We start from the raw sequence: 144,179 nt of genomic DNA, 5'->3' as shown, positions 1-144,179 counted from the left end.
GTTTCCCTGATCTTAAATAATCCTAAATTGAGAAGTAAAATTATAGTCTTGGATGAGGGGTGTGGCTAACAGGTATGAGGAGCTTTGAGTCACTTCTTGATAAGGTAGAGAGAAAATCAGTCCAACAAGGAAAGGATCTTCTCAGTCCTTCTTCCTTCAGGTGCCGGGAGAGTTTTCAGCAGTTTGTGTGTTTCCTTTAACTGCCTCCTCCTGGTCACATTCTCCTTTGGAATGCTCCTTGATGTATAGCTCTGCAAACCTCCATCCCTTTGCCTCAGTTTGCAGGTTTCCTTCAATTTTACTCTTTCACAGTTACCTGTTTACAACCCATTTCTCTTCTTCCCTCACTACAATTGCCAGGATCATGTTACATAGGACAATTTCATGGTGGCCCAAACCTGAACCCCAGAATAGGGACTTGGCAATAGTTTTACCTAGGGTAAGATTGTCAGTGATGTAGTTATACTCATACCAATGCCTATTCTGATCCCAAATATGCTGAAGCTTGGAATACATTTCATCTTTCATGCACTGTTTTTAAACCTCTTATGCAGTTTTTGAGAAGTCCTCTGATCTAAAAAGCAGAGGGAGTTTCTCTGGGTAAGGACATTTTTCTCCCTCACATTTTCAATATGTGCATAAAGGGCAATGTTAACAATGGAGAAAATTCCCTTCACTACCAGAGTAATGCTATAATGCTGCATATAGATGGTCTCCACACATAAACATGAAACCCATATCTTCCAAAGGAGAAGGCATCTATGCCATCACCTACTTCCAGCACCAGGAGTTAATATGAAACAAGCCTTTCTGCTGCTTCCCATAAAAATCTGGCTCATCCAATCAACACTGATGCATTAGCTGAAGTTAGGCAATTATAGGGAGAGTATACTGTGGTATTTTTAGGCTCAGAGTTTTCCAAATTGACATTTAGGAGAATTCTGTTAGTGTCTGAGAAAAGACCAGAAAATATATCAAAGGAGTAGGCATCCCTTTGATCCAGCCTGATGATATCCAGATGATAGCACTGCTGGGTTTGTACCCCAAAAAAGATAAGGAAAAAGACATGTACAAAAATATTCATAGCTGCACCAGGATCAAAGAATGTGCCTCTAATCACCCTAACTGTTTAGTGGCAAATGAAACATTTCTTAGCAAAAGTCCCTTGTGCCATTAACAAAATATTTCCACTCCAATCAGCAGCACTGATTACCCCATTGCCTTTGTGTTTTCTAACAGGCTGTATACTCAAAGATGGTGTTTTCAAGAAACTTCAATGTTCTGGCCCTGAATACCTCTCCAGGGTAACTATATGCATCTAATGTTTTGAGTTTGAATTTGAATGCTGTCCACCTAACATTCTCCAATGACACTGTTCACAATGACTACCACACTGACATCCTCCTGTGAATCCCAGGCTCTGCCTACTCCCTTTTTAAAAAAATAATTTGAATTAATTTATTTAGTCAATTTAGAACATTATTCCTTGGTTACAATAATCACATTATTTCCCTCCCTCTCCTCCACCCACCTTCCCTTAGCCAATACACAATTTCATTGGGTATTACATATGTCCTTGATTAGAACCAATTTCCATGTTGTTGGTGTTTGCAATAGGAAGTTCATTTAGAGTCTATATCCCCAACCATATCCCCTTGACCCATGTATTCAAGCAGTTGTTTTTCTTCTGTGTTTCTACTCCCACAGTTTTTCCTCTGAATGTGGATAGTGTTCTTTCTCGTAGATCCCTCCAAGTTGTTCAGGATCACTGTATTGCCACTAATGGAGACGTCCATTACATTCGATTGTGCCACAGTGTCAAAGAGTGCAGCTATGAATATTTTTGTACTCAGAAGCCTTAATGTTTAGAAATATAGCAGTGGGTAGTTTCAAAATCTTTCTATAAATCAGTCTAGGGTTTCCCTGGCTTATTTATGGAAGGGAATGTCTCTCCCTACATTGTTTCCTGGGACCTGAACATGAATGCATCATTCATTGTGCCTTGAAGGATTTTAATCCCAGTTAGACTAAGGAAAGGTGGCAACAGCATATCATTCATTTTGACCATGAGGTTGCAATGTAGCAGATCCAATACCCCAATCAGATTCCTGTGATACTGGAAGCTTATTCCTTTCTCTTTTAGGTTATCCCTGACAACACAGATATTTTTTTTGTTGGTGACAGTATAAGCCTTGACCACAAAACTCTAATACAATGGGGAAAGGGTAGTGTCTAATATACTTTATTCTTATTACATGTGTTATATCAGGAGCATTCTTGATGTTTTGGGATCCATATGGGTCTAATGAATCTGCTTTGGAGCCTAGCTAACTACTGAGAAGTTGCTGGGAAGATCACAAGGGACACTTCACTCTGGGTGTATGGGTCTAAGTGAGCACACAACCAGCATTGGGTCTATTTAGGAATTTGCACAGTTTTAGAGAGAAGCTTATAATATGGATATCTTGGAATAGTGAGGAATGGCCAGACAAATATGCACATTAGGGCTGGAAGGAAGTTCATTTTAACATTTAATGTTTCTAATTGAGGCACAGAGGATATTAATAGTAATATTAAATAAAAGGTGAATAGGCTGTAGCATCCCAAGCATATTCACATCTATGAATCATAAATAACTGTATGGCTACTGTGTCTCCAAGCACAAGGTTTTACCAATAAGGTTGGTGAATGTAACCTTGAAATGGCCATGCGGCCCTTGCCTAGGGCAGACTAATTAACAGGATCAGAGACACAATTGCCTGGGAAAGCGGGAAAGCATGGTTTGTAATCTACACGCTCAAAGGTGTTCCCTCTACCTTGCCACCCAATCTTAATTGTCTATACTCGGTGATATGATTGCTACGTGATTGGAAACACCTCCTTGCTTCCTCAACAATAAAAGCAAGGGCAACTCCTTTGAACTTCCTCTTGTATCTTCAATCTTCTCTAGCAATCTCTAGGTCTCCCTCTCTCTCTAAAGCCTCTCCCGAGGCTATGGCCCTTGTCGGCTTACATTCTATACCTTAATCTTCTCCTCTACTTGGTGTTCCATTGATCCTCATATCTTCCTCCCAAGGAAAAAATCATAGGGATTACCTGCCCTATTCAAACACTGACTTGTCTGTGTCTTTCATTCTCCACCCTGGTTCTCGGTTCCCTATCTCTCCTCGGGTCCCATCACAAAGGTGAGCCCCTTCCCTTGTGGGACCCTGCTGGTCAGGGAAATCCTTAAGGAACACCCCACATAGGCTGACTGAGTTGTTGTGGGACAGCCCTGAATAGGTGTCAAAAATTTTGACACACTGGCTATGAAAGTAGTATAATGATTTTATATTTCCCTTGTTGGCATACTTTAAGATTAAAATCTTATTCCAATTAACTGGTTTGGGAAATACCAGGTGGATGTTATTTATTAGAACCTTGTCAATTGTTTCACTCCCTTCCATGTGACTTCTAACTGTTGCTCCATGATTTTCTATTCCCTATCCCTAAAGGACTCTTCCATCTGGTGGTCTGACACCAGTGCTCTGAATCTCTCAGGCCACAAATGACATTTATGAGATGATTTAAGTCTGGAATGGCATGTTGTTAAGATGACAGAATAAGTTGGAATTCTCTGGAGATTCCTATGGCATCTTTTCTGGATTGGGAAATTCTTTGCCATTGTTTTAAGCTCAACTTTGCCCTAGAAGTATAGATATAATACATATCCCCTCATCATCATCTACTTTTAGTGAGGTCCATCTAGCAGTCTCTCTGAAGATCCAAGATCTCTCTGCCCAGATGTGACAACCTGGTCAGAATAAAATGAGAAACACCTTGCATTCAACCCACGTATGCAGGCATCGCACACAGTGATCTGCCATAGTACCGTGATTTGTTTATTATATCGATTTTTTGGTACATGCTTCTTTGACACACAATCTTCTACATATGTGACATTCTACATTTTGATTGGATGTTATTAAATCACCTAAACAATAGTATTGTGTTGTTATTACAACAAAGAATTCTGTGATCATTTACTAGGTTTCTACAACACTCTATAATAGATATGATTAATGTGAATAAAGCCATTTGTAGGTTAGTACCCCTTGACCTGCTGAGAGGATCATTGTGCTTTTGGTCAGCTTTCACTATCAATCACAATTGCTTGGGAGATGAACAACAAAACATCTTCATATCTAGGTGTGAGGACTTAAAGCAGACCAGTTTTGGGGTTTTCTTCAATTTACAAGTTCTGTTTTTCTTGTATTACTTTGAAGTGCCTAGCAACACTGCTTGGCTTCTGTTCATCAACAAATTCATTAGAGTGTAATAACTATAGGGAAGGATTTATATTATAGTACTCAAGTACTTTTGGCCAGTGTTTATTGTAAGGCCTTGAAGCATGTCTTGTGCTTGAGAAAGGAGGAGTTATGTGCAATAATCTTTGGGCTTTGATTCTGTAATTATAATCTTTTTGAGGTATGAGGGGGATTAAAGTGGGGTATATATTTATTGATCCTTTAAGTATTTGCTCTCATATTATTTCTCCTGTATTGCGAAGAGAATAATAATCATAGCAAGCCCATTAGTGGGGGAAGTTGAGGAGAGAAGTCACTGAGGGGGATCAATGGGGGCCTCAATTTCTGGGGGCTGCTTTGCAGACCTCATTTCCTCAGACTGTGACCTTGTCAGCCAGTCAGGGTATTATGGCTCCCAGCACACTTTCTTAATTTTGACGAAAGCATTTATAGGATCATGAAGGAAGGGCTTGGGATACAGATTCTGTTGCAGGCCAGGGGGTTGAATAGCCCTAAGATCTCTGTTCTCTTGTCTTAATCATGAGTTCCATGTGACAGACAAGTTCTTCTAACCTCTGCAATGTTAAGGCTTATTCTTTCCAAAAGCCCCTTTCAGGGAATCTAAGTTAGAACTGGCTTCATATTTCCCTGTTTCTGTGAACAAGCAATTAAATGTTTGCCATTCTTGCCATTAATTTTTTTTTCTGTCTTCTTCAGGCAATCTCTATGGTGCCTGATCATATTTCTATCAAAACATTCCCATCTAGGTCAATAATCCTCTGGAGAGTCAGCTGTCATTTTCTGCCACCTTTCTAAAAACAAGCAATTTCCAGCCCCATAATTATTTTCCAAAAACCCTGTGGTGGTGCCTTTTAGTGGGGAAGCATCTCTCCTTCAGTCTTCTCTGCCAAATTTGAACTTAATGTTTATGGCTTATTTCTACTTACTTTTTTAATATTGGAAACACAACAGAAAATGGAAGTAAAGGCCATAGGAGAAGTGAAAGCATTTGCTATGGGAAGGCTCAAACTCTTACAGTGATATGCTAGGCATGTGGATATGGGAGGATTGCTCCATGGTAGAGGATTGATAAGCCAATCTGGGAAAACAAAGTTTTCTTATTTGTATGTCCAGCTGGTTTGGGGGTTCCAGGCTGCTATAGATCCTATTCCTAATGCTGTATCCTCCTACTTTAACATCACTATCAAAGTCATAACTAATCACTGAACACTCACCAGGAATTTAATATCAGGACATTTATTTAAGATAGCATGGTAAGAAAACGGAGGAAGCCGAGTAAACCCCAAGCAGCCTGCAGCCCTGTAAGGTTCTCAGTAAAGGTAAGAGCTCACTGAAGGAGTGAGATCTGATATGAGTTACAGAGCACTCTTCTCTTCTAGGGAATTTACAGATGCAATTTGGGGTCTATCAGGATGACCAGCTGAGAGTTGCTTCATTTGCTTATCAGAAATCTGATCTGGATACCTTTGGTTTCCCTCATATCTGATCATATACCTTAGAGTTGTCTCGTTTGCATATCAACATCAGCTGTTCAAGGAAGGATGTCAGGACTTTTGGTGACTTCATAAGGTAAGTGTAATGGAAGCTCAGAAAGCACAAAGGCAAGTTTTCTTGAGTCTTTTCTTTTTCACAGGTGGAATAGCAGACAAATACAATGGGGTAAAAGAGTACACTTAAACATATGCCTTCTTTCTAAAATTAACAACAAAAGACTCTTTATACACTTATAAAGGGTGGCATAGTATATAAAAGTATTGAGTTTTCATTCCAGAAGCACTGGGTTCAAACATTGCATTTCATACTCACAAGCTATGTGACCAAGAGAGAGCTACTTGACTTTCCCTAACACTCAGACATCTAAGACTTAACTACTAATTTATAGATTAGTTATAATCTAATTTGGAGGAATGTGGGAGAGAAATTTGCATGCCAGCAAAATTCCAGATCCTTGCTTAATTAGCATATAAAATCTCTATAAGTATGTGAAATTAACATAAAAGTATAACTCATAGTTGGCACATGCACATTAAAATAGGACCCAGAATGATGGTACAGCTCCTGACTTCCTGAATGGGCTAAGGGAAACCCTTCTACATGGCCTCTAACCCAGTTGCTTGGTGTGATTACTCATCTGGACATCCAAACGCATGATCCAGGCTGTCCAATCAAAAGCTGAGCAGGTGTAATATCTTGGGCAAGATATAAGAGTCATGACTAGAGGGGAACTAGCTCCCTCGTCATGTTGGGGACTTGTGAAAGGAACTCTTCTTTTGATGGTAAACTGGCACTTATCTATGCAAGCCATCTCAGGCAAGTGACGAAGCAGGGGGCCAACTACTAGTGGGGACCAAGTCAATTCCTTGGCTAGCCTTAATTTGTCTGACCTAACCATGTGGGTAGCTAGGGACCTGATAAAGCATGTGGCTGGAGATACTGGGAATTTAGGCTGGTAGTACTTTCTTCCTTCATTATTTCTTTCTCTTTACTAATGAATATAGATTTAGTATAATTTCTCCAAGATTAATTTTTTTATTACATAAGGTTGATTTAAGCTATATTGAGAATATTCTCAATAAAAATATGGAAATTGCATAGGCACGTACTTGCAAATGATTTTTTAAAAGATTTACTGGTGCCTTTTTTCATTCCCTCATAAATGATCCTCTATTCAGCTTTCTCTGGGAGGAAAGAAAAAGTTACTTAAAAGTAACAACATGAGAGTTTGATGACTTGGGTCAAATTCCACATCAATTGGTATGTTTCATCACCCAGGTCAAAGGATAGTAAATTACACTTAATCAGAGTTTAATTATTTTTAATTATATTTTTGTTGCTATTATCATACCTTGTATATTGTTCTGATTCTGCTTATCTCATTGCATAAATTCACATAAGATTTGTTATTCCTCTGAATTCCTCAAATTTGTTACTTCCTGTGGCACAATAACATTACAGACTATTCACATACTACAATTTGTGCAGCATTTCTACAGGCAATGGACATATACTTTATTTCCAGTTTTTTACTACCATGAAGTGCTGCTCTGAAACTTTTGACCTTTCTTTCATCTTTGTATATATGCCCTGTCATAGGATCTCCCAAATCAAAGACTGAACAATTGACTTCTCACATAATTCCAAATCATTTTAAAGAATAGTTTACCAAGTCACAATTTTACTCATATATATGCATATGTATATGCATATATATATTTCTATAGCCTTTCCAACATTTACTTTTTCCAGGAATACCTTAGAGTCAATTCATAATGACTCACAGGTGCCAATTGTTAAAATTTTAAAATAAACATTTATACTTCAAAAATCATCAAATGCCATAAATCAGAGCTTGATTTTTTGTTTTGTTGATTTCTAGGCTTATGAAAGTGATGGGGGAAATGATAAAATTTCAGATTAAATTTTAAAGTATATCTTGCATAGATTTTTCTCCCTAAAACTAATTCTAAACATTTACCAGCACATGCCTAACTTTTTCCATCCCTTGTACTTGTTTTGAGGAGTGTGAGATAGAGCCTTAAAGTTGTTTTAATCTGAAAGTCCCTTACATAATTTTTCCTCATCCAGGAAGTTCATGGACCCCCTGAATTCTAGTCATATGGACTCCAGGTTAAGAACCTTTTCCTCAGACTTTAAATGTACAGCCAGGGCAGTAGAGAGATTATAGAGAAAGTTTAGGGATGGCTCAGTGCTATTCACTTAGCTAGAAGTAAGATGGAATAGCTCAGGCTTTAAATGCTTAGTAGTTTTATTAAAATAAAACTTGTTGATTTGCAGAGATAGCACCTACAGCAGTTTCCCAAGATATAAGCAATATTGCCTACATAGGACCTAAAGTAGTATAGGAGTTAAGTTATACACTGATAGTATTTTAAGTGTCCCTGAAGCCCCAAAACCCATTGGCATAAGATCCTCTCCTTATTGGTGAACATCAGTGCCCCGTACTTGCATGAGGGATTGAACAGTCAGTAAGAATGGGAGAGGAGAAAGTTCTTCAAACTACTTAAGTCTTTTCAGTCTCATTGAACTCTGCAGTTGATTTAGGTGCTTCTGGATTCCAGTTTCAGGAGAAAAGATGGATAATATCAATCCCATTTCAAGCTGCTAAAGGAAGAATAAGACTGAGAAGATACTGACATGAGAGGAAATAGCAGTCTTATCATCATGTTCCTATCTCCAGTATTCTACTGTAGTAAGATATTTTCTGCCTCTTGTTGCCATCATGATGAAAGACTGGAAAGAAATTCTGACTCAACTATGCTAAGAAAAGACCACTGCCTCCATCACACCAACTATGCAATTGAATTTGAGCTTGAACAGTCTTGTTCTGACCTTCCTAAGACAGAAAGAATTTTTATATTCCCATTTCTGATGTATATACCCTTATCTTCCCCTCCTCCTTATCAAATTGTATCCATTCTGCTTATGTATTCCCATTCTATATAAGGATGCTATTTTTTTCATACAGATGAGCCCCTGCTCTGAGAATAAATAAAATTTGTAGATAATTATCTCTGTGTCATTGATTTTGTGTTTGATGGGCACTAGTATTTAATCAGTGGACATTCTGGATAATTTTTATCACAATTATTGGCACCTCAGATGGGACAGTCATGTTTGGCAAGACCTAATTTTCTAGCCTTGCATCCCTCCAACACACACAAGGAAGATTTTACCTAGGGAGATTTATGGGCAAGGAAAAGTGACTGACTGGTAAAGTTGTATTCCTATCTAGAAAAATCTTAGAGAAAAGTTAGTGTTTTCAATATTTGTCTGGTTGTCATTTGTAATTACTGTACTGTTTTGGCTACCCTCTCAGTCTAAATTCTTGGGTAGCTGTAGTGTGGTCACTTCTAGTCTAGTCTAATATAGTCAGAAAGGATCTTTATCATTAGTGATGTGAGTTTGACAAATCTTAATTCTCCTTTTGAGTGATCAGTGATCATTATGGAATTCCCTCATGTTTTGGCAACTGTTTAAATGCTAGCAATTCTAGTTTAAAGCAATTGCCTTTAAATTTGGAAGTTAAATCATTCCTGGCCAAATCTGCTCTGGATTTGAGACCTAGTCAGGTTAGTCTGAAGAAAAAAAAAAGATATATATGGACCATAGTAATGGCCAAGCATAGCATCTTTGACCCTGAGATGATCTTTTGAAATTGAAATATTGCATATATTTAACTTTTGTAGTTATGGTTTTAAAGCAACTCTCTTTTTCATCAATTATTACAATTTTATTACTTACCTCTCCAAATAAAGATATTTCCACTAACTCTTTGATTAAACTTTCAGTGGGAGATAAGTTTTACACTGGACAGGAAAAAACTGCTGAGTGTTTCAAAGCTTTCTAAAGAGATAATAAGGAAGAAGATCATTCTTAGTTTGCAGACATTTATAATATTTGTAAACTAATTAGATGAATTTGTGCAATGAAAGGAGGTTGGTTATGCATCTCCAGAATTATAATACAAATACAATTTGAATTGTTGTTTTACAAATGCTGAAATACACTGAGTTTTGAGAGTTTGAAGCCCCACTGGACATAAAGTAAATAAAGTGTACCTCCCCAGACCTCCTCCCAAAGAGCGAGAGGTTTATTGTTTTAGTGTTAAAGAAAATTATTTCATTGACCATAACTAAAGCTAGTTAGAAAGTTTTACTGGTGAAGTTCAAAAGCAAAGGGAGAAAAAAAAACATACTGTAGCTTTTGCACCTTATGTGGGACTTAAGAACTACATATTATTAACTCTTCTCTACACTTTGCAAAGACTTGTTCAAATCAGGAAGCAAACTGATAATAAACAAAATTTAATTTGGGGAGAAGATTTTTACCTTACCACTATATTTTCATGTGAACAATTTAGCAGAATTTAATTATTTAAGTAAATTAGAAGCAAAGTCACCTTAAAAGAATTTGAAATAAACTTCATATTTATTTGGTCTTAACCCCAAAAGTATAAGTTTTGCAATTAATTGGTATGATATAAGAAAACATACTAATTTGTAAAAGAGAGATTCAATGGAATGACAAAAAAATAGTTGTATAGGTACATTTGGAAATTAAGGCATGGGCACTGAGAAAATAGTCAAAATGTATGAATCAGTGTGACAAGAGAGGTGCAACTTTGAATAGCTTTAATCAAAATAATGGGAAGAAAAGAAAATTTAAGATAAAAGGAGACTGGGATAAAGTTAAAGAAAGATGGAGACCATTTGCACTAACAGAGTATGGATACAAAGCTCAATTAGAGGGCAAAGTGAAATAAGAGTTTGGATTTTTTAAAAGAGTAGGAATATAGAGCTGGTGACCTTTTTAAATACCAAATTTGATAGGTAAGTTCAATTATTTTTAAAATATTTTTTAACTTAATGTTTAATTCAGAATGTTATTTGACTAGTAATGTGTATTATAAGCACTGTTAAAAACTGACAGTCCACTTAAAGATACTAAATTGCTCAGGAATGTGTTTCTCTAAATTTGAGGGGATTAAGATAGACAAGTTGTGGACAGTTGTCAGGGACAGATTCTTTGACCTAGAATTTTCAAGGGAGTATGTTTCCCCAAAAAGACAGTTTCATGAAGTAGACAACTAATTCCAAGATGACAGAATAACTCTTTCTTCAAATGGATATTAACTGAATATTGGACATGTGTGTTTGTCTAAACCCTTAATATTATCCAGCTCTTAAGTTGCATTGGGAAATTAAGGAAAGGTCTGGAGGTAATTAAATATAAAGGGATATTTGACTAAGACATTTGGGTTTAGACGCCAGATTCAGACAGGATAAGGAAGTTGTGAAAACCGTGTCTTATCAAATGAATCACTGTTAATGTATTATTTTGTTTTACTGTGGTTTTCAATACTTTCCAATAGCTATCATTTACAAGATGCCTATAATGAACTTTGAATTTAGAAGATTTGCCATTTCCTAAGAAAGAGGTAAATTGTCAAAGGACATGAAAAAGCTTTCAAAGGATGAAATTCAAACTGTCAACAATCATAAGAAAAAAAGTTCTTTTGTTAAAGCAAATTAAAGCAACTTTGACATTCTGAGTCACATAGACTGGCAAAGATGATAATGAAAATAACAAAATGTTGGAGGAAAACAATATAGTAAAGTACTATTGTTGGAACTGTGAAGTGTTCCAGCTCTTCTAGTAAAAAATTTATAGAACCATGCCTAAAGAGTTACCATACTGTTTCCCCTTTGGCCCAGCTAAGGGTCCTACTAGGTATACATCCCAAAGGTATCAGAGGAAAAGGAAAAATTTCTGTGTGCAAAAATGAAACCTCTTTTTTTGTGGTAGTCAAAAATTAGAAACTAAAGGGCTTCCTATTGGTGAAAGACAAAATAAGTTGTATGTCATTATAATGAAAAATTGTGTCGTCATGAAATGAGCAATTTCAGAGTAAACCTAAAAAGGCTTAAGACTAGCTGATTGCAGAACATAATAAAAGGAATCAAACAATTTATACAATAGTAACCTTATGTAGAAAAGCAACTTTGAAAGACCTTGGAATTCTAATAAATAAATTACAAACCACAGGTAAAAATGAATGAAAATTAAATGGCTGTGACAGAAAAGGAGATGAATTTGCTAAAAAAAAATACTTTCCAATATTTGTATCTACCTGAAGGAAAGCCTGCCAGAAAACATATTAAAAAATCCTCAGAAGAAAATGATAGGTTACATGAAAATGTAATTAGAGATGCACATCTGTGATTTTGTCCAAGAGGGAGACTGTGGTAAGAGATTTTCTGGTTCAGATCTCTTGCTGCCACTGTGATAAGGTAAAGACTGATAGAAAAGAAATTCTGGCTAAGATTTCTTGCCTCCACTATAAGAAGAAGATGTTGCCTCTGTTACACAAACCACGCAATCAAAGTTGAGAAACAAACCACAGCTTTAGTTCTGAATGTCCTGGGACAGAAAGAATTCTTATCTACCTCCTTTTCTTCCCCTCCTGCTTCCTGTAAAATACCATTTGTACCCATCTTACTTATGTATTCACATTCTATATAAATTTGCTAAAGCTAATGTTTTAGATTCTCTGACTTTTTTCATACAAATGAGTTTGTGTTCTGAGCATGAGCATAAATAAAATCTGTAGATAATTATTCCTGTGTCACTGATTTGGTGATTGACAGCAATTCTCAATTAATAGACCTTTTGAATAATTTTAATCACATAGAGATTTGGGGAAATTTTTGCTTGCATGAGATCTGTATTCTCTTGATTGAGCAGAGTTACCATACTCACAATGGGAGAGTTTCTTCACATTGTATCATCTGATTTCTGGTTTGCTATGAACTTAGATGAATGGTTTTCATAGCTATTTGCTATGTATGTGTTCCTTGTGTAACTAATATTTGATGTGAAGGGTTTGGGCTTTGAATATAGAGCTTAAGGCCTTCCTTTCCCCATTAATTGAATAGTGACCCAAACCCATAACCCTTAGTTCCAGGTAGAGTTTTTGTCACCAAATATGTTTATCCATTCACAAAAACGGTCACTTTGGCACCTGTTAAAAGATATAACCCTGGTATAAGTGTAATAGATAATCTTGGAGGGGGGTATATTTGATGGATACTAGATATCTAATAGATAAGGTAGTTATCTTTCTTTGCCTACCCTCCTCCCTTTAAATCTTTCCTTCCTCCCTCTTCCAATATCCCTTCCTCCCCTCTTTTTCCCTTCAGTTTCCCCTTCCCCCTTCTTCTTCAGCCTCCTTCTAAGTCACTCAGGGCGAACCATGATGTTTCAGAGGAAATACTATAATGGGTGAATATTATGGTTGAGACTGAAAAAAATCTAAATTTAAAGGGTTGCCAAGGGAAATCCCAAATAATAAAATACCCAAGTCAGCTGCCAAATTTTTATGGTGATTTAATTACAACAGGAGGAAGAAAATATTAGAGGGAGAGAGAGAGAAGGAGAGAAGGAAAGAGGGAGAGAAGGAAAGAGGGAGGGAAGGAAAGGAGTTTAATTCAGAACCACTCTGGCTCAGGCTGAGCTAAAGTGGGCGTTAAGGCCTTGGAAAGCCAAGGCAGAGAAAGGGGTCAGTCCTTATCACTCATGTGACCAGTCTAAAGGAAAGCTGTCTGCAGGGCTCCTCCAAGCTCAAGCTCCAGGATCGAACTGAACTCTAGCCCTCTCCACAGGAAGTTACGAGAACTCCAGAGGCTGTCCTCTACCTCACTTCCTGCATCTCACATGTGCCAATGGTGGCTCAAGCTTGACTTAGGACCACCCAGAGGTCTGTCTTTTTTTTGCACATGTCTGTTGAAGGCCATCTCCTCAGATAATTAAATATTGAGTTTAATGCAGACCTTCCTAATCTTTTTAAACTAAGAAGGGAGGAGAAATATAGTTTCCAAGACCTGATGCTATTATTCCAAGTATCTCTATTGTTATTGATCAGGAAATAGTTAAATCAGATCTTCTAAAGGATGGTCTGATTTGGGGTGGAATAGTTTTGAAATTCACAATACTCTTTTCTCTTCTTTATCTCAAGTAAGTGTTTATTGAGGAAAATAGGACAAGATGGAGGATGAAGGTAAGAGGAGTAGGGGTTTCCCTATTATCTACAGTGAGTCTTAAGTTGGAGGATATTGAGAGAAATGGCAATTCAGTCACTACCATGAAACAGAGGAAATCAGGGAGAGATATATAAACTATTGTCCTTCTTCTTCTGTCTTCAAATCAGCCAGGCCACCTCCAACTTGATTATCTCAAGACCCAGAGATAAACCCAGCTTCTTCCTTCAAAGTCACCACCATCTGCCCAAAGCCCAGAAAAACAGTCAAGCAGTTGGCTCTTGCCTTCAACTGGTTCCCGTGCTCATTCCAAATGAAATCTTCCTTTGGTTGACAGCTGATCAATCTCCAGCTTTTTGTCTTGCTGCATTTTCTTGTAATTTCTCTCTTCTCCCCAATAAGTACCATAGCCTCTAAAGTGTGTGCAGCCTGTCCCACCTGTCCAGCCTTTTGTGGCAAAGCTTTTGGTGGGCATCCTCTGACTTACATACCTTTTGAGCATTTACAAATTGATTTTATCACTATGCTAAAGGCTGGATCTTATAAGTTTTGTATGGTCATAGTGGATCAGCTGACCATATGGCCAGAAGTATTTCCTAGACCCTGAGCCACAGCGGCTTTTGTTGCCAAGGTACTCTTAAAAGAGATTATTCCTTGCTTTGGCCTGCCAGCACATATTGATTCAGATAGGGGAACTTATTTTACTGATTTGGTTTAGCCTCAGACTTATTCATGTTTGGGGATCACCCCCAAATTCCACATACTGTATCACCCCCAAAGCTCAGGCCAAGTTGAGAGAATGAATAGAGATCTTAAGACTATGATTAGAAAATTGTGCACTGAGATTCATTAAAAATGGCCTGAAGTTCTCCTTCTAGCTCTAATTTGTCTCCAAAGCAGGTCCAGGGGAGATCTATACATCTCACCATTTGAGATGCTTTTTAGACATCCTATACAGACTAAGTCTATTTCTCCTGCATACACATCATTACTAGGGGGAAACATTTCTATTACTTCCTATATGCAGGACTTGCAGATCAAATTGGGAGAACTCCATGAATCCAGAACTGCAATACAAGCAGGACCTATAGACTTCTCATTTCATGACCTACACCCAGAAGACAAGGTATACATAAAGAACTTCCAGCTCACTGGAGGAACTCAACCTGCCTGGGAAAGTCCATTTCAAGTACTGTTAACCACTTCAACTACTATCAAAATTGGAAAATAAGGACTCTTGAATTCATTGTTCACATGTGAAATAGGTACCTTCTATTAACACCGATTGGCTGTATCTCATCACATGCAATTGTTTTTTTTTTTTTACCCTCCTATAGCTGGATCAGAGATAATACCATCATAAAAGTCCATAGACAAGTGGACACTGTTTTGGCTGACACACTGAATTCTTGAATTTTTTTTAATTATTGCTTTCCTTTTTATTTGTAATAGGATATTTGATTTTTTTCCATTCAGTATTAATTTTTTTTTATTTTGAAGGACAAGTTTACAATATCTATTAGCTCTAATATCAATGCATACTCAAAAGCTTTAGACTATGGAAACCTGCCATTGATTGTTAAATATTGTGGGACTTTGACTAATAATTGTGTCTGATTCCAGAAGAAGGGATCACAAAAGAGTCGTTGTACAGTGCCAAAAAACACAAGGTCCAGGAGACCAATAATCCTTGTGGGATTGATAAGATCTGCACCAAGACAGAGAACTTGTTTTGAGGTCCAAGGAAGTAGCTGTTTGACAGTGTCAGATGCTGGACTCCCCTGTGCCAGATTTCTGACAAGTACCTCAGTTTGGCTGCCATTTTGGCTCTCCTATCCCTGAGAGTGAATGTAAAATCAGACCAGGGAATAACATACTTTCCTTTTACTTCAAAAATCTAGTCCCTTTTCCCTCTCTTATAATATGGCAATTTTCTATAGTCCTGGCTACCAATGGGTAAGTACTATATTGCTACAATTGTCCTGCAGACTTGTAGGACATAAACCACATTAAGTGAGCCTTGCTAATAATACAAGGACCTGTTAAGGGTTTATTCTTGCTTATTCAAAAATTTTATATACATAGATTTTAATATATTAATTTTTATTTTTCCCAAAAATTTTAATTTTTTCTCTTTTATTTAGTTTTTTTTAATGTTTTTGGATTTTCTTTTCACAATTGATTCATATACCCCATAACTCAACCATGTATCCTGAGCTGATCTGAGTGTTGGTCAATACCCTCCTCAGGGGGGAATTGTATAATTTTGTAAACTCCAAGATTTAAAAAAAAATTTTGAGAGAAATTTCAGGAAAAGAAGCTTGCTAATTCCCCAAAACAAGAAAGTGAACTGGTTGGAGAAGGAGCCATAAAGACTCCTACAGAAACCACATACTGCATCAAAAGAATCCAGAATGAATTTTAGGATGTAATGAATCGAACTGAAGGGGGTTGAACTATAATAGTTAAAGGAATTATAGGGATTGAAGAAGTATAGGGGATAAGGAAGGTTTTGTAACATGGAATGGAGGAGTTGAAGGGATAGAGGGAATATGGATGCTGGTGGGGTAAAGGGAGAGAGATACCCCCTGCTGAGAGGCTATCTTTGAAAAATGGGGTTCCTGAGAAATGGGCCAACTATGATAGCCTGAGAGGATATCTTCTCTATTGAATGATGTTGAGGATACCCAGAGAAGGTAAGCATGACCTCCGTAAAGGACAAGCCTCCCCCCAGACCAAGGTCACCTGGCAGGAGTCCAATAAGGACCATTTATGGTTGAATGGCTGTCCTTAGGTTCAGATCCCTCTATGTCCCCCTGAAATGACAGTCCTTTTATCTGACTGTGGGTTATTTAACTCAAGATGAATTTAATAAAAAGTTTGGATTGGGAAGATATCAGGGAAGAGGGAATCAGGATTTCCCTAGATTGGGTTTGAGTCTCTCTCAGCTTTTGAGCTGAGGCCATACCTCATAGGCTGGTGGAGGGTTTCTTTTATTCCTATCTATGCTAATCTATGCTAGTTTTCTTAAGTTCAAAGTCTTTGGCAGGAGACAGCAAAAGGAAGAAAAAGTTCTGACCTTCAGAGCTGGTTGGGCCTGTCTCTTTGGGCTAATGCCCCTAAGACCAGCCTTACAGTTTAAATTGCTCCCCTTAAATCCTTTTGTTCGATGACACAATCATAGGAATCCAGGTAGAGCACACAGTTGGGAAAAATCTAGGAATAGAGGTACTTCTATCCGGAGACAGGGAGAGAGTACTTCTTCCACAGTCCAAGGGCCAGGAAAGAGAGTGTCCTTTCAGAACAACTGTCACTCTCCCCCTCCCCCAAAACAACTATCATTGCTGTCCATCAATTTCATTCTAACCTTCCAACTGCTGTTTGCTCCAACTCAGTGACAGAAAGTCCAAAACTGGATTCAGTTTTTCTTTCCACAATCATCCCCCCTTTTTTTGTTGTGGGCTTCCCAAGGTTGCTTATACTTATTATACTTACCAAGCTACTAAATCTACTTTCTAACTACTCCTCACCAAAATATAAACTTCCCCCAATTACTCTATCACTGTTCTATGCTAACTTTATCTACTCTAAGGAATTCTATGCAGGAAAGTTTTGGTAAGGGTAGTTTTAGGTTTTTACAATAAATTCAATATAATAAATGTTTGAACAAAACCATTAAAAAGAAATTTAATCTTAATACTAATACTACTTACTCTTGCTAAGTTAAACATTTTTCCTATTTTATTTATCTATAATTATTTGAAAACTTTATCTATATATATTTCTATTAAACACAATTTCAGCATCAGCTTTATAATAAACAATTAAAATTTCACAATCTGCAAGTGCAGCTTAAGTCTATTCCTAAGTATAACTGTCTATGCTATGCTTAACTTACTCCTAATCTATTTCCTATTTCTTTTAACTATTCTCTAAGTCCCTAGTCTAATATATAACCTAATCTTATGTTCAACATATATACATGCTATGTTATATTTACAGACCCTATCGCTATGTTACTAACCTAATTATAGTATATATATTATTTAAAGAGACTATTTACATATAATGCAGTAATATATATTGTTCCCGCATTCTGATGCCAGTCAAATAGAAATATCTATTGATCTTTCTATATGCCTAAGACTTTATGGAACTAACTATATACATATTTATATTTTGCATAAAAGCAATTTTAGACACTCGTTTCTTTACATAAGTTCTCCAAATATATCTGTTTGTGATTTTGTGTTTTCTGTCTCATATTGTTGTGTTGAATGAATACTTAACAAATTTCTTCAGATTCCCACTTCTCATGTTGACTGATGGCTCTCTTCTATCTTACAAGTTATTTATTGTTGCATACTATTTCCCTAATATATGAAATTAATTTTCTTTTATGCTTTTGCCAAACTCAGTCGTATAAGCCATGTTTTCTGTCTGTCCTCTTCTTATATAAACAAATTTACGAAGTTCAAAGTCTCAGCTGTCCATTTCAGCTTTTTCTCTTTGTTTCTTCTCTCTAGCACCGTTTCTTGATGCTTTCCTCTGGGATGCTGTAAAATCTTTTCCTCTGGGCTGGAAAGTTGTCTTCTCCTTGTCACTGTGTTATGCTTGACTGCCAGGATCTTGTGGTCTTGAACATTATGTGTCGCTATTGTTTCTTAATGGTGTAAAAATGGAGACTTGAATCCAGGACTTCAATCCCCAGAAGTCCTTGCTCCACTTCCCCAGAATGCCTTGTAACCTCACCTGGGCCAAGAGTGAGATGGGGTATTTAACCTGGTTGTAAAAAGGCTCTGAGCTCTTTCCTACTTCCACTTGGGAGCAGATGCGGCTCTCCACCTAACAGGCAAGATGTGAGTGGTCGTGAATAGGTTCTTTGGGCCTAGACATGTGCCTCTCTTACTTGTATTTTCTTTATATTTTAATCTTCAATAAACCTCTATAAAAATAATACTCCTTGCAGAGAGAAACTAATTTCTACCTGCCTCAGTTTCCCTAAATTTTAATCTTAACAATGGTGTACTTTTTGATGTTGTACAAATTGTAATCTAGGGGTATTGTCTGTTGTATCAAACCCCATTTTGTGCAACTCTGCAATTCTTGTTTGTAAGGCTTGTATATATTTTACTAATTGACAATCACCTCTTATCATTACCAAGTATGCTTCTTTATAAATCCTTTCTTCCCAAACTGAGTGTCCACATAGTATCTCAAATAGAGAGATGTTTTTAAAACAGATTTAGTTGCCCCTATATTGATAAAGGCTGGGTAGAATTCATTACCCACTTTTATCATGACCCTTGGTTCTGTGTTCTCATTTTGTTGGCATACTTGGACCATAGGTTCTTGTGTTTCTATTTTGTTCATATCCCCATTTTGTTCTTGTTGCTTTGAACATTCCTTTTTCAATCAATCATCAGGTTGCAATTGTAATAATTAAAATTAAATAATATTTCTTGCTACCCAGAGGTATATATTTTATAATATTTATTATGAAGGGTAGACAATCATTCCTAAGTAACCTGGCTGCAAGGAGCCTAGCCTGCCAGTTTCTTTCTCATTTCCTCCTCACCTCCTGCACTGTCCCTTTGTAAGAGTTAAAATGGTTGGTAGATATAAATTGTAGTGATTACAATAGTGGAAGACTTAATTGTTGTAGGTAAAGAGTGGATGAGTAAATTGTGACCGCAGAAAATATGTTTTCACTACAGTGTCTTGTTTTTAAATCAGATATAAGGTGGTTGCCAGGGAAATATTCCCAATTATGAATATACCCAAGTCAACTGGGTTTTATAGAGATTTTAATTCATACAAACGAGGAATTAAAGAAAGAGAGAAAGAGAGAAAAAAGGAAATAATGAGAAAGGGATAAGCCGGCCCTGGCAGCCCTGGCCAACCCAGGCCTAAGCCCTTAAGAGAAAGATCAGTCAGTCCTAAATCACTCACCACAAGATCTGTCCAAGCAAGGATTCTAGTGACACTAGTTCAGTCAGCCATCCATCTCCAGAGAGAGATTCTTCTGACTGTCCTCAAGAGACTGTCCCAAGAGCCTGTTTCCAGAGCTCTCTCCCAACAACCTCCTTAGAGACTGTTCTTCTTTCTCAGATTTCTCATCTCCTTATATAGGGAATTTTCTCCTATGTCACCTCCCCTAAGTTCTCCCATCTACCAATCACAGTAGACGTTTTTCAAAGGACAGACCATTCTTAGTCCACACCTAAGAAGGTGTAAATTTTTGAGTAATTCACACCAGGAAAGCTCTGAGTAAGTTTCTCAGCTCTTTGTTCCTTGTAAATTCACAAGTTGCTTGACCTTTATAGGTACTTATCTTAAGAACTTTTTGCCTTATTATAAGTATGGGTTTAAGTACTTTTCATTGTTCAGAAAAGAGTTTACAACTTTATCTTCCCCTAGGGCAGACTTAAGTAGGTGAAGTAGAGTTCTCACATTCCTGATCTAAGTAGAGTTCACTGCCCAAATGGGGAATGGTCTTAATCCAATCTTATGAAGTAGGGTCTGGGAATTTTTAAGGTTCACACCTTCTCCTCAGGCTTCCCTCATGGTCTTCTCATCCATCTCTCCCTTTCTCTCCTTGGTCTCCCCCCTCCTGCCCAAACCTTAACTTTTATTGATGTATAGAACATATGCCTAAGCAAGCTGAAGCAAACCTGTGCAACTGTGGTATGTCATGAATGTTTGATGGACAGGTAAAGTTACTCAGGAAGGGGGAGGGGATGAGCTTCCTTGACACACAATGGAATTGCATTAGCATGGAGTCTTAAGGATGGTGTAATAAATGTCTGCCTTTGCTTTTTCCTGTGTAGTTGCTATGGGTTGGAATTCTTTGACATGAGGATTTTAGGTTGACTTTTCTATTATGTCATTGATATGTTCTTTTGTAATGTCATCTCTGCTTTCAGTGACATTGTCTCCAGGAGGTCTGCTATTTTGAATGTTCTGTGTTATTGCATTTTCCTCCCCCTTGCACCATTCTGTTGTTTGCTTATGTGCTTCAATTAATTTAGTTGCAGTTTGTTTAGAATCTTTAGAACCCTCTAATATATGTGTCTCATATGGTTCTGCTTTTGCTTTTGCTATTACTATTTGTTCTATGCTTTCTGTTTCTAAAGTATATTCTTTCCTTTCTGCTAAGTTACTTTTGTCTTGTGCTGAGAAATGTTGTAATTCACTATTGTTTGGGTCTACTCTTTCATGTTCTTTGATTTTTAAGTTATAATGTCCTAATAAGTTTAAGGTTTGTGTGTTACAGACTGTTGCCAGATCTGTTCCTTCCCCTTTCTTTGTATCTTGTTCCACTGTTCCAAAAAATTTCTTTCTAATCTGTTACATCATTTTCTAATTAGATTTCTTCTTCTATCTGCTCTTTAGTTTTATTTTTCCTTTTTGTACCCCCAAATTATATGACAATGCAATTTCCCCCCAAGTCCTTTTCCTCATTTCCTTTCTCATTTTTTCCTTTTTGATGTTACCCCATGCATCTGGCTTCATAACTGACATTGTTTGTCAGCACATGAGACTATTTGTTAATAACATGGTTTTGCCCCTTGTTGGATGAATTTCTTCATGGTTTCTTTCTAAATTTGGTGCTTGCAATGAATTCTCACCATTACAACTGTGACATTTTGTATCTGTTTGTGTATTGTTGCTGCTTTTCCAGGACCTCTTTTTATTGTTAGCTTGGACTAATTGTGCCTTTAAATAACAATCACAAACTATGGATCCCAATTTCTCACATAGAAAACATTTTGGTATATTTCTCCTTTGATTGTTTTGTGTGTAATTTCTTGTGGGTTTGTATGACTGCAGAGTGGCTAGATTTTTTTATTTCCCCAATTTCTTTTTTTTAATTGTGCTATTTGCCTCCTTGAGCTTGGTTTCAATCTCTTATTATTTCATCCTTTTCATTTAGGATTTCTTTATGACCTGTGAATATGTAAGTTGCAGTTTTTCTTAAATGTTCCTGACTTAGTGTTTCCCAATCTGGGCATTGAAGTTTACAATATGATCTAATAGGTATGTTACTGCCTTTCACAAATTATCTCCTTATGTGTTGGAGATTTTGTTCATTTAAATTTTCAAAGCCAAGCACATCCTCTGCTATTTCAATCACTCTATTGAGGAACTTTGATGGATGTTCCTCATTCTCTGGTCTCAGTTTCTCAAATTAGAGGCAGAGTCAAGATGGTGGAATAGAGGCAGCAAAAGTTCAGACCTCTGAAAACCCTTCCTCACCAATTAAAAACAAAATGCTCCTAGGGAACTGAAAACCAAATCTAACAACAGGATAGAGCTACGGAAACTTCCTGCTGGACTCAACTTAAAAAGTACGCCTCCAAAAAGCCTGAATTCGATAACACTCGGGTTTAAGGGGAAGGAAAAAGGAAGATCCCATGACCCATCCCCCACCCACAGTACTGAGCCTCCATCAGTGGCTAGAATCTCTGGGCTGGCAAGGGCGCTAGCCTGGAGGGAGTACCTTGTGGGAAATGCTGTGCAAGCCTCAGGGCTTTGAACACAGGTGGCAGGAAAATAGCTGGAGGCGGCCCAATTGTAGCTGAGACACTCTATATTGCCCCCCCAACCCCCCAAGGTTTTGGTCTCAGTGCACTTCAAGCTCTGCAAGATCAACTCCTTAATCTTATCAAGACTTCAGAAGGCTCAAGCTCCAACACCCCTCCCCCACAGACCCTCTGAGGACTTTGTTGACTAAGCTCCAAGGGTGAAAACTGACAGAAAAGCCCAAACCCATAGATCCAGCACATAATGAGAGGAGCAAGACTGCAGGCTACTACAAGGGGAAAAGAAGGGCAAACATGAGCAAACAACAGAAAAAGAAAATAAAATTACAATTGACAACTTCTATCCAAGCAATGAATAAAGAGCAAATGTAACAGGAGGATCAAGGAACACCAAGCAAAAATACAGAAATTCCAGCGAATTGGACCCAGGCTTTGGAAGAACTCAAAACACAATTCAAAACACAATAAAGAGAGGCTGAAGACAACTAAGAAAAGAACTTAAAAAGTAAGATAAGTCATCTGGAAACAGAGGCACTTGAACTAAAATGAGAAAATAGTGTCTTGAAAGCCAAAATTAATCAGCTTGAAAATGAGGCAAAGGAGGTGAATGATGACCTCCAAAGAAAATCAGAACAGAAGGAGAAGGATGACCAAAAAAGCTAGGGATGAAATTCAGTCTTTAAAAACCAGAATACAACAATTAGAAGCAAGCAACTTCACAAGGCAACAGGAAACTATAAAACAAAATCAAAAGAATGAAAAAATTGAGGAAAATATGAAACACCTCATTCACAAAACAGAAGATTTATAAAATAGATCCAGGAGAGACAACATAAGAATCATTGGTCTATTGAAAGACCATGACAAAAGAAAAAGCCTGGACATCATCCTACAGAAAATTATCCAAGAAAATTGCCCCAACATTCTAGAACGAGAGGGAAAAGTGGAGATTAAAAGAATCCACAGATCACCTCCTGTACTCAATTTCTCAAATTGTCCCCAAGTATCTGCTCTTTTTGAAAAACTTTTAATTGCCTCTAATAGATCTTCTCTGGCCTTTTTTAGATAACACAGATTTGCGTCATTAGATAACTCTAAGTCTATTCCTTCCTCTGGCCATGATGTTAAATTCAGATCATTTCTAGTTTCATCAATAAATTATTGTTTTTCCCTTTTTTTTCCCTGAAAATATTTTCCCCTGAAAATAATTCTGAGAGAAGAATTTCAGTGTCTTGGAAATTTGGATCATAAAGCCTAATTGCTCCTTTAAATTCTTTCAAATATCACACAGGTTCTGAAAACCAGGAAGACATCCTTTTTTTCAGACTTTCAATATCTGCTGCTGTGTTTTAATATGAATTATGCCATTTTCTGGTTGTAGGCTTGTTTGATTTCTTAGTGGCAATATTGGTATTCCCCCTTCAGCCACATCTGTCTTTTCCTTGCTCAGCTACATTGTTATTTTTGGGTGTGTCTTATAGTTTGTTAATATCTTTGCAACTTTGTTTCTCCTCAGTTAGTTACTTAATCATTTGCTTTAGTTATGTCATCATCCTCCCTCATGGCTAAAATCATCACTGCCATTTCATTGTCTTTTGCTTTTTCCCCATAAATTCGATTCACACCTTTTTTCAGGCCATAGTACAATTGGATTAAGGAGAATAATACTCTAGCATATGTGGGAATGAATGAAATCAAGTGATCTACACTAATCTTCAGCCATTCAAAACATTAAGCAGAAAATAAATATAATCTGGAATCATGACAAAAAATAAGTTGTAAACCATATAAAAGAAATGTCCGATCAAGGCTAGATAACCCATGGCAAGTAATAATTTCTTTGCCATCTTGTATCTTGAAAATCCTTTTACAAAGGAAAAAAAATGTTTTTAAGTCTGGTCCTTTAAGTCTGGCCCTTTAAGAGTTGTCTCCTCCTTTCAGAAGGAGTGGTTTTATATTGACTGTGGTGTTGCTAGGCAGATTAGCTACACTCAACACTGCTCTCAGAATGGCTACTTTTCATAGTCACACAGGCTTTTAAAATGTATGTAGGCCCAATTTCTCTGCAACTTCCCTGACATTTCCAACTGCCTTCTTCTTCCCAAATCCTTGGCAAAATAGGCTGGAAAACCTAGCTGGCTCTGCCAAAACTGTAATTTTTGTTTTACTATTTGTTTATTGTAAAGTTTTTTTGTCAATGAGCCTATCAATCATTGGTTTTGCTCTCTTTCTCTTTTATTTCCCTCTTCTCCCCAAATTATTGTGATTTCTTCTTAGAATGTGCAATATTGTATGCACCTTTAGTAAGAGGTCTTTAGAGATATAAGCTGGTTATATGAAATGATTCATTGGGAAGACTAGGTATGTAAATCTGGGAGATTTCAACATGCTTGCCTCCCAAAAAATCACAGGGGGGATTGTGTAAAGGGAACCCCTTCCTCCCAGGATCATGAACTTTCTGCTTGTCTGAGCCAACCCATTAGTGACCATTAGGGGTTATGGGTCTGGGTCAGAAAGACTTTGATCGGTTCCTGAGATGTGATAGACCAATGCACAGGAAAAGGATGTGATGTGGAGAAAAGGGACTATAAAAATGAGACAGTAGAGAAGGCTGGGTCTTTTCTCTGGATATTTTTGTCTGGGAGCTTGTCTGCGATTTGACATTGGTGGCTGAGATGGAAAACACTCTTGTGGGCTGTTAAGATTAAGGTATCAGAATAGGAAATATTTTTTTTCTATTTCCTTCCCTCATTTCTTTTTTATATATTAAAATTAAATTATCAAAAGCTACCATCATCCTCATGACTTAAGGGTTAATTATTTTTATAAACAGCAACAACAATAATCTTTTTGTAAACTAATATTATATTTCTAAACAAATGTCTAAAAATTACATTTAGCATATTATATTTGGTATAATATTAATTTTTCCATATTATAATAGTGATGAGTTTAGCTTGACCCTAAAAACTATACTCCCAGGACTAAAAATTTTAAGGGAGTACACAGATATAATTCTAACCTCATAGCATCTTCCTCTGAGGAAAGAAGAGTAACCATTGCTCCTGGTGCTGCTTAGAGTCACTGGAGAAGGGTGGGAGGATAAGCTAGAAATTTCTCTTCTGCCTTCCTTAGAGTCACTCAATGATACCAGCATGCTCCAAGTGGAGGATTTGCTTTAAAAAAAAAAGTTTATAAAGTACTTTACATGTATTGGCACATTTGACACACAAAGGATCCTGAAAGTGAAAATAGAACCAAAAGAACTATATATAGGATGTCTATAAAGTAAACAAAATCAATATTGAGAGGGAACAAAACTCTGGCTAAATACAATGTTATTACTTCATTGTACTTGTGACATTGTAATGTTACTTTATTGTTAAAGTTAAAGGATACAATCTTTTATTTTCTGGTAGCTATCAAAAAATACTTGCTTTTTGAAGATATACTCTTTGGGGTGTTTAGGTGTTGTGAAGTGTCTCAAAATGGAATTCATCGATGTATTTTAAAAATAATTTTATTCTGGACACCAAAAAAACATTTTTATGTGTAAATTAGATTTTTAAAAGAAATTACATGTGAAACTGTACATCTTTTATTATACGTAGCTTGATTTTTAAAGTGTATAATAAATTCAACATTTACTTTTAAATCTGCCTCTGTTTCATTCTGAACTTTGTTCTTTTCTGTGCATTTTTTAAAGTTTTAATGGTCCTCAACAACAGTATCAAAATGGGGTTCCTAAAACACAGGTCTTATAATGTCACCCTTCTTATTCAATTAACTCCACTGACTCCCTATTAACAAATTGATCAGAACTTCCTTTCTTTGGCATTCAAAGCCCTTCACAACTTGACCCCCTATTACCTTTCCAATATTCAAACATATTATTCCTTGCCACATATTATATGTTCCAGGTACACTGGTCTTTTTGCTTTTCTTCACACAAGATACTCCATCTGCTGACTCCATGCATTTTTACTGACCTTGCCTGGAATGTCTTCATCTCCACCTTCTGGTTTCCATGGCTTCCTTTTAGTCCCATCTAAAATCTTACTTTTTTATGAAAAATCTTTCCTTCTCCTTAATGCCTTAAATCAAAATTATTTTGTGTACCAAACAAAATAAATCTATGCATTGGCCATATTCAAAAATGTATGTCTCGTTTTACATATTGAGACTATGACGTCTTGGAAAGCTTGATTTATTATTGTCCTCTGAGGTTGTGGTCAGTCATTGATGAGAATTTTTATGTCCTACAAAGTTGGTTTCCTTTGTTATGTTGCTATATAAATTGTTCTTCTAGTCCTACTTATGTTGTGTTACATCAGATCATACAGCTCTTCTCAGGTTTCTTCCCTAAAACAAAATTTGCTGTTATAAACATTTTTGTACATGTGAGTCCTTTACCTTTCTTTGATCTCTCTGGACCATAGGTCTAACAGTTTTACAGTTGGGTAAAGGGATATTCACAGTTCAATGAATTTATGAATATTGTCTCAAATTGCTTTCTAGAATGGCTAGACCAATTTATCAACAGTGTATTAGTTTGTCTCTCTTCCCTCATCTCCTCCAATAATTGTCATTTTTTTAAACCAATCAGGTGTGAAGTAGAACTTCAGAGTTTTTAAATTTATATTTCTCTATCAATGATTTGAAACATTTTTATATGGATGTCAATAGCTTAGATTTCTTCCTTTGAGAATTCTCTGTTCATATTATTCAACCTTTATGGGAATGAGTGTCATTCTTATGTATTTGAATCAGCTATACATATATATGTATTATATATATGACATCAATCCTTTATTAGAGAAACTTAATGTAAAATTTTTTCCAAATAACTATTTCTCTTCTCATTTTAATTATTATATTTGTGGAAATGTTTTAACTTCATATAATAAAAATTCTCCATTTTATCTTCTATAATTCTCTCTATCCCTTGTGTAGTAGCCATGAGCTCTTTCCTATCTATAGTTGTGAGTGGTATTTTCTTCCTTGTTCTTTTAATTGATTTCTTTGACCATATATAATGAGATCATGTATCCATTTAGTGCTTGTGGTTTGAGATCTTGATCTAGACCTAATTAATCCTGGACTGCTTTTCAGTTTCCCAGCAGTTTTTCTTGAAATTGCCCTTATTACCTGAGGTCTTTGAAGTTGTTGAATTCTATGACACTAAGTCCATTTGCTTCTGGGTGTTATATACTTAATCTATTATACTTATCAACTTCAAACTTTTTTATTTTTTAAGTCAGTAACAAATATTTTTGATAATTACTATTTTTCAGTGTCGTTTGAGATGGTACTGCTAGATTCCATCACTCTTTTTCTTTAGTTACCTTGAGAATCTTGAACTTTTGTTCTTCTAGATGAATTTTGTTATTTTTCTCTAGCTCTATATAGTAACCCTTTAGCAGATTGAATGGTATGGAACTGAATAATAATAGTGTTATTTTCATTATGTTGACATAATCCAACCATGAGCAATTAAAATCTCTCTAATAGTTCAGACTGTCTTTATTTTTTAAATGAAATAATTTTAAATATTCCAAAATGCAGGAATGATAGTTGTTATCCCAATTTTCCAACTTGGGAAACTGAAGCTCAAAGACTGATTTTCTCATGAATTGTCCATGTAATAAGCATGTCAGGCATGATTTTATTTGAGTCTCTTTTGACTCCAAGTCCAATACTCTTTTCAACACTCACTAATAACCAAGTAGAATGTGGAGATAAAAGAAACCTAGGGAAAAACCTTACTTAGGGAACACCCACCTTAAGGATCATGAAAACAAGAAAGGAACAGAGAAATAATGATTTTTTTAAACCCTTACCTTCCATCTTATAGTCAATACTGTGTTTCGGCTCCAAGGCAGAAGAATGGTAAGGGCTAGGTAATGGGGGTTAAGTGACTTGATCAGGGTCACACAACTAGAAAGTGTCTGAGGCCAGATTTTAACCTATGACCTCCCATCTCTAGGCCTGGTTCTCAATCCACTAAGCCACCCAGCTGCCCCCTAGAAATAATGATTTTGAGGCAGTAGGAGAATCAGTAGAATGTAAAAAAGAAAAGCCAAAAAAAAGAGAATGTATTCAGAAAATATGATTAATCATGTTAAGTACTATAGAGAAATTAAAATGATAAAGACTTTTTAAAAATCCTTTATATTTGGCTATCAAGAATACATTTGTGACTTTTAAGATAGTAGTTCTGAGTTTAAAAATATATATATATAGTAATTCCACTAGGGTTGATAGTAATGTTATAGGGAACTGAAGAGATTTGGATATAAAGAGGTAAAAATATAATGTTTCCAAAATTTGGGGCCACAAAGGGAAGAAAAGATATGGGACAGAAGCTGTATGGGATAGAAAAAAGTCAATGGAAGGCTTTTATAAGATTGGAGATGTCTGAGGGATATCTGTAGGCAATAAGAAAGAGCCAATAGAAAGGGAAACTATTAAGGATACTTGAGAGGCAGGAGATAATTTCTAGAAAAAGATTCTGAAGAGGCAGGAGGGGATAGGATTAAGGAAAAGTAGTTGAGTTGATTAGTCTTAATGAAAAGGGATACTCATACTTAGTTGGGTGGAGTAGAGAATATAATATTGGTGATAAATATTGACATGGGTGAAGAAATGTGAAAAGTTTCCTAAATTTGGCTTTAATTTTCCCAGTGAAGTTGATGGCTCAACTAGCTGCTAAGAGTGCAGTGGGTTATCAGGGTGTGATTCTGATTCAGGAACTGAGGGGGAAAGGTTAAGTTTAGGATATTCACTATGGTTGATGAAAAAAAATCAATATGAGTAAAGCAGAAAGTGCTCATGGACTGATTAGATAAAATGCCCATCTTAAATGCTTTGTAATATATGGTTTTGATCAACTTTCTAGGATATATGGCTAAGCCAATATGCTTAACATTATTATGAAATTCACCAAGTAAGCTTTGTAGTGTTTTAAGGCTCAATATAATTGATAATAAGGTCATCTTCAGAAAGGAACATTTGGAAAACTTCACCATTAAGTCAAAATCCCACTTTTTGAAGAAAGCATCTTCTCCTCAGCAGCTAAAAATGTAATTAGAAGAGGTGTGATGATAGTTTTGATAGTTTTGTAGCCATTACATGTTCCTTCTTTCTCTTGGAGTGCCCATGTGCACCTACTCTACTTTCAGATGTTTCTTCACAGAAACATCTCTCACAGACTATCACCAACAATGTGAATAAAGTTTTACTAAATATAATCTCCCTGTTTTAATACTTCACTTGATGTTAGTGCAATAAACAAAGAAAGCTCCATAGTCAGATCTATCCTGAAATCTCATATAATTTTGACATAGGAGAGACATTTTATCTGAGAAGTGCCTATAAGAAGACCATGTTTTTCTCTACAAAGTCAAATGCTTTCTCAAAATCAGTGAATGATAAACTCAGAAGGACATTACTATCCTACATCTTTCAGTCTATTGCATTACCTTAAAGGAATAGTCTGTTAAGATTATGGAGTTCAGACCAGAGCCTGGTTGAATTCTGTCAACCTCTAAACAACTTTAAAATAATTCCTCAAATCAAATTTTGAAGTGGAAGAGCCAAAAAAAGATCAGAAGGAGAAATTTTGCCAGCTTAAGACAAGTTAGAAGGTCCACAGGAGAGATCTATATTACTGGAGTGGGTATAGGGCTAGAGTAAGGTAGAAGTATCAGCAGTGGGTCTTGGAAGCTGCCATGACAGCAACAATAGCAGCAGTTTCAGGAGTTCTCAGAGATGGTAAGGAGCTTATATATCTAGTCAGAAAGAGATTATAGAGTACACTTTTTTTGGCACTGCATATAGTTGTCACTGATTGGAAACTCTATTGCCCATAAGCATTTCTGGGTCACAATTCCAGGATGGAGAAGAATGCTTGTGATTGGTCACAAGGGAGCAGGAGCCCTGGTCACAATTCCAAGGCAAAGAGTAACTCTCATATTTGTGCTTGTAGGAGAGCAGAAGACAACAATGTGAAAACAGCTACAAGCAAAACCTCAAAGAAAAATGCTAATTATATCCAAGGCCAGAAAGAAATTACTAAAAGAGTTAAAGAAAGAAATAAAGGCAGTGAAGGAAAAAATGGGAAAAGAAATGTGAGTGATTCAAGAAGATTATGAAAGGAGATTGAAAAGCTTGATAAAAAAGAGGCACAAAAATATTGGAGAAAACATCAACTTAAAAAACAGAATTGGCCTAATAGTAAAAGAGATGTAAAAATTCACTGAAAAAAAGAACTTCATAAAAAAAGGATTGACAAAATGGAAAAAGTTATTACAAAAGCTCATTGATGAAAATAATTCCTTAAAATGGAAGCTAATGACTCTATCAGGATTCAAGAAACAAAAAAACGAAGTCAAAAGAATGAAAAATAAGAAAATGTGAAACAACATACCTGGAAGATAGATTGAAGAGAAATAGTTTAAGAAATATTGGACTAACTGAAAGTTGTGATAAAAAAGGAGCTTAGACATCATATTTCAAGATATTATAAAGGGGGGGGGAGAATTATAAAGGAAAATTGGCCCTGATACCTTAGATTCAGAGGGTAAAATAGAAATTGCTTAAACCTTACTCTCAAAAGAATTAGTTCAAAAAGGGAAATATGTATATACATATATATGTATATACACACAGTCATCCCTCACTATATCACAATTCACTTATTGCAACTTCACTGTATCATGGGTTTATTATAACATATATAATTCTGTATCAAGGAGTTTTTGGTATATCACAAGATTTTGTGGATGAATACCATACTGTACCCAATGGAAATTCTGTAATCCACTACCACTTGCGCAAAGGTGAACAACCACAATGTTGTATTCTGTACCCTGGGCGCTGATTGGCTCAGTGACTATAGCATTGATCCATTTGCTCTCCCACTACTTTGGGGTTTTTCATCTATCATGGGAATCTCTGAAATGTAACTCCTGTGATAAGTGAGGGATTACTGTATATTCACTCAGATGGGTATAGAAATCTATCTTACCTAATAGAGAAATAGAGAGAAAAGGGATAAGAGATATAGGGAGGGGGCAGGGAGGATATGGGAAAGGGCAGATTGAAGGAGGTAGTGGAAAGAAGCAAAACACTTCTGAGAAAGAACAGGATAAAAAATAGAGAAGGATAAGTAGAGGGAAAATGGGATGAAGAGAAATGTACAATACTGATCACAACTGAATGTGAATATGATGAGCTAACCCACAGAATGGAAGCAGAGAGCAGAATGGCTTGGAAACCAAAATCCAACAATATGTTGTGTATAAGAGATACACTTGAGACAGAAAGGGAGTTGAAATGAAGAGCTGGATCAAAATCTAATGCTTTAGCTGAAGTGGAGAAGGCAGGCAAGGCAATCATGATTTCAGACAAAGCAGAGGCAAAAATTAGATCTAATTGAAAAAGATAATCAAGGGAACTACATTTTGTTGAAAGGTACTATGGACATTGAAATAATATTTTTAAAAAATTATAGCATGTTTCTTTGCTAAAGACCCCATTTCTCAAATATATAAGGAACTAGGTCAAATTTATGAAAATAGGAGCCATTTCCCAATTGACAAATGATGAAAGGATAAAAACAGGATGCTTTCAGAAAAAGAAATCAAAGCTAGGATTATACAAAAATGCTCTAAATCATTAATTAGAGAAAGATAAATTAAAAGATCTCTGAAAGGACCACTTTATCAAAAATGACAATTGTTGGAGGTTTGATGAGGAAAAAACAAGTACACTGATGAACATCTGGCAAAGCAGTGAACTAATTGAATTATCCTGGAGAACAATTTGGAACTATGCTCAAAGGGCTATATAACTGTGCCTATTTTTTGTTATAGCAGTACCATTACTAGATCTGTATCCTAAAGAAACCAAAGGAAAAAGAAAATAATTATATGTATAAAATAAATACAAAATCTATTTCTATCAGCTCTTTTAGTAGTGGCAAAGAATTGGGAATTGAGGGGTTCCTCATCAGCTGGTGAATGACTGAATAAAGTGTGGCATATGATTGTTATGAAGTATTATTGTGCTCTCAGAAATGTGGTTTCAGGAAAAACATGGTAAGACCTATATGATCTGAACTGAAGTGAATAGAACTAGAAGATCATTGTTCATAGTAACAGCAATGTTGTAATGATGATAAACTATAAAAGACTTAGCTCTAAGATAGTTCCAAAGAACTTATGATTTAAAATAATATCCACCTCCAGAGAATTAAAAAAGTTTGTAAATTTAAGTATAATTTTCTTACTTTTTTGCTTTTCTGTCACATGGCTAATAATGTAAATATGTTTTGCATGATTTCACAGATATAATTGACATACTGTTTGCCTTCCCAAAGGGCAAGGGAGAGAATCTGGAAATAAAAATTTTATAAGAATGTTAAAATGTTAAAAAATAAAAAATAAATATTTAATAAAAATAGTACATTATGGGAGGTTATCGACCAATTTTTTCTTGTTTGTTTTTCATATTTTCATAAAATATATATTTAGTGTAGGCATTGGTAATTCTCATATTTTATAGATATGAGAAAAAATGTACATATGTTAGTAATAACTAATATCTTCTTATATATATATATATATATATATAGTTTTTTATCTATTCTCTTTTGGAATTTTTTGCTCTTTGATATATCTTGAGAATCAGTCCTTAAGTACATGTAAAGTGTTGTCTTCAGCATGAATTTTCCAGTTTTTATTTGATGAAATCTAGCAGCTCTTCTCCACCTCATCTTCTTAATTTAAAGTACCATAAATATCTATTTGCACTGTATTATTTAGGAAGAAAAATTTTATAGAATGTGAGAATTGGAAAACAGAACCTAGAGAGAGCTGAGATCTGTCATCATCAGAAGTAGAAGTCCTAGGAAATTATTCAGTGTAGAACACTGGATTTGTTATATTGAAGTTGGAGACTTTATTTTTTCTATTTTCTATTTTATTTTTTTATATTGGGGAAAAAAAGATAGCAAAAAGCTAACATTGATTCTTGGATATTAAATTATACACCAAGGAATAAGAATAGTTCACCTTCATTATTTCCTTTCTTTCATTCTTTCTTTGTTCCAGCCAAACTGACCTATAAACTATTCCCCAAACTTGGTACTCCCTTTCACCTCTGTGCTTTTGTTTAGCCTCGAGTTCACTTTCTTCTCACCTCTGCCTTTTTAGGATAATTCTAAGTTGATCTTACCTTTCCTGGACCATGCAGTGAATTTGACCCAGAGTTCTCTCCCCATTGTATTAAATTTACTTTTGTGTAAATATACAATTAGCAGCCTCCCAGGGTGATGGCAGATGGCACTCTTCCGTTGCAGAGACAAACAAACTCAAAAAATATTAAAGCCCTTGCTAGAGAATGGAAATACAAAGGCAAAAATTACAGTCCCTGCCCTCAACAATTTTTAAATTCTTCTGGGGTGGTGAGGCTGGGCATTGAATGGGATGGAAAATAATTTATTATTAACTTCCTATGTGTCTAGCAGTGTGCTAAGTGCTAAGGATGCAAGGGAATGTCAGGAACCGTTACCACTGACTGCCAGTGTAAAAAAACATGGACTTTTCCTTTCTTCAACCTGGCCCCTTTACCCCATTGCTCAGTTTTCACAAAGTGCTAGACATTCATTTTCAGCTAAAATTCTGAAATCCCCTCCCCAACCTTGTATCCCCAAACTCTATTACACTTTGATCCTTATATTCACTATCCTCTTGATCAAGGACTATCTGTCCTGTCAGTACTTCCCAAAGTCCTTGGGGCCTTTCCATTTTCTCTGATGCTTTCTCTTCCAGAAACTAGCCTGTACATTTGCTTTATATGTTGTCTCCACTCAATTAGAGCATGAGCTTCTTTGGAACAAAGATTGACTTTTCTACTTGTATCCCTCTAGCCTAGTATTTGGCATATAGCAAACACTTACTAAGTTATTCTTCATTCCACTCTATACTCCCATTGAAATGTAAATTCCTTGAGGGCAGGGAATATTTTGTTTTATATTTCCATTGCCTAGCAAGGGCTTAAATGTTTGTTGAATTGAATTCTAATGGAATTGCCTGTCTCTGCTACAGATGGACAATCTTCTCTGGAGGCAGCAGGAATAATAACTTGAACTTGAGAGTGTCTAGTTGTCCTTCCACTTCCAGTAGTTCATATTACATAGCCATAATGCATGTTATTCTGGGAAATGTAGAAATATGTATAAATAAAGTATTTGGATAGAATTGTTCCATAATTTCACTGGCAGTAGTGAGAGCTATGTATCCAAAACATCAAGGGAAAGTTAGTCTCACCTTAACCCCTTGGCTGCTTGGAAGAATCACCTCCTGACCATTCATTCACCCCTTTGTCCTCTTCTGTCCTCTGTATATGTTGTAGAGAGTTCTCAGAAGTATTTGTCTTTCTTGGTCCTCCCACTAAGCAGGGCAGAGAGTAAAGAAATCCCCAAAGCCAGAATTATACTCCTTTCATCAAACTTTCATATCCTCTCAACTAGACCCCTAAGGGCCCTTTCCAGTTTTACTCTATGATCTTGTGATTGTAATAGTAAAGGCAGAATAACTTTTGGAGCTTCAATTTAAATTTTCAGGCATCCCAGGACTCTGTGGAGAATATGATAGAGTGTGGTCTTCACCTCTTTGTTCCTTAGGCTATAGATAATAGGATTCAACATTGGAGTTACCACTGTGTAGGACAATGATAGAAGCTTCTTACTCTCTGGGGAGTTATTGGACTTGGGTCGAAAATAAGTAAGGCTTGCAGACCCATAGAAAAGGGAGACAACAAGGAGGTGGGAGGAGCATGTAGAAAAGGCCTTGCGTTTTCCCTCCACTGAAGGCATTCTGATGATGGTGGAACCAATGCAAACATAAGAGCCCAAGATCAATAGGCAGGGGGCCATGACAACCAAAATAGTTCCCACGATGGCATAGATCTCAAATAGTGCTGTATCTGCACAGACCAACTTCAGAACAGGTGGGCTATCACAGAAAAAGTGGTTCACCTGGTTGGAGCCACAGAATGGAAAACTGAAGAGCCATGTAGTCTGTACTGTGGCCACAGGAAGGCCCGAGAGCCATGAAGCAGCAGCCAGCTGTACACAAGCCTTATGACTCATGATGACTGGGTAGCGTAAGGGGTCACAGATGGCTACATAACGGTCATATGCCATGGTTGCCAGAAGAAAGCACTCTGAAGCCCCAAAGAAGAAGAAGAAATACATCTGAATGGCACAGTTGAGGAAAGAGATGTTTGTGTCATGGGCAAGCAGAGTTCCCAGCATTTTGGGAACAATGACCAGGTTGAAGCCAATCTCCAGGAAAGACAGGTTTCTGAGGAAGAAGTACATTGGACTGTGTAGGCCAGAGTCGACTGTAGTGACCAGGATGATAAGGGCATTGCCCATCAAGGTGATAAGTTCAATGGTCAGAAAAAGCAGAAAGAGCAAGGCCTGAACCTTGGGTTGCAGGGTAGAGAAGCTAAGAAGGACAAACTCAGTCACTGTTGTCCAATTCTCTGCAGCCATGAGCACAGAAATTGGTCCCCAGCTACAGAGACAGAAAGATGTTTTTTACTAGGAAAACCATATTCTAATTTCTCAATTTAGATTTCTTTTTACCCAAAGTGGAGATATGGACAAATAAAAAATATTGGTAGGAAAAGAAGGGCTCCCAGTATGACATATAAAGGATACAATTCAGAGCTTGTTCTTGGAGAAAGAAGATGTGGGTCAATCTTATAACTAATATAGACCTCTTCCTACAAATATAAACAGGTAAGAATTGACATTCTGGCTCAGATGTATTATCCATATAGTCTGGGAGGACAATAGCAATAGTACATTCACCCAGCTGATAGTGCCTTCTATGCCAGGTTACCTTGTGCAAAATAGGTTTTGTATTTACTTATATTTGCATATTATCTCCCATGTTGAAATATAAGCTCCTCAAAGGTAAAGTCTGTTTTGATTTTGTCATTTTATTACCAATGCTTGACACAGTTTCTGGAACATAAAAGCTTGATTGATTGCTTGTTCAATATCTGCATGAAGTCATTCTCTCATAAACCACATCAACCTCTTCCCTCATGTATATACACATCTAACCTCATATATACTTCTTTTCTCTCTGTGTTATTATTCTTATGGAATTTATTAAATAATTATTATAATCAATTAGATAAATGTGTTAAACTACAAACATATATTTATTTACCAATGGATAAAAGGAATCAAATATATTCTTCTTTTGTTTTTAAATCTTTACCTTCTGTCTTAGAATCCATACTAACTATCAGTTCCAAGACAGAATAGTGGTAAGGGCTAGGCAATTTGGGTTAAGTGACTTGCTCAGCTAGAAAGTATCTAAGGCCAGATCTAAACCCAGGACATCCCATCTCTGGGCCTGGTTCTCAATCCGCTGAGCCATCTAGTTATCCTTCAAATACACTCTTGATTTAGAAGAAATGAAAAAAAGACTAATGGATAATCAATAATAATGCAAATGATCTTAATGTTAAAGAAAAACTTAGTAAAGAATTTTTACATTTGCTTTTTAAAATTCATTCACTTTAAAAAGAAAATTATAAATGTGTAGAGTTAATATTTTAATTTAAAAATACCTTCTTAATAGTCATGGGAATAGTTTTAAAGTGGTTAAATAATATATATATATATATATATATATATATATATATCCCACCTTTGTCAATGCCCACAATGGGGTGTGGGGAAATACAGGGATAACAAAGAGCCTTGGAAAGGACAGACTTATTGTATGAATGAACACCCAGATTCCCAGGTTCTACTCCTGACCCTAATTTTGAGATCAAGTGGTGTCCAGAGGTACACAAGCAGGAAGAAGCCATGGGAAAAGAACCATAACAAGTTGTTAGGTCTCTATAAGTGTAAGCAGGACAATGATACCTGAGCCAGAGGGATGGGAGGAATCTGAGTATGAACTGGGCAAAAACCTACACTACTGATCAAATATGAGTTGGGAAGAGAAATAGTGTCTTGATTTTTATCTCCCTCTTCTTTTCCCTGCAATTCCCATAGGCTATCTACTACTCCCTTTAACTCCTTGTTCTCTTTTTATTCCTGAGGTTCTGGTAACTTCAGGCTTTCTTTTAAAACTTTAATTCTTAAATTTTTAAAAATCTCATTAAAATGTATCCCACAAAAACCTAGTCTATATATTACATTTTACCTAATTCTCAAAGAGAATTGGAGAGGAAAAGCACATAGAGAAAGGAAGAAGAAAGTAGAGGAGAGGAGGAGAAAGGAAAGTAAGGAGAGGAAAAAAGGAAGAGAGAAGGGGAGGAGAGGGGAAAGGAATAGAGGGAAGGAAAGAGGAGGGGAATGGATAAGAAGGAAGGGGAATGGAGGGGAGAGAGAAAGCAAAAGGAAAGGAGAGGAAGGGAGAAAAGAGAAAATAATAATTTCCTTGTTTTAGAGATTAGATAGTTTAAGTCCAACAGAGATAAACAAGAGGCACTGAGTATATGTAAGGAATGCTCCACAGTAACTCAGCCACATTACCATGCCTAACCTTGTCATTGGCCTTCACCAATTAAACATAAGCTACTCAATAATAAGGAAGCTAGGTAGTTCAGTAGAGTACTGGGCCTGAAGTCAGGAAGAATCATCTTCATGAGTTCAAATCTGGCCTCAGAAACTACCTGTGTGACCCTGAGTAAGTCACTTAATCTTGTTTTCCTCAGTTTCCTCATCTATAAAATGAGGGAAATGGCAAACCACTCCAGTATCTTTGCCAAGAAAACCTCAAGTGAGATCACAACAAGTTGGGCATGACTAAAACCAAGTAAATAGTAGCAACATTCATAATAAATTATAAAGGATACTTTAAATCTTTATATAATTTTTTAGAGAAACAAGGCTACATATATTTCAAATACATTTAAATTTTATTGAAGCCCATTTAGCTTTGTAGGATGGTACTTGGAGGATCACTAAATGTTCATGTGTATTGATTTTCCATTATGCTGAGGACAAAGAGATGAGCCTCTTCTTTAATCATCTGATGGTGTCACTACTTTGTTTTTTTACACACAACTCTCTGGGCATTGTAGTAAATGAAATCCTACGACAAAACTGCTTACTATGATAGAGACATGAAGAGAGAGAGGTTTTGCAGGACAAACCAAGATGCAAGAACCAAGGCTGGGGACCTGTTTGTCAATCAAGAAGAAGGTTCCAAACAGAATATTCAAAGGAAAAGACAGTTGGAGAAAAGCCATGCTGAAGGAGAGACTTTCTTGGTGGCTGGCTGAGGGGGAAGAAGCCCTGAACTGATCTTATTAGCCTTTTGTCCCAGGCTGAAGGACCTTTGAGGGGGGGCTTCTGAAATTAGGCTGAGAGACTTTGGTGGCTTTGTGGAGAAGCAAAGAAGATTTTAAACTGTTGTCCTCCATCTCTCTAACTGTCCCTCTGTCACAGTTGTGACAACTGGACTGATTTCTCAAACCCTCAAATTGCCCTTATTATAGTTTAGGAAAACCCTCATCCCTCTTTCCTCAGTTTCCTTGTCCTGTTATCCCAAAAAGCCCCTTACCTGAGAAAGGAAAGGAAGAAGTTGTTTTTCTCATAAATATCATAGTCCACTCAGGGGAAGAGGGAGGAAGTCAAAGGCTTCAAGAAGAAACTGGGAGGGAGAGGATTAGAGGAGGGAGGGAGTGAAGGGAGGAGGTTAAGAAATATATTGATCTATCAGCCATCAGTAGAGATCAGTAGACAAACACCAGAGCATTCCCCTGTGGCAGCATCTCTCAGCATCTCTCTCTCTCTGTAGTACCTCTACCTCCATTGTAACTAAGAAATCTTCAAATGTCCCCATAGTAGCTCTCTCTAGTCTCAAGCCAGAGTCAGTCTATAAGAAGTAGTCACACAGATTACCAATTTTATTTCATTTGGCACCTCAAGTCTGACTGTACCCACTTTCCTTCAGGCAGCGTAGTAAAGGAAGAAAAACAAAAATGTTCAGACAAATTGTTTTTGGACTGGTGGTCATCGCAGCCATTGCCTGCTTTTGGATATATCATATTCTATATAGCAAACTAATCCATATGGTAGTGGAAACTCTTGGATTATGTTAGCAATGTTACAATATCTGTTTTACAATTGCCATTTCAATATGAACTGGTACTCTGGCAAGTCCTGGCACAAGTATATGTACTCTTTATGGCTGTGTTTGCATACTCTAACCCAAGTGAAAAAAGTATTCAGATTTGTAGTACCTCTTAAGGCAGAGAAGATTATGGCCGTTGATACTAATGTAGAAAGCATGATCAAGGCTTTATTTGAACAACTGAACAAGGAAAAAGGACTAGATCTAGTTATGGGCAAGGACAATGGGCAATCAGAGAATGTAACTCAGGAAACTGAAGGTGGCAATGAAAATGAGAACCAGACTGCTAATGACCCTGAGAAAATCCATCCTTTGAAAGAGGTCACTAAGCTAACTACTAATGCTGGTGTGATACACTCAAAAGCCCATAGACAATTCACTCCTCAGGAACTTGAGTCCATAAAGTTCCATTTCCCAAAATTTGTGGGCAATCCTTTTAAATTCCAAAAGGAGCTTAAATGGGCGTTCCGGATCTTTGATCCAGATTTCGAAGATGTCGAGTTCCTATTGTCAGAACTGTTCAGCCCCCATGAACAGAGGCAATTTTTGGAGAAACCTAGATCTGACAGCAATTTGACTAGCTGGCCATCTGTGGAACAAAAATCCCACCTGCAAATCCCACCTGCATGTCCTACCTGAGAAGATGCAGGGAGGATTTACTGCAGGGCAGTAAGCAATGCTTTTCTAAGCCAAATGTATGGGCCAAGTTTGACAAGATCAGGCAGGATAAAGGGGAACATCCTGCCACATACATAGACCATCTGTCAGAGATGGCAGATGCCATCTTAGGTCTAGAAGCCAATACCAAAGAGTTGGTTGGCCATGTCCATAGGCAATTTCTAAGGGGATGCACACCCAATTTGAAAACATTTTTCAAAAACTATTTCCCTGAGTATGACTTGGTTTCCCTGATTGAATTGAGAGACATAGTGAGTTAACTATTTGAAAATAATTCAGATCAAACTAAACAAGTCCAAGATCTGAAGGAAAAGTCAGAGAGGACTGAGAATGATTTGAAACAAAAGGAAATTGAAGAAATTAAAAATCTGAACACGGTTAGGACAAACACAAAACCTAGTTCCCAAAAGATACTGGTCTGCAAGACCTGTGAAGAAAAAGACTAGGGAATGTTTCTTTTGTCACAGGAAAGGTCACTTCATCAGAAACCGCTTTTTGAAGAAGAAACATGAGAGTAATAACAGAGACAAACAAAACGCACAAACTAGGTACATTACATCAATAATTGTGATTGCCTACCAAAAATAACTGCCTCTAGTTGAGAGAAAGGAATCTCTTTTCCCATTGGCTAATAAAGTACGTCTTCACAGGTGCTCAACAAACAAATCTAAGGGATCAACTTAAAATTTTTTACACTCAATCACAAACATGTCCATCAATTCCTAAATTAGTCATTATTTAGTAACTAATGAGCATTTAACTCTATGAAGGAATGCAAAAGAAAGGCAGTCTCTACCCAAAAAGAATTAATCAAGACAGATAACTAAGCACAATTTAAAAAGTAGAGATAGTATTAACAGCAAGAAATAAGTATAAATTCATTCAACATATAGAAAGAAACCTTCCTAACACAGGTGAATCTTAATTCCAGCTTTGTGATATAAATTAGTGACCCATTCTAGGAAGTGCTAGTAAAACACCATGTTCCATACCATACCTCTTACCCCAAGAAATTTCCTCTTTGATACAATAAATATACAAATTGAGAGGAGCAATTCATTGCTGAAGCAACACTGAAGATTGCAGAATATGCCCTTGTTCTCATTAACCACAGGAATATAGAGCACTTTCAAGTTGTCAAAGAATTAAATTAATGCCAGGTCCACTTGACAATAGTTTTAGTAAGTTCAACTCCATTATCACTTATAATTCCTACAATCTGTGAGCATACTTTCTGTTGCAAAATAAAAATTTGAGTGACTGATGGACAAAACACTTGAACTAGTCCCCTTTTAGAAACTGCAAATATTGTAGCCATTAAATATTAATCACATTTACTAGTTAGCCCATCAATAGCAGGAGGGGGAAATCTATAATTAAGTTCAGCTATTCATTTTTTTAAACCCTTACCTTCTGTCTTAGAATTAATACTAAGTTTTGGTTCCAAGGCAGAAGAGTGGTAAGAACCAGGCAATTGAGGTTAAGTGACTTGTCCATTTCTGCATTGCAATGACAATAAATTTCATTATGGAAAAGGTAGTTGGGAAAAGGGTATGATGAAATGTCTATGAATAAAATGCCATCTAAGTGATGGTTGACAATCTAACCAAGACAGTTCACTTATGCCCTTCCTCAATTTTCCACTGTCTGAGTTGGCTTCCTTGTTCCTAAAGGAAATCTGACTTCACTGCCTTCTCTTTCACACTTCAGTTTTATCTCATATTTCTAGACTATATTATGCAAGACTCTCCAAGTTAAGATTTATCTTTCCATAAAATATTACCTTCACTCTGATGTATACAACATGATGTTTCACATGAACCAAACCCTAGAACTATAGCTCTGGTGCTATATCTAGAGGGAGTGACTGGTCATCTCTAAAGAATATTCAGAAATTAGTTTCAATAACAATATAAAAAAGTAACAATCTACTCTTTCACCCAGAGCATTCTCTTTTCTAAGAAGTATAGTTTCTTCTCTTGGCTTTTCCCTTCAATTATTCCACTTATCATAATTCCCATAGCTATTTATCTTTCTTAAAATCCCTAGTTTCTTCCAAGATTCAACTTCAATGGCACCTTCAAGAAACCTGCCTTAATTCTCCAAAATGTGAGGGCTGCCTCCCAGAACTGTGAATATCCTATATTTATTAAATTGTGAATATTTTGTATCTTCTTCCTCACTCCACCCTAGTCTCTCAGAGTCTTGAGGGAAAAGACTGTTTGTTTTATATTAGTGTCTCAACATCAAGTCTAGTTCCTGACATAGACTATGCCTTTAATCAGTGTTTAATTGTTGATTTTACTAGGTTATTACCTTTCCTTGCTCCATCCCACATTTCCAGCTCTGATGATTATATAAATCAACACGCTTTATCAGCTCCATTGTTGCAACATGACCAACAAATTCTTCATAATACTATGAAAATGTAGTTTTTAAAAGTCTTTGGCACCAAATGTAAATCAGAATGCTGTGAAATTATAATAACCAAGCATAGTTCCAAAAAAAGAGATATGAGAAATCAATTCCCTCCTACTTCTATGCAGAGGTGGAGAATCACGGATAGAGAACACTAGAGACGATGAGGTACAGTGGCTAGATCATTGTTCCTAGAGTTAAGAAAACCCAAGTACAGATCTGGCCTCAGATTTTTACTAGCTGTGTGACTCTGGGTAAGTCACTTAACCTTTGTCTGCCTTGTTTTTCTTATTTGGTAAAGTGGAAATAGTAGTAGCACCTTACCTCCCGGGGCTGTTCAGATTAAATGAGATAGTATTTATAAAGTACTTTAAAAAGTGTCAACCCATAGTAGATACTTAATAAATGCTCCTTTCCTTTCTTCTTCCTCTCTTCCTTTCTTCTTATGATGTCAGTTGTTGATTAGTTTTGATTAACTTTTTTCTTTTTTTTTTTAATTTTTTTTATAAAGGATGGCTTTCTGGAAGGAATTGAAGGAGAGGAATGCAATAAGAAATGTAGGTGATACAAAAACAAAAGACATCAATAAGATTTGTTTTTTTTTTTTTAAACATGATTCTTGAAAGTCTAAATGAACAGTAATTATATTATCTCCTTTTTATAGCTTCATAGTCAACCAAAGGAGTCTTGGAAATAAGTGTGGCAAAATCTCCAACTTACAGAAATTATATTGCTTTTGCCTCAATAAATTAAGCTTCAATTCAATAAACATTTAGCCTATTCTGTAGGTCATTGCTAAGTGTTTGGAATTGGGGAATGATGTAAAATTTAGATAAGGCAATCTCTGCCCTGATGAAATAGGGAAGTGGGATAGTTGTGAGACATACACTGAAATTGAAGTGAACAGGACGACTCCTGGTTAAATGTGAAAGCTGAGAGAGAGGAGAATGGGGTGAGTCAAAGACAATAACAAGGTTTTGAACTTTGGCGAGGAAATGATGGTGCCATCGTTATGGTGCCATTGAGGGGTGAAAATTGCTCATTTCTGTGACCAATTATCTTGTTATTTACCAGAGTTTGACTCATTTGTCTAATATCATAAAATTCACTGGCTTTTAGTTTTTAGGATCTCCTTATGGATGGGAATAATAACGTCAACATAACTATTCTCAGGTATACAATGTTACCCTTGAGTTCCTTCTAAGCACCTGAACATTAGTACTTTGTACATGTTTTGTATTTAATTATCTGTGTATGTATGTTTGAGTATGTCCAGTTCCTAAAACAATGTCCTGAATGTAATAGGTACTTTATAAAAACTTCCTGAGTTGAATTGAATTGCATATGGGTTTACTGTTTTAGGTATATCCACAATTAATCTATTAGATGAGAGTCTCCAAAACTTTCATCATAGTTTTTTTTAACCTACCTAATGTCATGTATGTGTGTAAATGTGTGTGTTTTAATTGAATTTAAAACAAAATGGAAAGTGTGCTGGATGTCCTGGAGGTTTAAATCACAACTTTACCACTCACTACTATCTGTGTGACTTTGGAAAAGTTACTCAACATCTTTAGACTTCAGTTTCATCATCTTTAAAGTGAGGGGGGTTAGACTAAATGACCTCTTAAGGTCCTTTTATAGCTCTGAATCTCTAAACTAGATTCAGTTAAGGAACTCATTAAGAATTTAAAGGAAAGGTCATGAAGCACCCCCAGAAGTGGAAGTTAACAAGGATCTCCATAAAACAAACAACACCCACCTGTGGAAACCTTCCCAGAAAAGAAATCCCCCTAAGATATGATTTGTAAATATTGAAGATGAGACTGTACTATCACTTAATCTTATCTAAAAATGAAGCCCATGTAAATAAATTGCAATTTAACAAACTATCAACCCTTTCTGTCATGAGGAAATATTTTAGTGTTAGAAGCTTTAGGTGACTCATGAAGAATATTTAAAGATTAGATGGTAAAGGTACTACCAGGGCTTATTCAGCACTTTCCTCAGATGTAAGACTACCTCTGTCAGATATAATAGGGTAAAATTGTTGTACAAAATTTGTACACTTGTACAAAAATACTTATAGCTGTGTTTTTTGTGGTGGCAAAAATTTGGAAAATGAGGGGATGCCCTCTGATTGGGGAATAGCTGAACAAAAGTGTGGTATCTGTTGGTGATGGAATACTATCCTGCTCAGAGGAATAATAGACTGGAGGAATTCCATGCAAACTGGAATGAACTCCAGGAATTGATGCAGAGTGAAAGGAGCAGAACCAGGAGAACATTGTACACAGAGACTGATACACTGTGGTACAATTGAATGAAATGGGCTTCTCTACTAGCAACAATACAATGATCCAGGACAGTTCTGAGGGACTTATGAGAAAGAACACTATCCACTTTCAGAGGAAGAACTGTGGGAGTAGAAATGCAGAAGAAAAACAACTGCTCGATCACATGGGCTGATGGGGATATGATCTAAAAAAAATCACCCGAGTGCAATTATTATCAATAATATGGAAATGGGTCTTGTTCAATGACACATGTAAACCCCAGTGGAATTGCTTGTTGGCTATGGGAGGGGGTTGGGAGAGAAGAGGGAAAGAACATGAATCTTGTAACCATAGGAAAAATATTCTAAATTAATTAATTAAATTTTAATTTAAAAAATAAGAAATAAATTTTAAATTAAAACACTACCTCTGTCAGACAAGAATACTTCAGTTAACTAGAAAAGTATGCTTTGTACTGGATCATTACTGGCTATTTTATCAAGCCTTGCTATTACCTTTATATCCAAGACCCAAGATTGGTTCTAAACAGTAGCCCATTTCCTTTGCCCTGAACCCAAATGTAGCAAAGAAACTTCTGATTATGAATTCATTATCCCAGTTATCTTGAACCAAAGGAAGGGGATGTCCAGAAAAGTGGATATAAATTTTTTGGTCACTGGAATAATAGTATCCCAAGCTAACTAAAATTAAAGGAGTATGCATTTCTAGTGAAATGGTAAGGATAGTCATTGTTCATTCATATCTGACTCTTCATCATCAATTGGGGTTTTCTTGGCAAAGGTACTACAATGGTTTGCTATTTCCTTCTCTGGATCATCTTCCAGATGAAGAAACTAAGGAAAATAGGTTTAAGTGATTTTTCCAAGAGTCACACCACTAGCAAGTATCTGAGGGAAGATTTTAACTAGGGTCTTCCTAACTCTAGGCCCAAAGTTCTATTTACCATGCCACCTGGCCACCCCAATGGTAAAAATTCTGGCTAGAACTAGGAGACCTGGGTTTGAATTCTGACTCTAGCTGTGTGACCATGGGCAAGTCATTTGACTTTGTTCTTCAGTTCTGGGAATAATACATGTATACCTATATCATGAGGTTGTTTGTTTGTTTGTTTGTTTTCAGACAAGTGCTTTGTATAACTTAAGGGATCTATTAAGTATTGTCTTATGATAGTCTGAAGCTCTCTGATGTCTTTTCTCTGTATCCTCTTAGATACAATAAACACTTCTTTCCTTAGCAGTCAGTTCTTTAGGAAAGATAATTTTGGACTTGGGATTTATGAACTTTATTTCTTGGAATGGCTGAGATGAAAAAACATTTAATGCTTTTGCTATTGCCTTCTCATTCCAGTACACATTTTTTAAAAATTTCCCTGATTCCTTTCTTGCTGGTTTTATATTCCCTTGAAAAGTAACTTTCAAATTCTGTTCTAAATAGCTTAGTTTCTAGTTTGTGCTAAAATATCTTTGAATTTCTTTGATTCCATCAGTTGGGTAATTGTTCCACATTTCCACACAATAGCCTTTTCCTCCCAAATCTGTAGTCCTTGAACATCTTTATCTAGAGTTTCTAATAAAATACTTCCAGAGCCTCCAGCTTTCCTGCATTTCATTTATTTTTTTAATTTTCCTATTACCTGAATTTTATCAATAGTTGCTTACTATCATCCAAATAATAACTTTCACATGCATTTGCTGAAAGGTTATAAAGCATGGCATAGTGATTAGAGTGCTGGACCAGGAAGAACTAGGTTCAAATCCTGCCTATGCCACTTAAAGTTGGGTAATCCATAGTAAATCATTTCACCTCCACCTCACGAAATCCATCCTACGCTCTGCAGTCAGTCTCATCTTCCCAAAGCACCATTTTTATACTATTAGTTTCCTGCTCAAGAATTAAAAAAAAAGAAAATCTATACTTCTCCTCCTGCTTTTTAAGTCTTCTTAATTGAACCATCCTAGCTCTTGAACTTTATTTTCCATCATTCCCTGTCACAAACTCTGTTCAGATTAGAACAATCACTTTGATAATCTCTGTAACAAATATATTCATTTACAATTTTATGCTTTTACTACTCTTAGTCTTACCACCTAAAATCCCTGCAGCCTATACCCCCACCTTCTGTCTTTGATGGTTAGCAGTTGGTTTCTGGTATGTCTTCTCTGCACTAATAGATTACAGATTCTCTTAAGAGAGGGTCCATGTTTGTTATTTTGGCAGCATCTTTCACAAAATTTAACATAGTGCTGGGCACATAGTAAGTGCTTAATAAATACTTGTTGATAACAAAACTCACTCAATTTTTGAAATTTTTGATAGAATGGTTTGTTCAAGAAAAAGCATAACTGTGTTATGATTATTATTGGTGTTTGCTAGTTCTTGTTCACTCGATGAGGGATTAGTGTATTTCCTTTCTTGGTCTTTCTTTGTTCTAGACAGGACAGATATACCTCTTCCGAATGGGAATATAAGCCCCTCTCTCTGATCTTCCAGACTGTTCTAGCAGCTACCCCAAGCCAAGTGAGACTCAAGATGGGTCTCCTCTCTGATACAAGAACCAACCCTATCAAACAATATCTCTGCCTTCAAATCAGATTGGGAATAATTCTAAACTACCAGGCTATTGTTCTTGTCTCTTGCATCTCATTGTAGAAGCTATTCTATAGAGTATTCCTCAAATCCCTGACCACACTTTGTACTGCTGCCCTGAAATCCCCTTGTGAGATAAGGAAATATAGCAACATTTCTACTCTGTCAAGGTTTCCATTTTGTACTTCTTCAAATATTCTTTCCATAAATTATTCTCTCTCTGTCCCTTTGTCTGTCTCTCTTCTTCCTCTTCCAAAATCTTATGGATTGAAAGCTCCTACTGTAAACCATATTAAATTGATCCTCTTTCTTTGTTTTATTCTTCAAAGTGTTCTCATGTCCTCAGGTGAAAATGAAAATGATATCTCCTAACCTTCCAGGCCCAAGATTCCCCTCCCTGCCAACTAAAATTTTTCATTGCACTTTCATGATTGTCCTTTGCCCTTTTACATTCTACCTTGTATCATACTTAATTGTGTATATGACAAATTCTTCACTGCTAATAGACTATAAAATCCTTGAGGGCAATAACTCTATTAACTTGTCTCTAGGACTTAGAAAAGATCCATGTTTATAGAAGATAATTAAGAAGTGTTTGTTGGATTGTGCTAAATTATTTTTGCCTATCTCATATTTTTCATAGTACTTTCACATACATTATTGCAATTTATGTTTACAACTGCCCAGTGAATTTGGCAAAACTGGTATTATTCCCACTTTAAAAATGAGAAAATTGAGGGCAGCTGGGTAGTTCAGTGGATTGAGAACCAGGCCTAGAGATGGGAGGTCCTGGGTTCAAACACTCAGACACTTCCCAGTTGTGTGATCCTGGGCAAATCACTTAACTCCCATTGCCTAGCCCTTACCACTCTTCTGCCTTGGAACCAATACACAGTATTGATTCCAAGATGGAAGGTAAGGGTTTTTAAAAAATAAAATAAAAATGAGAAAATTATCCCTGAAATTCCATGGCATAATAGATAGAGGGATAGTCTTAGAAACAGGGAGATCTGGGTTTAAATTATACCTCTGATAGATACTAGCCCTGTGGCCCTAGAGAGAGGAAAGAGAAAGAAGAAAAGGGAAAGACAACTAGAACAAGAGGATAAATGAGTTTCTTAAGATAATACTATTAGTGATATACCCAAGATTATAAACCATATTTACCAAATCATAGAATAGCATTTTTTCTATTTATATATATAGTCTCATTAACTCAACAAATAAATATTTCACATCTATCATATACAAATTAGTGTGTTATATGCATCCTATAGCTCCTATATCTAAAGATCACCCCACTGATTCTCTTAGCACCATCAGTCAGACTTCCCATAAAGTCTCAGTTCTATCATACCATTCTAATAATTCAAAGGAGGAAGTAGAAATCATCCTGGATTACAGTGGGTTGTATTTGTATATGCATTTCTTCTCCCCAACCAGATTTTAATTCCTTGTGGACAGGGGCTATGTTTTACACATTTTTATGTCTCCTTATAAATGCCAAGGACATTGCCCTATACATAGTAGATACTTAGTAAATTATGGTGCTAAAAGTCATCCACAGGCATCTTTTTAAAGTATCTCTACTATAAATACTTGGGCAGAAGTTTGTGGGAACATAATGGAGAGCATCTTGCACTAAGAGTTAAGTGATCTGGGTTCTAGTTTTGGCACTTCTGTTCATTCACTAAGGGCCTGTGACCTCAATTTCTTAATTTATAAAACCAAAGAGTTACTTTAACTAGTTTATTTCTGGTCCATTTTATCTGGACTATTCTATGACCTATAAAGTATTTGACAATCTCATGTACTTAATGAACAAGACAGGACAAACAGCAAGAGAAAAATGTACATACATGCTTTTCAGTAACTCCCTCCAGTTCTTCCTGATGGAACTCTGCTAGGTGTACACCAAAATGCCTGCAAGTTATTCTGATATATAATATGACATATATAAAGATGAGGGGAAGTACAGATAATTAATCCTTCCTTAATTTGCTGAGATTTCTGTTGCCTCTAGGGATTCCGCTTCTTGTCAGTAATTCTGTTTCTTTCAGTCTGTTACATACCCCACCTTATCCTTCCACCGCAATGAGAAGCTATGGAAGCTCTCACTTTTAGTCACTTCTACCCCAAAAATGTCTTCCCTTTCCTTGAGATCACCAGAGAGCCAAATAATGATGAAAGGAAGCATAATATAGCGTATAAAGTGCTACCATCCCAATAAAGAGGACCTATAGTTAAGTTCCACTTCTGACATATTATTTATGTGCACTTGATTTCTCAGTGCACCAGACAATAAAACTAAGTTGCAGAATAGCGACTAATTTGTACTGGTAGAAGGACTTTCTACTCCAGAAGTTCCTTACGCCAGTGAAATCACAGATCTACCCAAAATAATGAATGAAGGTGATAATGACTGCTATTTCTAGAATGCTTTACCATTTATAAAGCACTATATATACATATATAGTATCTGTGTGTACACATATATACATATATAATAAAATCTAATTAAATCTTTACAATAATAATAAAAAATAGACAACAGTTTCCTTACATGAAGGGAAGATGAGGCATTGGAGGGAGACTAAGTCCTGCCTTTGGATTCATGGGAGCTCTGCTGACCTGGGGACTTCCTGAAGGACTATATTTTGAAAGAAATCTGAGCCATTTTAGTGACCTCCATGTCTCAGGCATCAATTCTCCCCCTGACAACAGGCAAGATAAACCAAGGCCTAGAAAAGAACTATTGAAGTCTCCTCAGCTGGATGAAAATAAGTGTTGGAAAAGGGACCTGTATGTCTTCCATTCTATTGAGCATCCACTTAGGCCTTACTGAGTCTGGGGAAGAGTAGGGCTCAGGCTTTGCTCAGATTCTTACCTCTCTGCTGGAGGAAGACCTGTCTTGTCTGACTGTAAAGTGACTTTATTGCATTTTCTTGATGTTCTCAGTGGCCTCAGGAATATTGTGGAAGGCTTTCTCCAATATAGGAGCTGGCCTCAGATGCCTGAGAGCTAGAGATTAGCCTGAGATAAAAAGAACAAAAAGAAGCAGGATGGGAGCTCGCCAACATGGGAACCAGACCTGAACTCATCCTTTTCTGGGAATACCCGTATATTTATCCCTAGCACTGAATATCATCCCTGTGTCCTTAGGGCCAGGTGAGTGGCAGCCCCCTCTCTAGAGGATACAGACTCTCGCAGGCTCCCTTACTCCCTCATTGAGAATTGACCTGCCTTCAGATTCCCTTCAGGGTCCTGAAGAAGTCTCTGGAGTGAACCAGATGAGTTTATAAGAAATTTGTACAGTAAAACATTGAAAGAGAAATAAGAAACTATATAAACATAGGAAAAAAGAAGTGAGCATCTACTATAAACTCAAAGATTAATTAGATAATATGCTTTCAGGGAAGCAAAACTAGAATTTGATTCAATTTTACAATCATATTAACCACATTCAATGAGCAGGTAATTCTGCCAGGGGTGAGGGATTTAAAGGGAGAATGATGCTCAGATAAGGCTTCATGTATCCCTTCTTAAGGTACTTACAGCTTCACTGAGGAGTCAAGTGGTGAAACAAATGGGGAAACAATACAAAAAAAGATACATTCACAAATATTTAATAGCTTCTGTAGTTATTCTTTTTGTAGCTCTTCTTGCTAGATTTTATTGGCTACATATAGGAATGCTAATGATTTATGGAGCTTTATTTTATATCCTTTGCTGAAATTATTTCAGTTTACTTTTATTTGACTTTTTTAACTATATCATCATTTCATATGCAAAAGACCATTTTTTCTCTTGATTTATGCTTAATCCCCAAATCCCTTTTTCTTATATTATTGTTATGACTAATATTTCCAGTTCTATGTTGGCAATGGTAACAATGGCAATTGCCCATTCAATTTAAGACTCACTATTTGAAAAATGTTAAAAACTTTTCCATGTAATTGGGGGGGGATTAAAAATTTTTTTAAGAATTACTTGGGTAATTTTTTTCTCTAAAAGTTCATTTATGATTTGTTCAATTTCCTTTTCTGACATTGGATTATTTAAATGGTCTAGTTCTTTTGTTAATCTTCATATTTTTATATTCATTTATTTCCCCCAAGTCATCTTTTTGTTAATGTACATTAAGTGAAATTGTTTCTAATAATTTTCCCTTTATTTTCTCTTCAATTTTTGTAAGTCCTTTTTTCATTCTTAATATGAAGTATTGTTTTCCTCTCTCTTTTAAAATCATGTTAAATGATTATTTTATTAGTTTTTTAAACTTCCTAGTTTTATTTCATTAATTTAGTATCTTATTTATTGTCATTCCTTAATTTTCAGAATTTCTATCATATTATTTATTTGGAGATTTTTTTTTGTTCAAGTTTTCTAAATTATATGCCCCATATCTTCAATATGTACTTTTTCTCTTTTGTTGATAGTATTCAGATCAAAAAATGTTCTCAGAAAAGCTACATTAGCTACATCTCCTAAGTCTGGTGTGATATCTCCCTGTTGTCATTCCCTTTGTTGAGATTTTCTTTTGCTTGTATAAATTGTGCTTTGACTCACCATTCTTGAAAATTGTGTTATTTAGTCTCAAAGTATTTTTAAATTCTTTCTTCAGAGCCATTTCTTGAATAAAATTTTATTGCATAATGATTAGTAAATAATGTGTTTAGTATTTGTTTTTCTACATTTTAGTGAGGAGTTTATGGCTTACATGATAATTTTCTGAAAAGGTCAAATCTATAGCTGAGAAAATAAATTTCTTTGTATTTCCATTATGTAATTATCAGAAATTTATTATAGGCATAACTTAGAGATATTTGGAGTTCAGTTCCAGACCACCACAATCAAGCAAATATCTCAATGAATTAAGTCACATAATTTTTTTGGTTTCCTAGTATACATAAATGTTATGTTTATACTATATTATAGTTTAAGTGTGCAACAGCAGTATGTCTAAAAACAATGTAACATATTAATTAGAAATATTTTAATGATAAAAAAGGTTAACCATCATCTAAAACTCGAGTGAGTTATGATCTTTTTGGTCTTTGGTGGTGATATTGCCTATATTGGTGGCTGCTGATTGATCAGGGTGGTAGTTGCTAAAGATTAGGGCAGTTGTGGCAGTTTCTTAAAATAAGATAATGAAGTATGCTACATTGACTATTCTTTTCATATGAACACTTAAAGGCCATGATAGAGTTATTAATTGCCCTAATTTCAATTTTGTTGTGCCGCAGAGAATAAGGAGACCTGAAGAGAGGGAGAAAGACAGAAGAATGACTGGTCAATGGAGCAGTCAGAACACATAACATTTATCAAATAAGTTTGGTATCTTCTATGGGTGAAGTTTGTGAGACCCCGAAAAAATTACAATTGTAACATCAAAAATCATTGATCATAGATCACCATAACAGATGTAATAATTAATTTTAAATGTTTCAAGAATTTACCAGAATGTGACACAGAGACACAATGTAAGCACATGATACTGGAAAATGGCACCAACAGACTTGTTTGACAAAGAGTTGCTACAGACCTTCAATTTGTAAAAATCAAAATACCTGCAGAGTGCAATAAAATGAGGAATGGCTGTATTTCTAATTTTCTTAAAGTTCTATATAGGTCCTTAACTTCTGTTCTGTTTTTCTTTCAGATTTGTCTGGATCTGAAATGGGAACATTAAGTAACCCTCACTATTTCTTATTCTGATTGGATTAACTTTTTTAAAAATAATATTAAGATGCTTTATTATGGGCATATATATTAAATATTAATATTAATTTATTATCTGTGGTACCTTTGAGCATAATGTAATTTCCCTGCTTATTTCTTTTTTAGATTTTCTATATTGGCTGTAGCCTTACCTAAGGTCATAATTTTTTTTACCCAGGCTTCTTTTTTTATCCAGCTAAAGCTTAATAGACTTTCTCTAGTTCCTGATTTTAGCTTTGTATAAATTTTCCTGTTTCCATATGTTTCTTGTATATAGATACACACATATATAAACATATATGTGTGTGTGTGTCTATGTGTGTCTATGTATATATATATAGAGAGAGAGAGACACACAGAGAGAGAGAGAGAGAGAGAGAGAGAGAGAGAGAGTCAGATTCTAGTTTAGAATCCATTCTATTATCCTCTTCCTCTTCCATTTTTTGGGTGACTTTATCCCATTCACATTCACAGCTATGATTTTACTTGTGCATTCTTCTCCATACCCCCTCTTGTACTTTTACCACTCTTTACTCCTACCTTACTCTATATAAATAAGATGATAGAAGGGAATTTGCCTCAATTTTGTGAACTCTTAAGTGAAACACCCTGTTTCTTCTCTTGTTAGTTCTTTTTCTTATCTAATCCCCAAATCCAGTATTTTACTCTACCTTTTCTTTTCATCTTTCCTTCATGTTTCTCCTTCCAACAGTGTTTCTGATTATTTTCCTATCTATATCCCTTCCTTCTTAAAATTCACTTTACCATTCTTTTCCCCCTATCTATTTATATGCCAACATATTTGTGTGTAATGTGATAGAGACATGAAGAGAGACGTTTTGCAGGACTTGTGGACCAAGATGTAAAAGACAAGATTCCAATGGAATGTCCCCAGGAGGGGCAGTTGCAGGTTGGCTGGCCACATTGAGAAGAGAATCTTGGCTTGTGGACTTTGTCTCTGACTCTGAGCAGTTGAAGCTGACCAGGGCAGAAGATTTTGAGTTGGTCAGGAGAAAAGGAGAGACTTTGAATTTTGTTTCTTTCTGAGGTTAAGCTGAGAGACCTGGCTATTTTGTGAAGAAGAAAGAAGATTTTGAACTGCTATTATCCTCCATCTTTCTAACTTTCTAAGAGTCTCACTTGTGACTCCCCAAACCCTCAATTTTATCTCATTTAGATTAGGGAAATTCCTCATCCCTCTTACCTCAGTTTTCCATCCTATTATCCTAATAAACCCCTTGACTGAAAAAGCAACTAGAGTATCTTTATAGTTCACTCAGGAGGGAGGGAAGGAGCCAAAGGCTTCAAGAAGATTTGGGGAGATGAGGGAGGCAAAGGGGAGATATTGATTAAGGGAGGGAGTGAGGGAGGAAGGAGGTTAGGAAGTAGATTGATCCATCATCAATCAGTAGGGATCAATAGGCAAACCCCAGAGTAAACCCCAGGGCAGTCCCTTATGTAAAGATTAAAATTTAGGGGAGACTGAGGCAAGATAGAAATTAGTTTCTCTCTGCAAGGAGTATTATATTTTTATGAGGTTTATTAAAGGTTAAGGATTAAAGAAAATACAGAATAAGAAAGCACATGCCTAGGTCAGAGAGGCCTAGACAAGATAACCTCACATCATGAAAGAGATGTGTCTGCTCCAAAACGGAAGTCCAAAAGAGACCAAGCCTATTCAGAACCAGGTTTAAATACCCCATCTCGCTCTTGGCCCAGGTGAGAATTCAGTGAAATTAGAAGGCACTCTGGGGGAGTGGAGCAAGGATTTCTGGGGATTGAAGTCCTGCATTTGAGTCTATTTTTACACTTATAAGCAATGTCCCCTGTGTACCAGCATCTCTGTGTGTGACATCCCTGTCCCCCAGAATTTCTCTGTTCTACCTCCATTACCACTAAGCAGTAACAGGTTCCCCTCAGTTTATCCTCTCTAGTTCAACAAGTACCAGCATCTCTGTGTGTAGTGGCATCCCCCAGCATCATATCTGTTCTACCTCCATTAACAATAAGCAGATTCAGGTCCCTGTAGCAGCCTCTCTAGTCACAGACAGACAGAGAACAACAGTCACAAGCCAGAGATCAGTTGATCCTCTCTAGTTCAACAGGTAATGAGTTTCAGTCAGCTTACTTCTTTATTACAGTAATCATGCATAATCTTCCTTTAACCCTGAGGAGAGGTTCATACTATGTCTGTTCACTCCACCCCCTTCTTTATGGCAATATATTCCTTATCTTATACAATTCTCTTATGCAATAGTAATTCCCATTCCTTTATTCCTCCTTTCTTCCCAGTCTAAGCCCCTGTCCCTCCTTTTTTTGTCCTATTTGGTCATTAAGAGAGAACAAAACCATTCACAGACCCTTGATCATTTAAATATCTCTGACCTTTAAAGATATGAGGATTCTGAGAAATTTATTTCTCATCCATATAGAAACATGAAAAAAATCATCCATGATTTTCCTTTGTAATTATAAAAATGTGTATACTATTCTGTATTTCTCTGGATTCCATCACTTCCATTTCTAAACATGCACTCAATTCCAATCCTTTCATCAGAAATGTTTGAAAATGAAAAATGAAAGATCCATTTTTTTCCATAAAAGGTTATAGTTAGTTTTTCCATTCAGTTATTCTTAGTTGTAAACCTTTACTGCTTGCTTTTTGGATATTATAAATTCTTCCTTACAGTGGCAACAAATAAGACTGGCATAACATTTATTGTGATTCCTTGGTATTTGAATTCTTTTTTATGTTTAGAACGTTTTTTTTTCTTTGAGATAGAAGTTGCAGAATAGGGTTATGAAATTTTCTAGGACTTCATTTGGAGATTTCTTTTTGAAGGTAACTAGCAGGTTCTTTCTAATTTCACCTTGCTCTCTAGCTCTAAGAATTATGCACAATTTTTATTTCTAATTTCTTAAAATGTTCTCTATTGACTTTTTTCTAATCATAATTTTTAGAGTATCCAATAATTCTTAAGATTGTTTCTCCTTTGACCTGTTTTCTAGGCCATTATCCTTTTTATTGTTTTGTTTTTTTATACCCTTACTTTTCATCTTATAATCAATACTATGTATTGGTTCTAAGGCAGAAGAGAGAAAAGGACTAGGCAATGAGGGTTAAATGACTTGTCTAGGGTCACTCAGCTAGGAAATATCTGAACCCAGGATCTCTCATCTCCAGACCTGACTTGCTATACACTGAACCACCTAGCTGCCCCTTGGCTATATATTTTTGATGTTTTGGTTCTTAGATTTCTCTAAGTTTTTAGTTTTGCTATATGTGTTATATTGTAAAGTCATTGTTTTCTGTCTGGTCCATTCTTATTTCCAGTTTTTGAGTGAGATTTTCTATCTTCTATTTTTTTAAAGTGTCCCTTGCCATGATTTCTTCCTTAGTTTTTCACTGGGTAATATTTCAATTCTTCTAGATGCTCCTGAAGGTTTTGTGGCCAGGGCATTTTCCTTGAGGACTTATTGGACTTGTGCAATCACTATCTTCTTCAGCATTTATCTCCATAGTGTGTCTCATACCAAGGCATTTCCTCGTGGTAGTCAAAGTTTCCCTTAATTTGCTTGGGATAACCTCAGAAAATAGATTTTTTTTAAAACTCTGAAGGTGATTAATGTGGGCAGGGTCTAATGAGCCCTAATAATAATGGGCTAGACTAAGTCCTACCTCATAAGGATTCTGAGGCTTCACCTAAGGGCTCCCTCTTTCACCTGGCTCTAGTACCTTTCCCCACTATAGACTCTGCCCACGGTTCTTATCTGTTGGTGTTGGACTTAGGAGTTATTCCCATGCTGGGAATTCAATATTGTTAATTTGCTATTGCAGGCTTCATGGACTGTTCTTGTTGGATTTTCCCTAGGGTCTTTCTCCTAACAGCATGTCTGGGGCCACTGATACCCTGATGGATACTAACTAGAATACCCTTAGACTGACCTTTTTTTTTTTTAACCCTTATCTTCCATCTTAGAATCAATATTGTATATTGGCTCTAAGGCACAAGAAGTGGTAAGGGCTAGGCAATGGGGGTTAAGTGACTTGCCCAAGGTCACACAGCTAGGAAGTGTCTGAACCCAGGACCTCCTGTCCATGGACCTGGCTTTCAATCCACTGAGCCACTGTGAATTTTAGATTTACTCCACCCTGCTTAGTCTTTAGAATCCTAGAAACCAGGAATGTATACACCCCCACTTAAGGATTAACTGTAGGGAAGGATGGTCTGTGACCTGCATGTTCTAGCAAGTGTGAATCTTAAAAATTCTCAGACCCTACTTCATAAGATTTGATTAAGACCATTCCCCATTTTAAACAATTGAAGGAACTTAGATCAGGAATGTGAGACCTCTACTCCACCCATACTTAAGCATGCTTTAGGGGAAGAAACGCCTTGCTGAACAATGAAAAATATTTAAACCCATACTTATAGTAAGGCAAAAGTTCTTAAGCTGTGCCTATTTTTAGATCTAATACAAAAGGGTGCTAAGTACCTATAAAGGTCAGGCAACTTGTGAATTTACAAGGAGCAAAGAGGTGAGAAACTTACTCAAAGGTTTTTTCAGGTGTGAACTTAATCAAAAGTTTAAGTCTACTCAGGTGTGAATTAAGAATGGTCTGTCCTTTGGAAAAACATCTACTGTGATTGGTAGATGTGAGAACTTATGGGAGGTGACATAGGAGAAAATTCCCTTTAAAAGGAGGTCAAAAAGGAGGTCTCGGGAGATTCAGCTGGGAAAAGCTGAATTGGAGGAGGCAGCTGGTGTCTCTCTGAACACTAGAATCTTGCTTGGACAAATCTTGTGGTGAGTGGATAAAAGACTGACTGATTTCTCTCTTAGGGTTTTCAGCCTAGGCTGACTCATGCTGGCCTAGGCTGGTCTAGCCCTTTTTCTCATTATTTCTTTTTTCTCTCTCTCGCCTTCATTAATTCCTCATTTGTATTAATTAAAATCTCTATAAAACCCAGCTGACATGGATATATTTAACAATTGGGAATTTTTCCCTGGCAGCCTCCTTATATTTGATTTAAAATAGGACACTGTCTTGAAACCATATTTTCTGCGGTCACAATTTAAGCCAACCACTCTTTTATCTGTAACAGTTTATGACTCCCACTATTTTAATCATCACACAAGTGACAAATCAGAAACAACTGACTGACCTCCTGGGTTGTCCTAAGCCAAGTTTAAGCCACCATTGTGAGACCCAGGAAATGAGGTAAAGAACTGCTTTTATATTTTATGTCACTTCTTGTGAGGAGGACTTCTGCAGCTTTCGCAGACTTGAAAGAGCTGGTGCTGAGTGGGTCCTGAGACTGATTCCCTTAGTCAACCACATGGTGAGTGTTAAGGCTGAATCCTCTTTCCCTGGCTCTCTGAAGGCACCAGCCTCCAGGGAGGCCCCTCATCTTGCAGTAGGCCTCGTGGCTGTAAGTCAAGCTAGATTTAATCTTCTGGGAAGGTCCCTTGGCAGGGGCCTCTGAACTCCCCCTGGCTCAGGCCAGGCCAGAGTAGATCTTTACCCTTTTCCCTCTTTCTCCTTCTTAATTTCTTCCTTCTATTGTAAAGAAACCACCATAAAATTCCATTCTGACTTGAGTATTTCATTAGGATTTAGAATTTTAATCCCTGGCGACCACTAAATAATATATTCAGTCTCAACCCTAAATTTTACCCCTACCACCACCCAGCTACCTCCCTGGTCTCTCCACTATAAGAGGCCTGAGTTGGAATCCTATTGGGCCTAGGCCAGTCTTAGAACCTATTTCCAGGAGTGCTGTAATAGCCCCACCTGGATGACCCTTAAGCTCCCCTCTCCCAAGTTAACCTGATGCAGTCAGCTACTTTGGGGAAGGCTTAAACCTCTTTCTAGATTGAACCCAGGCCCATCTTGGTTATGGAATTCTATGCTAAATCTGTCCAGAACACCTCAAAGTTGTTCTGTAGCAGCCACAGGCCCCAGGGAAGGTTTGGATGGGTGTGAGCAATGTAGAGCTCAGACAAGGAAGGCTGGGACTACTATATGTCTCTACCTATTCCTGTGGCAGATTACTTATCCTAGGACTATGTTGATGAACCCATGGCCTGTATGCCCAGATGGGGCTGCTCTCCTCCCCCTCTCCAGCATGCCTCAGGGCATTTTTCACATGCTCCACCCCTCTGGCCAGAAGCCCAATGTGAGCACTTCTTCCCTCCCCTGTCAGGGGTAAGCAGAGATGCTTACAGGAGCTTGAGGGTGTAGTTTGGTGATGTAATCTCTAAAAGGTTTCCCATCACTGTCTAGGATCTCAGCTACTCTCCTTCTATTCTCCTATTAATTTCTGGGACATTTAAGAGTGTTGAGAAGTGACCATCTCTAAGCTTTAATGGTATGCTTGCTGGGAATCTGGGACACTCTATTATAACACACTGATATCTTCTCACCTAATCAGTAACCAACTTCCTACCTAGCATTTCAATAGTCAGAGATTATGAGATTGATGAAGGGTATAATGACTATTCACATTGTTCTTGGGACAAGAGGGTCAGACTTAGAGGCCAATAGTAGTGAGACATACATGTAAGATAGAGCGTGGTAAAAGTAATTCATAATTCTTGATACTGGAGAGCTTTGAATTCCGTTGTCTTTTTGTAGAATCCTCATGCTGGATTCTCAAGATTTGCTTCTCTCCATAGCTATTTCCCATCTATGTTGTCAGGGGTCCCATACCCTGAAGTATGAGTGACTTTTCTATGTATCCATGTCTGTTTGAACATGGATCTCTACTTATTCAATTATACCTTAAGCTCTCCTTAACTGATGAATTTTTGAACTACTAAGAAATCTCTCTCTGATCAAGCCATTAGATATCATATCTAGTGAGGGATAAAGAGGGACAAATTGCTCTTCTCATCTGTTTAAAGTCCTCTCATTTAGCTCCATCCAGGAGGAGCACCAGAGGATCTAAGTAAATCCCACTGGCCATTTTTTATTTTTAATATAAGCAAATATGAAGGGGAAAGCTCAGCCTGAAATAAACCCTAATCTAATCTGAATCTATTCTTAATTTACCTTCCCAATACGATCTGTCAAGGGTTAGCAGGTTTCTAATGGCTTTCAAATTCCCCTGGAATATCAGAATTAGCCACAGTCAGTGACTCAAGCCCTGAAAGGGACTCTGCAAATGTTCCTGAACAAGAACATTTTAGACTGTCTTCTGATAGAGGGAGAAGAAACAAATGCTTCTTTAGAATATTCTCAAGGATCATAGGGGGAGAAAATAAAACAGAGAGCAGTCTTGTTATAGAGAAAAAGAAAGAGAAAAAAGGATATACTAGAGAAGAGAGAGGAAGGGGATGGAACTTCCTCTTTCATATAACTGTTTGGGAGAATGAATAGACTGGAGGAAGGAGGAATAGAAATGGGTTACTCACATGCATAACTTACATCTGAAATAGAAATAAGAATGTTGAAAAGACATATAGAAATGCAAAATAATTTGGTATAGAAATAAAATAAATGTGGGGCAGCTGGGTAGCTCAGTGAATTGAGAACCAGGCCTAAAGATGGGAGGTCCTAGGTTCCAATCTGGCCTCAGACACTTGACCCCCTTTGCCTAGCCCTTACCTGTCTTCTGTTTTGGAATCCAAATATTGGATTCCAAGACAGAAGGTAAGGGTTAAAAAAATTTTTTTAATAAAATAAAATAAATGCAATAAGCAATTAGAGTAACAACAAAGATGTATTAATCCAAAGCTATATACGCTCCTATTTCAGAAGTTGAATCATGAGAGGGTAGGGAGTAAAATTAAATAAATAAAGAAAAGGCTAATATCCTCTAATCAGGAACTGGGTGGGGAAAGTAGAAGAGGAGTAGAATGGAAACTGATTGCATCAAATATAAATCACTAGTGTTCAACAAGCTCCACCCTCACTAATCTTTTTTTTTTTTTTTGGCAAAGAGATTGAAGGCAAAGAGAGGAAAAGGTACAAGAATTTGATATGGGGGGGTAGGGGAAACAATTTACTATGAACACAAATGACATGAACTCACTCACAAAATGAAGAATAGAATGGATTAGAAAACAGAATTCAACAATATCATTTACAAAAAGCCCATTTGAAACAAAGTTAAGATTAAAGGATGTAGCAAAAATGTATTATGTTTCAGGTAAACTAAATAATTTAGCCATCAGGATCCCCGAAAAGGTAACAATTAAAAGCAATAGAGAAATTACATTGTGCCAAAAGGTACCACAGATAATTAATGTCATATATTATACCACATATATGTGTGTGTATACATATACATATGCATATATAACATGTTCTTATTATGTCTTATATAATTTAGAAAATATATATAACTGAATGGCACAAAATCTAAATATTTAAAGGAAATTTTAATTGATTTATAGTTAAAAATAGAAAGCAATACTATAGTAATCAGGGATCTGAGGGTATTCCTTCCAGACCTAGATAATTCTAACAAAGAGACAAATAGTAAAGTTAAGGACATGAATAGAATTTTAGAAAAATTAGAAGTGATAGATCTCTGGTGAATGCAAAATGGAATTGAAATATGCATATTTATCAGCTAGGCTGTGAATATTTATAAAAAGTGGCCAAGTACATAGGGCATAAAACCTTAGAAAAGCAGAAATATGACATATGTCCTCACAAATTAACAAAAATATATATATTTAATAGAGTTCCTTTGAAGAAAGAACAAACAATTAATTGGAGAACAATTTAATTCCCACTGTTTAGCATAATTCCTGGCACATAATGTTTATTTCCTGACTAACTAAAAACCTGGTAGATCAAAGAACAAATCATAGAAACACAAGAGAATTTTCTGAAATAAAATGACAATAATTAAGCAACATGCTGAAACTTTGGGAATAAGCTAAAGAAATCCCTAGGGGAAAAATTGAATTTCTAAATGCTTTTATCAACCAAAAAGAAACAAAATAGATCTGTGATTGGAATATATAATTTAAATTTTTTTCAATCTAGAAAAACAACAAATGTAAAAAATCCCAATTAAACACTAGAATAAAAAGTCTTAAAGTCAAAGAAGAGGTTAACAAAACTGACATCTAAGAACTCCATTGCATTGATAAATAAAATCTACAGCTTTTTTTAAAAGGCAATAAAAGAGGTAATCCATTAGATAGCCTGAACAATCATTTAGGTTTGGGATACTCAGAACAAAGTCTCTAGGCATTGGGAGCAAGAGGTTGGGAAACTCCTAAGGATATGGTAGGAATCTTGGCTGTAACTAGAGGGGAATTGGGGAGACTCTCAGGGGCTTTAACTACTAACTACAGGCTTAGGCTGAATAGGATCACCCTTACTGGGCTCTAAATGAGACAAGAATTCTCAGAATAAATTTAAACAGTGTCTAGCATATAATAGGCACTTAATAAGTATTCTTAACATTTTGATTTGATCTTACTTGTACTTCTCTGAATCACTTCTTCTTGATATCTCTTTTTCAACTACTGCTTGCATTGCAAGACAAACTATTTGTGCTAATGAACAGTGAGAGTCTCTCACTTTGAAAAAGTTACTAATAAGGCACTTCAGGAGCCTTGGCTGAAATTTTTAGTGGCCATGGGGTCAGGATCAGTTCTTTGAGGGAGCTAAACCTGGAAAACCATTCCTCCTAATGAAGCTAATGAAGAATATGAGTTCTGATGTCCCTGCTGGGTCAGAGATAAGAGATAATATGCCAGGAAGTGCCAGTACCTTTTTCAAGCTGTATGTAACCCCTTCTTTATTGACTGCTTCTACTGTTTCTGAGGATCTGAGGAAACTAGGGAGATGACCTGGTACTCCACATTAGGACTGAGATGAAAGAATAAAAATGGAATTTTTTTCCCACTCATAGTAGGATACAATTATTCATCCTTCGGGCTCTGCCTCACCTAAATCCTGCTATATTGACAAAGAGAACACGACACCCCTGGATTAGGGCATTTCACAAAGTCTGTCTTACTATCCATGAGGAGAAGATGAAGAGATATAGGCTGGATGATAGTATTGTTCAGCATCTAGAATAGGGTCTATCATAAAGTAATTGACTAAGATGTTGTTTTCATGGGATCAAGTTGAATAACCTAATCTAAGAAGTAGTGAATAATGATAATGTATCTTAACTAGTACCTTATACTTGGTAGATTTAAATAAATGACTTCTGGTTGAATGGATAAAGGAATAAAAGAGTTAACCTGTAACAAATGAACCTGTACCAAGTTCTCTAATAGAATATCATACCACAGAGCCATTCAATATTTTTATCAAACACATAAGTGTAATGTTAGATGAGATACTTGTCATGACACAAAACTAGAAATGAATGAATGGCAACCAATATCCAAAAAAGATCTCAATAGGCTAGGACAATAGACTGAATTTAATAATATTACAACAATGAAAGAATAACAACATTTATTAGGGATAAATGTAAATTCCTTAACCTAAATTTAATCAACATTACAAGAATGTGATAGAAGAGTCATAATTAGACAAGAATTTATGTGAAAATAAATTATATAGTTTTCATATACTACAAGCTAAATAGACACTGACGATACAGAATTGCTGTCAAAAAAGCCACTGAAATTTTAGAGTGTATTCAGAACATTAGTATATGGTTTCTCTGAAAATACAGGCATATATACATTCAAAACAGATAGAATGAAAAATGAGACTGGCCTACTATATTCTGCCCTAGTCAGGCCACATCCTCAGGACAATGTTAAATTCAGGAAATCATATTTTACAAAGGACATTGAAAAAAAATCTTGCATATGACCCCTACTGTTCTCTGACACTAAGATCACCCTGGTATAGGTCCTCATCATCTCAGGCCTGGATTGTTGCCAATACCTACTGGTTGATCTGTGGACCACGTTTCTCTCTCCCTCTTCCACTCCAGGTTCATATCAATTACTAAAGCAAAATTAAAAGACCTTCCTAAACTAAAGGTCTGATCATATCACCCTCTCCCTTCACAAATACACATACACATTAAACTCTAGGTGCTCCCTCTAGGTGCTCCCTACAGGATCATATATAAAATCCTTTGTTTGGTCCTCAAAGCTCTTCACAGCCTGCTCTCTCATCTTTCACTTTACACTTTACCAACAACCCCCCTTTCCCTCTTTCTCCCCTCCCATATACACACATTCTGCAATACAATGTTACTGGCCTTCTTGCTATTCCTTCCACATACAATATGCTCCATCTCCTTACTCCAGACATTTTCTCTGAGTGCTCATGCCCAGAATGCTTTCCTTTATCTCTTCCTCCTGGCTTCCCTGACTTCTTTGAAGTCCCAGATAAAATATGGCCTTCTATAGGGAGATTTTCCTGATTCTCAGGAACTCTAGTACCTTCCCTTGATCATTTCCAATTTTCCTATATGTATTTTGTTTGTATGTAGTTGTTTGCATGGTGTCAACTCAAGACTGTGGCTTCTTGAGAAAAAGGGATTTGCCCTTTGCCTTTCTTTGTATTACTAGCCTCAGAAGAGTGACTGGTTTTCTGGTTGATTAGCACCTAAAGAAGACTGACCAGGATAATGAGAGGACTGAAGGCTATGACATATGAGACAATGTTGAAGGAAATAAGGGTGCTTATTTTGAAGAAGAAAACACTGAGATGGAGAAGACAGGATAAAGATCTTCAAATTATTGAGAATTCAGAGGAAAAGGCCAAAAATGATGAGTTGCTGGTAGAAGTTGAGAGAAAGGTCTCAATATCGCACAGAATTTAATAAGTAGTAGTTGCTACTCTTACCTAGAAGTCTTTAGCTGATATGATACTTTATATTCTATAGAGATGAGTAGGGTCTCTAGAGTGAGTTTCAAAAAGCTTCTTTACCATATTGTCACTTATCACATCTTCCATTTGAAAAAGTAGAATCCTTGAGAGACCTGCCTGGCATCATATATCATAAAATGGATTTCTGACCAAAAGTTAAGCAATAGTTGAACTGAGACATATAGGGGAAAACAGAAAACCATTCTGTTAAGGAAGTAAAATATTAAAGAGTATTATGTTACTCAAATGAAAATCCTAAGGCCAAATTGCTAGTCAGAAAATTTTTAATTTTCTTGCATGTAAAATGGTTATCTTGGGCCCACTCTCTCAGTGAAAGGTCTGATATATTTCCCCTGCTAAAGTCCCAGAAAACTCTAAAAGGCTAAAAATGTCTCTTCTCTGTCATTAGTTTGAAACCCTACCAGTCTGAGCAACAACTGTATACTAGGCACTGTACTAAGCACTGGGGATACAAAAAAGGACAAAAGACAGTCCCTGCCCTCGAGGAGCTCAGAATCTAATGAGGGAGACAATAAACAACAACAACAACAAAAGTACAAATTAGGTATATTCAAGATAAATAGGAAATAGTATAGCAGAGGGAAATCATTAAAATTACAAGGGATTAAAAAGGCTTCCTATAGAAGATATATTATTTAAGATTTAAAGAAGCTAGGGAAGTAGGGGGAAATAAAGAGATGAAAGATGGAATGTTTTGTTTGTGGAACAGCCAGGAGGCCAGTTCATTGACTCAAATAATAGTATATGTCAAGCAATAAGATCTTGTAAGAATATTGGATATCCAGTAGAAGCTTAAACTCAGTTTGTCCAGAAGGAAACTCATTATATTTCTCCTTAAATCTTGCCCCACCACCTTCCCTATTACCATAAAAGGCTCACCATCCTCCCAGTCCCTTAGGCTCACAACTTAGGGGACATTCTAGACTCCTACCTATCTCTCTCTCACCCCATATACAATCTGTTGCCAAAAAGAGCAGAAGAGATAGATGATGATAATGATAATGAAAAGATCAAGTTATTGGTGGTTTTTTGAGGATGCGGAAGACATAGGCATATTTTTAGGTAGTAGGAAATAAGCCAGTAAACAAGAAGAGAATTGACATTAAGTGATAGGGGCAGCTAAGTTGCCCAGGGAATAGTGTGCCAGGCCTGGAGTCTGGAGGACCTGAATTCAAATCTGGCCTTAGACTCTTCCTGGATCTGTGATCTGGAAAAGTCACTTAATCACTTTTGCCTAGCCTTTATCCTTCTGTCTTAGAGTTGCTAGTAAGATAGAAGAGTTATTTAAAAAAAGAAGAAATTAAGTGATAGAGAGAGGATGAGAAGCCAGTTGTTGGAGGAGATCACTTGAGTAGATAAATGAGGTTAGCTTTTGTAAGGAATAAGACCACTTCATCATGTGAGACAGGGGTGAAGGAGGTGATAGTGGCAGAATAATGAGTAAATCTGAGTGATATGAGATGAGGAAGAGGCAGGGGAAAGGGAGCTCTAAATATTTTCAGAAAAATATGAGGTAAAGTTTCCAGCTGAGATGAAGAAGGCAGGAGGATCTATGTGAAATTTGAGGAGACATGAAAAGTTTTCAAAGAACCACTGTGGAGAGTGGGATAGTGAGCTGACATAGTAAGTACAAAAAGATTCCTAGCAGCAATAAGGGCTCCACTGAGTTCGTGTAACAAATTTGTAATGGACCCAGTCAGAACAGCTGCATGATTTTTTTCCACTTTTATTTAACAACATGTGTAAAAATGTAGAGAGAGATGGGAGCAATCAAGGCTAAGACTTTAATTGGCAAAATGACAAAGTGGCTAGGTATTCAAGAGAAGACGACTATGTAGAGTTCAACTGGTTCACAAAGGGGTCAAGATAAGGAAAAAAAGGAGAAAATGGCTAATACATAGGCTGATGGCCTGGGAGGGAGACTGGGGTTGAGGGATTAGTGATCATGATGTGGATGCGGTATAGGATCCTGTAAGGGAAGATAGGGGGCAGGGTGGGTAAAAAAGGCAATAGATTGTGGTTAGATAAGGGGATTTCAGAAGTCTTGAACATGGTAGTGGTATATTTGTGGGTGAGGGCAAGGTCAGGGGTATGATCATCCTTGTATGTGACTAAGATGGAATGGAGGTCATAGAGAATAGATAAGTTGAGGAACTAAAGGTTAGGATATTTGAGGGAGAACTAATATGTATGTTGAAATTCCTCAGCATATGGGAGGAGAGAAGAATTATGAACCAGTTATTGAGCTCATTAAGGAAGGAAGAGGAGTGGCCAATAGAAAATATCTACTAGCATTTTGATTGGGTGGTAGATATGAACTACATGAATCTCAGAAGAGGACAGATTACAGAATGATAGATTTAGGGGGAGAATTTGGAAGTGGCAATGGGGAACCAGGAATATTCCAATTCTTTTGCCTCAACCATTAGTGGAAAAAAATTAAAGAAGGTATAATCAATACTGGAAAAAGTGGCCAGGAAGGCTGTGTGATAAGGGGGAGTCATTCATTAATAGGTATTTGATGGAAAGAAGGGGAGAAGAAAAAATTAAGGATGAAGAAGTTTGTTGCCTATAGAACAGGCATTTCAGAGTGCACAAAGGAAGTAGTGAATGGTATTTGATTGGAACTTTGGGGTGGAAAGGTTGAACAAGATGGGAATAAGAATTGGGTGGTAGGGAGTAGAAAATGGAATTTGGATGATGGCCAACAGAAGTTCAGAATTATCATGAAGCAAAGGGTTTGATCAGGAATGAGAATATTCATCACAGAGTACAATGCCATTTCTCTTCCCCAAAGAAACTGGAGATCTGGCTGGAGATGATATAAGATAAGGGCCACATAGTAAGATGTTCATATAGAAGATCCTACTTCATTATTTCTCTTCCCTCTACATTAGGCAGAAAAAGACACAGTAGGAGACAGAAGTTGAATCTCAGGGGACAGGCACAACAAGAAATGGAAGGTCTGAAGTCATAGGGAAGTTTACTTCTATTTGCACCAGATATTCTCCACATCCAGGTTAGGAAATTTGTCTGGCAACAGGAAGTGAAAGTTGTCTTGTGTTAGCACAGATAGAAGATTTTGCTTTGGAGCAGATAGTTCCCGGGTCCTTTGCCATCTTACCTCAAGGGACACAATGCACAGCAGGAGATGGTAGGCACAAAGTATCTAGTCAGAGGAAGGTTTGGCTCCTCTTTTCACTTGAAGAGGCCGGAAATAAGAAATAGTACACCCTATGTTTTACCCTGCCCTATTTGTTAGGGGTTAGTGACTAGTACCCCCAGTTCCATCCAACTACTTAATACTGGATAACTTTTACAAGGGAATATTTAATTAAAAGATATAAACAGAACAAAGTACAAGTATTTTCTCCAAAACTGTGGAGCATAATTTCCATTATTCCACCTTAATCTTAGGTGGAGGTAGATGTGTTAGGTAAACCTAACAATTTACCTAATTTCTCAGATAGCATCAGTCTCATCAAGTTCACATCCAAAGGTGGCATTTTTGTTGGCTTCTGTGGGGCTTAAGTCCCATAACTTGGGTCTTCAGAGCATTGTTTTGGGGCTGGCTGCAACACCTAGCCTGGATTTCTAAACTCCTAGAACCTGATGGCTTATATCTAGATTGGTGACTCCTCTCCATGCAACTGAAAAATGAAAATACCTGTTTTTCAGAGGCCATGTGGACTCAAGGTGATGAGGAAGGAGGCTTTAAGGCTCTTCATTTTATCTTATGAACTCTCCAATCCTAAGTATAATAACCTTGCTCCCTCTCAAATGTGAATGCAATAAAGCCCATGGCAAAAACTAACAGACCATTTTGAAGATGCCGACAATTTGGGTTAAGCATCTAATGGAAAAAGTATCAGGCCAATGTAGAATGTCTTCACATGTTCCAGTTCTCACTATTCTAGAAAAATCTTTCTACTTGTCCTTCATCTTGACATTGTTTTAGCAAACTGCCCAGGTCTGCATGTGCATTAGACCCCCATTATGCAAGTAAGGAAGATGTACACAAAAAAATATCAGAATGCAATTCCATAAAAGTTTACTATAGGACTTTTAGATAGAAAAGCAACAACAACAACAAAATATGCTAATTCTATCCTGCAACTAACAAGATATAAGAATATATGAACATTAAAAAAAAAAGAAAAGAAAAACCTCTCTGTGAGAGCTTTATAGCTGAAGAGTCTGCTCTTCATCTTCTTCTTTGTTCTTCTGGGAGAAAACAGCAAGTAGACTTTTCTTTGACCTTTATATAGTTAGGACCGGAATAGGAACCAATTTACTTTCTTTCTAGGCCAGAAAGAATATGGCTGGGATCAGTCAATCATTAATTGCCTTTTATGGAATTGCCCAGCAGAAGCCAGCAAAAAAGTTATGGAACTCAATTGCCATTGATTGCCAGTGGTCCAGTTAGGAGGTGTAAATAGGCCATTTATTTTCTATAAGAAGTACACTTTAGATCACATTGTTATTGTTACCTATTCCCCTTTATTCTGTAATTTCATCAAGTCCACTGAACACTTATAGACTATTAGATTTATACAAATCATCCTTTGGTCAGAGAAAGACTTGAGGCAGAAAGAGAACCTCTCACTTCCTGGTAAGTATTCTAGAAAAATTTCTTTACCATCAGATCAGCAGTCTGCTTAATTTATGATCATAGAAGGCAAAATAGTTCCTCTACCTTAAGTTGATCAAGTTACCATTTCTATTAACTATCTAACTTCTCGTTCTAGAATCAAGAAGAGATTACAGTTTTTAAGATATCCTGCTTTTGGTAATAAATATCTATGATTTTATCATTGAGGCAGCCTGGTGCTCTGGACACATCCTTGTTATGTGACTCTGGACAAGTCACATATCATTTTGACTAGTTCAGACTATAAATTGTAGAAAATACACCAAATTAACTCGGTAGAAAGAGTTCCCTATTCCAATGAAATCACAGGTCTAGTCCCTGACCCTTAAACAAACTGGTTAGCTCTCTCCTGTTGAACCCAGTCCCTCCCACCTTCTCCTAAAGCAGGAGGTGCAGCAAACCCAGAAGCAAGATTTAAAAAATAAATAAGCCATCATTTTCACCCGGAGCAAAGTGAAGAATGGCAGGAAACTTAATAGTGTAGAGAAAAAATGGTCAAGGTTCTCCCACAATTGCCATGGAGATATACCTCTTGGGAAAGGAGAACTTCCAACAACTGTGGCAGGGAGAGCTGGGAAAACTGTTGTAAGGCTTGATTAATTGAAGGAGTTTGGGTGAGATTCAAACCCTGTCTTTTAATGTCAATAGAAGAGACTGGATTAAATTTAGATTCACGATTAGTGGGTTGGGTCTGAGAAATTCAGACCACAGGTACAGACGTATTTAAGACAAAGCTTAAGGAGCATCCTGAAAATATTTGGAAACCTTATTGTTCCTCCTTTCTTTTCGAAGAGGTCTAATGACAGCACCAGATGGTATCTTGACTCGCTCAGAATTGGATTTAAAAGAAGCAGAGTTGTGCAAAGTCGTCTGGCTCGTTCTCTCTTCCAGAGCCATCAAAGACGAACAGCTAGGCAAAAACCCGGAAGACGGGCGATGGCCCAGGATGCAGGGGGCGGGGTAGAAATGGGAGTCGGGGTGAGGTGGAAGAGGTGGTACGGCCCGAAGTATTGTGGATGCTGTAGTTAAAACAAAAACAAAAACTATTACTGCGCAGGCTCAATCGAACCTAACGTGCTGCGGCCGCCTTCCTGGCCTAAGGCAATTTGAAAAAAAAATTCTTACCTAATATTGGGGTAATTCTTGGAAGCTGAGGTAAGGGGGTTGGGGGGGAGGTAAGAAGAAGTGGTACAGACCAGACCATTCTGGACTTTATACTTATAAACCCCCCCCCCCAAACCTATTGCGCCGGCGCACTCAAGCCCACCTTAGGTTACAAGCGCAGACGCACTTGAACCTACGGTTGGGTTGCACGCAGCCTTTCGCCATCACGTGGAGAGACAGGACCCTTCGTTTCTAACTTCTCCTTGTTCGAGGCCAGTCAAACCCCAGGTATTCAGGGTCTCCGATATCTGGCATTCTGTCTCATGTGGGAGAATGCTCCAACTGCCAGAATCTGGGGAGAGGGGTAGATCTTGAGCGCTGAATCAGCGCCAAGGGCCCGGGAGGAACGGGAGGTGATGGGTCTAACAAGCTTCCCCTCCTGCGCATGTGCAGAGTTCCTTCCCTTGCCTCCCCGAGGCCGAGAGGTGGAGGATGCTATTGTTGGGGGCGTGGTCTCAGGGAGAGTAGAGGAAAGAAAAGGGCAAAATGGGAGCTTTTAGTTTATACTCACATAGCTTATATTTATTTCGCTGTGCTTCTGTTAAGCACTGGCTACATTCCGAATATTCAGAGCTGAATACACACATTAAAGACACGATGCACTCCTGTCCTCAGGGAGCTTCAAGTTCTCTATTGCTTTCCCCACTTAATCCCCACAGCTGCTCTTTTTTTTCCTCTTTTTCAGCTCATTCTCCATATCTAGTCCCCGCTGTGGGAATATCCCAAGGCAGCTAGGTGGCATAAGGGATTGAATTTTGGGGCTTGGGAGTCTGGAAGACCCGGGTTCAAATTCAGCCTCCGTTATTAATTCTGCCACTCAACCCAAGTCACTTAGCCTCAGTGTTCTCATTGGTTCTCTCGGGTTTAGTTAAATCAAACTCAACATTTCAAAAGAAAATTCATTATTCTTTCTCCCACCCTGTTTCTGACGAGGGTTACCACCATCTTTCCAGCTATCCAGATTATTAGCCTTAGGGTCATCTTTAACACCCCGTTCTACTTTGGAATCATCTTCTACCCCCACATAGCCAAGATTTTTTGTCTCCGTTCTTTCCCTTCTACATCCATCACTAATTCAGAAACTATCTTTTCTTTTTCTACTCCAGCACTAAAGCATTTTGCACATGATAAAAATTTAATAAATGCTTTTTCAACTATTCATTCTCACCTGGCTTATTATCATAGCCTAATTGGAGCCACTAAATGAAGTTTCTCCCCTATCCAATCAACCTTCCATACTGCTGCCAAAGTGAAAAGAGAAATTGAATGGGATAAGGACAAAGGATAGATGCAGTGAGCTTTGGGAAAATTTGAACAAAAGAACATTTTCCGTTGGGGGGGTGGAATAGAAATCAGTCAAGCATCTGTTAAATACCTACTCTGTGCTAAGTAGGATTTGGAAATTGGAATCAGAATTCTCTTCAGATTCAAGTTGTGGGACCCAAGACAAGTCATAAAATCACTGCAAACTTTTAAAGACTAGTTATTGTTATTACTGTTTTATTGGTACTGTGGATACCAAAAAAAGAAAGAACTCCTTCCCCAAAGATGCTTAATTCTATTGAAAAATATAGCACGTTCAAATTAAAATATATACAAAATAAATAAAAGGTATTTTATAGGGAAGAGGGAGAAGGAACTTTCAGCTGGGAGCAAACAGAAAAGATGAGCTTGAAAGGGTAACTAGAAATTCTAAAAGAAAGAGAAGTGGATGGAATATATTCATGCATAGGGAACAGCTTGACCTAAGGCTCATAGAGAAGGGAGACTAAAGAGTGCTTGAAGAGGAGTAATGGTGTATGGCTAGAAATGATGGGGGCCATTTGTGAAAGGTTTTAAATACCAAATGGAGGAGTTTGTATTTGATACCTAAAAATAAGGGGGATCCATTTGAATTTGTGGAGCTAGGGGATGACATGTTCAGATGCTATACCTCAGGAAAATAGTTTTGGCAGCTATATGGAAAATAAATTTAAAAAATGGGACACAGGGGAGAGAACAATTAGGTTAAGCTGCTATAGTTGTCCAGGTGAGAAGTGATGAAGGTCTAACCTAGAATGGTGGCTGTATGTAATATGTATGTAATACATATCTATATCTCTAGATGTAGATATGGTATATGTAGAGAGAATAAGTATTAAATGTCAGAAATATGCCATAACCATATTGGGCTCTGAGGGTAAAAGAATGCAGTTCTCTATTTTCAAAGAACTTACATTCTTTTTTTTTATTTAATTAATCAATTTAGAATATTTTTCTTTGATTACAAGAATCATGTTCTTTCTCTCCCCACCCCCTCCTTTAACTAATGCACAATTCCACTGGATTTTACATGTGTCCTTGATCAAAACCTATTTTCATATTATTGATGTTTGCACTAGGGTGATCATTTAGAGTCTATATCCCCAATCATATCCCCATTGACCCATGTGATCAAGCAGTTGTTTTTCTTCTGGGTTTCCACTCCCAGTTTTCCCTCTGAATGTGGATAGCATTCTTTCTCATAAATCCCCCTGAATTGTTCTGGATCATTGCATTCAAAGAGTTTACACTCTAATGGGAGAAACAAGTTCATACAAAAATATGCATAGCATTACTATAGAGGTAATAAATACAAAAATATATAAAATAGTCAATTTAACATAGTTTAGGAGATAGAGCACTAGCAATTGAATGAATCTGGAAAGACTTCTTACAAAAGATGGTTCCTGAATTTCATCTTAAAGGAATAGAGGTTGTGTGAGATAGAGGTAAGGTGGGAGTGCATTCTCAGCATGTGGGATAGCCAATACAAAATCAGGGAGAGAGAAGTAGAGTGTTGTATGTGAGAAACAGAGATACAAAGTTTCTTTTCCTGAAATTAGTACTAGACTTAATATCCATTGAGGTTGGAAAGATAGGTTGGGGCAAAAACCCAAATAAAAGGTGGTATTTTAACCCAGAGACAATAGGAAGTTGCTCAGCTGAACTATTTGAGACTCCTCACAGAGATCTCTATATGTTGTATCCATCTTTTAAGCCTGCTAGATTGTCTCTTCAGGGGTCTTGAACTCTCATTCCCATGTCTTGACTAACAAAGACTCAAATTGATTGATAAGTGGTGGAGATAAAATTGGCAAGACTTGATAAATGATTGGATATGTAGACATAAGAGGGAGAAAGAGAAATTGAAGATGGCTGGCTCTGAGGATGAAAATATGAGTAACAAAGGATGTTCATGAAAGAAATAGAGAAGTTTGAAAAAAAGGTAAATATTAGGGGATGGATAACAAAGTTTGTTTATTTTTTTTAATATATGTTGAGTTGGAGGGGGCAGCTGGATGGCTCAGTGGATTGAGAGCCAGGCCTAGAGACCGGAGGTCCTAGGTTCAAATCTGGCCTCAGACACTTCCCAGCTGTGTGACCTTGGGCAAGTCACTTGACCCCCATTGCCTAGCCCTTACCACTCTTCTGCCTTGGAGCCAATACACAATATTGACTCTAAGATGGAAGGTAAGGGTTTATTTTAAAATAAATAAATAAATAAATAAAGATTAAAAAAATATATATATATATGTATGTTGAGTTGGAAATGCTTATGGGATATCCAGTTTGAAATATTCAATAGGTAGGTAGTGAGACTGCAGCTCTAGAAAAAGACCAATGCTGATGTAAAGATCTGAGTTATGGTAAATAAAAACTTGGGAGTTGATGAGGTCAGAGAGAGAGAGAGAGAAGAAGAGGACCCAAGAAAAAGTCTTGGGATATACCCACAGTTAGGGGATGTGCTAGGAATAATGATCCTATAAGAAAACTGAAAATGAGAAGTGGTTAGACAGAAAGAGAAGCAAAAGAGCAACAGAAACGAAAGAGGCTGGTCAATATTTTCAAATAATGCAGAGGAGAGAAATTGTGTAGTCAAGGTGAGTAGATAACTTTTTCTCTTAGATTAACTTTGAAAGAAAGGGAAGAGCAATAAAGGACAATTGCTTGAAATTAGAGTAGTTTTTTGTTTGTTTTTAATGCAGAATATCTGGCTGTGTTTTTAGGCTGCAGGAAGGGGTCAATAAATAAGGAAAGGTTGAAAACTGAAGAAAGTAAGAATGATTTGGGGGGTGGTCTTTTAATGGGGATGAGATCAAGTATATTGGTAGAGGAGGGTAGCCTTGATGAGACTCTTCATCAGAGTGGGAAAGAGAATAAAGAAGGAGAGAATAGAAGATATCAAGTATTTTGAGAAATAGAGAAAAGTAGAAGAGATTATATTATCTCTATTCTCAAAAGAAACTATGAATTGAGGCCCTAGAGAGGTATGAAGCACCAGGTAGTGTGGGAGGTTTGAAAAAAGAAAAGGTTTAAAATAGCAGTTAAAGGAAATGTGATAAAAAATCATTTTAGAGAGAAGTAAAAAGATTTGCCTCATTTGTGAGGGTTCAGATTATGATGGTAGTAGTGTCTGTTGAAAGAAGGGAAGAGATATGAGTTTCATTGGACTGGTATTCTCCCTTCTTTCCCCTGACACTGATCACCACCCTGGTGCAGACCTCCTTGTCTTGGACTATATAAATAGGTTGCTAATGAGTTTGCTGGCCACAAATCTTTTCCCCACTCCATTCTCCAAACAATTGCCAAAGTGATTTTCCTAAAGTGCAGGTCACATTCAGTAAAGTTCAATGGCTTCCTTTCACCTCCATGATCAACTACAAAATCCTCTGGTGTTCAAAACTCTTCATGACTTACTTCTCCCACCCAACCCTCTCCCCACCCCAGTCCTTTTATACTTTACTCCCTGCTATCAGATACTTTTCAATCCTGACACTTCAATATTGTTCTTTACTTATGTATATTTGTGCTCCCAATCTATTCTTTCTTTTGTTCTTTGCTAAGATGTACTATTACAGTTTTCAGTTTTTCTATTCAAAGTATTTTTGCTATAGTAGGTCATAAATTCTACTCTTACAACTATCTTTTTTGAACTACCCAGGAACAGGGTGTTATGTTTCCATGTTCTCCTCACATTTCATCCTCTGTCTCATCAAGTGTTAGATCATTTTCTTTTGTTTCAGTATTTATTCTTAGATTTCTGAGCTTGTTACTAGATCTGAAGGCTGTATTTTTTTCTTAATGTTTTTCCCTATTGATTTGTCTGCTTATATTTGAGGTCTTTAAATTTTCTTCTTCTTGATATCCTTGATAATTTCAGTCTTTTTTTTTCCCCACCTGGTTTTTCCCTATTCACTTTCTGATTCCTCTAACAGTGGTTTCCTTAGGAGCTAGATATCAAAGTGTCTCAGTCTTTTTTCACATAGGCAATTTGTAGTTCACCAGCCTACAACTCTGCCCCAAGTGACTTTTGAGTATTCAGAACTGGCTCTAGCTGGATATTGTGCTTTTTCCCTGAGGCATAGTGGAGTACTATACTTAATTTCTAGACTTCTCTAACCCAAGTTCAGAGAGTTGCTGCTTTGGTTCTATGGGGTTGTCTGAGCTTTGCAGTACTGGTACTATTGGGTTGCACCTTCATCAAGTTTTTGCTATTAAAGAGCTACTGCAGTGCTGTCTATAGAGTTGGAGCAATCTTCTGTAACCAGGATCTGGGTTCTTTACAGCAAGGGGTGGGGTGGGAATGCGGTGTGGACTTAGGGGTTGGGTTAACCCTATGTATTGGGTTCTTGAGTCTGATAGTGCAGCCTCCGTGCAAGTATTGAGTGAGTTTAGGGTCACTGAGTATCTGTTCATGATTTCTGTGGGGTTTTTTAACTTTCTTTTGAAAAAGGTTATCCTAGACCATGAAACCCACTGACATTGCTCTATCTTTGGTGCAGAGTTTCTTTTTTGAAGAAAGGGTATAGGGTCAGAAAATGTCTTTTCCAGATTTTGCAATCATGACCTGAAAGTCCCCAGTTACATTTGAATTTGATGTGTACCTATTCAAGTGCTGCATGTTAGATTCCTTTGCTCTAGACAATTGGGCTTTTGGGGAGGCTTTGAATCTTTTCTGTTATGTTTTGATTTACAAATTTTTGTGCTGGAATATCTAGAATGGGATATCTTCTTATCTTAAGATTCACCATTATCTTCAGACAGCTTTACCATCTTTCATGGAACTAGAAAATGCCAGAATTATAGATTTGATTATATAGGAAAAGAAAATGTCCATAATAACTCCAGGGATTTAAACAGAGAATGAGTTTATGGCAATGCTAGAGACAGAAATAGTGAAGTCTGAAAGACAAAAAGATTTAAGGGGAAGTCGTCTTAAGTTTGGAATTTGATGGAATGAGTTTGAGGCACTAGTGAAACATTCAAATTTAGTGGTCTTAGAAGTTGGAAATACATTTCTGGCACTCAGAAGAAAGGGAAGGGAAAGAGATAGAGATTTAAGAAGTAATCTGCATAGAAACTGTAGCTGAAACCTGGAGAGTTAGTGAGATTTTGAGGAATTATAAAAGGAGGATCATACTAAACCATGGCAGAGATATAAAGTTTAGAGAGAGGATGTTAGAAAGAAGAGAGCATTATTGGGGAATATTTAAAGGCATAGGAAAAGGATAAGGAGATGGAGACAGGATGAGAAAGAACAAGGGAACCCAGAGAATGCTATTGCTTAAAAGAAACAAGAAAAGAATATACATTGTGCATTTATTCTGAGGTTCAAAAATATTTGATTGAGTACTTCAGAGGTCATTTTGGACTACACATAGAGCAGTTTTAGTAGAATGGTATGGGTGGAAACCTGATTACAAGGAGTTTAAAAAGTGGTAAAGAAAGGCTATTATTCAGATATTGTAGCCTCTTAAATATAGTTTCTCAAAAGGAAACTTATCTTTTAAACACCAAAAAGGATTCTGTTTCTGTAGCTCTCTCAGAGGGGAGAGAAGCCACAAGGTAGGAAGATAGAGACAGGATAGAAGTTTTGGATCCCACGAGGGAGATGACGGAGTCAAATTAGAGATATGAGGTGGTCAGAATGAGTCTTTATTAATTATCAATGAGCCACAGCCAAGCTCTGATCAAAGGACCATTCTGTAGGCTTTTACCAGTCCAGAGATCCATATTTAATACCACACAGGTCAGAGAGATGAATAGAGAAAGATTAGAGATGGAGCTTGGCCAGAGGCCAAGCTCCTGCAAGGACAGCCATCAGCTAGCCTGAAAGAGAAGAGAGAGAGAGAGGTGGAGCTTGCTGGGCTAAATATAGTTTTTGATATGCAAATATACACAGTACATAGGGATGATTCTCATTGGTTAATGACAAGGCATAGGTGTGGTTTCTCTTAACCAGGTGAGAACAAAGAAACCTGTTTTCCCGCTGAACCTGGGAGAAGCTGGGGTCAAAGGTCAGAGGCCTTCCCAGCCATGTGCAATACTGAGCATGCTCAAGACTGAGCATGCTCTTTTAAGGCAATCTGCACATACCAACCATTCCCCTTGCCCATAGCTAGGGGTGGACTGCTACAGTTTCAGATATAACAAATAATTTTAGCTCATTATTCTTGAGGTGGTTTGTTTATCTCTTGTCCTCTCACCAGTCTTTCTGGGACATCTTTCCCCAGGTAGTCCATTAATTTTTCAGGTATAAGAAAGAGTAATGGGGACAGAGGCAAAGTCTTTATATTCCTCTGTGTTTTTAAGTAAGTTTGTGCTCACATTATCTAAAATTACATTTGAACCATTTTGTATGTGTTTATGCCTTAACAAGACCAGCCTGTGCAGCAGATTGAGTTCAGGTGCTCTGAATAAACCCTCTCTTTTTCTCCTATGGACTTTAATTTGTTTATTTGTCCTCATAGCTCTCCTCAATAGGATGAAGTTAAGGAGACCAACTTTGTGCTGAAGGTGCAGATTTTAATTCCATAATGAAGGTTTCATCTTCAGAGAAGATATCCCTGAACAAGGTAATGACCACTTTCTCTTCTTCCAAAGCTCCATCCCCAATTCTATGAGGATGTATCTGAGAAAGAAAATAGAGAAAAAGAAAATTTGAGGGTGGGGCTAGGAAAGTGTACTGCCTGCTGGTGTCTGTGAACATTCAATGTTTGAGCCCTCAATGTATTCCCTCTATTATAAATTATATATATATTACATATGTATATTATAAATTATATAGTATATATAAAAGTGGGGCCTCAAATGCTTGTCTTTCTGATATTGAATTGGGGCACTCAATTACTTCTCCTCTTGCTCTTTAATAAGTCATCTGTCAAAGTTTCAAGTATGCTGGAATTCTCTTTTCTGAGATAGCCTTAATCTCAATCTTGTACTGTCAGAAGGCAAACTGGACAATTCCACTTGGATGTTCCATTGGCATTTCTAACTCAACATGTCCTAAACATGAAAACATGAAAAAAGTATTCTTTTTTCAGTGTATGACAGGGTGAGCAAATACAAAGAACTGCTCTAGTGCTTTGCCTAAATAATAAGGATGAAAATTTTGGTAAAATGTAATATGAAAGGGGAAATTGCTTTAGGAAGCATATTCAGTTAGCATTTCATCGTGGATTTAAAAAAAATTAAGTGTATTATTATTCATTTGATTAGTAGTAAGTAATGATACTACAAGATTATGCTGTTTGTGTATTTTGGCCATTACTAGTGAAATTTCTGCTTCAATTAAGGCTCAGTCCTCACTGGAAGAAGAATGAATTGAATCAGTAACAATAAAACAGAACTTTGTAGTTGCTAAATCTAGTGGCCATTTCTCTATCCTCATTTCCCTTGAACTCTGTAGCCTTTCCCATGCTGTCAATTAATCTTTACTTTCTTCTCTCTGGGTTTTTGGGATATCACTCTGTTCTGGTCTTCTTTCTGCCTATCCCTAAGGCTCCTTTGCTGGATCCCCCCGTAAAGGTTAAATTTAATGATTGAACTTAAATTATATGAAATAACATGGTCACCAAAATTATTATATCTCAAGTCAGAAGTTTATTTACCAAAATAGAGGGGAAACAATAAAGTAGAAAAATGTGAAAGAGGTTAGAGAAAATACCTATACTAGTCCTCAGCCAGGAGAACCGGTGGGAAGTAACCCCTCAGACTCCTCCAAGATGGAAGCTAGTCTCTCTAGAAACTAGGAAAGAGTCAGCCCTTTCACTCTCCCAACTGAGTAGTCCAGGAGTCAGAGTTCAAGTTGAGGTCACTGTCCACACCACAGTCCTCAAAGACTATCTCCAGGAGACACTCTCCAAGAGACTGCCCCAGCCAAAGGATTTTATGGTTTCCTGTCCCTCTTCACAGGGGCCAGTCACAATTTCCAAATAGTTTAGCCTAGGGGGCAGTGTTTGTGGGAACCAGTTCGCACCTTCTGGAGGGTTCCTAGTTTCTGAGGGTGTGGACTCTTAAAAGAATTCAAAAGTTTCTGACTGAGTTAGAAAAAAAGGGTGGAGCTTTCCAAGTGTCTTTCTGGCTTCTCACCTAGGACTAAGTAGGGTATGAATTCACTAAGTAGTTTGTGAGCTCCTCCACCTAGTTCAAGCTTGTGTTGATTTGATCAAAAGGTAGACAAAGGAGAGTTAATCCTGTCTTCACAATCTAGTGAGGTACTTAAGTTAGGGTTAGGCAGAGTTTTAACTCCAACTCGGCAAAGAAAATAAAGGATTCCCTTTTCACAAGTGTAAACTCAGAATAGACAAAGAGAACCAAGAATTTCCTTTCACACCCCTCAGATTATGCCATCTCACCATAGTGTCCTTTAGGGTTCTATCCAAGGCCCTCTTTTCTTCTGTCTCCATACTACTTCACTTAATGATTTCAGGAGTGCCCATGGATTTATCACATTTAATTTTTTTGTTGTAGAATATTTTTCCATAAAGTAATCTTTTAAAAACTACAACCCCGAATCCTATTCCCTTATAACCAAGTGATAAATCATACGTTTTTCTTCTGCACTTCTTCTCCCATTATTCTTTCTCTAGATGTGGATAGCATTCTTTTTCACAAGTTCTACAGGATTGTTCTTCAGCATCTATTACATTTGATCATCCCACAATGTTTCACTCCTATGATTTTAATTACCTTCTCTTTGCTGAGGATTCTCAATCTACCTTCCTGCCCATCTCTAATGATATCCAGTGTGGCATCTCCAAATGCCTTTTAGACATCTCAACTGAGATTTCAGAAGACATCTTAAGGTCAATATATCCAAAACTGAACTCACTCTTTCCCTGAAAACCCCTATCCCACCTCTTACCTTTCCTGTTACTATAGAGGACAACACCATCCTTGCAGTTCCTTATGCTCACAAACTAGGAGTCATCTTTGACTCCTCACAGTCTCTTACTCCTTCCACCCCCCAATATTCAATATACCAAGGTCTGCCGATTTTACCTTTGCAATATCTCTTAAGTATGCCCCCTTCTCTCTGACACTTTCATTCTAGTGCTAGCCCTCATCATTTCATGCCTGAATTGTTGCAATGGCCTGCCAATGGATCTGCCTGCCTCAGTTCTCTTCTCACTGTAATCCATGTTCCATTCAGTCACTAAGGTGATTTTCCTAAAATGTAAACCTGATCATCCTTCTCCCTCATCAGTGAGTCAGCTCCAGTGCTTTTCTATTACCTCCAGAAGCAAATACAAAAGGTTCTGTTTGGTATTCAAAACCTTCTCTAATTTTGCTCTCTCCTACATTTCTTACATATGATACATACTATGATACATATTCTTCATGCTAGTGACATTGGCCTCCTATCTTTCACAAATAAGACATTTATTCTTCCAACTCCAGGCATTTTCTCTGTCTGTCCCACATTCCTGGAATGTTCTTCTTCTCTGCTCTGATGACTGACCTCCTTGGCATCCTTTAAGTCCCAATCAAAATTCTAGCTTCTATAGGAAGCTTTCTGTAAATTCTCTTAATCCCAGTGCTTTCTGTCTGTTAATTTTTTCCTATTTATCATATCTGTAGGGAGGGAGGGGTGTGTGTGTGTGTGTGTGTGTGTGTGTGTGTGTGTGTGTGTGTGTGTGTGTGTGTGTACAGAGAGAGGGAGAAAACTGCACACTTGCCTTTTATATAGTTGTTTGCATATTGTCTTCCCAATCAGACTGTGAACTCCTTGGGAGTAAGGACTGTCTTTTGCCTCTTTTTGTATCTCCAGAGCTTACCATAGTGTTTGACACATAGTGGGCACTTAGTAATTGTTTATTGATATGATTTTATATGAATTCCATGGGATCATTATGTATGCCCACATGCTCAACTCTGATAAGGAGGTATAAGTTCTTACAAGCAAAAGTGTTCTAATAACCCATAAAACAAATTTCAAAAGTATCAGATTCTTGAGAGCTATGGCTATCACAGATTTCCTTTTTAGCTACCATAAATTTAGTGGTGCAGTCAGGAGCATAGCTGATGTCTCATAAAAGTTGCCCTTTAACAGCCTTCCTGAATACTTTTCCAAACTACCTACTGTCTCCTAGAACAATTGTGTTGGGCCCATTAGTGAGTAGAGTGTTTGGTTTTTCAGGAATCATTGACATTCAAGGATGTGGCTGTGCATTTCACTTATGAAGAATGGAAACATTTGGACCCTTCTCAGAAGGACTTGTATAGGGAAGTCATGCTGGAAAACTACAGGAATGTCGTATTCCTGGGTAAGATCAGCTTCTCTTTTGGGACGCAAAATCTTCCCATTAAAGCTTCTTTGTTCCCATTATTGTTAAAGGCTGTGTGAGGGGAGTAGGCACAAAGAGGAGCCACTTAAATTATCTGCAATTTGGTTTAGTGATCAAGAAAAAGAAAATACTAGATTGGGCTACTAGATAATCCAGTGCATAGAGCACCAGGCCTACAATCAGGAAGACCCATGTTAAAATTTGTCTTCAGACACTCAACAGTTACATGATTCTGTAAAACTCACTTAATCTCTGTTTACCTCAGTTTCCTCATTCATAAAATGGAGACAATAGTATTTACTTCCAAGGTTGTTGTGATTATCAAATAAGATATTTGTAAAGCAGTTAGCACAGTGTCTGGCACATAGTAAGCACTATATAAATGTTAGATAGCAGTAGTAGTATCGATAACAGTAGTATTAGGTGGTGGAGGTGGTAGCAACGGTAATGGTAGTGATCATGGTAATGATAGTAGTAGAAGTAGTAGTAGTCACTAATGGAGGCCAAAAGGCAAGTGGTTTCTTCTGCTTGTTTTCAAGCAAAAGGACTTTGTTAAATAGAACTAAAAACATGCTGATTCAATTTGCTGTGGAGACTACAGTTTCTCCATCATTTCTTCCTGATTTCTAAGGGCTGTTCTCCCAAGTCCCAATTCAACATCTTCACTTGTGCAAAGCTCCCTCCCATCTTACTAATGGGAAGAGACATTGAATAGTGAAAAGAACCCTGAATTTAGAGTTTGGGTTCAAGTCTTAGCTCTGCTACTTGTTACTTGTACTAGCTCAGACAAATTACTTAACTTTTCTAGGCCTCAGTTTCCTCATCTATAAAATGAAAGAGTTGGATAAGGTGATTTTTAAGCCCTAAATCTAAATCCTAAAATCCTGAGTAAGAGGTACAAAAGAATATTTGTAACTTATTCTTCTTTACTTCTAGCTTTGATACTATCTACATAACTATTAGCAAATCACCTAAATTGTCTGGGTTTCAGCGACTTCATCTATATGATGAGAATAATCTTCTTTATTACTACTTCACAATGTTATTGTGAGGGATTTTAAAAAAACACTTTAGCAAGGATATGATACAAAATCATGTAGGGTTAATGATAATGCATGATTTTCTTGAACTAATAAAGCAGAATTAGGAAGTATGTCTTCAAGAAAAACGAATTTTGACATTTTTAATCCATTAAAATGAGAGTACTTTGCAAGTCGACATACTGATATATAAATATGGAATTGTCTGAAAGTGTATCATCTGGCATTATAGTCTTTTTTGAAGAAACCTTTTAATTTACTTTTTCACAAAATTTCCTTAAGTACTTGTTAAAATGATGCTCTTTAACTTTTCTTACATTTGTGCAAAGTTCAAGAAGACGGCTGAGAAGGATCACTCAGATAGATAGATGAAGAACAAAGCCAGTGCTGTGTTATGCAAACCCAGAGAGAAGAGAATATCTAGGAGGAGAGGCTGGTCAACAATGTCAAATGCTGCAAAGGACCATAAGGATGAATACTGAGAAAAAGTCATCAGGTTTGATAGTCAAGAGAAACTGGTATCTTTGGAGTGAGCAGTTTCAAGTCTATGATAAGACCAAAAATCAGATTTCAAAGAATTTGATTTATTAAGTGAGCTTGACTTTGATTCCTGCAAACATTCTAGAACAAATCCTTAAAGAGATAGTGAACATTTAAAAAGGGAAGCAGTGTCATCATATCTCAGAGCTATCAAGAACATATCATGCCAGATTAACTCCCCTTAATTTTTTAATAGAATTACTATATTTGAAGATAATAGGGATTATGGTTATAATTTACCTAAATTTTAGCAAAGCTTTTCATAATATATCTTATATTGTTCTTATGGAGAAATTGAAGAAGCATGGGCCTTCTGCTTGTTTTCAAGTGAAAGGACTTTGTCAAGTAGAACTAGAAATACTCTCATTTAGATGAGATGTATATATATATACATATAGTTGTTAATATATTAATACTTAAGTGTCATTGTGGTTTCTAGTGGAGTGCCTCATGGATCTGTGTTTGGTCCAGTACTATTTAATATTTGAACAAGACCTTGAATAGAGGCATAGATGGCATCAAATCTGTAAATTTGACACAAGCCTGAAAGAGATAATGAATAGATTAGATAGTAAAATCCAAAAAGGGCTTAGCAGCCTAGTGCATTAGAATGAAATTCAGTAGTTATAATGGGGAAGTTTTATGCTTGTTTTTTTTGTTGTTGTTATTTTTTAAAGTCTGCTTTCAAAGTATAAGATGGAGGAGAAATTGCTAAATAGTAATTATTCTGGCTTATTTTGCCCTGGGGCTAAGTCTTTACCATAGCTACAGAGGCTTGAAAGGCCCAGTGCTGTGGACTTCTGAACTTCACTGCAGATTGAGGCCAGGGCCTGGGACTTCTAGGGGTGGGTCTAAGGTGCTCTTTTGTTAGTGTAGCCTAGTCTCGGGATCCTGAAGTAAGCCTATGCCTATGTTCAGAATCTGGCACAACAGGTGGTGGGGTAGTCGGCCAACATTCCTCTTTTGTGAATTTTTGCTTCTAGTTCTCCCTTATTCCATGAAAATTAACTCTCTCTGCCTACCTTTCATGTTGACTTAAGAGACTTTGTTTCTGTACTTTACCCTCATCTGATTTCATCTGGTTTATTACAGTGGTATAATACTCGAATAGAAGTATATTCCTGCTGCCTACATATTGACTTAGAAAATCACAAATTAGCGTTATCTATGTTGTATTTTTAAAAAAATTTTGTTAAGCGTTTCTCAGTTACATTTTAATCTGGTTGACATACTCAGCTATTAGAGTTCAACACCTCTAGCATATTGTGCTCAGTTTGGAGCTCCAGATAAATCAGACAGCATTTAGAGAAAAGCAACTAGCATGTGAAGCCTTGAAAGAACTGGGAGTGTGTAACCCAGAGAAGAAAAACTCAGGAGATAGGATAGCCATCTTTCAAGTATACAAAGGGCTATTTTGTGGGAAGAGATTACACTTGTTCTGTTTGGCTTCAGAAGATAGAAACTTGAGCAAATTGATAGATATTGCCAAAAAGCCAAAGCTAGGTTTTATGTAAAGGAAGAGTTCCTAAAAATGAAAAGTTTTCCAGGAGGACAGGCTGTCTCCAGAGGTTTACTCTTCTAAGAGGTCTTCAAGCATAAGCTGGATGACCATTTTTCAGGTATGTTGTAGTGGGAATTATTTTCCTGTATGCATTGTTCTAGATAGATGCTGAGAGATCCCAAAGTCCCTTTCAACTCTTAAACTCTGTGATAGTCAAATTGGAATAGATGCAAAAGATGAGGAAACTTGAGACCAAAAAGGTTGCAACTTTTCTAAGGACATATAGGTAATAAGTAGCAAATTCAGAAATTTGAACTCACATCCTCTGATTTCTTATACAGTGCAATGAGCTTGACTTCTAAGAACACACATAGAGAGCACCCTTCATAAATCCTTTATACAACCTCTTTCCTAAAAGGCTTTCTTAAGAGGGCCTCTTGTACAGAAAAAGGAGACTAGGATTGACCTATTTGTCTGCTCTTTGATCTTGGCATAGGTGGGGAAAAAAATCATTTTCCATTGCTTTCTCCACGAATAGGAATTCCAGTTTCCAAACCTAATGTGATCACTCTCTTGGAACAAGGGAAAGAGCCATGGATCTTGGAGAAAGAATTACCAAGAGACACTTCTGCAGGTGAGTGAGTGCAGACCAAGCATGTCTTTTCAAGTAATAGTTCAACTAGTCTATCTGGGAGGATGTTGACTTTGGAGCTCTCAAAGCCTCAGAGGCCTATGACAAAATTCTGTTGGCTTGGAATTCCCTGTTAACTCTTCTGATACTTTTCCTCTCCTACTTCCTTCTAGCTTCTGTTGAAAAAATATCTTTTTTTTTTTTTAAGCTAACCATTCTACTTGCTTTCTGTTGCCGCCCCTTTCTGGTTCCTCTGAAGCGCATGACTCACATTTTTATTCCTTCGCGGCCTAGGATTCTCAGTCTTTCCCCATTTTTCTTCTGCTTTAAAATGCAAACAGAAGGGGCAGCTGAGTGATTCAGTGGATTGAGAGTCAGGCCTAGAGTATTGGTTCTAAGGCAGAAGGTAAGAGCTTAAAAAATAAATTTTAAAAATGCAGTCAGAAGTAGAGACGTAGGGGGCAGCTGAGTAGCTCAGTGGATTGAGAACCAGGCCTAGAGACAGGAGGTCCTAGGTTCAAATCTGACCTCAGACACTTCCTAGCTGTGTGACCTTGGGCAAGTCACTTGACCCCCATTGCCTAGCCCTTACCACCCTTCTGCCTTGGAAACAATACACAGTATTGACTCCAAGATGGAAGGTAAGGGTTTAAAAAAAAAAAAGAAGAAGTAGAGAAGTGTCTCTCTCTCACACACACACACACTCACTCACACACACACACACACACACACACACACACATCTACAAAAGCTAATTTTTACTTGACCTTACTATTACTTCTAGCTACTTTCTTCTTACACTCTTAATGCCAGGTTATTCATGTTTAGTTGATATCTGTAGGCTGTAACAGTTAAAATTGGTTTTGGTCAAATTAAGAGTTCTAAAAGGTTGTGGTCTCTTTTTATAATAATTAAATATTAAGTCAAAAGGCTGTTAGTAGCTTTATTACAGCAACATGGGGATAGTAAAGAGGGAAATGTAGGAAGGGGGCAGAAAATACTGCCTAGCTTAATACCCTAAAGTCCAGATCTGAATGTAAAAATCTGAGTGTAAATTCGAATGCGAATCTCATCAGCCCACTAGAGTATCTCCATCCAAGCATTTCACTAACCAAAAGAGAGTCTTCAATATACAAAGGTCTCCAATGCCCAAGAGGCTGAGCCACAAAAAGAGTCTCATAGAAGAGAGCATCCCAACTGAAGACAGAAGAGTCTAAAAGCCAGTGTCTCTGGCCAGGGTCTCCTCAACCCAAGTGAGTCACAGAATCTGAACTCTCTCAGCAAGAACCACCAACACAGCAGCCATATGAATCAGAATGTCCTCAGCTGGCTTTTATAAGCAGTTTTATCCATGTCACTTCCTGTCTTTCTGGTTTCTACTTCCTTTCACTGTGGACTGATCTATCACATCTCAGGAACCAATCACAGTTTCTTAATTTGCCAAAGGGCAATGTCTGTGGAATCCACCTCCTATTTTCTGAGTGTGTGAACTTTTATCAAAAGGAATCTCTAATTTCTGACTGATTAAGATGAAAGGGTGGAGCACTTCAAGTACTTGATTGATTAAGTTAAGATAAACAAAGGGAGTTAAAAATTCCCTTTCACAGAACTCAATTCTATTTGTACTTAAAGTGTTACAAGCTAACTTCACCCTCCTAGTTCTGCATAGAAATTACTCTTAAAGGTCCCAGTGAGGGACCATTAACTTTTTTTTTTAAACCCTTACCTTCTGTCTTAGAATCAATACTGGGTATTGGTTCTAAGGCAGAAGAGTGGTAAGGGTTAGGCAATGGGAGTTAAGTGACTTGCCCAGGGTCACCCAGCTAGGAAGTGTTTGAGGCCAGATTTGAACCTAGGTCATCCCATCTCTAGGCCTGGCTCTCAATACACTGAGCTACTCAGCTGCCCCCTGACCGTTAACTTTTAACTTAAATCTAAGGGCCTCCTAGTCTTAATTTTCAAAATCTTTTTCTTCCTAACTTTAAAACTCTTCCTAATCTGAGAGTTTTCAGTATCTATTCATAAAATTATATCTAACCACTGTTTTTGAGTCTTGCCATTATCTAGGTTCTTGGGCCTTTCTGATTACTTTAAAATCAAGTTTTATATATATGTATATATTTTATTGTACAGTTCTAGTTAATGTTTATTTTGTACTTCTGTTTCTATTTTCTTAAGTTTACACACATACACACACACATACATATATACATATATTTGTAATTTTCCGTTGCTTTCTTCATGAGCAGGACTTCCAATTCCCAAACCTAAGTTGATCTCTCGCACAGAGCAAGGGAAAGAGCCACGGATGTTGGAGAAAGAAGTCCCAGGAAGCACCTCTGCAGGTGAGTGATATGTCTTTTCAAGTAGTAGTTCAGCTGGCACATTTTTGGCATTGTTGACTATGGAATCCATGTATGTGGGTGTATATCTATATTTAGCTTTATGTTTATATATTTTCATAGAGTTTTTTTATGCCAGACATATTCCTTAATCATTTTGTAGTATTCCATTATATTTCTTGCCATAATATATTTAGCCATTCCCTAATTAACACATGCTGGGCAGATAGGTGGCACAGAGATAGATCTCCAGGCCTGGAGCCAAAAAGACCTTGGTCACTTACTAGTTTTTTGACCCTGGGCAAGTCATTTAACCCTGTTTGTCTCAGTTTGCCATTTGTAAAATGAGCTGAAGAAGAAAATGGCAATCTACTCCAGTGTCTACCAAGAAAACTCCAAATGGGGTCACAAATAGTTGGATCTAAAAAACTATTCAGCAACAATATTAAATTGACATACATTGTAAAATGTTTCTGGGATTTTACTATCATAAATATTGTTGCTCTAAATAACTTTGAACAAGTATCTTTTTTATTCTTACTGATAATGTTCTTGGGTTATAGTTCCAGTGATAGGCTCATTCAGTCAAAGTATCTGAATATTTCTCTAAGTTTTGCCACATAGCTCTTCCAGAAAATTTCAAAAACGGAGGCACAGGCAGTAAATAACAGACAAGATTTAGACCTAATTTCTTTGTTTATAAACCTAGCACTCTTTCTACTACATAATTCTCTTTCTGCTCTTATGTATTTAAAAATAGGTCTTCTTAAATGTTAGATGCTAAATTTTTACCTCTTATTTGCTCTCAGTATTCTTTCCTATTAAATTATTTCTCTTTTTATTTTCAATAATACATTAAATTCCAGTAAGACATTGTGAGAGTGGCAAAAATGCAAAATTTAGTTGTCATACTCCTTTCCTTATAGTTCTTTGAATCTAATAGAGTAGTAAGACAGAAACCCCATTTATCCTTAATATACATTGTGATAATTCACTAGCGAATTATAGGAACAAGTGCATTTTGAGATTCCTGAGAACAGATTTAGGGTTGTGAAGATGAATGGTGAGGTTTCAGGCTAGGTTTAAGTGGAGAAAGCATTTGAGATGATTTACTTCTTCCCTGCTGGTAAATATTGTCCTTGTCTAATTTACTAAATAGTGTCATTTCCATAATTTTTATTTTATGTAGTTTTATTAAACCTAAAACTATATGAATTTAACCCTCTACCTTGAATCTCAATTCTGTTATATTGATTAATTCAACTTTTTTTTTCTCCAAGTACCAGATGTTTTCTATGTTTGGCTTTAAAAAATAGTTCCTTTATATATATATATATATATATATATATATATTTTTTTTTTTTTGTTTGTTTGTTTCCCTTCCCCCTAACTTTATTTTTGAGAGAAACAACTTCTTGGATTATGGGTTATAGATTTTACTTTAGAAGTAATTTTAGAGTCTCAATTACTTTACATTGTAGATGAGTAAACTGGAGGTTTTTTTAGATTAATCAAATGTGTCTAAACTTGTTTAAGCATGACATATTAGGGCTGGCACTCAATCACAGTCTTCAGACTCCATACCTAGCACTCTTTCCATGGAACTGGGTTATATTTAATATGTGGAATGTCCTCTGTCTCCATGGTTTACTTCTATTGGTGTAATAATGTTTATTGTATTGAGGGATGGGGGAATAATTATTTCTGTTGATTCCAATTCCAATAATTATTTCCATACTTTGAGTGTGATACAGTAGTTTCCAAATTAGAAGATACTTTCCCTCGATATTAATTTGAATTTATTATTTTTTTATTTAAAAAAAGCTTGGACACTTGTTGAACTTTTATTTTTTGCCTTAGTATTAAAATATTGATGGATTGTGTTGGTCATATCTCTTCAAAATCATTTTTTCCCCATAGGACCTTACCCCTCTCCAAAACACAAGGTAAGCAAAACCAGCTAGTCTAGTGATTGATAGCTTATTGCAGGGTCCCCAAACTATGGCCCGCGGGCCACATGCTGCCCCCTAAAGCCATTTATCCAGCCCCCACTGCACTTCCAGAAGGGGCACCTCTTTCATTGGTGGTCAGTGAGAGAAGCACTGTATGTGGTGGCACCACAAAGTGCAGCATCGCTCACCTTGTATTACTTCCACGTGGGCAATCTGGAAGAGGGGATTCCGCACTGTGTGTACTGCTGCCCAGTATAGTTGTGGCACTGATGGGCCTGTGCAAGATGTGACAGGCCCATCACAGCCAGCACTGCAACCTCCGCTATCCCAGACAGTGATATACATATTTGTTCATAGTTTTTTTTTTTATAGTCCGGCCCTCCAACGGTCTGAGGGACAGTGAACTGGCCCCCTGTATAAAAGTTTGGGGACCCCTGAATATAGCCTTCCAGTTTTTTAGTTTCCTATTTTTTTTTCAAACACATTCATCCTCTGTCAAAAATAGATTTATTCTTTTGCGATACAGGATTTAAAATAAAGTGATGCTTTCAGATAAAGAAAATTTGCAAGAAAATATTTCTACAAAGTTTTTCAATTAAAATAATTATAACATTCAAAGTCAACTTAAAATATAACAAAAGAAACAAGATCACAAACAAAATATATTATGGATTTTCAAACCCATAAGTAAATGAAGGGTAGTAAGATTCATGCTGATGGATATCACAAAGAAACAAGAAACAAGAATGTAATCTACTTGAAAAAAACCTTAATGTATAATTATAAGCCCAATCATGAACTATAACAATGATGTTATCACTTCCATCTTTTCCCAAATAAAGCCATATAACTCAGATCTTTACTTCAGAGATTAATTAATATTTAATTAAATTAATTAAAAATAAATAATATTAATTAATAATAATTAATAAAAATAATTAATTAATACAATAAAAGTACTTATTTTTACCATAGGAATTTTGTACCATTATGCCAGTGGCGCTTGAGAACCTTTGATGTCTGAACAATATCATATAACAGTTCAATAAATATTAAATTATTTTTATTTTAAACTTTATAGACATTCATGTTCATTCTTGCTACTAAAGTTCACAGTGTATAGAATCCAAATATAAATAGAGTGACTTTTTAAATTATTTCACTTTACTTACAGGCTCACTTTGACAAACTTATTTCCTAATCCCTAAAATAAAATAAAATAAAATCTTTTGGTAGATGGAATCAAACTTTTCTCATTAATTTGTCCATTTCTAGCAGCAAATGTCCCAGTACTGCCAAGAAGTCATTGGTATTGGTATTGCTTAGGAGGCCTTGCAACTTTTCTTTTAAAAATTTTATTCTGAACTTAAAATTCCTAATAAATGGATATATCTATAGGTATAATAATATAAAATTAAGATTTTACATGAAAAATAAGGTCTTTATTATGTATATCATTTTTCTTTTTTAAAAATATAATAAATTCAACTTATAATTTATCCAAGCTCTCATCATCTTCTGTCCTATTCTTTTCTCTTCTATGCATGTTAAAATGCTTTCATCATACCCCTTTCTTTTAAAAAAATTTTGGCTACACTGTTCTCATTTCTACCCTAGCTCCTTCAAATGCCCCAATAGGAAAAAAAGAAAAGTAAAACCTTTAAAGCTCTTGAAATAAACATGATAGGTAAGCAAAATAAATTTTTGCATTGGCTATATTTTAAAATGTTTTTCTTATTCTTTAGGCTATTAGCTCCTTGTTAAGAGGGAGGCAATATCAAACTTAAGGTATAGTGGTTGATTATTGGCAGTGATCATACTTTTTAAACAATATAGATTAATCACAAGAATATAGTAAAAATCTATTTTAAAAAAGCAAAAATCAGTCTTTATAATATATAGAATACTGAGTTCCTGATTATCTCCAAAAGTGAAGTAATGAAGTTACATAATTAGAGTCTATAATGAAGAACTTTTAAAAAATGAAAATCAACAAATTGGTTTAAGTCTTTAGACTTGCTCTCTTTGGAGTACGTCGTTTAAAGGCTCAGCTCTAAACTTAGACAATGGCTTTGAATAGAACCGACACTGGAATTGCATGACTAGCTTTTAGGTTCTGTTAGTCTCATCCTACTAGAGGGAAAATAAAGGCTACGGGGAGACTCAGTGGGATGATAATTGTTAACATAAACTAGATTTTAGCCATATAAGTCATTTGCCACTATAATTATTTTGGCTCTGACTACTTCACATAGCTCTGTCAAATTCAGTTTTTTACTTCAGTGTTTGTATTTCAGGGATTCTATTTAGCTCTGATCTTTTCATCAAGAATATTTAGAAGCCCTTTTATTTCATTAAAAGTCTATTTCTTGGAGGATCCTTCCCCTTTCTTTGCCCACTCCCCCCACTTCCAGGTTTCTGGGTAAATTATTCTGGGTTATAAGCTTATATTTTTTTGCCTTTTGGAATATCATATCCATGTTCTTCATTATTTTATCATTGTAACATCTTAATCTTGTGTATTGCTGACTGTAGCTTCTTGCTACCTGCTTTCAATATTTTTTTCTTTGACTCATTTTAGAGTTTCTTTTAGAATGTGACCAATGTCCAATTTTTTTTAGTTTTTTATTCAGCAAAAATGACTCCCCCCTCATACCTCTCACCTCCCATTGAGAAAGGAAAACAAATCCTTTGTTACACATATAAATGTATATGTCTTCCAACAAAACAAATTTCTTTACTGACCATATCACCAAAAAAGTCTTTAATTTTGACATAGTTCACCTCTGTAGCAGGAAGTCCATAGCATGTTTCATCACAATTCCTTTAGAATTGTGGTTAGTTATCATATTGATCAAAGTTTCTAAGACTTCCTGAATTATTTGTCTTTATAATGTTGTTATTGGTTTCTTTGTTCATCTTATTTCATTTTGTGTTAGTTCATATTAGTCTTTCTTGATTTCTTTTCATCATTTCTTAAAACATAGTATTATTCCATCTCATTGATGTTCCATGACTTGTTCAACAATTTTTAGTTGTTGGGCACCTTGTCAGCTCAGTTTCCAGTTCTTAAGCACTGTTTAAAAAAAAAAAAACTTCCATCAAAATTTTTGTATATCCTTAGTTTATTTTGCTTAGAATAGATTCCTTCTTTAATCTGCCCTTTTTCTAATTCTTCTCTCTCCCTTCTTACTTACCTGTTCTTCTTTCCTTTAACCAGTTTACATTAGAATAAAGTTCAAGTGTTATCTACTTCCTCCTTATTTGTATAGACACTAATTTGTGCACCCTGATTATGTGAGGTAATTTTCCCTGTCCTTACTCTCCATTCCATCCCACCTCCAATGTTTTCCTCTTCTCCTCCATCAGTTAATTAATAAGTATTTATTAAGTCTACTCTGTGCCAGACATTTGGCTAAGTATTAGGGATACAAAGAAAGTCAAAAGAAAATCCCTGTCCTCAGGCTTACAATCTACTAGGGAAGACAACATACAAGCAAGGCTGACCAACCAGCAGGCTACTGCAATCGACCAGGTGCAAGGAGATGAGGGTCTGTACCAGAGTAGTGGTAGTATCAGGAAAGGAAGAGGCAAATTCTTTAGATATTACAAAAGTAAAATCAATAGGCTTTAGCAACTGATTGGATATAGGGAATGTGAGAGAAGGAACATTTGGAGATTACCTCTAGGTTATGAGTTTAGGGTATTGAGAAGATGGAGATACCCCTAACAGTAATAACCTTTTAGGAATAGGTAGTAGAAAAGTTTTGGGAAAAGATAATGAGTTCAGTTTTGAACATGATGAGTTTAAAATGTCTGCTGGACACCTAGTTTGAAATATTTGAAAGGTCATCAGGAAGTTTAGGTCAGATAAGTAGATTGGAGAATCATTAAGATAGAGATGAAAAATTGAATCTATAGGAGTTGATGAGATCACCAAGTAATATAGAGGGAGAAGAAAAGAGGACTAGGCAAACCCTTGCTGGATACTCATATTTAAGTATAACCTGAATGAAGATGTTGTTAACTAGGAGATGAACTAGGAGAGACTGTGTCCCAAGAATCTAGAGTGAAGAGAGTGATCAACAGTGTCAAAAGCTGCAGAGAAGTCAAGAAGAATGAGGATTAAGAAATGGGCACTGGATTTGATAATTAAGAGACCATTGTTATTTTTGGAGAGAATAGTTTTGGTGGGATGATGTGATTGAAAGGCAAATTGTAGAGTTAAGAAAAGAATGAGAGGAAAGGAAGTAGAGACAACAATTGTAGATAACTTTCTCAGGGAGTTTAGCCACAAAGAGCAGAAGGGATATAGGAAGATACATAGTGGAGATATATCAAATGAGGCTTTTTCTTGTATAAGAGAGACATGAGCAGATTTGTAGGTATTAGGGAAGCAGTCAGTAGACAGAGATTGAAGATAAGTGAAAAAATTAGAATGATAGGGCACTTTGCTAGAGGAAATGGGATGGAACTTGAATAGGTAAAAAGTTTTCCTTGGCAAGGAGTGTAGGACCTCTTTGTGGAGATCAAGGTAAAGAAGGAGATAGTGAGAGAAGGCATCTGAGTGATATAAAATGAGAAGGAATGAAAAGGGAGGTTTTAGCAAATGGCCCCTATACCCCCCCCTCTTTTTTTCTATTGTTCTCAACTATGAGGATGGGTGGAGGAGGGAGAGCCAAGGGATACTTGAGGAAATTTTGGAAGACCTGAGGAATGTAGGATAGCAAGTTGATTGGGGAAGAGTGGTGGGGAATAGAAAAATTGCTAATAGCAATGAGGATCCAGTTAAGATTATGTTATGTAAATTTGTAGTTGACCCAGTCAAAGTGATTGTATGGTTTTCTCCACCTTTATTCAGCAGCATATATGTAAGATGTGAAGGCAGTAGATGGTGAGTGTGATCCATTGATTCCATCACTGTTAGTACTTACAGAGACCTTCCCAACCCCAAATAATAAAAAGGGGGGAAAAGAAAGGGTAGCTCTCTTACAAAGGGAAATTCTGGGTTCTATAGAGCCCTGAGAACAGATGAGATTTTCCCCACAAGAATTGGGGCTGGGATCTTTCAGGTCATTTTCAGGTGAAAACCAAACTATCCTTGGTAAAAACTCTTCCATAATTTCCTTTAACATATATGATGATCCTTCTAGAAGTCTGGACAGACTATTTCTAGGTAGATTCTTTTTATGTATAAGGTGATTCCACTTGAGATCCAGGTATTAATTTCCTCTGAGTCCCCATACCATTTGTTTGGTCAGTTTAGTCATGTCCAACTCTTTGTGACTTTATTTGAGGTTTTCTTGGCAAAGATACTGGAGTGATTTGCTGTTTATTTGTCCAGCTCATTTTATAGATGAGTAAATAGAGTTAAATTGGATTAAGTGACTTGTCCAGGGCCATATAGTTTATAAGTGTCAGAGACCAAATTTGAACTCTGGAAGATGAGTCTTCCTGACTCCAGACCCAACACTTTATCATCCACTGTACTAGCTACCCATGGCTAGGGTAGCAGTGATCTTTGAAAGAGAGGATTTATAAGGATTTGAGGAGGGTCAAAAGTATTTTGATTACTAAATTTAAATAAAAAGCTGAAATTTCTCTCCTTAATATGAAGTACCCAGGGTGCTCTTTATGTTTGTAGTTGTGTCCACATTAATCCTTTCATAGAACTATCCTCCTAGCTGTCAAGGTGCCAAAGGAACTGCTATGTTTTTATCACTTCTCAGGATTTAAGCATCTTCTTAACTGTTTCTTAATGGAAAGAAAGCATTGTAAAGTTTTAAAACATTTTCAAAGAAATTTTTTTGTTAATCTGAACTTGACCAAACATCAACAATTATGAATGGTCCCATATGCAAAGAATAGAAAAGGAAAATTATATATTAAATTCAGTTTATTATGTAGAGCTTGCTTTTTTTTTTTAAACCTTTACCTTCCATCTTGGAACCAATAAGGTTTCAAGGACGAAGAGTGGTAAGGGCTAGGCAATGGGGGTTAAGGGACTTGCCCAGGGTCACAGAGCTAGGAAGTGTCTGAGGCCATATTTGAATTCAGGACCTCCCATCTCTCGGCCTGACTCTCAATCTACTGAGCTACCTAGCTGCTCCTTTGCTTTTTTAAAAGGTACATAATTTAAGTTTCAAGGCTGCCCCATTTGTCTGACAGTTTCTTTGAATTTTAACTTCAGTTATGTAACCAGCGTTAACCATTGTATTTAATCTGAATTCTGTTGCCTTTTAATGTTGTCTTTATATTAATCTAGTTACAAGCCTTCCAATGTATCTGAATTCTGTATATTCCTTGACACAATACTTTTCATTGTATTCACATACAGATATTGCTCCAAAGCGCAAGAGTAATGATGCTGCTAATGCTTCTAAGCCTAAGAGAAGCCGTGAAGTGCTTCCCATTAGTGAAAAAGTAAAAATTCTTGATATGATTGAAAAAGAAAAAAAATCATATGCAGAGATTGCCAGGATGTATGGCAAGAATGAATCTTCGATTCGTGAAGTGATGAAGAATAAAGACAAAATTCGTGCTAGCTTTACTTTTGCGCCTCATACTGCAAAAGTTACTGCTACAGTTCGTGATAGAGTGTTAGTAAAGGTGGAAAAAGTTTTAAATTTATGGGTGGAAGATATGAACAGAAAAAGTATGCCTATTGATGGCAATGTGTTACGGAAAAAGGCCCTAAGCCTGTACGAGGACTTTCGAAAAAAAGATGAGACAGAAGATGAAACCAAGCCATTTATAGCAAGCAGGGGATGGTTATATAGATTCAAGAATCGATTTAATCTGAAAAACATAAGAATTTCCAGAGAAGCTGCATCTGCCAATGAGGAAGCTGCTGCCACATTTCCATCAGAGTTAAAGAAAATTATCAAGGAGGGAGGCTACCACCCTAAGCAAGTTTTTAATTGTGATGAAACAGGACTGTTTTGGAAAATGATGCCCAACAGAATGTATATCCACAAACCTGCAAAACAAACACCAGGTTTTAAAGTATGGAAGGACAGATTGATGTTGATACTATGTGGCAATGCAGCTGGTCATATGATAAAGCCTGGTGTTGTTTACCGAGCAAAGAATCCTCGTGCTCTCAGACACAAAAACAAAAGTTATTTGCCTGTCTTCTGGCAGCATAATCTCAAGGCTTGTGTCACAGAAGTTTTATTCACTGAATGGTTCAACATGTGCTTTATCCCTGAAGTGAGGAAATATTTAGAAAAGGAAGGACTGCCTTTCAAAGTTTTATTAGTAATAGACAGTGTACCTGGCCATCCTCAGTCAATCACCATTGAAGATCCTAATGTCCAGGTTGCATTTTTGCCACCTAACACTACCTCACTGCTTCAGCCACTTGACCAGGGTATCATTAGGTGTGTCAAGGCTGTATACACCCGGAAGGTGTTTGAGATGATTCAAGCTACAGTTGATGCCGACCCTGATATTGAAGTCATAGACTGCTGGAAATCATTCACCATTGCTGATGCAATAACATTTATCAGAAGTACAGTGGACGAATTAAAACCAGAAATGGTCAATGCATGCTGGAAGAATTTGTGGAGTGAAGTTGTCTATAATTTCAAAGGCTTTCCAGGAATTGATGGAGAAGTAAACAAGATTATCCAAACCACAAGAGAAGTTGGTGGTGATGGATTGGCCGATATGATAGCTGAAGAAGTTGTGGACCATATCAAAGAACGTTGTAAGGTTTTGACAAATGAAGACTTGGAAGACCTTGTTAGATCATCTACAGAGGAAGAAGATGATGAAGAAGAAACTGAAATTGAACCCACAAAGTGGACACTTGAAAAATTTGGTGAAGTATTTTGGATGGTACAAAACTTAAAGGAGAAGATAATGGATTATGACCCTATGATGGAACGCAGCATTCAAGTTACCCGTTTGATCACAGAAGCAATGGAACCTCTCCAACATATGTTTGATGAATTAAAAAGGCAAAAGAAACAACTCCCTATCATGATGTTATTTGAAAAGGTCAAAAAAGACATGTCCACTATTAACAATCCACAGCCATCAACATCCTCTACTCCTGACGTCATTCAGCAACTGTCTTCATCGTCTCCTCTGCCTTCCCCAGCTTCTGAAGATGAACCTGATGAACCTGATGATCCTGATGATCCTGATGATCTTGATGATCCTGATGATCCTGATGATCCTGATGATCCTTCTAGCTTCTTGTCAGAAGGTCAGTATCCTAGAAGAACATCACAGTATCTGCACCATCACCCCACTTCATCTCCTCATCATAGACATTGTACATCATCATCATCATCATCATCATCATCATCATCATCATCATCATCATCATCATCATGGATTATCACAGCAGCACTGAAGAATGGAGAAGCTGGTGAGTACCCATAGTGGCCCAAGATATTTTCTAACAAATAAAAACTCTTTTTCATTACATGATCTATATAGGCACAGTACATGATACTAGTACTATTCAGTTATTTTTTATAAAATGTGTAAAAGTTCAGATATATTTTTCTTTGAAAGGTATAAAAATCATAATTTTGAGTATTCCTTTATCCTTTGAGATATATAAAAATTTTCATTGCTCCATCATCCTTTTGATACATATTTTTCATTGCTCTATTATCTCTTGATTAGGCTAACCATCAGAATCGAGAGAAAACTACTATATAATATACAATATACTTTTATTATTACTTCATTTAATGTTGTTAATGTCATACATTGTGTTTGTCAGTTAAAGTTTATTATCTATATATTTATATGGAAAAAAATCACATTATATATGGAATCAACAGGTGTTTGCTTATACCCACAGTTTCAGTCATCCACTGTAAATCTTGGAATGTATTCCTTATAGATAAGGGAGCCCTACTCTTCTACAGTTTTTAGCTATTCCCCAGTCATTGAATATATACTTTGTTTCCAAGTTTTTGTTATACTACAAACATATCAAGACAAACACAGTCACTAGATACAATCAGTCATATTCAGTCATTGACCTCCTTGGAGGATAAACTAAGTAGTGTGACTGCATAAAGATGATTGCTTAGAAATTTTATCCTATAATTCTAAATGTTTTTTTCAGAATAATTGGATCAATTCAGAGCTCTAGCAGTGTATTGCTATCCCAGTTTCCCCAAATTCCTACATAGACTATGTATATCTATTATTATTGCCAATTTTATGGGTGTGTTGTAGTACTTAATGTTTCTTTTAATATACAAGTCTTTCATAAGTTATTTGGATTATTTTTCATGTAATTGTTGATAGTTTATATTTTTTCTTTGTAAATTATATGCTTTGACCGTTTATCTATTGGAAAATAAATCTTAGTTTTGTAGATTTGTCAATTCCCTATAGATTTTCAATCCCCAATAGGGGGGTTAGAATACTCCTTGATTGCTGTTGCCACTTTTAGATTCTCCTTCTACTACCATCATTAAGTAACTTCTCTTTGGTGATTTACTTTATTCAGATTTCATCTCCAGTCTTCTGAACCTCCTGTTCCCCCGTTCTTCCTTCTTTCCCAGAAGTTCAATGCCTGGTGCATACTCTGCCTCTTTCTCTCAGTCCCTCGGCTCATACTCGAGAACTTCAACAAAGATGTTGATTTTCTCACAAGCTATCTAATTCTTTAGTATATTTTTATCCAATGACTTTCTCTACATGACCTCATCTATATACAGAGATATTCATATTCACCATACCCTTTATATTGTCATTATCCACAAGTTTTCTGTATCCATGTTTGAGAACACTAATATTCATCTAATCATAATTATGTCATTCCATCTATAATGAGTTAATACATATGAAGTATTTTTTGCAAACCTTAAAGAGGTCTATAAATACCAACTGCTGTTATTATCTGTGAGCCTTATTACTCTTAACCAAGGAAATTCTCTTCAGTTTCTTTTTCTAGATCTTTTTCCTTGTTACCCCTCTAAATTTGTGTTTGCCTAAGGCAATGTCCACACTCTCTTCTCCTTTTTCTCTATGCTCTTATTATTTGGTGATTGCATCTAGCCTCCACTGATTCAGTTTCATCTTTATGCAGTTGTTTATGAGATCTACACATTCAACCTTAGACTTCTGAACTACAGTCCTACATCATACACTTCCTATTGGACATTTTAAACTGTATTTCCCTTTTGCCTCTCAGACTTAACATATCCAAAACAGAATTCATGATGTTTCTACCAAAACTCACCTTTCTGATTTCCCTATAAGTGTCAAAGGCATTTTCATCCTTTCAGTCACCCTCTTTCCCCAACCTTGGTGTCATCCTTAATCCCTCACACTCATCTCCTATTCAGTCAGTTGGTAAATCTTATTATTTTGACCTCCTTAAAATCTCACATACATTCTCTCTTCTCCATTCATACAACTAGCAACCTAGTACAGGCACATATCATTACTCACCTGAATTATTGCAATAGCCTTCTAATTAGTCTTGATCTCAAACTTTTCCTCACTACAGTCTGTCTTTTATACAGATGCCAAAGTGATTTTTTTAAAGCACAGGTCTGTACTGTATAACCACTTTTACCCCTCTACCCAGTAAACTCTAATGGCTACCTATGTTTCCAGAATTAAATTTTAACTACTCTGTTTTATATTTAAAGGTTATCACAACCAGGCCTCTTCATCTCTTTCCTGTCTTCGGACATATGTAATAATTAAAATAGTGGAAGACATAAACTATTGCAGATAAAAGAGTGGTTGGCTTAAATTGTGACCGCAGAAATTATGTTTTTAAGACAGTGTCTTGTTTTAAATCAAATATAAGGTGGTCACCAGGGAAAAATTCCCAAATATGAAATATACCCAAGTCGACTGGGTTTTATAAAGATTTTAATGAATACAAATGAGGAATTAAAGAAAGGGAGAGAGAGATAAAAAGGAAATAATGAGAAAAAGATAGGCTGGCCCAGGCCAGCCTAGACCCAAGCCCTAAGAGAGAGGTCAGTCAGTCTTTTATCCACTCAGCACAAGATTTGTCCAAGCAAAGATTCTAGTGTTCAGAGAGACACCAGTTCAGCTTTGGCCAGCTGCCATCTCCAGAGAGAGTTCCTCTGAGACTGTCCCCTAAGGCAGTTTTTCCTCTCCTTTTAAAGGGAATTTTCTCCTATGTCACCTCCCCTAAGTTCTCACATCTACCAATCATAGTAGAAGTTTTCCAAAGGACAGACCATTCTTAATTCACACCTAAGAAGGCTTGAACTTTTGATTAAGTTCACACCTGAAAAACCTCTGAGTAAGTTTCTCACCTCTTTGCTCCTTGTAAATTCACAAGTTTCCTGACCTTTATAGGTACTTAGCACCCTTTTGTATTAGATCTAAAAATAGGCACTGCTTAAAAACTTTTGCCTTACTGTAAGTATGGGTTTAAGTATTTTTCATTGTTCAGCAAGGAGTTTCTTCCCCTAAAGCAGGCTTAAATAGGGGTGGAGTAGAGATCTCACATTCCTGATCTAAGTCCCTTCATTGTTTAACTGGAGAATGGTCTTAACCAAACCTTATGAAGAAGGGTCTGAGGATTTTTAAGGTTCACAGATATTATTCCTCTCCATTGTTTTTAGAGGTCCAGTCATACTAACCTATGAGGAAAATTAATGTAAATACTGTATCATTTGATTATTAATTTATAATATTCCATTCTCTGTCAAAAAGCCTCTTACACACTAACTTAAAGGGAAGCCACTCCCTGGCCAATTCTAAGAATGTCATCACATTTCTGCTCTTAAGGCATCTGCTTATTAACAGGAATTGGGAAAAGATCAGGCTATCATCCCAGTACAAGAAATATCAGTCCAGGTTATCTGAGCCCTCTTACCTCATGTTTTAGAGGCTCTAACACAGGCAGTGTTGCAGCCAGATATACATCTCACTATCCATGTAAGTGTTTTTTCATTGTGGGAAGAAGGGCCAAATTGACCAAAATTTTAGAAAGAAGAAACTAGGACCCTGGAAATGAGAAAGGAAATAATAGTGGTAGGGTCCCTATATAGTATTAATGTATGAAGGGGGAGGGGTAAGGACTGGAGATATCAAAGACAGCTTTTCTTCCCCCCAACTCCTTTCCAAGTGTTCCCTTTATTTCCTCTCCCCACCAATTTTAGAAGTTGAATAACTACCCTTTTATATTGGTGTATCCAATAAAAACTTAACAAATGCTAATTGATTAACTGAAACTGAGTTTGGAAAATAATTTTGCTTTAACTCAGGGAAACAGCAGCAAGAGAATAAATTTTCTTCCTGCTTTTAAGACAAAATATATAATTGGAAAATGATCTTGAATGAATGTTAAAAGTTTATAAATTTAGATTTAATTAGATCTCTAAAGTTTGTAGATTATGTTGAGTTTGAGTCTTGGGGACTGTGGATTATTGGCTGAACAGAATTTTAAGAAAACTCCTTTCTCCTTAAACCTAAATCTCCCTTTGAACTAATAGGAACAAGATTTCTTGGGCACACTTGGGGATGTCATTCCCAGCTCTCTGATGGTGTTCTGTTCCCTAGAGTTGCCCATCCCAAATCTGGCATTAGGACAATGTGTTTAAAGATGGAAACTTTGTCTTTGGTATATATTTTGATCAAGGTTTTGCTATAGTGGTCTTAAATTAAATTAATTTAAAAATTAATGTTTAAAATGTAAATTGCTATTAAAAGAAACTATTATGTATAAGAATGAGAATACAACTCTTTTGATTTAGAATAGAATATTAGTTCATCAGATTCTGAAAAATGATGGGTAAACAAAAGTATAATTTCATTTGGAAAAATGTTTTGAAGTGATCTAACAGACCTTAATTGTTGATTGAGCAGTCAATCCTTTTTTGGGCTTCTAGCTAGGGTTAAGAAAGGTAGGAGCTTTCCTCAGGTGCTTCAACAGAAGTGTTAGCCACTTTGGGACTCCTAAAGATTTTGTAATTACTAAGAATATCTTAATGGATTTTTTTAAAAATTGTCTCACATACTTCTTTAATACATTAGGATTAGAAATAGTCTATAAGAAAAAGAAAAAAGAAATAGACTGTGCAGATTTCTATCGAAATTTGGGAGAATGAGAGAAGTTTGCAGTACTTAGATCTAGAAAGTACCTGAATTGCAATTAATTAAGGAAAAAATTTGTAGTTGTTTTAGGCTTACCTAGGCTAAAATTAACTATACACCTAGGAAATTAAAAGTTTTAGTAAGTCATTAAATTTTGCTATGTTAAAATGATAAAAGAGGGGGGCAGAGCTAAGATGGCCACAGTAACAGGAACTTTCTAAATATCCTTCCAACTGATCAATACAAAGAATCTCAAAAGGATAGAAATCATAACCAGGCAAATAAAGTGGCTTTCTCACAGGACACAGCCTTAAAGGTAGGCAGCAGTTAGGGATTTCCACACTATAAGGGAGCTAAACTACACTTACCAAAGTACGAACTGATCACCCCTCCCCAATACCACCAGAGTCAGAGCAAGGGCTAGGCAATCTCTAAATTCTCCAGGGCTGGGACTTAAACCTGAGGGAAGTGCAAGGTCTTGGCAATGAGACATGGGACCCAAGGCTAAAGAGTGCGGAGCCTGGGCAGCAGAGCATGGAGGTTGGGCAGAAACAAGGCCAACCATAGCAAAGGCGGTATGGACTGGAAAAATACCCTTAGGGAAAAACACTTTAAAGTGTGCTACACAAAGAACAAACTGGAAGATGCCACCAAGGCAAAGCCCTGTGAGACAGAAGCTAAGAAAGCAATGTCCACCAATATGTAGTAGTAGTAGTCTCTCGGTGCCTGAGAATGACAATTGTCTTTGTGCGTTTTCATCTATGGTGTACCCTCATGTAGCAACCACAATCCACAAGTAGTAAAAGAAATAAGGAGCAAAAAAAGCTTTTGACTCTGGATAATTTCTATGAAGAAAAAGAGCAAAATACAGAAGCAACCGCAGAGAGTGACAAACAAGTAAATACATCCAAACTTTCACTAAAAAATGGAAGTTGGTCACAAGGTCTCAAAGAACTAAAAAAGGAGTTCAAGAACCAAGTGAAAAAGAGAGAAAAAATGGGAAGAAAAGTGGGGAAAAGAAATGAAAGTAATTCAAAAAGAAAATAACAACTTAGAAGACATAATTGCCCACATGGAAAAAGAGAAATCAAATGAAGTAATAAGAAAATTTGAGACCAGAATTGACCTGCTGGAAGCCATGAAAAACAGGATAGACCAAACCAAAAAGGAAAATCAAACAATCATAGCTGAAAAACAGTCTTTAAAGACTAGAATTGAGCAAGTAGAAGCTAATGGTCTCATGAGACAGCAAGAATTAATAAAGCAAGTCAAAGAATGACAAAATAGAAGTAAACATGAAATATTGAAAAAACAACTGACTTAGAAAACAGATCTAGGAGAGACGACTTGAGAATTATTAGTCTACCTGAAAGCCTGTGAAAAAATTAAAGCTTTGGGGGGCAGCTGGGTAGCTCAGTGGATTGAGAGCCAGGCCTAGAGACAGGAGGTCCTAGGTTCAAATCTGGCCTCAGACATTTCCCACCTGTGTGACCCTGAGCAAGTCACTTGACCCCCCATTGCCTAGCCCTTACCACCCTTCTGCCTTGGAGCCAGTACACAGTATTGACTCCAAGATGGAAGATAAGGGTTTAAAAAAAAATTTTTTTTAATAAAATCTTTGGCATCATATAAGAAATTATCCAAGAAAACTGCCCTGATATTCTTGAACAAGAGGGCAAAATAGACATTGAAAGAGTCCATAGATTGCCCCCTACATTAAATCTTCAAAAGACAGCCCCCAGGAATGTAATAGCCAAATTCAAGAGCTTCCCAGCCAAGTAGAAAATATTGCAAACAGCCTGAAAGAGATAATTCAGATATTAAAGAGCCCATCATGATTACACAGGATCTGGCAGCCTCCACACCAAAGGACCACAAAGCTTGGAATATGACATTCAGGAAGGCAAGAGAATTGGGTCCACAACCAAGAATTACCTACCCATCAAAACTGACTATGTATTTTTAGGGGAAAGTATGGGCATTTAATAAAATAGAATATTTCCAAGCATTTCTAAAGAAAAGACCAGAACTAAATGGAAAATTTGATGTCCAAATACAAAATTCAAGAGAACCATAAAAATATAAACAAGTGGGTGGGAGGATTTTAAGGGCTTCAGTAAGGTTACAGAGGTTGTGGTACTAAGTTTTTTAAGATGACATGTAACAAAGGGGGATAGAGGATGGCACTAAGAGAAACTTAAAGGAAGAAGAAAAATAGGATAAATTATTCCACATAAAGGGGCATGTGGGGCAGGAGGATAATACTATTATATTATAAGAAGGAAAGGAAGATAGTGGTAATAGGTAATACTTAAACCTTACTTTCAGTGGAATCACTTCTGAGAGGGAAGAGCAGCTAGATCTATTGGGGTATAGAATTCTGTCTTACCCTACAGGAAAGCTGAAAGGAAATAACAAAGGGTGGGGGAGTGGGACAAGGAGTATTAAAATGGAGGGAAAGGAAAGGAGAGGGTGCAATTAATAGACCTTAAAGAAAAATAAGAGGGGAATAAGAAGGGAGGGGGTAGGGAGGAAAGTAGACTGATTAAAAGCAAAATACTGGTGTGAAAGGAAATTGTGAAAGAGGAATGAGTAGAACTAAAAGAGGAAGTCAAAATGATGGGGAATACACAGGCAGTAATCATAACTGAATGTGAATGGGATGAACTCACCCATAAAACAGAAGCAGATAGAGTGGATTAGAAACCAAAATCCTACCATATGTTGTCTACAAGAAACACACATGAGACAAGTAGACACACACAAGGTAAAGGTAAGAGACTGGAGCAAAATTTATTGGGCATCAACTGATAAAAAGAAGGCAGAAGTCACAATCATGATATCTGACAAAGCCAAAGTAAAAATAGATCTAATTAAAAGAGATAGGGAAAGGAACTACATCCCGATATAAGATAATATAGACAATGAAGAAATATCAGTACACAAATGGTATATAGCATCCAGATTTTTAAAGGAGAAACTATTGGAGCTTAAGGAGAAAATAGATAATAAAACTATACTAATGGGAGAACTGAACCTTCCTCTATCAGATCTAAATAAATCAAACCAAAAAATAAGTAAGAGATGTGAACAAAATCTTAGAAAAATTAGTTAATAGATATATAAAGAAAAATAAATAATGACAAAAAGGAATACACCTCTTCAGCATATGGTACATTCACAAAGATTGAACATGATTAGGGCAGAAAAACATTGCAATCAAATGCAAAAAAACAGAAATAATAAATGCAACTTTTTCAGATCATAATGCAATAAAAATTATAATTAGTAAGGGTACATGGAGAGGCAAATCAAAAATTAATTGGAAATTAGAATGACAATGAGGAAACAACATATCAAAATCTATGGGATGCAGCCAAAACAGTAGTTGAGAAAATTTATATCCCTGAGTGCATATATCAATAAATCAGAGAGGGAAAAGGTCAATGAATTGGGCATTCAACTTCAAAAATTAGAGAATAAACTAAAAATCCCCAAATAAAAACTACATTGGAAATTCTAAAAAATCAAAGGAAAAATTAATAAAATTAAAAGTAAAAGAATTATTAATAAATCTAGGAACTGGTACTTTGAAAAACAAATAAGATAAAATACTGGTTAATTAAGAAAAGAAAAAAAATCAAATTAACAGTATCAAAGATGAAAAGGGAGACCTCACCTCTAATGATGAAGAAGTTAAGGTAATTATTAAGAACTATTTTGCCCATTTATATGGCAACAAATATGACAATTTAGGTGAAATGGGCGAATATTTACAAAAACATAAATTGCCTAGATTAACAAAAGAGGAAATTGAATACTTAAACAATCCTAACTGTAAAGATAATTTTAGGGTTGTGTCTTAAAATAGAAATTAATTGGTTGCCAGAGGAAAATCCCAAATAAATACCCAAGTCAGTCTGGAAATTTATGGTAATTTTAATTAATATAGAGGGAAGAGGGTATAGGATTTCTCCCACCTGGCCTGTGCCAGGGGGAGTTCAAGATCTCTGCCACTAGGTCTCTGAAGGAGATGAGAGGCTTCTAAGAAGTTTGGAAAGTAAAGGAGGAAAAACTCAACCAGAAACTCACCACCGAACCGGACAATAGCCATAGCCTCGCCAACATGCTGTAAGGCTGCCACCAGCCACCTCTCCGCCACCAAAAGGTACTGAAAAGAGGAAGTGATGCAAAATATATAGACCTTTTACTCTTGTGTCTCCTCTTTAGTTTTCATCTTTGATTAGATTATATCTTTTGAGTTACTTAACACTTCTTTGTTAAGTTCACCTTTTGTTAGTTACTTAACCTTTTTGTGATTAATTTACCCTTTATAGTTACTTAACACCTTTTTGTATTAAGATCTTAAAATAGACTTAGCTTAAAGTTCTAACTTCACTATAAAGTAAGAACTAAGTACCTTCATTGTTCAATCAGGAGATTACAATTTTATCTTCACCATAAAGTAAGATCTAAGTAGGGTGGAGTAATCTAAATTTCACACATCTCCAAAAAAGAAATTGAACAAGCCATCAAGGAACTCCCTAAGAAAAAATCCCCAGGACCAGATGGATTCACAAGTGAATTCTATCAGACATTTAAAGAAAACTAATCCCAGTATTGTACAAAGTATTTGACAAAATAAGCAAAGAAGGAGTTTTACCAAATTCCTTTCATGGCACAAATAAGGTACTGATTCCAAAGCCAGGTAGACCAAAAACATAAAACTACAGACCAATCTCCTTAATGAACATGATGCAAAAATCTTAAATAGCATACTAGCAAAAAGACTCCCCCAAGTGATCATGAGGATTATCCATTATGATCAGGTGGAATTTATACAAGGAACGCAAGGATGGTTAATATTAGGAAACCATCCACATATAGCAACCAAACCAACAGAAATCACATGATTATCTCAATAGATGCAGAAAAAGCCTTTGACAAAATACAACAATTCATTCCTATTGAAAATACTAGAGGGGGCAGCTGGGTTGCTCAGTGGATTGGGAGCCAGGCCTAGAGACGGGAGGTCCTAGGTTCAAATCTGGCCTCAGCTACTTCCTAGCTGTGTGACCCTGGGCAAGTCATTTGACCCCCATTGCCTAGCCCTTACCACTCTTCTGCCTTGGAGCCAATACACAGTATTGACTCCAAGACGGAAGGTAAGGGTTTAGAAAAAAAAAGAAAATACTAGAAAGTATAGGAATAGATGGGCCTTTCCTAAAAATAATAAACAGTATATATTTAAATCTATCAGCAAGCATTATCTGCAATGGGGATAAGTTAGAAGCCTTCCCAATAAGATCAGGAGTGAAGCAAGGATGCCCATTATCACCTCTATTATTTAAGATTGTACTAGAAGTGCTAGCAGTAGCAATTAGAGAAGAAAAAGAAATTGAAGTTATTAAAGTAGACAATAAGGAGACTAAACTATCACTCTTTGTAGAAATTAACTAAAAAGCTAGTGGAAATAATCAACAATTTTAGCAAAGTTGCAGGATGCAAAATAAACCCACATAAATCATCAGCATTTCTATATATCTCCAACACAACCCAGCAGCAAGAGTTAGAAAGAGAAATTCCATTTAAAACACCCTAGACCAGTGGTTCTCAACCTTTCTAATGCCATGACCCCGCAATACAGTTCCTTATGTTGCAGTGACCCCAAACCAAAAAATTATTTTGGTGGCTACTTGAAAACTGTAATTTTGCTACAGTTTTGATTCGGAATGTAAATACTAGATATGCATTATGTATTCTCATTGCTACAAATTGAGAGGTTGAGAACCGCTGCCTTAGACAATATAAAATACTTAGGAATCTATTTGTCAAGACAAACACAGGAATTATATGAACACAACTACTAAACACTTTCCACACAATTAAAACGATCTAAATAATTGGAAAAACATTAACTTCTCATGGGTAGGATGAGCTAATACGATAAAAGTAACAATCCTACCCAAATTAATTTACTTATTCAGTGCCATACTTATCAAACTACCAAGAAACTTTTTTTATTGAATTAGAAAAAAATTATAACAAAGTTCTTTTGGAAGAATGAAAGATCAAGAATATCAAGGGAACTAATGAAAAAAAAAATGTGGACAGGTGTCTAGCCGTACCAGATCTTAAACTATACTATAAAACAGTGATCGTCAAAACGATGTGGTACTGGCTAAGAAACTGAAGGAAGGATCAATGGAATAGACTTGGGGTAAATGTCTTCAGCAAGATAGTAGTATATGATAAGCACAAAGATCCCAGCTTTTGGGATAAGAACCCATTGTTTGACAAAAACTGCTGGAAAAATTTGAAAACAGTATGGGAATGATTAGGTTTAGATCAACATCTCACACCCTATACCAAGATAAATTCTGAATGGGCAAATGACTTAAATATAAAGAAAAGTATAAGTAAATTAAGTGAACAAAGAATAGTATACCTGTCAGATCTATGGGAAAGAATTTAAAACCAAACAAGAGATAGAGAGTATTACAAAATATAAAATGAATAATTTTGATTACATTAAATTAAAAAGGTTTTGTACAAACAAAACCAATGCAACCAAAATTAGAAAGGAAGCAACAAATTGAAAAAAAATATATATATAACAAAAACCTCTGACAAATGTCTGATTTCTCAAATTTACAAGGAGCTAGATCACTTGTACAAAAAATCAAGGCATTTCCCGATTGATAAATGGGCAAGGGACATGAATAGGCAGTTTTCAGGAAACAAAATCAAAACTATCGTTAAGCACATCAAAAAAGCATCCTAAATCTCTCATAATTAGAGAAATGCAAATCAAAATAACTCTAACGTACCACCTCACACCTAGCAGATCAGCCAATATGACAGCAAAGGAAAGTAATAAATGTTGGAGGGAATGTGGCAAAATTGGGACATTAATGCATTGCTGCTGGAGTTGTGAATTGATATAACCATTCTGGAAGGCAATTTGGAATTATGCCTAAAGGGCTTTAAATACTGCCTGCCCTTTGGTCCAGCCATACCACTGCTGGGTTTGTACCCCAGAGAGATAAGGAAAAATACATGTACAAAAATATTTATAGCTGTGCTCTTTGTGGTGGCAAGAAATTGGAAAATGGGGGAGTGTCCATTGTTTGGGGAGTGGCTGAATAAATTGTGGTATCTGATGGTGATGGAATATTATTGTACTAAAAGGAACAATGAACTGGCGGAATTCCGTATGAACTGGGAAGATTTCCAGGAATTGATGCAGAGCAAAAGGAACAGAACCAGGAGAACATTACACACAGAGACTGATACACTGTGGCACAATCGAATGTAATGGACTTCTCTACCACCATTAATGCAATCACCCAGGACAATTCTGAGGAACTTAGGAGAAAGAACACTATCCACATCCACAGAAAGAACTGTGGGAGTAGAAATGCAGAAGGAAAAAATATGATTGGTCACATGGTTCAATGAGGATGTGATTGGGGATGAGGACTCTAAATGATCACTCAATTGCAAATATTAATGATATGGAAATAGGTTTTAAACAATGATACATTTAAACCCAGTGGAATTGCCTAGTCCTTCAGGAGTGGGGAGAGAGGCAGGAAAGGAAAGAACATGAATCATGTAACCATGGAAAAATATTCTTCATTAATTAAATAAAATTTTAAAATAGAAAAAAATTATCAAAGAAATTTAGAAGACTAAATATAGTCTGAGATACAATTAGAAAATGAATAATATAGGACTTGAGGAAATAAGGGAAGGTTTAGGAGAAGAATAATGAAGGGCATAAGAAAGATGTGCTCTTTCAAGACCTTTGGAAGGGTGTGTGTGTGTGTGTGTGTGTGTGTGTGTAGAGAGGAAAATGAAGGAAGTTCAAGCATGTTGAGAAAAGTTTGAGGAAGTTTTCTGAAATAAGGATATGAGTCATTTCATGTTTCAAGAATTTAGTTAGACTCTTTTCAGTACTTTAAATAGATAAAAATGATAGCAAACTAAGTGTGTCACTGTCTTTAAGAATGAGCTAAGTGATGACAGTGAGCTCTCAATCTTTAGATTTCTGCCAGAATTTTTTGAGATTTTACATTGTGCTCTTAATAGTTATAAAAAACTACTATATATTAATTTTGATTTGGTCAAAATAGATCCCAATTCTAAATCAGAATGTGGTTTTAGGATCCCTGTATTAGGAGAACTTTGGTAAATTAGTAAAAAAAAAAACAACAAGAATGCTACTTTAAATAACTAAAAATCATAGGATTTATGGAGGGCTTGAAATAATTGGCCATGTAAAGAATAATACTAAAAAATTGAAATTATTACTTTAGTATTCTGTTTGATACCATTTGTGAATAGAGATCCAGGTGTAATTGAATTCATTCTGGTCTCATTTTAAGTGGAATATGTTCTCCAATTATGATAAATATGATCAATCAGATTTACTTTGCTATTTGGCATAGGACAAAGTTTTGGGAAAATGCATGCTTAAGGAAATTTGTTAGCAGTGTGATCTTAAGTCTAATTACCATAGCTTACCAATTTGTTATCTTTATGAAAATAGTGCTTAATGTAAATGTGTTAATCCATTGTATTAGAAAGTATTGTTAGAAAAGTGAACTCTTCTTTGAGTCTCTTTGGTTATAAACTTAATTGTTAAAAGACTGACAATTTTTTTTATCTCTTTAGAAATACAGAAACTAGTAAGATCTTACCAACCTTGCTAACAATTTGAAGTAATTAGGCTTAAGAAATACTGTTGAGTGCTAGACTTGCAGAAGACTAACATACTTCAAGATATAGCCCCAGGCTCAGGTTGAAGTACAGTGGTCCATTACAACACACTGCTTAATTTCTTAGTTGGCCACAAGTGAAATTAGATTAGTTTCTAATAGTCAAAAGCACCTTTCCAGATCATTTATAATAAACTTATTGTAATGTGCTTAGCATTAGGCCTTGCTTCATACTACTCTCAAGTATATAGATGTTGACTATTGTGATCTTCAGGCCTCTATTCTACATATTTCTTAAATTGTGCAACTTGAGAGTCATTATATTAATCTTCTTTGTGTTCTGTAAAAACTATTTAAGTACTTCAGAGGGTCCTTTCCCTGCTGTCATCAGATTAAATTCCTTAGAGATTTCTACTTAGGCCAAAAATCCATTTTTTATGTAAAATCTTAAAGTAAGAGATTTAAAAAGCAATAGCTTATGATATTTAGCCCAGTTTACTTAGCCCAGTTTATTTTACACTAACCTAATAATTATAGGCATGAAATTAAACTGGTCAAGATTTATATATATATATTTGCCAGTTCTGCAAATGCAAAAGTAAACATATATTGTGAAATTTGATAATATCAGCATTGGTAGAAAAACAATTTATCTTGTAAATTGATACTATTTGATTATAAACCCAGTTGACAGAGTGCCTCAAATCTGCTTATCATTTTTCTTAAGCATATTTTATTTCCTTGATATTATAATAATAGTCTCAATTTTTTTTCATTTCTTTATCTGATAGGATGTTTGAGACTTGTTAATGGACCTGATTTCTCTGCTGGTGATATGATTTAAGGTTCAGTAATTCTAAAACCTGAGAACTGCTCGATTCAGAGACAGAAGAGCTTTAGTATTCTGGTCAAAATAGATCCTAGTTCCCAGCTAGGTAGAATTGTAAAGTTTATAAATCAGCTCATACCATTTTATCTTAAGGAGGTAAGCTCCATCTAAATTTGTTTAGTAGCATTAAAACATTATGTGATAGAATGAATGATTTTCTGTGGTAGGTAATTTGGAAATACATCTAACTAAATATCATCTGATCAGTACTGAGTTTGTTTACTGCTCCATCTGATAAGCTTCTCTTTTAATCTGGATGCTATTATATTGTGAACTGAACTGTTAAAAGAAGGTAAAAAAAATTAACTGAAAACTATTTTGTTATTTTATCAGTCCTGCTGATCACATTTTGTAATATTCTGAACTACTGAAACTGGAAATTTACATAGTTAAGTTTCAGCTAAGATTATTTGGCTATCACTTAGGAAAATTGAGTTTGTTCATGAAATTATTAGGAATTATTGTCATGATGTTAAAACTTGTCAAGTATTTATATAAGTATTTTTAAAGTGAACATTGATAATTACTGTGTGGGGAAAAGTACACAGTAAAGACCTTGTAAAATTTCCTTGTTTGCTTAAGACCAAAGCTCTGTTCAGGAGCTTGCTGCACTGTAAAATTTCCCTTCTCCCATTTCAAACACAAGAGGGGGAAGAAATTAGGAATTTCTTTATAGTCTAAGACTGAATTCTAAAGATATATCTGGAGTGGATTTATAATTTGGAGGCTTACTAAAGTTACATTTTTAACCAGTTTAGTCTTTTTTTTCCCCGAACCTCTAATGTCTTAAAATTGATACTAAGTATTGATTCTAAGGCTGAAAAGTGATAAGGGCTAGGCAGCTGGGTTAAGTGACTTCCTCCAGGAGTCACACAACTAAGAATTATCTGAGGCCAGATTTGAACCTTGTTCCTTCCAACTCTAGACCTGGCTCTCTAGCCACTAAGCCACTTAGTTGTCCCTGACCAACTTACTCTTAACAAACTCTAGTCTTAAAGTTTGATTTTTACTTTAAAGTATAATAAAAGACGAAGATCTGTTAACTTGGAGGTTTACAGCAATCATATATTCACCATCTAGGTAATGTAAATTTTAAACTAATATCCAATAACTCTAAGTATTATATTTTATAAGATTTATTAATAACCACTTGAAGTAGAAGAAATACAAGAACAAAAGTAAAAAACCTGAGTAAAGCCACATGAGTAAACTTCTCCTTCCTGGCACTCACCCAACTGCCCCAGTTGCGGTCCTAGGAGCAGAGGGAGAGGGTGGAGCTACACAAAATTTTTATCTTCCCTACATTAGTTAGATAATGTAGATACATAAATGGGATACTGGGAGATAGAGTCCCTGGGGAGCAAAATCTTAATTACATAATATAACTCTAGAACATAATTATTTTTTAGTTTCTAATTATAGATATTTATACCAGGATTAGCCTAGATTCAAGGAAAAGAAGAAAAAAAGAAAAGAAAGAAAAGGACATAAATAAAATTTTAAAACCTGATTCTTTTTGTTGATAACTGATATTATTATAACATTATTAGAGTAATTTATATCTAGCCCAAATCAGGATTAATGAAACTTCCTGTTTAAGGTTAAATCTTATGGGACTATAATTGCTATTATTCTATCTGAGTCTGATTCCAGGTATGATCATTATCTGTAATGCCCGCATATTGGGGTGAGTGACAGCTGCGAACTACAGGTGAAGTTCTATCTCAAGAGAAAGCTGGGGAGAGAAATTTTTGATATGGGCTGAGGTAGGACTCTCCTTACTTGATTTCCCTGTTATGACATTTCCTTTTGAATGTAAAATTTTCCCAGCTGACTAATTCTAAACCTGACTGTGATTATTTTTGTCAACGCATTTGGCCACCTATATATCTCTTGCCTGGAATTGACACAAGCTATCTTTTCCTTACTATAGCCATGTGTGTCCTTCCTTTCCCTTTTATAGCAACTTTCTATAATCATAGTAGGCGATAAGTAAAAAAATATATAAACACAATACTAAATCTTTATCTCATAGCCTAAGGCTAGAACACAGCCAACCTATTATAATAAGATACAAGTATATAAGAGCTAAGCTATTCAGCCTAAAGTTATAGTCTTTTTCATTCCCTATAAATAACTAAGTAGATGTGTATTTGGACTTTTCATCTGTCTTTTTACAAATTAAATTTATTCATGCATAAGATAAGGTGCTCAAATGTCTCAGAATGGTATGGGAATAATTAGACAATGATGTAGGATTTATTAAGTGAGGATATAATTTTATTATTTAGTGAAGTTAAATATTTTCTTTTCTGTGTTGTAAGAATTTTACCATAATTATTTTAGAGAAGAGTGATTTAGTGGCCTATCTTATCTTACCTCAAAGAGATCCAATTTTACTTAGATTTGTTATTTAATACAGGACTAACATATATATATATATATGGATGCTCTGAAATGCAAGCAAATTATACAAGGTTTTGAGCATAGTTAGTAACTGAATATGCTTTACTATAGACAATTTGAATAATTTACTAGTCTATTTATACAACCTATTCCAAATATTTTCTTAAAATTGTAGTAAAATAAGCATCTTTGGGATAAATTCATTTGTGTGACCATTTAACTTAAGCATAGAACTCACCTGCTTACTAAGTGTGTCATTCATGAGTTCTTGAGTAGCATCTTATCCTTCAAAAGGGGGGAATAAGCAGCTAAAAGTGTGAATAACTGTAGTAAATGAAGAAAAAATTTTAAGAGAAAATAGCAAGATTAGATGATTATATATGTCAAATATATTTTTTCTAATGGAATATAAAGTCCTTGATCATGTTCTAATGTTTTAAAAGTTGGGTTCAGAATTTTCTGATCTTTCAGTTATTTAAATTTTCTAGATATTCCAACATAATAATTTTCCAACATAAATATTCCAACATAATAATTTGCTAATATACATTACAAGTCTTTTATAGGTGAAGTTTATTCCCTTTCTGAGACTTGTATCCAAGGTGAAGAATAAAATAGATGAACTCTAGAAGGTATCATTCTACAAGTCAGATCTTCATAGATTGTTATAAATTCTTCCTTCAGCCTATTGTTGGAAATTTCTAAGTGAAACATCTTGTTTAGATAAGGATAGATGCAGCATGGAATAAGGGAAAATGCACATTTTCTAGTGTTGTGGTTCCTAATTTGATGTTCTCATAACTATTATTAGTAGGATTTGAACCATAAAGTTTGAACTATTTCTTACCACATAACCTAGTTATTGACAAAACAAAATTAAGTGATTGTATTAAATTTTATTAAGATCTATTTTGCAAGAAATTTTAGCAGAAGTAAAAAGATGTCTACAGTGACCTGACCTGGAGAAACAGATCTGCTAGAGGAAGCTGCTCTGAGAACCAGTCTCTTCCAGAATGCCTAAGAGGGGAGATTTCCAGAAGAACAGATGACTGTAGTGGGAGATATTCTCAGAAACCAGACAACTCCCTAAAATAGCTGGGCCCTAAGGACATGATGAACTGATGAAATGAGTTTCTAAGAAAGAGACTCTTTACCTTTCCCTCTCATTCCTTATCCATGTTCTGCTGTGTGTTGTAAGGCTTACTTACTGCCCCCATCTACTCTTGTCAATGCATTGGTTCGTTTCTCTCCCCCCCCTCCTTCCCTTAACATTATTCCCATCATGTTAAAATGCTTAGTTAAAAACTAAGCCTCATAATTAAAAACCATCAATGATGTATTTATCATACCAGTAATTGAGAAGACTATGTCTCTCAGTGAATCAGAGGGAAGAATGAGGAAAATTAATTCTAAAAATGTATTATTGTATTATTATTATTAATTTATAATATTCTCATTTCTGTCAAAAGGCCATCTCTTACACTAAAGAGAAGCCTCTCCCTAGCCAGTCCTAGGAATGTCATTGCATTCCTACACTTAAGGCAACTCCTTATTAACTAGGTTGGGCTGGGCCTCACACAACTGGGAACATGAGTTCTGTTTGTAAATAGGACCCAACTTAAGTTATATCCCTCTCCCAGAAGTATGAACTTCTGTCCTTGTTCCCTTCATTGAGGTTTGGGGAGACTTGGATTAGGAAGGGGAAACCTAAACAGAGTGAAGTGGTTTTCTTTGCCCACATGGCTAGGGGCTACTGAAATCTCATAACAAAGGCACCTTTTCAGTTGACCTCCTTGCATTCACAATGGGGTAATCAGGAGGGACTGAGAGTTCTTAGTTCACTTCCTTATTAAGTGTCCACTAATTAGAGTTGCTATTTTCTGGTCACAAGAGGGCCCAGTAATGTACTAATAGGAAGACAGGTGCATTTAAGAGGATCCAAGACCCTACATCTCTGTCTTTGGTCAACAAAGAGAGATCACTCACCATCAATTATTTCTAACCTAGTTAATAAATTGATTTTTCATGCCAAGAATTTTGCCTCAGTATTTTATTTGCCACATCTGTTTACTGTTATTCTTATGCATGCAGGATCAATACCTTTGATCCTGGCTATCCCCCATTCTTAGACTGCTCTTCTTCCTTAGCTTTACCTTCTGGAATTCTTACCTTCCTTCAAGAATCAGCTGAAGTGCCACCTTCTGCAGTGTGATAGAGGCTGTCAAGACGGAGAGACCCTCACTGCTCTCCTCACCAGAGTCTTCCCTCCTCCAGATCTCACTCCTAGGGCCCCTCCCCCGTCAAGGTGATCGATTTCACATACTCTTCAGTCTGGCATTTTATCTCTAGTGCCAGCCTCTATCACACCAGGAGGGCTTTCCTTTTCATCATCCTGCCTGTGCTTCTCCTCCATTTATTTTCTTGTATCTTAGATATATATGTATGTATCTGTATTGTTCAGGCACATTTCAGTTGAGTCCAACTCTTTGTGACTCCATTTAGGATTTTCTTGGCAAAGATTTGAGGGTAGTTTTCATTTCCTTCAGCTCATTTTACAGATGAGGAAACTTAGGCAAACAGAGCTAAGTGACTTGCCTAAGATCACACAGCTCATGTATATCTGAATCCAGATTTGAACTCCTGAAGATGAATCTTCCTAATTCCAATCCCAATGCTCTATCCATTGTGCCACCTACTTGTCTGTGTATTTTTCTAAATATATCCATACATGTACATGTTATGTATGCCCCATACTAGAACAAAAGTTTCACGAAAGTTGAAACCATTTTTGCTTTTTCTTTGTATTCTTAGCATTTAGCATAGTGCTCTTAAATGTTTCTTAGATGATGATGGCCTCCATCTCTTATCTGGATAGAAGTTTTCCCCATCATAATTCTGAAAGATATTGTCATATTTTTTCTATATACTTTCTACATGATTTGTTTTATATTTTCATAAAAACATGGTATAATTTATAGGAGGCTATTAATAAAAAATCCATAATCTAAATCCCATTTCTGATGCTTTATTATGGTACTATAGGCAAGCCCCTTAAGCTACTGTGTGCCTCAGGCAACTCCCTTGGACTTGTCTACTAAGAAATTACAAATTCTTTCTTTATACATTCTCATTTTCCCAAAACCTTTTATATTTGTATGTATTCTTTAGGAGTTTGTTGATAATTGTCTAAGTCTTTTTTTTTTCTCCAGGAATTGCATTGTAGTTTCTCAGTAGTTTTTGTCAAACAGAATCCTTCCCCAATAATTTGTATTCTTGGGTTTATTGAATTCTGAGTTATTCTGTGTACTTCTAGACTTGCTTATCTAGTATGTTCTACATACTTTTTTTCTTATATTTATTAACCAGTTCAAATAATTAAAAGTTAACAAGATCTAGTAATGGGAGGCTCCCTTAATTTTTCTCACAACTCAAGTTTAATGAAGAATGTTGAATGTTTGATTAGTCTTAACAATTAAGTATAAATTAATTTAGGTAATATCATTTTTATTATATTAGTCTGACCTATTCCTAAATATTTAACATCTCTTGAACTATTTTTTCCATAAGAATTTCAAAATGATTTAAACTAATTCTATCAAGAAAACTTGGTATTAAATGAATTAATAAGTTAATTTTTGGAGTATCATTTTTAATATATTTATTGAATCCATATATGAGCCTTATATGCCTCTCCAGGTACTCTTCCTTTATTTTTGTCAGTACAAGACTAGTCATCCCTATGGATCACATGTTGACAAGTTGGCAGTATAATTGTTTTCAAAATTTCTCTTACCTTACTCCAAAATGATGTAATTAAAACTGTAGTAAGAAAATGGAAATATCACCATACATTGTAATTTTTTAAACCTGAAAACTCAGATTTGGGTTACTATCCAGAGGAAAAAAAATTCAAATGGCCTATAGGTTAAGTTCAGATTATAGATCCTCTGTTCCACTCACAGTCATGACTCTGTCTAAGCTTCATCCTCTGTAAAAGGTGGAAAGATTGATGCAATTGAGCTATGTGATGGAATTGGATGTAAATGTAAGAGGGGGAAAGTATGTGTGCCAAGGGCATTTCCACAGTGCAAAGATTAGAATGGAGGTGACATAGAAACCTAGCAGGGGTTAGTTTTTCTATGGTAGAGTTTATGTGGGGCAAAGTACCAACTAGACCCCTACATCTTTCAACTTGAGATGAAGATGTCCCATCTTCAGTATTCTGGGCAGGAAAATAGTAACCATAGAGGCAAAAAGGTGAGGGTCCAAATAGTGAGTGTGAATAGAAGAAAAAAGACTGGGTGTCAAAAAGGCCAAGAAAGAAGTGTTTGGTGTAGAAGGCCAGCTTCCAAATAGATAAATGGTAATATTCTTTAAGAAAAGAAATGAACAAAGATTCTGTAAAGGATATATAGCACTATGAATCAATGTTATGCTTAAAAGAACCAAAAGACACTTGTGAAAAGATAGCAAGTCATTATATTCTATAAATTTCCAAAGATAATCACACAACAGTAAGAAACTCCAGAATAGGATGGAAATTAGATCAAAAGTCAGAATTCAAAGAAGAAATGAGTGATAAAGCAGATAGAATACATAATAGACAATATCTTCAAAATAGTAGCAGTTCTTCAAAAAAAAAGTTTGGAAACCAAAAAGAGTTTACACTACTTGTTCAATGTCTCGCATAAGTACTAGAACTGGAATTTGAACCCTGATCTTCTAAATCCAGTTCCATCACTCTTACAAAGTAACACACTGCCTAAATGGTATGAATAAAGAGAGTTTGTGTGATGATTTCTTTGGGCATTTCACAGCATCAAGAAAATTTTCATGAGGTCCTAGTTGTAGTTATTCTGCTTTGCAGTGCTCATTGTGTGACAAGGAAATCACTTTAAAAGACTGATATATATCAATTTAAGGTCGCCAAGGAATTCAGCTATGTAATTCCTAAATGAAAACTCAAGTCAGCAGTCAACCTTTTATGGAGTTTAATTACAAACAGGAGGAAGAAAGGTATTAGAGAGAGAGAGAGAGAGAGAGGGAGAGAGAAAGGGGAGAGAAGGGAATAGGGCTTAAATACCCCTTCTGTTTAGGCTGGGCCAAAAGGCCCAAGCCCTTAGATAGCTGAGGCAAAGAAAAGAGATCAGTCCCTATCACTCACGTGACCAAAATGGAGAAACAGTCTCAGGGGCCTCCACCTCCAGCTTCCTTCAGAGCACCACCTCTCAGAGCCAAAACCTCTCCAACCAACCCCAGTCCTCAGACCCCGCTATCTTTAAGGAAACCATCCAAGTTCCCTCCCCTCAGTTCTCACATCTACCAATCACTGTCCATGTCTTCCCTGTGCCAATGGTGGCTCTACCTTAACCCAGGACCGCCCAGAGGTCTGTGGCTTTGCACATGTCTGTTGAAGGTCATATTCTCAAATAATTAAATCTTGATCCTTTGCTGCAGCCCTTCCTAAATCCTGTTACCCTGAGTAGGGTGGAGATTGGAAAAATTAAATTTTGATCTATGCTGCAGCCCTTTCTATTGTTCAGCAAAAGGTTTCTGTCCTAAAGTAATCTTAAGAAGGGAGGAGGAGGAACCTCCCTTGTCAATGGGATTCACATTCCAATAGAGTTCCCACTATCAGTATGAAATTTCCCAATGGTGAAATTTCCAACATTTATAAGTCTAAGAAATTTTAAGGTTTACAATTGAGATTAAAAGTAAACCTTGCAATGAAAATAATTGCAATTTATATGCCAACATTCCTTTAAGATGAAGAAAAATTCTGTGAAGGAGGCCGCTGGGTAGCTCAGTGGATTGATAGGCCTTACCACTCTTCTGCCTTGGAACCAATACACAGAATTGATTCTAAGACAAAAGATAAGGATTTAAAATTTAAAAATTCTGTGAATTCATTAAAGTCCAAACAAAGTACTTTGAAAGTATTTTTTAATACTTGATTTTAGATTAAAAGTAGTTCTAAGAATAGGAAAATCTTATTGGTATGGTTCAGAAGCAAATGACAGTTTCTCAAGATTTATAGACCCATTTTTGTTTTTTCTTTTTTCCTCAGGAGGCTTAGGAAGGCACTAGATGTGATTGCTAATAATGAATAAGGAAATTTACTTTACTCAATGGATTTGAAATGATTTGTAGAGATATAAGTCATTTCTAAATTACCTCTGACCAGCCAGATCATTAATTTATTAGAACAGAGATCAAAGTAAACAATCTTTAAATAATATATAATAGAGTTTAACATTCACTTACAGGTTTTCTAACTTCAAGAAGTTAGAAAAAGTAAATGATTAGAAATGAATATTCTTGCAACAAAAGATTTTACAAAGCATTAAAAGGAAACAAAAAAACCACCCCCCCCAAATCTGCATATCAAATTTAACAAAACAGTAAATAATAATAATAACCTATTTGTTTCCTGGCCCTTTACTTTTTAATATAATTATTCAAGTTTTGTTATTATGTTTACATAATTATAGTCAATGTTTATTCTCTTCAATATATATCTTATCACATAAATGTTCCTATAGTTACTTTAAATATAAATGTTTATCCTTTCTTATATTGTAATATCCCATTACCCTACAATTTGGACCATAGACTCAGATTTAGAGGGGAAAAGGCTATTAGATATAATCTTGCCCTCCTTTTCTAGAGAAAAAAACTCATGCCCAGAAAAGTGAAATCCTTTCAAAAGATACTTTTTTGATCCTATAGAACTGAGATCTGAACCTCGTTCCTCTCATTTCAAATCCAGTACTCTTCACTACGTAATGCTGCTTCTCTCTGAAAATAACTGCAGCACTGTTTTCCCCTAAATTTTCTTCCTGAATAGCTTCAGTTTTTTCAGCTTGTATTAATCTTATTTGATTTTGAGTCCCCTTTTTCCAGTTTCCTTTCTTTGAGTACATTTTAATTTATTAGTTTCCTTGTTAAATATGGTGCCTATGGTGGGTATTATCAGGCCTGTCTGAACTGTGTCATTTTGAGCATTTCTTATTTATATTATCCATTTTCCTGGTGTCTTCTCTTAATCTAAAACTGTCAATCATGCCTCACTCATACTCACAACTGTCTTGCTAGATGCAAGTTTTGTATCTGACATCCATTCTTGTCAGTCTCAACATTTGCTTCTGACTACATCCTTTGTTTTGGCTTTTGTTATTTCAACTTATCCCTGCCCCATGTTTCCTGAACAATCTGACAACTACTACAGAGCATATGTTCTTCCTTTAATTTAAAGAACACTGCTTTTTCAACTGATCATTAAGCATAGACCTTCCTAGTACTTTGTAGTAGGACATTAAAATTAAAATTATTGGCAAGCATTCAGAAATAGCTCATCTTAAATATTAAAGTGTTCACACTGGAGAGAAATTGTGCAAATACAATCATTTGGAGACTTTATTGTCAACTTAACCCTTATTGACCATCAGAGAATTTATACTGAAGAGAAATATAATGGAAGTAATGCTTGTGTCTATTTTCAGTGCAAAGACATGTTTTAGTCAATTAGAGAACATCCATACTGAAGAGAAGTCAGAAGTAAATAATTGGAGGTGGGGCAGGGGTTTTTTCCAGCTGTACCACACAACTGATTACTCAGCATCAAATAATTCATTTTTCAGAAAATTTTCAGTGTGGCAAAGCCATTTTTTAAAAAGTTAACATTTTTTCAACATTGAGGAATCCGTATAGGGAAGAAATTTATTTTTTATTCTTCTCTCTTTCTTCTATCTCTAATTAGTTTTCAAGATCCATTGAATCTATCTTAGTAATATCTTGCATCCATCCTTCTTCAGATTCCCACTGTCACCATCTTAGGTGAAATTCTTATTACCACCTGCCTGGATTGTTTCAGTAGTCTAACATCTTCCCAATTCCATTTTTTCCTCTCTGATTTAACCACCATGCCTTTGCCAAATTGTTTTTCCTTATGCAATGACCTAATCACTTCTCTGCTTAGACTCCTTATTCAACTAGAATTCTAGAAAGAATCCCTTATTGCTTAACTGTTTCCATTTCTCTTCCCACTTGATTCGCCACTCCTCATCTTATGATTTAATTGAAATCACTTATTCCAAGGTTGCCAGTTATTTAAACTATTAAATAACTATTAAATTCAATATTCTTTTTCAATCTTTATTCTACTTGACTTTTGTCATTTTTACCAAGTTCAGACCTCTTCTCTCCTTGTGTGACCCCCCCTCCATCCATTAGACTTTTCTCTTTGGGTTTCTTTAAGTCTAATACTCCTTTGTGACATTATCATCATACCTCCCATACATTTAATGTCTCTCTCAGGATGTTAACTTTAGCTGTCTTTTCTCTATATATACTCTTGTTTTGATGATCTCATCATCTCTTTTGGATTCAGTGGTCATTTCTGTAGATGACTTCCTCCTCTTTCACTGCCAAGAATCCACTGAATATCTGCATCTTTCAAAGCAGTGTGTCCCAAACAAAATTCAACCATCCTCCAAATTTCCCTTTGTCCTTATCATTCCATCATCCTTCTAGTCAACTAGGTTTGTTTCCTTCCTGCTCACACCATCTTATCCAATTAATTATTACATCTTGTTGATTCTACCTCTATTTCTCACATTTGTTTTTTTTTATTCATACAACTATTACCATAATCCTGGCCCTGTCTTTTTAATGGACTTGAAAAAGCATCTTACTAAGTCTTCTTGCTTCCAGTCTTTCCCTTCTCCAGTCTTTCCTCTGTGTAAATATATCAACTATAAATAGCCAAGTTAATCTCTACAAAACATATCAACATAATTTTCATACTTGGATATTTCAAATGACTCTTTGTCTCTTGGGTTAAATACAAAAGAACAATTGTGACCCTGTTACATTTTATTTTGTTAGATTAAGTTATCAGTTCAGCATGCTATTTTTTTGTTATCTAATTTACTAGTCTTTCCTCATGAAATAAGAATTTGATGATTATAAGGTGTTTAATTGTAGAATCTTAGACTTGGAAAGAACTTTAGACACAACAAAATAAAACTCATACCAGAACAGAAATCCTCTGTCTTATCACCAAATGATCATCTGCCTTTCCTTAAATACTGTTAAAGAAGAGGAAACTCAGTACCATCTAACTCAATCCATTTTACTTAATTATAGTGCTAATTCTTAGGAAAAGTTTCACTTATATTAAGCTGAAATTTGCCTCTGCAGGGCCTAGCTATTTCTTCTAGTTTTACATTTTGCTCTAAGTAAAAAGAACCTAATCTTTCCATGTGACATCCCTTCAGGTATTTGAAGACTGTGATCATATGTGGTCCCTGAATTTTTCTTATCCAGTCTAACTATTCACAGTTCCTTTATTTGATCTTTATGTAGCATCATTTTGAGGTTCTCACCAGCTTGAGATTTTGCCTTTGTGTACTGTTGCAGCTTCTCACTGCCCATTATAGAAAATGTACCCAAAATTGCAAGGTTTTCCAGAGGTGATGTAGCCAGATTAGAGTATACTAAAAGATCATGTATTATCTTTTTTTAGGCCACTATGCTCCTATTAAAGCATTCTGAAATAACATTAGCATTTTTAGCTATCACATGATTATTTATTCATATTGGGCTCCTACCATCCCAAATAAGCATATAATGATATTCAAAATGTGATAAAAATCAGCAATGAAAGGAAAACTTAAATTTTACATTAGAATTTTATAGTATAAATGGAAAAATTCCTTGACTTTTTGCTCTTGACACTTGTCCTCAGCTTTCTCACAGCATCCTCCCATAATTTGTAGCTAATCTGGACTGGGGTGCTCTGTGTCCCCTAAATCCTTGCAGTTTTAGCCACATACATTTAGAGTTAATCCATTAACAGTGTTCCTCTGTTCCTAAGCAGGTTGAGACTTGGATTTATAATCATCCCTGAAACTTGATAAGAAACAAAGGATGTAACTGGAGAATTGTGGGATGAATATTATGGAAGAAAGAGGGATCCAGAATTGTATTATTGTTTGCAATTACTACACAGGTGAAAAAAAGAGGGTAAAAAAGCAGCCATTAAGAGTGATAAAATGATGGGGAGGTATAAAGGCAATTAGTTCCCTAGCATTATCCTGAATTACCTCCTAACCTGCCCTTGAAAACTCCTATGATCAACTTAGATATTTTCAGAGTAGAATATAGCCCAGATTAATGGGACAGGGAACAATGAAAAACGATAGCAAATACATATATTGGGACCCCTTAGAGTCTCCACTGTAGCATTGTTCAAACTGTTACCCCTTGAATGCTGCAGATTTCATCTGGTTCTACTGTTTTAAAAGAACAACAAAAGGCAACAAGGACTGGGGGAGGGACACAACAGTACTAGAATAGAGGAAGTTTGGTGGTACAAAACACATTTACATCAAAGATACCATAGAAAATGAGGAAGGATACAAGTAGGCTAAAGAATAGAAATGAACAAAAATTTGAAAAGAGTGGGAAAGTATTTCACAATAAAATAAATTCAGTCAAAATCAATTCACTTATTTATTTCATTAAAATATTTTTTACATTAAAAAGAAAAATTGAAAAAAGGACTTGATCATTGATATGGGGGGAAGAAGAAAGAGAGGAGTTAGAATCTGCTGTGTAAGAAGGTGAAATTTTTCTTCCAGTTCTCCAAAATGACTATAGAACACCTAATTATTGAGTAATCAAAGAATTAAGTGCAAACAACAAAAGGACACAAAGTTTGCTGTTAAGGAACATACAGCAGCTCTTTTGAGCATAAAATGTAAAAGGATAATCCAAGGATTATAGGTCTTCCAAGAAAACATCCAAAAAAACCCTTAAATCCCAAAAATTTATTGGAAGAGAAATCCAAAAAAATTATTGGAAGTAAATGGTAAAGGTTAAGTACAGAGTGAGAGAATCCATAGAAAATCAGTTTTTAAAACTCCATATTGGACTCACCAATAAACATTATAGTCAAATTTCTATATAACAAACACATTTTGCAAACAGGAAGTAAAATATTCACATTCCATAGAGAGAATCACTTAGGATACTACCAGATTACAGGTAACAAAATGAAAACTGGACTCTTATATCCTGAAAACAAAAGAATATAAACTGCAAAGCTGAGCTGCTAAGCATTAAAGAACATAAGTGAATATTCAATAAAAGAATTTTCCTATTACTACAAAAATACATGGATATGAGAAAGGTATTGAACATGTAAAATAAAGAAGATTTTCATCTTTCATGTGGCTAAGTCTAGACAAGACTATTAGTGTGGGAAGAAAAAAAAAGTTTTTCTTTGATTTCTTTAGAAAAAATACCACACCTTGAAAGATAATGAGAAGGCCACAAGAATATCAGTAGGCTAAAGAATCTAAGCAAAAAATATGGGGAAAAATCAGGAGGGGAACAGGTGAGAAAAATGAATATTTGGTGGGGGACTCAAATCTCTCAAAGAAGGTGGGATAATACAGAGAAGCTCCTGTGGGGTAGAATGAGAAAGTAGGACAAGAGTGCCCAGAAATACATTTGTCAGGCCTTGAAGAGTTATACTATAGACTTTTGATTCCCTTTTATCTCTTTGGGATGATGTTGGGGAACTAGGTAGATAACAAAGGAAGGAGTAGGAATGGGTACCACTAACAAGAATGGAATACTCTGGCATCATCACAAAGTAACTCCACAAAGGTCATAAGAGATGAGGCAGGATCTCACCACAAACTGCTAGGAATAGGTTTGGACACTTTAGAAGATGTCTTAACAGGTGTCTTAATAGTCGCATAGGATGGGGGATGAAGTGGTTGAAACTCTCACTACATAATTTGAAGAGGATTTAACATTGAGTTTGTTTATAATTTTCTAAGCCTCTAAGTTGTAAACAATTCTGTACTATACCATGCATTGTGGGAACTATTGTGCCAGAAATAATTGTATTAACTTATCATATGAGCATTTTTCTACTTAGAAATTCCAAATTGACAATCTCATCATACATTCGGACATCTCTAATGCAAATCATTTTGAAATAATTTTTAGGATTTTTGAACAAGGAAAATTTTACAGTATGATAAAACATAGTTATAAAGCTCAGAGTAGGCAAAGTAAAAGATAAAAGTTCATCAAAGCATTTGCTATACTCTCCTCTTCTCTGTCTTTGCTCCTTGGTGAACCACTTCAACTCCATAGCATCCTCTTCTCTTTCATCCTTTGCCTCCTTATTCTTTCAAGGATATTGGCCAGCCAAATCTCTGCATTGGATTACTTGTACCAACTGCTATCTGAGCTGCTCAACAAAACTGGAGAAAATAATGAGATTATGTTGACTGTGTCCACTACAGATTTTATTACATAATCTTAACCATGCCTTCACTGCAAGCAGGCAACTCCGTAATCAATTCACCAATCCACTCACTATAACTTTTGCAATCCTTTTCATTTGGCTTCAAATCTCCCATGGCATCTCCTCACTGATGATAACTTTGCCTCATATTTAACTGAAGAATGGAGACTGTTTGCCAATAGCTTCCTCTTTTCTCATACTACTTTACTCAAATGCCTAATGCAATGGTTTCCCCCTTCACTCATCTCATATACACAAATGATACCATTTCATTCCATGTCCTCCTATTGTCTCTATATTATCTTTACTCTCATTTAACATCAATCTCAGCTGCTTGCCTATTGTCTTCAAGTGTACTTATTTCTCTCACCCACCTCAAAAAACTTTCAGTCCATCCATCCATCCCTACTATTATTCTGTGTCTCTCATGGCAAAACTCCATGAGAAGACCATTTGTGCCTGCATTTGCTTTCCTCTTACTCTAGTTTCTACCGTCATCATTCAAATGATACTTCATTCTCCAAAGTTAACAATAAACTCTATTGCTAAATTTAAAGGCTTTTCCTCAGCTTTCCTCTTTTTTACCTTTCTTCCATCTTTGGCACTACTGATTACCCTCTTCTCCCTAACATTCTCTTCTCTTCAAGTTTTTTTGACATTGCTCTTTACTGGTTCTTTTGCCTGTCTGACTTGTATTCTGCTGTCAAATTAATTATCCCAAAGTACAAGTCTAACACTTCTGCTATTCATTAATTTCCAGTGGCTCCCTGTGTCTCCAGAATCAAATGTAAAATCCATTCCATTGATGAGCTCATACAAAAAAGAAAAGAAAGAAAGAAAAAGATATTAAGATATCAAGCATAATTAATTTCAAAATTGGGAGAGGAATCCTGAACCAGACTGATCTACAAATGAATTCTATCAGTCAACAAGCATTTATTAAGCACTTATTTTGTGCCAAGCACTCTGCTATGCAATGGGGTTACAACAAAATGCAAAAGAAAAACCAGTTCCTCCTTTTAAAGAGCTCACAATCTAATAATGGGGGCAGCATGCAAACAGCTACATACAAACTATATACAGGATAAAAAGGAAATAGCAGAGGAAAGGCACTAGAATTAAAATATATTGGGAAAGGATTTTCACTAAAACTTAAAGGAAAATAAGAATCAGATGAATTGGGAGAGAATTCCAGGCATGGGGGATATTTATAAACATAAAGAGAATAATTAATATCTATATTCCAAACTTTTTCTCAAAAATATATACAGGGGCCTGCTAGGTAGCTTAGTGAATAGAGCACCAGGCCTGGAGATAAGAGGGCCTGGGTTCAAATGTGGTCCAGGAACATTTCTTAACTGTGTGACTCTGAACAAATCATTTAACTCCAATTGCCTAGTTCTTAACATTCTTCTGCCTTGGAATCAATACTTAGTATCAACTAAGTCAGAAGGTAAGGGTGTGTGTGTGTGTGTGTGTGTGTGTGTGTGCATGCGTGCGCGTGCATGCACATGCATACATGTGTATGTGTGTGTATGTGTCTATATGTGCGTATAAAGTTATTCCTTCCACATTGCAGGGTTAGGGGTGTAGCACCCCTATGATCTGGAAAATCCATGTAAAATTTTTTAGTCCTCTCTTCGTACCAGAGAAGTCTGAATTTTTTCCTTTTCAACATACCTTATTGTAAATTTGGGATTAAGTATGCATTTCAGAGTTTCTTAACTTTTTCTGTATCACCTGCTAGCCTTCACATGTCTTCTACAGCTTCTGCAAAACTCCCCCCAAGTTCCCTTTTAATTTCTTGTGCCTACCCATAGTATATTGAAACTGCAATGGGGAAAGTTGTGATGTGGAAGGGTAACTGTATGTATGTGTGTGCATTTGTGTATATATATATGTGTGTGTGTGTGTGTGTGTGTTTATGGATATAATATGTAGTCAGAAGGTACTCCACTAAATTACATTTATGGGACAAATATGATTCTAATATCAAAAACAAAGAGAAAGAAATGAAAAAGCAGAGAAAGAATAATAACAATTATAAGTAAAATCCTCACAGAGAAATTATGAAAATAAATCCAAAAATTTAAGAAACTAGAGATTCAAGATGTCTCAATATTAGGAAAAGAAATAGCAGGTTTATAAAGAATAAAATGTAATACCATGTTTATTTCCAAAGATGCTAGAAAAGCCTTTGACAAAAAACAACCAAACAAAAAAACAACAAACGTTGTTCGTGGTAAAAAAAAAACCAACAATAACAAAAACTAAAAAGAATAGACAGGTAAAGGCCTTTCTTCTTCACCCTTACCTTACGTCTTAGAATCAATGCTATGTATTGGTTCCAAGGCAGAAGAGTGGTAAGGGCTAGGCAATGGGGATTAAGTGACTTGCCCAAGTGTCTGAGGCCAGGCTTAAACCCAGGACCTCCTAACTTTAGGCCTAACTCTCAATCCACTGAGCTTCCTAACTTCCTCTGATAATGTATTTAAAAAAAAAAACAACCTGTAAAATCAATTTAAAAACTGATAGAGATGATTAAGAACTTTCATAAAGCAACATGACATAGAATGCATCTCCTCAGGTCAGCATTATAGTTGAGGGTCCCATCAGTATGCACCTATACTGTTATAGCTTCCTAACAAGTTTTTCTATCTCTAGATTTTGATCATTCCAATCCATATAGCTATCAAATCAATCTATCAATAAACATTTATTAACCACCTACTATGTGCCAGGCACTGTGTTAAGCATGAAGGACACAAAAAGAAACAAAGCATATTCTGTGCCCTCAAGGAGCTTCCAACCTAATGATTAATATTCCTCATGCACAGGACTCAATAAACCCTCTATCCCTGGAGAAAGTGTTTTAGAAGCTCCCTGTTTTCTCTTGGATAAAATATAAAATCTTTAGTCTGATATTTAAGTTTCTACACAATTTGGATCCAGTTTTTCTAGCTTTAGTTCATGGTCACTCCATTTATGGGGCTTATCTTTCCCCTTATCCATTTTTGTTTCAATCAAACCCTCTGACTTGCTGTGGTCAGAGCTCATCCTGCATTCTCCAGATCCTTTGCATTTCTGTGATCTTTTCTTCATGCCTGAACAATTCAGTCTGTTAAATTTCTCTTTTCTCTCCAAGCCCCAGAGCAAACATGTAAAGCACCTTCTGAAATAAAGCCTCTCTCATCATACAAGGGCCTCACCACCCAAGTAAAGGTGATGGTGGATTCTTGCTCTCTATTACCCATGCTCTGTTTAGTTTATTCCAGTGAAGAAGGGGTATCACCTCTTTCATAAAGCCTTCCTTCCATATGAACGTATCTCCTTCAAACTGTCTTATGGAATCTTTTCTAGATCTTTCCTTTGCCTTCTCACATTCAACCTTTTGTCATACTTATGCGTATATACATCACATGCCCTGACGTTAGACTGGGAAGTCTTTCAAGGTAAGGAATGTCATTTTTCATCTGCCTAAGCCTAGCAGGTAAGGGCCTTCACTGTCTAGCTCCAAGCAACATTTCTATGCTTGTTTTACATTACTCTCTTCAAGCACTAGGCATTTCAGCCCTAATGTCCTACCAGATGCTCCTTAAACTAGGCATGCCAAGTCCCACCTCCTGAATTTATTCATCTGCTAAATATTTATTAAGTGTTCTCTGTGCACATCTCTCATGCCTGGAATATACTCCCATCTTTTCCATATTTATACATTCTTTATCTTATTTCAAGACTTAGCCTTCCCTGTTTTAGCTTTTTCTGATTATCCCTCACTGATAAAATTCTCCCACCCACCCCCTCAGATATTTATAGAGCATTTTACCCAATTTCTCCTTTGTCCTCATATCTTCCTACTTTATATTGGCCATTACATGTCTTGTTTATCTCCTTTTCCCAGTAAAATATAAATTTCTTGAGGGTAAGGATACCTTCATTTTTGTATTTTTATGTCCTCAACTGATAGAGTGCCTTGCATGTATTAAGCACTTAGTAAATTTTTGTTAAATTGAATTACCAATTAGAAAATATTATGTGACTCTGTAGCATAACACTGCTATTTTCCTGAATTATATTCAATGACAGTAAATATGTCCTTTGTTATTGCGGGATTGACAGAAAATACTGAAGATTCTACACAACTAAAAAAAGGGGATAATTATTGAAGGGTCTGCTGCCTATTAATTTTTCCAAAGGCAATACCCAAGTTCGTGCACTCATCAGTGTACTATTAGGAAATTTAGAATTCTGAGAATTCATTTAGAATCCTTTATTTAGACTTTTCTCAGAGATATGTCTAGAGTGCCTTAAAGCTAAATGAATCTTTAGCACAAAATCTTCCCCCTCAAAACTGGTTAACATAATCTTTTAGTAAATTCTGTGTTCTGTACTTTACCAGACTCTGGGAGTACAAAAATGAAAAATCACACTGTCAATGCCGTCAATGTATTATATTAGTGTGATATAAAATGTAAATAATATAAGCTGGATTATTATGGAGACAAAGGAGAGCTACAGGCAACATGCTTCAGAAAAAAAAAACTTGAAAAGAGAGAGAACATGTTCAACTGGGGATCAGGAAAGCTTCACAAGGGAGGTGGTTTATGAAATGAATCTTGAAGAAAGAAAATTTCCCAAAGATGATGATGAGAGCATTCCAGGAACAGAGAGTAGTCACTGCTGGTGTGTACAGGTCAGGTAGCTTATCTGGCTTGGCAATCTCATTTGGGTGGAATGCAAACTTTGTGAGAAGGAGTACTAGGAAATAGGGCTTGGCAGGTACGTCAGAGGAAAGGGTTCTAATTACCAAAGAAATGTTCTAGAGCAGTGATGGCAAACCTATGGCTTGAGTGCCAAAGATGGCATGCAGAGTGCTCTCTGTGAGCACACAGCCACCCTTCCTCCTCAAGCCCCCCACATCCCCACCTCCAGTTAATTACTAGAAGGCAGAGGGACTTGGGCAGAGCTACTCCCCTCCCACTTTCCACTGTGCCTCCCCGTTCCTCTGCCCAGCAGCCCAATGGCACCAGAGCTGGAGGGGAGCAGAGCACTCAGGCCACACTCCCCTTCCCCTCTCTACACTCCCTGAGGATGTTCTTCACTTCACCTGCCCCTCCATGCAGCAGCCCAATGGGAGAGTTTCTTCGCTCCCCTATGTGGGGTAAGAGGGGTGCCAGGCAGGCCTGGCACTCTGTGGGGGGGAGGAACATGGCATGAGGTCTCTGGGAGGGGTGAGGGCAGGGCCCAGCATTCCATCTCTAAGGTTTGTCATCACTGTCCTACAGCAATAAGGAACCACTAAAAATTTTTAAGCAGGGCAATTATATATTCAGCTATTTGCCTCCAAAATTTTCTTGACCCTTAGTTCAGCATACTGATCACTCTTCCCTGCTCACAAGGAGCTCATATTATTCTGGGGACTAGTGGAATCACAGTTATGTTAATAAAGATAAAGGCAATTTGACTAAAGAAAGAGCATTAAAAATGGAAGGGAGTAGAGAAGGGCTTAGGATGATAAGGATCCCTAGAGGTAGATATGATGAAGGCACACATTCCATTTCTTGGGGCAGGGGTAGACTTCAAAGAAGGGATAAATCATACAGAGTTCAGAGAAAAGATAAATGTCTAGTTTGGCTGGAACATGAGTGAATTAGGGCAGTGATAGCATAGAATACTAGATGTAGAGAGTGAGGAAACCTGAATTCAAATCCAGCCCTAGACATTTACTAGCTATATGATGCTAGGCAAGTCAGTTAACCTTTGTCTGCCTATTTCTTTCTCTGTAAATTGAAGCATATTGTGAGGAGAAAATAGATAATATTTATAAAACACTTTGCAAATCTTAAAATTCTATATGAAATCTAGTTATTATTGTTATAGTTATTACTTTTAGAAAAGAAGTTTAGAGCCAGATTGGAGAGTGCTTTAAATGATAGGCTAAGGAGCTTATATTTTGTCTTAGAGGCAATAGGGACCTATAAGATTTTCATAGAATGATATGGTCAGAACTATATTTTAGGTAAATAATTTGACAACTATGTGGAGGATTTTTTAAAAATTTATTTCTTTAATTAGTTAATTTAGAATATTTTCCCATGGTTACATGATCTGTATTCTTTCCCTCCCCTCCTCCCTCCCCCTCCCATAGCCCGCAAACAATTCAACTGAGTTTTTTACATGTATCATTGATCAAGACCTATTTCCATATTATTAATATTTGTAATAGAGTGATCATTTAGAGTCTACATCCCCAATCATATCCCCATCAAACCATGTGATCAAGCAAATGTTTTTCTTCTGTGTTTCCACTCCCATGGTTCTTTCTCTGGATATGGATAACGTTCTTTCTCCTAATTCCCTCAGAATTGTCCTGGATTGTTGCATTGCTGCTAGCAGAGAAGTTAATTACATTTGATTGTGCCATAATGTATCTATCTCTGTGTATAATGTTCTCCTGGTTCTCTGCTCCTTTCACTCTGCATCAATTCCTGGAAGTCGTTCTAGTTCACATGGAATTCCTCCAGTTTATTATTCCTTTGAGCACAATAGTATTCCATCACCAACAGATAGCACAATTTGTTCAGCCATTCCCCAACTGAAGGGCATCCCCTCATTTTCAAATTTTTTGCCACCACAAAAAGCGTGGCTATAAATATTTTTGTACACATTTTTCCCTACCACCTCTTTGGGGTATAAACCCAACAGTGGTATGGCTGGGCCAAAAAGCAGGCAGTCATTTAAGGCCCTTTGGGTATAATTCCAAATTGCCTTCCAGAATGGTTAGATCAATTCACAACTCCTATGTGGAGGATTTTGCTAGTTATAGGCTAGCAGAAATGCCAATTGACTGTAGCATCCATTACCCATTGTCTTATAATGAAATGTTATACCTGTGCTAGGACCTTGGCATCAACCAGTCATCTCTCCAAACAGTAGGGAGTTGGGGATTGCTGGCAATAGAGAGATCAGTTATATTAATAAGTATAGAGTGATTAAATTTCTGTAATCAACTTTCAAAGTTGTTCAAGCACAAATTCCTTTGCCTCCTAACAGTGTGGTAAGAAATAAAGGCTAGTCACCTTTTAGTTGGACCTGATATCTGAATTTCTTATTCTAGATGGTTCCTAGTGGTAAGAGTGCTGGTATCTTAGTGTTTGCAGGTTACTGAAAGTTGAAGTATTCTTTTTTCCATATTGTTCCAGGTCAGAGAAAATATTGCATCCTAATATGACTGTAAATCCCAAACAAGGACTTTTGGAGGGAGGAGAGGTCTTCTATAGCTGTGACTATTGAGAATGGCAAGGCAATAGACAGGTCTTTGAAGGGGCAATTGCCGAGTTATAAGCAGTAGAGGTTACTCCTATGGATGATCATGTTAGAGGCTGGGCTGGAAATAGTATTGTCAACCCTAAAATGTTTGACTTTTCCTGCAGCAGTTGGGCACAGAGTCCTGAGCTGCCTCCAATAGGGTCTGAGGAGAAGTAGTAGTAGTTTGATTAACTTGGCACATTCCCTATCCTCTCTCTCCCTCAGAATATACTGATTCTTTGGCTAGGCTGGCTTGTCTCTCCCTAGATGGCAGTTGATTGGTTGTTGGTGGTGGTGGTGAGGATGAGCCAATCTTCCTGGAGGATGTTCCCCTTGATAGTAACTGTGGAGACCAGGATGGAAGCAGAGATAGTAGTTGGACCTTCCATTGCAGAGTCCTGGGCTGCCTTCCTTGGGATACATAGTCTCATCATCTTGTTTGTTAATGGAGTTGTCCCAGATGTTTTTTTTTTTTTTTAAACCCTTACCTTCCGTCTTGGAGTCAATACTGTGTATTGGTTCCAAGGCAGAAGAGTGGTAAGGGCTAGGCAATGGGGGTTAAGTGACTTGCCCAGGGTCACACAACTGGGAAGTGTCTGAGGCCAGATTTGAACCTAGGACCTCCCGTCTCTAGGGCTAGCTCTCAATCCACTGAGCTACCCAGCTGCCCCCCCAGATGTTTTTAATGAACTTATAGAATATGTTTATATTCAGTTTTATTCAGTTACAAAAAAAAAGTCATTTTATATGACGGTGCCACAGATCAAAGAACATTAAAAATTAAAAAATAATGTCAGGATAGCTATAGTAATTTATCCTGGAACTATTTCTATCAGTATTCTGTTGAAAAAGATGAGAATGAAATAACAATAACATGTTGTGTTTTATCACTTACTATCACTCTTATAGATACAAAATACCCATGAGGTGAGTCACAGCAGTCAAAATAGGATCTTATGAGAATAGGCCATCCAGGGCACAGACACAGGAAAGAAGAAACAAACAAAAAAAAAATTATGGATGGGGACTTAGAAGGAACCAGTAATTGGTAAGTTGTCATAGATATGTTGGAGTTCTCTTAAAATATAGAAGTAGTTATGAACATAAATTTGATTGTTCCATTGTTCAAGACTGTTTACTATTAATTACTCACTTTAATGTCCTTGGAAAAATCTAAAGCTTAGTTAACTTTAGGATTATTCTACAAAGCTAAAATCATAATTTAAGTTCTCCAACTCTGAACAAGTGACAAGCAAAAAGTTCTAGAGAAACAATGGGCATTTAGTAAATCAGGATTATAAATAATCAGTGGTAGTGATATCCCCAGCATAGGGAGGGTACAATGAGCTCCAAGTATAAATTTCTTCTTTTACTACATCCAAGCCAAGAAAGTTTCCTAATATTAATGAATATACATTTATAGATTCATTTCCAGTACAAAGCAGTTATCTGAAGGCATTCCCCATTTATTTAGCACTAATATATCTTGCAAATGACTCACTACAAAAAGTTTAGGTCAACTCTCAAAACCTTCCCTTCGCCACCCTTACCTCCTAGAAAAGCAATGAAGCAAATACTTTCCTGATTAAGGTGCTATCCCTATATATGAAACACAAAACATAGAGCCTTGTAATGATCACTCTCACAGAGGAATTACTTTCATATTACTAGATATAGATTTTTTTGACCCACTGGAAGGACTCGTCTCAATATGAGCTCGGTGTTCAGAGCAGAAATTATGCTTTGATTCAAACAAATATTAAAGGAAACACTGCCTAGAAACAGAAGCTGGTAATCTTTCATCATAAATGTTGGTCTCATGACCAGGAACACATGTAAAAGGATAATCATTTTACTATGTTGAAGATTTCAGAGTACTTGGATTGGTAGGGAAAAGCAGGGAAATTAAATAGAACTGGTCCAAAGAGACCTATTTTTCTCTGTCTCTCAGCACTTGAGCAGCTTTAATTCTGTTGAGAGGAAGATGTAACAGTTAAAATTTAGGGGAGACTGAGGTAGGTAGAAATTAGTTTCTCTCTGCAAGGAGTATTATATTTTTTAGAGGTTTATTAAGGATTAAGGATTAAAGAATATACAAGTAAGAAACATGTGCCTAGGCCAGAGGCCTAGACAAAATAACCTCACATCACGGAAGAGAGGCATCTGCTCCAAAACGGAAGTCCAAAAGAGAGACCTCAAAAGCCTTTGAATCAGCTTAAATACCTTCTCAATGTTGGCCCAGGTGAGATTACAAGGCATTCTGGGGAAGTGGAGCAAAGGCTTGTGGGGATTGTAGTACTGTATTCGAGTCTATTTTTTACAAAGAGAAATGAGGAAGCAGGGAAAAGATTTTCCTTACTTTTCAGTGTTCAAAATCAATCAGAAAGTATAAAAAAGAAAGGGATAACAGGATAATGAGAGGTTCTGTCAAACTGTGAACTCCTTATCAAAGCATCTTTTAGGGAAAAGAACAACACATTTCAGAAATGAAGCTGGACATACACTTGCTGGTAATTATGCCTTTGGTTAAGATGTTGTTTAAACCTTCCATTTGTGAGAATGGTTCATTTCTACTGAAAAGGAGAAGAATCTACCAATCACGAAGTCTCTATTGCTATTAAATCTACAGGTAATATCTTGGAAACAGGGCTGCTCCTTCATCCTACACACACAGAGGGGGTGGCTGCAGGAGCAGCAACAGGTCACACTAACTTTCCCTGGCCCTAGTCTGTGAGCATCAAGACCAGAGGTGGGCCAAGGCAACTGGAGCTGCCTCCTTCTAGAAAACCTCTTGCCTAAGAAGTTTCCTTGTGTCAATGCCCTGTACAAATATTCTTGTCTGCCCCTTGCATCTGAAGAAATCAAATGTCATGTGAGATAGGCCCATGTCCAGGACAAAGAGACTGACAAAAGAACAAGAGGGTATTTATCAGGCCTCAATGGCCCCTTTCCTTGATCAGAATGAACAGAAGTCCTTCCACACCTTCTTCTAGATGTCTGTCAGCAAAGAGATCTCAGTCAGAAAGCAGCTCAGGAGAAGTTACACCCTGGGACTATGCACCTGGGCCCCACTGTCTGAGTGAAAAACAAAGTTGAAATTTTTGAACAATCTCCTCCCTTCCAAACTTAATTTCCTCATCAGGGCCTTGGGGGTATGAGGGGCTCAGAGCCACCATTGTACCCCTTTGAGCAGAGGGAGCCTCCCATCCTGTATTTATCTTCAGCATCAACAAAATCTCATTAGTGAATGATCCCTGTCACCAAGTAATCACACCTGGGCCTCCCAGGTTTATCAAGATTTATACTCTATACCACACTGCAAGACAATCTTTCTCCAACCTTGTATTACAAATCCTGGAACACTTAGGGTTTTTCTCCACCACTAAGCCAGAGTCATATAGGGAGACACAGTTCTCTATGGTCTTTGCCTGAGTTTGGCAATCTATTACTTTGCAAATGATCTGTTTTTGTTATTCAGTCATTTTCATTTGTATTCAACCCTTCATGACCTCATTCGGGGTTTTCTTGGCAAAGATACTGGAGTGCTTTGCTATTTCCATCTCCACCTCATTTTACAGCTGAGAAAACTGAGGCTAACAAGGTTGGTGTCTGGCAAGATTTGAACTCACAAAGATGGGTCTTCATGACTCCAGGCCCAGCACGCTATCCACTATGCCATGTAGTTTTCTGATCAGTTCAACCAATGATTCTATAAAAGGTTTATTGTTAATTGTTTCAGTTTCATCCCACTCTTAATGGCTCCAGACTCTTATCTACAGCCACCCAAAACCAACCTTGTGCTAGTTCCTCTAGGAATATTGTTTTTATTCAGTTGTGCCAGACTCTTTAGACCCCTTTTGGGGTTTGTTTGTTTTTGCAAAGATACAGGAGTGGTTTGCTATTTCCTTCTCCAGCTCATTTTTTTAAAAGTTTATTTAATTAATTAATTTAAAATATTTTTCCATGGTTACATGATTTGTGTTCTTTCCCTCCCCTCCTCCCAACCCCTTCCAATAGCCAAAGAGCAATTTCACTTCTCCCACTCATTTTACACATAAGGAAATCAAAGCAAACAGGGTTAAGTAACTTGCCCTGGGCTACACAGCTGGTAAGTGCCTCAAGCCAGATTTTAACTCAACTGTTTACCCCTAAAATTCACCACTCACACACCTGACATGTAAAACCATATTTCCAGAGATGGTAAATGAGGGTTATTCAAAATGATCACATCTCAGTGACCTGAGAGTATATTGTCCCTAGACCTCCTGCTTAGTTCTTCACCCTTCTGGCTCTAGATCAGATCCTTCCCCTTTCCTCCTATTGCTCTAATTGTCCACTTTCAGTACCAATCTTGAATAATACAGTTGAAACTAATAGATGAAAAAGACAATGCTTTTGTCTTCATGGTTACTAGCAACACAATTGCCATATTCATAAAAGGTAGTTAGCAATACCAACAGATTCTAAGAAAAAATGATTGTTCTTCTTATGTGAATTCTAGGTCAAGAAAGATGGCTATGAGCTTTAAATTAATCCAGAGTTTCTGATTTGAGGAGAATTAGTTTCCTATTCATTCTCATTACACAACAATCAGATCCCCTTTAAAAAAAAAAAAAGCTTTAAACAGGACAATCTTATTTCAGTAGGGTACTAACAAACTGAATCAAATATTAGGAGATTCAAGGGTGAACTCTAAATTTTGCTGACTTATAAGGGCTGATTTTCTTGAGAGTATAACCTGAACTCTCCAAACTTTATAACTATATGAAACAATCCCATAAATCCTTATGATGGGGGGAAAAACATTAAGAATATCTTCCTTTGGAAGAACCACCCAGAGGAAGTCTCTAATTGTGCAAATGAAAAAAGAATGCAGGGCTGAGCAGGAGTCATCTCAAACTGAGAAAAGAAATTTGTGTTCCCTGGATTTTTTCTGAGGTTAACTTTCTCTATTATCAGGCAGTCTAGAGTCAGGAAGAGGGAAATGACTTCTATATCATTGCCCAAAAAAAAACAACATATAGGACCATGAGTCGACATGACTGAAAAGACTGAATAACAAACATTTTACAGAATCAGTGGTTGAATTGATCAAAAAATTAGATGTTACAGTCAATAGAACACTGGACCTGGAATCAGGAAAACTCATCTTCCTGAGTTCAAATCCATTTACTAATTGTATGACCTGGGCAAGTCACTTTCCTCATTTATAAAATGAGCCAGAGAAGAAAATGGAAAACCACTCCAGCATCTTTGGTAAGAAAACCCCAAACAGGGTCACAAGGAGTAGAACAGGACCAAAATACTTGCAGAACCAAAAGAACATTGCACACAGAGACAGATACACTGTAGGATAATTGAATGTAGTGGACTTCTCTACTAGCAGCAATGCAGTGACCCAGGACAATCCAGAGGAACTTATAAGAAAGAACGCTATCCACGTCCAGAGGAAGAACTGTGGGAGTGGAAATACAGAAGAAAAACATGATCAATTACATAGTTTGATGGGGATGTGATTAGGGTTTTGATTTTAAAAGATCACTCTATTGCAAATATGAAAAAAATGGAAATGGGTTTTGAATAGTGATGCATGTATAACCCAGAAGAACTGCTTGTCAGCTTCAGGAGGGGGGAAAGAAGGGAGGGCAGGGAATTATGAATCATGTAACCATGGAAAAATATTCTAAAGAAAAAAAAAAGATGAATTAGCCATATGTCTTTAAAAACTGTCCTTGTTTTTGAAATTTCCCTTAGTGGAAAGACTGGAGCATAGCAGAAAAATTAAGATAATAGGATCATACCTTTATTGCTGGAAAAGACCTGAAAGACCAACCCTTTCATTTTTATAGATGAGGAAAATGAGACCCATAGAAATTAAATGGTCTATCCAAGGCCACAAAAGTAGTAAGTGGCAGAGCCAGAATTCAAAACCAGGACCTCTGATTTCAAATCCAGAATCCTTTTGGACTACCCAACATGGACTCTGGCCTTGAAAAACATTAACTGGAAACTCCCTTGTTATATGGTAACTGAAAAATAAGTAAGACCGTCCTGTCCAAATGAAATATGACTTATGTGCCTACTTTCTCTTCTTTCAGATTAATGGAGAAATCCAGCAGATAAGGAATGACTCAAGATACATCCCAGAGAATAATTCATGGAATCTTCTGGACTCATTTCAGTTTCTCAGAGCTTTCATAACATGAATTACCAATTCTATACAAAACAAAAAGAAGACCTTTTTTTGGTCCCATCATCTATTTAATAGTTGTGATGTCAGAGGAGTTATAAAAGTCCCATTCTCTTGATGGCTTCCATATACAGATTAAAAAGTATTTCTGGGGCAGCTGGGTGGCTCAGTGTATAAAAAGCCAGACCTAGAAGTGTGAGGTCCAGGGTCCAAACCATACCTTAGACTCTTCTTAGCTATGTGATCCTGAGCAAGTCACTTAACCCTAATTGCCTAACCCTTACCACTCTTCTGCTTTGGAACTGATATTTAGTATCAATTCTAAGACAAAGTGCAGAGTTGTTTTTTTTTTTAAGTATTTACCTTTCTTTATAGAAGTTAGATCTGTAGTTAACTAAGTATTGTGGAGTTGGGAACTTCTCAGAACCTTGGATTGAGTCAATTTACACTGAGAAGTTTGCATCCCCCAAATTATTAAATTGTTAGTGGTCAGGTACTCTGCTACCCTTATTTCCTTCAAAATCCTAAACTTATATTTAGGGATTCTTGTTATTATAGAATAATTGTGAAATATTGAAGAATAATCAGAATAAATTGACCTAAAAGTTATTATGCTATGATGCTTGCCTTTAACCAACAGCTCTTCCACCAAACAGGCTCTTTTCTCTTTTCTTTTGGAAGAGAAAGGGAATGAATGACACTCTTTCCTAGTGGCCTGTTTGGTGCTGGAGTGTTCACAATAGAAATACTACCATTGTTAGAAAATTGTGCTATGCCAACAAGAGTGACTAGTGAACTTTTATATGACCAAGAGGAAGAACCCAACAACCCTCTGATGTATACTTGTCATTTGTGAAGCAGTTAGATGCTGTAGAAGACTTCAGAACTTGGAGGCATATACTTTTTATAGTGATGCAGCTAGGTGGTGGAATAGATAGGAATGCAGGACCTGGAAACCAGAAAAATATGAGTTCAATTCCAGGTTCAGACATTTGCTAGCTGTGTGAACCCGTACAAGTCACTTAACCATCTCTCCTAGTTTTCTCATCTATAAAATGAGGATAATAATAGCAACCACCTCACAAGCTTGTTGTGAAGATAAAATAGAAATTTATAAAATAATTCATAAACTTAAACTTTAAGGCTCTCTAGAAATGTTAATGTTGATGATTAAAATATGCCCCGTACCATAGGTTTAGGCCTCTATATTCTCAGGTTGAGATATTATTATATATTGGAGACAATCTCAAAGGGAAAACTATTTTTAAAGGGCTTTTTGCAGTAGTCATAATTTTAGCTGAGATTTAAATAAAACTAGAAAAATCGGGAGGTATAGATAAGGAAGAAGATAATTCCAGGCATGAGGGGCAACAAGTGAAAATACATGGAGTCCAGAGGACCAGTTAGGATGATGGAGTCTCAGGAAGAAGTACACTGAGTTTTCCCTCACAGCCACTCCACAAAGATCTATAAAATGCACTGGACAAGTCCTGATGGGGAAATCCACAAAAAGAATCATAGTGAGCCTTTTCCCAGCCCAGTTAGCATGGGGGAAGGGAGGGAGAGAGGGCAGAAAGATCCACAGACACTGGGGATAGAGTAGCCAGGAATGTACTATGCAGAACATTCTGTCACAGGGACCAAATGAGAGCCTGTCTTAGGCACTTCAAGGCAAAAAGAGTTTCCAGATCCACACAGAGAGGTGCAGCTGTGAAGACTGTAGGAAGCTTTGTTGCTTACTACCCAGGATTTAGATACTAAGCCAGGGTGGACTGAGAAAAAGCCTGAGCCTTGGGGTGGAGTGGGAGGCCGACTGTGTCCTAAGCAAGGAGTAAGTACAGAGCTAGCAATAGCTATGTGGTTCTGACCCTAGGAGTGGAGTAAGGTATCAAATGTAGGCTCCAGCCCAATCTGACCCCTGCAGTAGAATAACCCAGACAGGAAACCTACACCAAAGGGAGGCCTTCAATTCTGTCATTGAATCTACAGAGATGCCTAGCTAGCTGACTTTGGTTGACTCTTGTGGCAGGTTGCCAGAGCTCTACTAAGGAGTAAACCCTTAGTTATGTAGCTCAGCATTACTTGAGACAGTCCCTACCCTGAGGTGAACAGAATCCAAATCTAGAGTAAAGTTCAAAGTCAAGAAACAGACTGGGAAAATGAGCAAACAATTTTTTAAAAAAGAATCTCAGTATAAGAAGCTACTGTGATGAAGGGGAACTTCAAGACACAAATTTAGAAGATAATGATTTTTAAATATATATAAGCAAAGTCTCAAACAAAATTTAGATGTTCTGAACACAAGCCCAACAGAAATTCCTAAACAAAGTAAAGAAAGTGTTTGTTCTAAAAGAGCATGATTTTCAAAAATCAAAAGTAGAAATGAAGTAGTGCACTTCACAAGTGAGTTCAAACACCCAGAATTTCAATTATTGGAACCGTGATTTATTAATAAAAGAACACACCAAAAAAATCTACCATCTAGGACAAGCTTTCCTAGTGGAAGCTGTATTAATTGATCTAACAATTTGGATAGCTTATATATGTTACAAGATACAAAGTTAATCCCTTTCATATACAGGTTCTCATTTGACAATCCAACAAACCATATCACAAAACACAGGTATGTGTAGTTAGAGACAATATTTAGATTATCCAGGGGTTGTTAACTTTCACTGGTACCTTAATACCCTTATCCTAGTCTACTAAGTGTTATCTTGCAT

The 144,179-nt window shown here is 36.4% G+C and overlaps 2 protein-coding genes and 1 long non-coding RNA gene across 17 annotated transcripts; 1 reads left to right on the top strand and 2 right to left on the bottom strand.

Moving 5' to 3' along the window:
* Positions 1-34,048: 34,048 nt before the first annotated feature.
* On the bottom strand, positions 34,049-36,100 carry LOC100616998 (olfactory receptor 10A5-like). The gene has a single exon (XM_007474745.3). It carries the CDS (start codon positions 35,972-35,974, stop codon positions 35,027-35,029), a length of 948 nt encoding a protein of 315 aa, XP_007474807.1. The 5' UTR covers positions 35,975-36,100; the 3' UTR covers positions 34,049-35,026.
* Positions 36,101-61,535: 25,435 nt separating this feature from the next.
* On the bottom strand, positions 61,536-71,038 carry LOC130456433 (uncharacterized). Its single transcript, XR_008915284.1, has 2 exons — positions 70,912-71,038; positions 61,536-70,805 (listed from the first exon to the last, which is right to left on the bottom strand). It is a non-coding gene; the product is annotated as an uncharacterized LOC130456433 (long non-coding RNA).
* On the top strand, positions 70,358-142,065 carry LOC103103968 (tigger transposable element-derived protein 1-like). 15 transcript variants are annotated; one of them, XR_008915282.1, is made up of 9 exons: positions 71,041-71,178; positions 78,723-78,827; positions 82,394-82,520; positions 86,161-86,256; positions 88,503-88,598; positions 96,885-98,927; positions 113,127-113,320; positions 114,878-114,990; positions 116,535-117,659. XR_008915282.1 is itself a non-coding variant. In XM_056812182.1 (7 exons), the coding sequence occupies exons 2-7, from the start codon at positions 78,789-78,791 to the stop codon at positions 113,177-113,179; spliced, it is 2,454 nt and encodes an 817-aa protein (XP_056668160.1). In that variant the 5' UTR covers positions 70,358-70,400; positions 78,723-78,788; the 3' UTR covers positions 113,180-117,659. The 15 variants fall into 15 exon arrangements, 10 of the variants coding, with proteins under 10 accessions (XP_056668160.1, XP_056668162.1, XP_007474774.2 ...); XR_008915283.1 differs by lacking the exons at positions 113,127-113,320; positions 116,535-117,659 and adding an exon at positions 136,176-136,313; XR_458164.3 differs by lacking the exon at positions 113,127-113,320.
* Positions 142,066-144,179: the final 2,114 nt, after the last annotated feature.

Source organism: Monodelphis domestica, chromosome 1 (assembly GCF_027887165.1).
Source record: "Monodelphis domestica isolate mMonDom1 chromosome 1, mMonDom1.pri, whole genome shotgun sequence".
NCBI classification, from domain to species: Eukaryota; Metazoa; Chordata; class Mammalia; order Didelphimorphia; family Didelphidae; genus Monodelphis; species Monodelphis domestica.
Note: the sequence above shows the minus strand (reverse complement) of the source record. Positions and strands in the feature narration are given on the sequence as shown.

Excerpts from the sequence above, each read along its gene's own strand:
- LOC103103968 (XM_056812182.1), top strand. The coding sequence starts at position 78,789 with ATGAAGGTTTCATCTTCAGAGAAGATATCCCTGAACAAG. Across the intron at positions 82,521-86,160 it reads CAGGAATGTCGTATTCCTGG|GAATTCCAGTTTCCAAACCT; the intron begins GTAAGATCAGCT and ends CTCCACGAATAG. Across the intron at positions 88,599-96,884 it reads CCCAGGAAGCACCTCTGCAG|ATATTGCTCCAAAGCGCAAG; the intron begins GTGAGTGATATG and ends ATTCACATACAG.
- LOC100616998 (XM_007474745.3), bottom strand. The coding sequence starts at position 35,974 with ATGGCTGCAGAGAATTGGACAACAGTGACTGAGTTTGTCCTTCTTAGC.